The sequence below is a fragment of the Odontesthes bonariensis genome, chromosome 16, assembly GCF_027942865.1.
Source record: "Odontesthes bonariensis isolate fOdoBon6 chromosome 16, fOdoBon6.hap1, whole genome shotgun sequence".
Classification (NCBI taxonomy): Eukaryota; Metazoa; Chordata; class Actinopteri; order Atheriniformes; family Atherinopsidae; genus Odontesthes; species Odontesthes bonariensis.
In genome coordinates, this window is record NC_134521.1 from 15,952,277 (window position 1) to 16,065,213 (window position 112,937).

General features: G+C 41.6%; 4 protein-coding genes across 5 annotated transcripts; all 4 read right to left on the minus strand.

The window, feature by feature from the left end:
* Positions 1-2,358: 2,358 nt before the first annotated feature.
* srrm3 (serine/arginine repetitive matrix 3) lies at positions 2,359-76,070 on the minus strand. Its single transcript, XM_075486412.1, has 14 exons — positions 75,907-76,070; positions 38,530-38,828; positions 29,253-29,354; positions 21,437-21,523; positions 20,862-20,942; positions 20,522-20,590; positions 17,929-17,964; positions 17,666-17,716; positions 17,012-17,119; positions 16,525-16,687; positions 8,316-8,611; positions 7,935-8,186; positions 7,712-7,837; positions 2,359-5,350 (listed from the first exon to the last, which is right to left on the minus strand). Exons 2-14 carry the CDS (start codon positions 38,814-38,816, stop codon positions 5,068-5,070), a joined length of 1,941 nt encoding a protein of 646 aa, XP_075342527.1. The 5' UTR covers positions 38,817-38,828; positions 75,907-76,070; the 3' UTR covers positions 2,359-5,067.
* A 365-nt stretch (positions 76,071-76,435) lies between these two features.
* On the minus strand, positions 76,436-97,704 carry mlxipl (MLX interacting protein like). 2 transcript variants are annotated; one of them, XM_075486414.1, is made up of 17 exons: positions 97,309-97,704; positions 96,214-96,320; positions 95,379-95,461; positions 95,200-95,289; positions 94,133-94,174; positions 89,483-89,657; positions 87,557-87,637; positions 82,311-82,462; positions 81,598-82,168; positions 81,422-81,498; positions 80,146-80,404; positions 79,504-79,619; positions 79,238-79,360; positions 78,892-79,019; positions 78,668-78,791; positions 77,234-77,363; positions 76,436-77,105 (listed from the first exon to the last, which is right to left on the minus strand). In XM_075486414.1, exons 1-17 carry the CDS (start codon positions 97,653-97,655, stop codon positions 76,957-76,959), a joined length of 2,754 nt encoding a protein of 917 aa, XP_075342529.1. In that variant the 5' UTR covers positions 97,656-97,704; the 3' UTR covers positions 76,436-76,956. The 2 variants fall into 2 exon arrangements, with proteins under 2 accessions (XP_075342529.1, XP_075342528.1); XM_075486413.1 differs by having other exon boundaries at positions 80,146-80,407.
* Positions 97,705-99,033: 1,329 nt separating this feature from the next.
* c1qbp (complement component 1, q subcomponent binding protein) lies at positions 99,034-102,286 on the minus strand. The gene is made up of 6 exons (XM_075487202.1): positions 101,898-102,286; positions 100,483-100,633; positions 100,310-100,403; positions 100,073-100,168; positions 99,845-99,970; positions 99,034-99,763 (listed from the first exon to the last, which is right to left on the minus strand). Exons 1-6 carry the CDS (start codon positions 102,148-102,150, stop codon positions 99,614-99,616), a joined length of 870 nt encoding a protein of 289 aa, XP_075343317.1. The 5' UTR covers positions 102,151-102,286; the 3' UTR covers positions 99,034-99,613.
* A 784-nt stretch (positions 102,287-103,070) lies between these two features.
* Positions 103,071-109,597, minus strand: dhx33 (DEAH (Asp-Glu-Ala-His) box polypeptide 33). Its single transcript, XM_075486415.1, has 12 exons — positions 109,253-109,597; positions 108,850-109,010; positions 108,520-108,747; positions 108,246-108,416; positions 107,816-108,001; positions 107,573-107,684; positions 106,606-106,765; positions 106,400-106,488; positions 105,578-105,705; positions 105,231-105,434; positions 105,053-105,139; positions 103,071-104,606 (listed from the first exon to the last, which is right to left on the minus strand). The coding sequence occupies exons 1-12, from the start codon at positions 109,461-109,463 to the stop codon at positions 104,298-104,300; spliced, it is 2,046 nt and encodes a 681-aa protein (XP_075342530.1). The 5' UTR covers positions 109,464-109,597; the 3' UTR covers positions 103,071-104,297.
* Between the last annotated feature and the right edge of the window lie 3,340 nt (positions 109,598-112,937).

A 112,937-nucleotide genomic window follows, 5' to 3' on the forward strand; every position in this document is an offset into this window, starting at 1 on the left:
GTGCATGCTGCTGACTTTTACAGTTTATTCTGAACACTTGTAAAAAAAATCCGTCTTTGCATCATTATTTCTTAAATTGTGGAAGGAAATCCCTCAAAGTCCTGTCTCCAAAGTTTGCTGTAGTGACTTGTTAATCAAAAACACCCATTGGTCATAAGGTAGAGTACATCTGCGAGGGAAAAGTGACCCTGTTGTTGCAATGGTGACAATTGTAACAAGGAGTAATTTACAAAAATATTTGACATGGTTAAAAAGAAAATAACTGAAGACCATCACAATAAAACGTCTTAAAAGATTTGATAAGAATCACACACCAGGAAGTCTGGTCCTAATAGGTGTTGAAGGTGTGATGTCTGAGAAATGTGAAGCTGGAATAACCGAAACAACAGAAAAACATCAGAGGAAAACCTCCAATTTCCTCAGCTCTTTGTGTTAAAAAGATTCTCAATTGTCTTCCAAAAACAGAGCAGTTTTATACCCTTTTCTTTTAAATCTGTCGTTAAACGTGGTTCCTCCTTTGTTTTTGTCTTTCTAACGACCAGAGGCCGGTTCTCAGTGTCTGTGTGAATTCAGTCATTGTCCTGAAGGCTCCACGTGCTTTGCGGCGGGGGTTGGGATTCTTGGGATTTAAGATTTCTTCCCCGCGTTTATTCTTTTGAATACACATGAGCTGTAGAGTCTGTTTCAGCAGTAGATGTGCAGCTGGTGCGCCACACCTTGTACATCACCTTTTTTTTTGTAAAGTTAAAAGAAAACAAATTAAATCACTTTATTCTAAGACAAAGAGACACATGTCGTGAGAAACCCCGACAACAACTCAGTAATGTGGTGTTTTATGTCTTGATTCTGTTCTTTTTAAAGATTTGATCCATCCAAGTAATAATTGGTCAATTTTGGGGCTTCTGAAGGACTTTTCTATTCAATAAGCGCCACGTTTGTTCTGCAATGTGATAATCTCTTTTGTTTATGCACAACTAATCTAATTTCAGCTTTCAGCTCAAATCAGGCTTCATTTCCTGTTTCTCCTCTGGTAAATCTGTCCCTCTACATAACCACTAAATAACTCTGATTTCTTTCTTTAAAATCCAATCTCAACACTTCTGTTTACGATGCTTTAAAAAAAAAAAAAAAGTGGGTTTGTTGTGTTTCTACCTGAAACTTCATAAGTCGAAGTAAACCACAGGAAAACAATAAATAAGTATTTGGAAGAAAGCAAAATCTCTCCCAGGAGGGTAAATCTACTTCTGAGGAACTGGCCTGGCTTTTGCTCTCTATTCATTCCCCTTCCCCCCATCAGTGCCCCTTCCCCCCTCTATCACTTGGAATTTTCCATCACTTTTAAAGACCTTTAAAGAGGGTCAGATTCCAGGATTCTTATGAATACCACACTAAGAAAAAAAGCAAAAGCACCTACTTTGGGCAATACTAACAAGAATCTATGTGTTTTTAACAAATAGTCGATCAGTCACTGTGAAAGTATCTAAATTACAGAGATGGTCAAACATATCCAGATTTTCCACATTGCATGCCAAAAACAAAGTGGTCGAATGGGTCACAAAGGTTTTTCTAAAACATATTTTAATGACACAGTACAGGTCAGTGAAAATGTGCTCTACCAAGCGGTCGAGCAGGGCTTTAAAGGGTTAACAGACTTTAGAAAGATCACTCCCTCCTGAACATGTCTACAGAAAGTTCTAGCCCCTTTCTGGGTGGCTTCAGGGTCTTCTAGATGAATCCCACAGACCCCCAACAACACTTACCTCAGTACAGTTTGGATCTGCCTGATCTTGGTCCGGAAAACGATTCTCCTCTAAAGTGCATGGCAGTCTGGGTCATGCTCCCATGGTTTTCTCACAGAAAGTGTTGTCAGGGTCAGAGATAAGATAAGAAAAAAAAAAAAAAATGTAAACAGAAATTTGTGGAGGTGAAACAGAAGAGTATGAACACAGTCAGCAGATGGGGCAGATGAGCCCCTATTTCAGTGTTGCAGAGGAAGAGGAGGAAACTGATGAAAACTGGCAAATAAAAGACAGCGAATACTCTCATCAGTAAGAGGAAAATTGAGTTTTTACTCAATCTATTTTCTATATCTATTCAATACATGAAAGATTTGGGTCAGTTTCTGGTGAGATGAATGTAATCCCGCATGGTTGCCAGTAAAGGTGTGAGGTGTTGCTCTCTGATTTCTGTCTCCATGTTAGACCACGAGCTCCCCTCGGCCCTGCTTCTGGCACAGCCGGAGAACGCTCTGCTCCATTCAGGCCAGCTGCAAGAAAACATTCACAGTATGGACCCGACGCCTTCACATCATCACTGCACATGAAATCAGATCAACACAGGAGTTTGATTATTTCTCAATGTTTTTTTTTCAGTTTATTGTCAGGTATAATAACTCGTACAATACAAAGAATCATTTGAACAAAAGGGGCAATGCTATATTTGGAGTATCATAGTTGGGGTTAAGTCTGGTTACACTGGGAATGACAGTGAGTGGAATGAGACCGGACGGATGGAAAGGAAGACTTGGGGTGATTCCTGATTGCATCGCCAGTCTGTTTGCGTCTGAAGCTTCAGACAGCACCTGCTGCTGCCTTTGCTTCTCTGTCTAACGTGTTCTTTTGAAGCTGGTAACCAGGGGACCTCCGATAGAAATACAGCCAATTATACAAGGAGCTGAAGTGTACAGTGATTGGTAACAGAGGACAGAGCAGAACTTGGACTCGCAGTCCTGCTCCTCGCGGAGTCCTCGCTCTTCCGCGCAGGCAGCAGCAGAGTGGCTCGTGACACAATGGGGCCGTTCACATCTGGTGCTAACATGTGTCGCGGGACACTTTCTGGGAACAAATATTTATTGTACGCGACTCCAAGCAAGCAGCAAAGTTACCACCAGGTTTTTTTTCTCAATATCCGAGATTCCAGAAAAGCAATCACATTGTGCAATAAGCAGCGTTAATACTCACAGGACGTTTTTTTTAAATTGTATCTCCATTCCAGCAGAGGCAGCTGTGAGCTCAATCCCAAAACCTCCAATCGGTCCTGTCAGTCACGGGAGTAATTTCATTTAACCGAACTTTCCCTGAACAAGCGTGTTTAGAGCTGCCACGGTGTGTACGTTACAGAAGAGGAGCGCGCACTTCCCCACAGTGTGGAAAGTGTAGTGGATATGACATAGAAGCTCCTACAATCTCCAACAAAGGCTGTGAGTCTAAACCTAAGGACATGGTCAATATTTGAAATCACAGTATCAACAATGTTTACATGCTTATAATAAGACTCATAAGAGAGAACAGATGGGAGATTAGGCACAGCTGTCAGTGCAATGGAAACGATGAAGCAGGGAATACTTTGAAGAAAGGAACTGGATCAGCGGGACCCTTGTCGATTAAAAAAAGATCAATCGGTAAATTGATCTTTGGTTATTGGCGCTGATTGCGTGCTGACTGATTGCGCGTGCAGCCACTTATACGCACAACTTGTGTGTAGAAAACGGCTGATTGTCTGCTGGTGAGCTGTTGGAATTTCAGCAATTAAGAGCCTCAGAGTATGTTTTTAATCAGCAGAGATGAGCTGACGCTGAGCTCTGTACGAGCTCCTTCACACCTCTCATATCATGTCTATTATGCAACCGAACTCACTGAAATGTGTGTAAATTATTCTACAGTAAATATGACTCGGGTGAATCTGAAACGTGCTGAAAAATAAGGACGAAAAGCGAGTTCGGGTGACTGTTTTCGCAGGCTTGATCCAGGATGCAGGTTAGCACCACATGTGAACTGGCTCAAAGAACCATTAGACTCAGTTCCACTGGCTATAAGCAGGCAGTGACTTTACACACCGCCTGCTCATCTGATAACACAAGTAAGCCCTCCTCACGAGTTGAGTGTCAAACATGGACAATGTAATGTACAGTTATTCAAATGGAAAATACGTCTGTAGTGATTTCATCTTCAAAGCATGGAAGAAAATTTGCTTTACAGAGAACTTGATAAATAAATTAGACAATAAATAACCCAATAAATAAACAAATAAATACAGTCATTTCATAAATAGCTGAGGTCAATGCATGTGTGCATGGAGAGTGTTTGCAGAGGACTCCTGTGGAGAATCAGACTGCAGTCCAAGTGCAGACTCCAGTGGAGCACTCACTGATCTTTGCAGAGGAGGTGTGCACACGCTCACAAGCGCTTAGGACGATGAAGGAGGAAGAGAGTAAAAAGAACACAATACAGAGTCGCAGGCCCCACCCCACTCACACCGGAGGAGGCCCTTTATCTTTTCATATTCAAAAAGGTAACTCTCCTTCAAGCAGTGCGTCCATCCATATGCGTCATGCCGAACAAAACTCCTCAGGCTAAATTAAATATATAGTGCATAGTTTACAAAGCCGGAACTTAAGAGAGTTTATGTCTATACAGACAAATCTATAGAATAACGTTTTAATCATAGAAAAGTCCCTTTACTTTTTTGCCTCCTCCGACTTCTCCTTTGTTCTCACTTGTTTTGATCTGCGCTGCGATTGAATGGAAGTCTGGTGGGATGAGCACATAATGATGAAAAGAAAAAAAAACAGTCTGATTCTCTGAAATGTACATGAACTTGTTTTACTTTGATGTGGCTCTCTTCTTTTTGTCTTCTACTCATCTCCTCTTTTAAGATATATGTATTTATATATATTCATATAGTATATAGTTGTTAACAAATTGATTTTTGGTTGCCTGGTGGAAGATGAGACGGAAAGTGCTAACACGGGGAGAGATTTGTTCTTTGGGCTCAGCCAATTCCTTTTTCACCCTTGGAAACCTGCTTATTTGAACACTTTGCCTATCTGAAGACATGATCAGGGAAAACTAATTTCATTGAAATGTGCTATATCAAAATACGTTTTTCTTTTTGTTCTAGGCTCTGTCATAGAGACGTAATGGTCCAGGGTGGAGAAGTTTGGCCCCTGGAGTGTACTGCAGGATTTGTTACAGCGGCATGATGACTGAACTGCAGTGCAGGAACTCTCGCAGCACTTCTCATCTGTCTGTGTTTGTTTCTCTTCCTCTCCTCTGATGTCCGATGCCGTCAGAAGCCCGGGCTGTCGTAGCTGCTGCGGCTGTAGTAAGTGTGGTGGCTACGGGAGCGACTCCTGCTCCGGCTCCAGCTCCGGCTCCGGCTGTGGCTCCAGCTCCGGCTCCGGCTCCGGCTCCGGCTCCTGCTGTGGCTGCGGCTCTGGCTTCTGCTGTGGCTGTAGCTGCTGTAGCTGCTGTAGCTGCGACTGCGGCTGCGGCTGGACCGGGACGGGCTGCTGTCGTAGCTGGACGACGAAGGGCTGGGCCGGTAGTACGGGATCGGCCGCTTCCGGGCGCTGGAGAGAGGTTTAAAAAAAAAAAAAAAAGGGAAGCACAAGGACAGCAGTTTGACCAGTTACATCGGGTGAGGTGTTAAAAGTAAAAAAAAAAATGGTCAGGCTTTTATCTGATACATGATGCTTTAAGAAAGGATTTGCAAATCGGTGTTAGGTCAGGAAAGAATCTGAAAGAGAGTAGCTATGAGGGTTATAAAAATTAGCTCACACACTCTCACACACACACACACACAGCAGAAAAATGCATGTTGTTAGATGAAGCTTAAGCTGAGATTGCCTTGTTAATAGCCACCGTGGATGTGCTTCCTGTAAGGTAATTAGCTGTTAGCTCCCAAAAGAACCTCTCCAACACTCAAACAAATCAACAGTCAACAGTGCAGGACAGGACAGATAAACGCTATCAAGGTATCCCTGAAGCTTAAAGCTGTCTGCCACACCTCATCATTCCAGAGGGGTTGTGGAGAACTCCACCTTAGCCTTTGTCTTCTACATCTGCCATGGAAACCCACAGCGTATGTAGGAAGGAAGTATCAATTAAAGTAAACCTTGATAGCATTTTAATCTCTGCATCCTTGTGTTACAACGTAAGCCCGAGCCACAGTGGGGTGTAAAGTTGGTGTGAGTTTCAGAGGCGAGATGAAGAAGCAGAGAGAGGAAACAGGAGGAGAGACCAGGTTTACTCAGGGGAGCTCTGATGGTTTCCTGTTCAGCTTTGCTTCAGGAGTCAGACTAGCAGGGTCCTGCTGCATGGCAACTGTTACCAGGGTAACTAGCCTGCAGCCGCTGAGTTCAGCAGCATCCTGTTGTCTCGGCATGAGGACCTTTAGGACTGGAGTAAAAGACGACAAAGTACACACATTTCACTTGTGTCTTTTAACACCTGTGTGAGCGGGAGCAGAAGTGACGCAGAGACACGTTAGCAGGAGTCTCTTTCTGTGTGAGTAACTGAGTCTATTTCAAGTACAACAATGGTAAAACATGTTTCTAATAAGGATGAAATTGAACAAATAAATGAAAAGATACCTTTAAAAAGCGTAGAGGAATCAAGACATGAATGTGCTCTCAGAGCAGAGGAGCTAAAAGTGGTTAAAAGCAACCCCTAGATTCATACTTCATGGAATAATACATCAAATATTCAGTTTAAACAGACTTAATAAATCAATTATATCCTTTTCTGGTTTAATTATACTTAATTTATGTATACATTTTACACCCTGTTCCTCTGTGCTGTCTGCGGTAGATTTTTTTTCTCTCATCCTGTACAGAAGCACTTTCTTCACAGTGTTTTGGAAACTTAATGTTTTGATTAAATTACTTTAAATTGAAACGGATTAATGTGATAAAAATAGCTTCACAAGGATACGACCAAACTGAAAGGACTACTTCCACGTTCATGGGAACATACTAATGAACTTTTCAGAGACTAACGCAAAAAGATCTGATAACATCCACATATATGCCAGTTAAATATGATGTTAGGACCAGGAAAACGTTACCTTCGCTGACCATAATGACTAGAAACAGAGAAGAAAAAAACCATCACATGTTAACATACTGACAGCGATAGCCAAGGATCGTCAACACCAACAAGATTACACATTTCCAGCTGAGGTAGGAGGACAAATGAGAGTAGGATTTATCCTGTTATGTGACTGTCAGCAACACATTCCTCTGGGTACACAGCAGTGAGTCCAGACACTGTTGTTTTTTTCATTTCTTTTCATGGACTAAACATAAACATTAGTCCAGGAGTCTCATCCTACTAAATATATTTCTATAATTTAATAGTTACAGTTAGTTTAGATAGTGATCTCTTCAGTTATCTCTGCACACTCAGAGCAGGAAGTTTCAGCGGCTACAGCGAGCACAGAGGTTGTCTTAACCACGGCTGGTTGGGCCATTAATCTAAGATGAAGCGAAGTAAATGTGGAAGTAAATCATAATCCCGAAGACTGGCTGAATTGTGTTTTCCATTATTACTAAACATAAAGTAACTTCTTGCAGGATTAATTGTTACAAAGATAGAGATGCATAAAACTGGTACTGACTGCATAATATTTATACTGGCAGTTTTTCAACTTCCCTAAATTTTCCAGTTTTCAGTTACAACAGGAACATTTTCCCTCACTTTACTTTACATTTGCTTGCCATAGTTGCGTTTTGAGGCTGAAAAAGACTGACTGGTGTCCAAAATTGAGAGGAGGACTCCAAAACTGTGGCACATGTTTCAACTGTAATACCTCAAAGCATGTAACAGCACATGTAACACAAAATGTGAAAGCTGGAACTGAAAAGTAAAACCTCCTCGAAAGGACGCACTGGATGGAGGACAGTTGGGACATGAGATAAAATAAGGTTTACCTGGTGATCCTTCGCGCCTCCATGAAGCTGGGCGAATCTCTTCTTCTCTTTCGGATGGGCGAGTAGCTGCGGGAGCGGCGGCGAGCTCGGCTGTCTGTGTCCGAGCGGTTCGCGCTGTCCTTCTCTCTGTGTGACACACAAGTCGCCGTCTTAGCAGCAGCAACAACAACCCACATGACAGCAAAATCAAACTGGAGGGTGAAGGAGAACCACGAGGCCTCACCTGGAGTTGTTCTGTCTGTTGTGAGGGGACTTGACCTTGCTGGGGCCAACGTCTCTGGAGGCGGAGCGCGATGATGAGCGGCCGCTGCTCCAGGAGCTGCTGCGTTGCCGTAGGTTCGCTTTGCTCCGCGGCTCCTCGTTCTTCCTGCCTGACGCGTGCGACTGGTGTCCCGGAGATGCCGACGGGCTCCGGTGATGCGCCTGACCCCGACCGGAGCGGTGGCGACGCTTTGACGAGTGTCCGCCTTTTGTCCTGAGGCAATGGGCAGCATAATGTTGGTAATGTCATAAGAATTCCCTCACAAAGGCAAAACTGAAATGAAAAGTCCATAAGTGATAAGTCTGAAATATAAGCCCACAGTGAGACAAACACAAGGCTCACTTTCTCTGGTGACGAGAGCTCCTCCCTCTGTGGCTGTGGTTGTGCTGCGAGTGGGCCGAGTCGCTGCTGTGAGCAGGGGAGTGGGAGCTTTTCCTCTGACCTCTCTGGAGCCCTCTCCTCCCTGACGTCTGGGTTAGGGAGCCCCCCACAGCTGGAATCCTGACATCCACACTCCCATCATCGCCTGCCGCGCAGAACTGTCCCGTTTGGTTCCTGCCGGGGGCGCTGTGGAGCTTGTGCTCTCTCAGCAGAGTGGACTGGATGCCTGCAGAGCTAGCAGTCAGCAGACGGAGCTTCTGCAGAGAAATGATGACCAACAAAGGAAAAAAAAGAAAGAAAATAAAAAAGAAAAAGGACAAAAATAGCATCAGAGTGTTTTCACGTTGAAGACTGAGAGCTACGGTGTACTTGCCAAAAGAAGGTAAACATCTAAAAGAAAAAGATCTAGGTTTTCTCCATATGGCTTATAGATAGTCCTCTATGGTGCAGCGCATGCAATACTTGGCATGCAAAACCATAATGAGTTGAAGAAATCAAAATCGCAAAAACAAACAAAAGAACTAGGAAGAGAAGGAAGAGAGGGAAAAAGAAAACAAAACTGTGAACCAAAAAAAGGTTTTAGAGCAGAGGCAGAAAGTACAGAGCTACAGATTTGGAAAGTAGAAAAAGAGGACTTTTTTTTATGATTATTCTTTTTTTAGTAATGGCTAGAGAAATAAAAAAAAAAACAGAAAGAGAAGACAACTTGACGAAACATCACAGAAATGGAAGGAACAAAATAAAGATCACAATTATCAAATCAATTGAATCAGAAAACAAATAGTCTGCTACTCAATTTTCTCTTTGTGGATTTTTTTTTTTCCCTGAAGACATTTGCTGAGATGTGAACAGCGACCCATTTTCTTTGTTTTTTTTAACGGTTACTCTTGTTTAACTCCCTTCTGGTTAACATCCACTTACCAATAAAGTGGTATTCCCTCCTTTAGTAGGTAAGGTATGAAGAAAAGGGAAAAGTGGGGCAACATAAGTGCATCATTAGATTCACAAAATGCAAGAGAAAAAGACACAAAACCCTTCCCTGCCAGTGACTCATGAGACAATGCATGGAAATCAAGAGAAAAGAACTCAAAAAAGCAAAGAGGAAAACCACAATGTGCAGGGAGTCCCTCACACAGAGAGTAAATCCTCTGGACCCGGTCACCTTCCTGAGCATCACAAAGCAGGTGGGTGGTGAGAGTTCAAGGCATTTTCTTCACCTTTTCTCCCCATAAAGGATCTACCACGGACCCGGTGTTAAATTACCTGACGTATCTAACTGCCTGTTTTTTGTTTTGCTCAGTGGCTCCTTCATACGGGACATTTATTGATCTTGCAATAGCAAGATTATCCTTTATTTCCAGGGAGCTGTTGCTATGTAACATCAGTGGGCGTTAATGGAGACATTTTCCAGGTTTCAACCACATTTCTTGACAATCGGAAGAGTCAGTGAACATGTATCTAACTGATAAAACAATAATATGATGGTTTCATGGTAAAGCGTTATGAATTATAACAACTGTGTAGCTGGCAGTTTAAAAAACAACCGATGTTTTAAAGGATAAGGCAGGCATTGATATATATTTTGATAAATGTAGCAAATATTAATAAAAAAAAAAGACCAAAACCAGCAATGAAGCAATTCTACCACGACAGCACAACTAAGCCCATTCCTAGGTGCTCCATCTTGTCCAAACCTACAACAGAAACATCAGTGATGTAACACATTGCACCGTCACACATCCCAGATGAAGAATCCTATTGTTATCTTCTCTTTATGTCACATGTCATAAATATGGATGTGTATTGGCTGTGTGCTGAAAACAAGAGGCCTGCAGGACACTGTCATAGGAGCGATTGTGTGCATTAATGTATAATAACAAATTGTCCTTGATGGCCTAATGTTCATGTGAAAGTACTTAGTAGCAAAGCTTTTACTACTCCAAAGGAGGGATTTCCACTTTGAAAGTCTAAACAGTACCAGTTGTATTTTGTGTGAAAGCCCTATTTTACGACAACTATTTTATGTCCAAGTAACGTAATGCAACATCTGTGCAGTGAATGTATGATGATCTCACACAGAGAATGTTAGAAGAGGTCCACGGCCTCGGACATATTGAAGTCAATGATCTGACTCCCTTAACTGTGTCTGTATTCATGGATGAAGGAGAGTAGTTCAGTTAAGTGGGCCACGTTGAGCTGAAGCCGTAACTTGAGTGAACCGTTCATATAAATGTACTGAGTGAGTGTAAAAGACTGGGTAAGAAAACACTGACAAACACATTGTTAGCTTTGGTCTTTTTCAGAGATTTGTTAAGATAAGAACAACACCTTGTGATGCCAGCATTATCCTTCAAACTATGTACGGCAGAGATAATCTCTGAGGAAAAATAGAACCTAGATTAGTCATTCAGTTGGAGTTAAAGGGCAGAAACTCATGATACACAGTAACACACCAGCTCATTGCAAGCAGGTCATAAAAAGAGAGCAAATCTCCAAAAGGCATTTTCGTATGAAAGCAGATGTGGCTGGCTCTTCAGCATGCATTATCAAGGGCTGTGTTGACTGCTCCGTAATCTAAAGATACGACAAGAAGCACTGACTGATTCTTGCAGAAAGAGGAGCCGTTCTTCACTAGGACAACTAAGCGGTATAATAAGAAAACACACAACCACTGGTGCTCATGACAGTTGTTACAAACAGTCGAGGAAATCAACATGGTGAAAAATCATAAGACGAATGTACTAATTCACCAACAAACAGAGAGATGCTGGACAAACAGGAATGCATTCTACCAGAACAGAAAGAAAACAAAAACGGAAAGAAATGGACCTGGAAGATAAAGCGGGATACTGGACTTCAGAATGAAGTTAAGGAGGAAAGAGAAAAACCAGAGCTCTATGTAATCCAATCTTTCAAGAGTCAAATCATAGCTGATCAAGTCAAATTAATTTGGTTAGAGACCATTGGTAAACAACAGAAAGAGAAAGAGAGAGAAAGAGAAAGAGAGAAACATTGACGTCACTCAGGCTAGGGTGCTTGTCACATTCTCATCTGCATAAAGATCACGTGCGTAGGCAAAGCGTTACCTACCTTTCATTTCAATCAGTGACACGTATGCAATATCAACAAAAAAGGAAAGAAAGAAAAAAAGAAAAAAAGGAGAAAGGAATGTTCTCCGCAGCGAAATGGGAAAAAGACAATGACCCTTTTAGTATCAAAGCTACATTTTTAGTCCCGAGACTGAGGAGGAATGAACAAAACGAAAAGTCAAAAGAAAATAGAGGGGAGCAAAGAAAATAAAAGATCAAGATGAAGGTCAAAACCAAGATCAGAAACTAAGATCAGAAACAAAGGATGACTCTATAAACTACATGATTTGCTTTGTCTTTTTCGCTTGTACAAATGCAGCCATATTTGTATCAAAACAGGAGAGGGAAGATAGAGGGAAGCGGACAGAGTTAATTGTTATATTAGTGAAGGGAGGGAGGGTGGGGGGGAAGGCATGCAGAGCTGGCTGATGTGAAAGATATGTGGGAAGAAAAAGGATAATGAGAGTGAGACATGAGTCACACGGGACACAGATGAACAGGTAGCAGAGGAAGGGGGGGGTTTGGCAGAGAGTGTTGGAGGGGCAGTCACTGCTAAGATGGACAAACTAAAGAGTCAGCACATTTGAAAGGGACCCCAGTCACATTTAGGTGTGGGTCTTCTCCAGCAGCAACACTTTTCTACTCTGTGCTTTTTGGTTGTTGGCCCAGCTTTCTTCTAGGCAGAGTTTTTTTTTAATTTATTCATTCATCACTATAAACACAGCTACAGTAAGAGGGTGCCTCAAGGAGCTGCTGTTTTACCTGTTAGTGTGAGGCGGACTTTACTTTCAAAATGGCTTGGGTCCCTTTTTGAAAATAACAACCGTGTTAATAAATGTGTGAGATGTCCTAGTTATTTAAAAGTCCACGTACTCGTGTTTGAAGACATCCATTAATCATGAACAAGAAGACAATTGGCCCTTTTTTGGAGTCTTTCCTTCACCGTGTAGGAGGTAATAATGGATGCCTCCCACAGAGAAGCTTAGAGAAGCTGTAGCTCTTAATGAGAGGTGGATTAGTTAGTCCTTTAACCAAGTTTTATCTCTAGAAAAATAAAACGTGGTGTTATAAAGCACTTTTGACAAATCACCTGAGTATCTTTTACATCTGTTGTTTTTAGATTTATTCTGGTGTGCCAATCCTAAATGGACTCATTGCTGCCCCCCTGTGGCTGAAGAGCAGTAAACATCCAACAGACCAACCTCCACAGCTGCATAATGCGGGTCATGTGACCATACCTGAGCTAACAAAGCTAATCTTTTTTTAATGTTTACTGCCGTACAAACAATTACTGTGAATTTGATGAGTTTTTCTTTGAAAATGCCTTGTTTTTATCCTCTGGATTATCTGGTATTTTCCATTAGCATACAAAACATACATATATATGAATATATATGTATATGTATGCAAATTATACTGATGACATATGATTTTCAAAATCTGATTCTGTAACTTTGAGCTTTACAAGAATAATTCAAATGGAATATCTAAAGAAAAAATATTCATAATCATGATTAGATATGAGCACCTGTGAGGCCATTCTAGCTTTGAGCCTCGCATTGTATTATCTTTTTTTTTTTTTTTTTCTGTGTGTGTTTCTTCATGGCAAAAAGTGCCATGGTTGCACTTTCTGTTACAGGAACTATCAAAATGGTGGTTTTAAGCATTCTTAAGTATTGTTTATGTCTGTCAGGAGCCAAATTGTGTCAGTGGAACAGCATGGCAACTAAATAAGAAATACAAGTAATGGTTGAGTTACCTTAAGTCATTTGTTGAGCTGAAGATCAAGTCTAAAAGGAGGTAAACTATGTTTACTGAGGGTGCAAAAGGAAGGCCGTCAAAGGGCCCATAGCTCATTTGAACCGTCCTACCATGCCCAGTTGTCTTCAGACTACTGGACTCTAGTGATCTTTAAATTAGTTTGAGACTGAGGTTGATGATTTTCATACTTGCCTTTGGTTGCTTTGTTTTTGTGCTACATTACTATTAACCTTGTAAGGCCTGCCAGTGAGTACAGTTACACAAAGCAAATCCAACAATGTTTTCAGCTCTCTGTGTCAGTCAAATGATAGTCGTCTGAGACCTGTTACTACGATTTGTAAAATCCTCAGCCGTAGTGGATGTTTTCCCTCCCGAGGCCACAGGGAGCAGCAAGGAGCGATAGACGAAACCATTTTCAAACGCCACATTTAAGTTTTTCAGGAGAGAAGGCTTAGAGGAAAAGGATTTACTTGTTAGTTTGATTTTTAGCGCACAGCCGTTGCCCCAAGCTTTCCTGTGAGTTTTCTGAAGCGCTGCCTCCCACACGGTGGATAAGAAAGCTCCAAACAGGACAAGGGGACGACTACAGGAACACAAACTCAGATGATAGTGAAACCAGAGCTGCTACACAGAATATTTGCTACATCACACAGCTGCAGCAGTAAAAATCAAACTTCAGTTAGATCCAGGATCTGTCGCACAAGACCATCTTCCTGTGCATAGTTTAGTTTTAAGATTGGTACTTTTGAAATATTCCATCTTTTGCTGGCTATGCATACGAATGGCAGCATCACGTTACGCTACAGAGATGCTGCTTGAAAAATATGAGCCAATTTCATGCTCCTCTTCCCAACTCAGTAGCTCAAATGTAAATAATCAAACAGACTTCGCTTGCCATTTTCCACTGGCCTGAACACAGAGAAACAAACAGGTCAGGGACAGAGTAGATACCGCCACCTAGGGGCAACATGCACACTGACATGGTAAAATAAAAGCAGTAGAGAGGAGCATGTGATTAACCCCTGATGGTTTGGCAGGAGCTGTTGGATGCCTGAAGGAGAAGAGGATCTATCGCTGAGCAGAGCATGTGCTTGAGAAGAAAGACAACTGTATTGACAAGAAGAAACTATTACACATACCCAGTTAACCTACTTGGTCCAGTTCCAAAGCATTTGAGCGCTTTTTATATAAATGAGACAGAAAGATTTGGGCATTTAATCATGGGCAAATACCACGTAAACTGATAAGGGGAAAAAACAGTAATGAATGAGATAAGCAGAGAGAGAAAGAAAGAGAAATAGGAGTCAGATGAGACCTCAAAGACACATGCAAGCTGGATTAGAAATAGAAGAGATCAGATCTAAGGATTAAGCGTTTACAGGGGTTTCCTTAAAGTTTAGGAGCATATTTACCAGAGAAGGTTTAATCACAAGATCCCCTGTTGGTAATTTCTTTTTTTAAATTTTTTTTATTCCAACATGATCTGACAGCCTGCAGAAGCTCTGATGATCCATTTATAGCAAGGAGGAGCAAGTTGTTAAAATAAAAGCACAAATCTATTTAAAATTCATCACAGGCGTTGTCTTTTAGGTGATCAGAGCCTGGCAGAAATGGATATGTTCAAAACAAACATGGAGCAGTTTCAGACAAAGCGGGGTGTACTACAAAGCAAGATTAATGGCTACACAGGGGAGGTTAAACATAGCGAGGTATGTTTTTTAACCTGGCTACTTCCCCATGGTAACTACTGCCAGACTCATAACCTGCTCCGCAGCAGTTTAGGATTAAATGTTTAAAAAAGTATGCCATCTGTTCACTGATCCTTGTTGTGATGGCCAACACAGCAAATTCAGAATGAATCAACATTAAAATGTCATTATGTAGCATAACCGTGCAAAAATAACTAACGATTAAAAGTGTCATCTTAAATGCCGGTCAGTGAATTTAGACTCTGCCCAAATGTTGACATTTTAACAGCCAAATTTAATCACGGTAGAATGGCAGCTTTTCAGCTTTTAACCCATGAAACGGCTGTTAACCTGAACTAAAAATCAGCCTTTTTTGAGCAAAACTTGTGCTGATTCTGACCTCAGGGAACACGTCACGTGGAAACCTGTGGAGTTGTGCGTTATCCCGCCAAAAAAGCTCTCAAACAAACTACAGGCTGTGTGTCACGTTGCTATGGCAACCATGTATTCAGTTGGTCAACCGGAATGATCGATTAATCTATATTTTTTTCCCCACTTTGCAGTCTCTTCAATACTGCTGCTATTGGCTCTGACAAAGTTAGGCCATATAGCAAGAATATTCAATCTATAAAACGTATTTCCCTTCGAGGAAAGCTGCATTAACAAACAAAGGTCACAATCTCTGCTGGAGCAGCCTTTATACCGAAGAGGAGCTTTAGGTTTTGTTGGGCCAGCTGACAAACATCTCCTAAACTTTCTTTGTAGTACACCTCTCAGGTCGACAGCATCTAATATATAGTTTGTGGCACTTTATGCTTCAGGATCCCTTTGTGATTATGTGTTTTTTTAAATAAAGAACAGACTAGTAACATGTAAAACACTTAATTAGCTTGTGGTTATATAGGTGTAAGTAGACAGCAGCTCAGACCTCAGTCTTGACTACGTGATCAATATCAAGCAGATATACGTCACATTACAGAAGATAAAGATGCTGTTTTCTGTGAACTGAGACATACTGTTAATGTGTGGATAACAACAGAATAAACATTGCATCTAGTTTCTCTGTTTTTATATTTATCTTGCTTTTTTTTTGGAAACAGGTTAGCAGGTTGTGCCATTAAAGTACGACACAGGAAATGTTTAAAAAAGTCAAGCCTGTCTCTGTTTAGTTTATTTCCCTTTTGCATTAGCAGGCAGCTGCTTGGGAGACATCTTTTTATTCAGGTGCTGTATGGTAATGTTGTGTTCAGACTCAGAGGATGTGTGCTGAAGAAAAACACAAAAACAGTTTCTTCTCTTTGCTACCTCCCTCTGTTACTGGCAAAAACCGAGATAAACCAAAAAAAACCAACCAAAAAAAAACAACAACCCCAAAATGAAAGGAAATAAATAAGATGACAGAGGAGTTAAATAGAGCCAGAAACAAAGCAGCAGGAGCGGCAAGTTTTACACAGGGCAGGAGTGTCTTCTGCATGTAAAAAATAAGATTGTTTAGAGATTCAACCAAATCTTTCAGTGTCTAGAAGATGAGAATTCATGTAAACCATCACAAGAGAGAAAGTTAAAGGTTTGCAGATACCGCTGGAGTGGGTTGTGGGGAGGGTGGGGAGTAAAATAGAGGAGATTACATACATCATTCCCTTTATCGCCTTCGGCGTGGTTGAGTCTGCCGGCCTTGCCGTTGCGGCTCCGTTGGGTGTGGTCCCCGTTGTGCCACGTGGTGGGATGGTTGGGACCAGGGGACAGCGAGGTGGCGGAGGCCTTCTGCCCGTCTGTCTTGTGTTTGGAGTCCAGTCTGGAAGAGCACAGCCACACAGCACAACAGATGCTTTAACCAGGGGTGCAAACAACAATAAAGTTCCTTTTAAGATGTTAAGACATTCTGCGACCGCTTGAACTTTCACTTAGCTATATGTTCATAGTAAGAATGGTAAGTTCTGAGGGAGTTTTGGACATTACACAGTACAGAGTGAGATATCACAGCCATTCAAATGGGATTTAAGGAACGCAGTTTGTATCCGAATCTATCTTACCAATACAAAATGAAAGACAGTTACCAGGGCAGCCGCTTACAACGGAGCAATTTCAAGTGTAATCGTATGTCTGAGCGTGTGTGCACCTGGTGGGAGATTTGGAGGTGCTCCGAGTGGAGGACAGAGAGGCGCTGCGGGAGCTGCAGCAGCTGCCTTGGCGCTGGGAGCTCCTGCCAGGAGTCTCGCCGGGGGACCTGATGGATGACAGCAAACGGACAAACGCACCACACGTACACACACACACACGTGTACATAAACACACACAAACACAAAGCCATGTGTGCGCGTGCATACACATGGGGACACACACAGCACAGCAAGCTCAGTAGTCAATCTAGTGATATGAGAGACTGTTCATGCATCGGCAAACACTTTCAATATTGTTCTAATCAACGCGGGCTGTGGCGTACGGCTCGAAAATTGTGCTGAACTCACACAAAATGCTAAGAAGACGCGCTTTCCATTGGCTTCCATTAAATGTAAGTCTGAGCCCTGGATAATAGTTGCACAATACCAATATAAATTCATGAGACTCAAAGTGACTCCCATTGTTCCTATTGTTGAAGAGACTATGGTTCACTGTCTGTTTTAATGAGGACAGAGGACAAATCTGCAATACTGTACAAGCACATTGAAAATGTTTCCTTAAAATGTAATAATGAACCTACCTACAGGGCTCTCTATCAACTCTATAATAACACATTAATAGGTGTGAAGAAGTGATTCTGTTGGTGTCTCACCTCTTTTTTTGTTTGTTCTTGTCTTTGTGTTTGTTTTTCGGGCTGCCCGATCTGAAACAAAAGTCAGATGTGGGATAATGAAGCCGCGTGCATTCAAAGCAGGGAACTCAGCGTACCACTCACCGACATTATTGTTTGAACCAACGGTAATCAATAGGCAGAGATGACAACGACACACAATACATAGGATAACTAATCTGAGACCGATTGCACGGATGCCAAATGTGGTCACATTTTTTTTCATTCTTTAATGTCATACACACCTGTATCTTCTCTTTTTCCTGGAACCAGATGCAGACCTGCAAAAACAAAATCATTAATCTTGTAATAATACTCACCTGAATGATTCAGACAGTTTATGCCACAGCAATTGATTCAGGAAGCAGGTTTACCGAATAATCCGGTTTCCCTTGTACTTAAAAATCTTTTAATTTATGTAATGCCCTAGATTTGAGGTGGTTATAGGAACTATTAAACCCGCTTATGGTGGCATTTTAGAAAAATGGGATAGGTTGACGGAGGATTATTAGGACGACATACAGTTAAGTCCCTGGAAATGCCTCTCAGCCTCTCATACAGGTGAGTTTTATTTAGCTGGATTCTCTCACACAGATCATAAATGTCAAGTTAGATGAAGTTACTGTTGTTGCGTATATTTTTGATATTAAAAGCCTTCACAAAGCAGTTTAAGTATAGAGCTGCCAGTCAGTCCTAATTAAATTTAATCATGTGCTTCTTTGAATGATGGGCATCATCTAAATCACATCTATCCATATAAACACAGATGCCCACGGGGAGTCCTCACAGCAGGTTGTGACAGCTGTTGGACGTCGCAGTTTATTTCTTGAAGTGTTTGCTTGCAGATGATGTTGCTCTCAGTGACACAACAGGAGTAGGGGGCTCCGTATTAAGGCCGACACATTCCCTTCATATCCTCTCTGTTACTATGGTGATTAGGGAGGTTGGTCTGCTTAAGAGACTTATTTTCCTGAATATCCCCCCTGCTGTTTTACACACCTGCAGCATGCAGAATGTAGTGGGAGGGAGCACCAGCCCAATGTGTGTTGATCTGCTGAGATGGGAGTAATAAAGCTGTCACAGTAACATTTGTGGCTGATATGGGACTCAGTGCTGCAGCCCATGTTTCCTCACTAGAGGAAATCGGACGGGGACTGCTGTATATGAGTTGTTTACTCCAAAGAGGGAATTCTCCTTCCCTTCACAATGAAACTATGTGGACAGTGCTGCGCTGAGGCGATCATCTTGAGCTGAGCTGCAAAGTCCAAGCGGCAGAAATCTAACAAGAAAGCACTCTGTGCTTCCCTCCTCATATGCATTTTTAAAAGAAGCATCAAAGTAGGATATCTGTGGGGTGGAACCCTGCATGTTGCCCCGCCCCTGCTTTTTCCATATATTATTCATATATCAACAGTACCTGCAATGCAGAGCATCTTTGGAGTGAGGCTGGGGGGCGTGTTGGAGGGGGACTGGGATGTGTATGGATGGATGAGAGGTGGGAAACAGGAGTGGGGCAGCGCAGAGATGCTCTGCAATTTAGTAAGAGGCTCATTTTTCTTGTGTTGTGCGTCCCCATATAGGCTGGGTTATTAGAGCAGCACATTTAGTCCCGCTTCCCCCCCCCCCCCCCCCCCCGAGTCAGGCGCAGAATGAGGGGAAGTGGAGGAGGAGGCCTCTCTAGACGTGCTTATTGTTGTTATGATGTCCCAAGGCATTGCAAGTTTTTCTTGATGAACTCTTTTTCTCTTTTTGTCTCCTCTTCCCCTCTTTTTTTCATCTCCTTAATGTCTTTACACCCCCCCTTCATTTCAATCCTTTCCTCATTTTATTCTCATCCCCTTTTCTTCCCATTTTATCATTTTCCTTTCACGAGTCACTTATCCCATCATCCCGTTCCTTCCTTTCATCACCCATTCATTCTTTTCTTCCTTTTCCCTCTCACCATCCTCTCTTCCTTTTGCTAATTTCTTTTCTTCTCTGTTTTTGTCTATTTTTCCTCGTCTCTCCTATTTTATCCTCTGGTATTTCAACATTTTCATTCATTTCTTTTTCTTGTTTTTCTTTCCTTTATTCCCTTTTCTTTTTTTTTTACCTCCTTTTCCTTTTGTCATCCTGTCTGCACATCTTTAAACATCTTCCATCCTTTCCCCCTGTCAGTTTATCCTTTTCTAATCTTCCTATTTTTCTTCTTTGTCCTCATCTTAATGCCCTACTATATCTCTTTCTGTTTTCCGTCTTCGTGCTGCTTTTCCTTTCCTTCTAAATCTTTTTCTCTGCTTTTATCTTTAGATTTTGTCTTTAATTTTCAACTATTTCTCCTAGTGTTTAAAATACACTTCCTTTTAATGTCTTACTTTCTAACTAATCTTTCCTCTCATTTCCTTTATATTTCTTCCTGCCTTTCTTTCTTTCATTGTCCCTGACTTTTCTCTCTCCTCTCCATTTCCCCACCATTTCCTCATTGAATCAATCATCTCCTAAAATGTTCTGCCTTTTGTTGCATTCCTTCCAGAAAAGAATAATTTGGTTCTTCTTCTTCCTGTTTTCCCTCCTTTCCTCCTATCTTTCTCTCCTGCATCTCTTGCTGCCTTTCCTCCTCTTGGCCCTGACCTTCTTTATTCTCTTCTTCTTCTTGCTTTTGTCCTTCACGCTTTTTATTCTTCTTCAGCTTTGTTATTCCTTTTTCTAATTTATTCATTCGAATTTATGTTTCTGATGAGTGAAACCGCATCTGTGAACATCACATTAACGTGGAGGTGAACACTTGAAATGCCAGATTAGATTTCTACTCGTGATGACACGTCGCTGTTGCCACACTCGCAGCATGTACACACTCACCTGTCTCGTTTGTGTTTCTTCCCACTCTTCTTCTTCTTCTCTCTGCGAGTGGGTGAGGAGCTGCCAAATCTGTTGATGGAGAGTAGAGGGAGGCATTCATGCAATGACTGCAAAGTGAATCTAATTTCACTGCTAACTTCTTCTCCCACCGAGTCTCTCTCCGTTTCCCTTTGCTGACCTTGTCAAAAGAAAACTGAGGCCGACATTATGGTTTGCTAAATTCTGTCTGAAGTCTCACGAAAATAATTAGAATTCCATTCCACAAAAATATAGTTCATTTTTTTTCTATCAGCAGGGCTGAAAAATAAAATAAAAGGAATAATCAGCAGGCGCCACTCACCGACTCCTTCGACGGCCAGATTTCTTCTTCTTTCTTTTCTTTGGACGAGGTGATGGAGAGCTGCTTGATTTCCTTTTCAGTCTGAATTGGCCGCAGAAAGAGAGAAGAGGAGGGACAGGGGGGCATTGTGAGAAAGATAGGAATAATGTGCAAGTGATGGTTATTATAATCATTTGCAGTTTTCAATTTCTGATTATAGTTATTTTGTGCTGTGCCGATAATAGGATAGTGTGTGTATGTTTTCTCATTTCCTCAGTCTATTCGGCTGTAACACAATATTCGTGCAATAGCGGGGAAACAGGAAATCCCTTCAGAGAAATTAAACCTGATCTTGTCGTACGAGCAGAATACAGTTTGAATGACCATCTGCGCGATGATGTTGAAAACGATAATGGCTACCTTTACATGCTCGCTATTACTGTGCATGAACTATTTTGGTATGTTTGAAGAGCATTTATATCCGAAGTGCAGTTCTGTCCTTAAATTTGAAACTTATCAGGGGAAACAGGGCAGAAAATGACTGAATTCATGACTGGAGAGGTGACAGCTGGTGGTTACAACACACTGCAACCGACCTGCCATGGTCGTAGTCGCCATCTTCGTAGCCATCTACTTCCGGGTCCTCTTCATAGTCGTCAGGGTGATAGTGCAGGTTGTTCACCCTGAAAACACGAGATCGTGAGATGAAGAGCGCCTCCAGAGTTCTCAATGAAAACGTAGCGACAGACAGCAGCACGCAGTAATGGTTCAGCGTTTTCAACGTGCTGCTGCTGTTGGCTTTGTGACCATGACAACCAGAGACACAATAGTAGCAGAAGCAACAGATGAGCTAATTTTACCAGCAACTCAATAACTCGCATCTTCATCTGCAGAGTCCAGACAGATCGATGAAGAGAAATGCAGCAACATCAGCTGCAAAGTCAGATCATCCCCTCTGGCATTATAAATTAGAATAGTTAACAAAGATGACTAAATTAATCATGTCATATTGCTCACCAATTAATCTATTTTAAGACACAATCTCCTCTATTTCACAATCAGTTAGTACCAGCAGCATGGAGTATGCAGGGTTCTGGGATGAAGAAGTGCCATCAGATTCAAAACAGAGATCGTCCATGTTGACATAAAGTAAAAAGTGTTCTGATGATCGATCTGCTTTACTGTAGACCACCATTAAAGCCCGATTCGCACGGGATAAATATTACCTATGGATCACTGGTAATTCGCAACTACCCCCGCACCTTTGTATTTTTTTGTGGCGCATTCGGACGGGACAAGCAAAAGTCTGTAATTTACTGAAATCACAGACATCATGAGCGGATATTCCGTAATTGTCGTAACTTCCTGTTTTGCCCCGTTGTACCTGGTTGTACACATAGGTTGAACACACACGTGTGCGTTCACACGGGACTTAAATTACCACAGGACGTCTGTGTTTTGCCGAAATACAGTAGGTAATTCGCGGCGGAATTATTACCCCACAAATCACGGACATGGCGCATTCGCACAGGACTAAGAACTCAGACATTCTCCGCAATTATTCCGAATTACGGGGGGTCCATAGGTAATACAAGTCCCGTGCGAATCGGGGCACTCTGATATCAAGGTTTGAGAGTTTAAAAGATCTGATTATTTATTCTTCAACAACAAAACTCTTAAAGCTGCAGTCTGCAACTCTTTTTCAAGCATAATGCCTGGAACTGTCCGGGGATTCTGAAAGTAGTACATTAAATACCCCAATACAAAAAAAATGAGTTCTCTAGGTCCCCTATATGTCCCGCTAGGTCCCTCCAAAGCCAGCAGGTTTGTTTACAAAATTGCAGACCGGACCGGTAAAAGGTAACCAATCAGGTTTATGAGCTGGGCTCTGCTGCCTGTCAATCACCGATTGTGCACGCGCGATACAAGGTAGGCTCGTCCCCACGCTTATTTATCTGGACTATTGAACTTCATTACGGGCTAGTCTACTTACTTACTGTGTCTTCCATGATCGCAAATGACAGGTGAGTTGATGAATGAGGAGTCGTGTAGGCGCATCTGGCGTGCACGTAGACGTGCACGAGTTCTCATGTGTTTTGAAGGGGCGGGACAGGAAGTTGAATAACTTTTTATTTTTTGGTTAAAAAATAAGCATTTCTTGCATTTTGCGACTACGGAGGTCACCGTTTTCAACTTCAAGCGTTCTGATAGATCATGTAAACTCTTAAAATGCCAAAAAGTAGGACTTTACGTATGACAACAACAAATCTTGCAGACTGCAGCTTTAAGTATTCAGTGATAACAAACACACCTTCTGTAAGTATTTCAAGGGACGAACTCTGCCACTGAAATACTGTCTCTAAATCCTCTCAAACCCATTTCTTTAAATTAAAAGATGAACTTATGGTCATACATCGTATGAAATAGTATAAGTATTTGCCCTTTATGATCTACTGGGGTATCTTAGATGCTAACCTTTGCCAAATAGCACCAGACAAAATGAAATCAGTAGTTAGTTTTTGGTTAAATTCGGTTCAGCGTATAGTACCATTAAACAACAAAAGTCATCTGAAGCCACTCTAAAGGTGAATTCAACAAGTTCAGTCCAATTCTAAATTTTCATAATCAGTTTAACTTCCATGGCTGGAATAAACTGTTCAGGGGTCCCTGAGCAAACCTTTTACTTTTACTGCTGTCATAAACTCCATCTGCCTCTTCCAGGTTCACATCATTTACAAACTGAGAAAATAACTGAGCAAACAATTATAGACACTTATACACTATCTGATTTGGTTTTAATAAATATATTAAATACACTTCAGATTTTTTAGGACTTAAGCCTTAAAGGGGGATTTTTCTCTGAATGAATGATCGGCTCTCGCTCATAGGATTCATATTTTCCAATTTGTTTTTCAGACTCTGGATTGTATAAACCGACAGATGGCTGCAGTCTCCTCCCTAATCCTCCCTGTACCGCTATACTGTTTTATGCCCCCCTCTGATTCATCAAACCTAGCCTTAACATCTCCATACATGCTTTAAAAAACCTATAAAGTACACACAACAGCGATTGTTTTCCCCCTCACACTGTCACACACCCTGTCACATCAAGTTGCATGTCATTTTGTTGACTGTATAGCATAGATATTTACCATGTGGCAGTATCTGCAGATATTATCTGGACAGCGATGAAAACACAAACCTAACCTCAATGACTTGTCATGCAGCCTCTGTTAGTAAGGGATAAAACAGGAAGGAATAAGGAAAAGGATCAACAATTTAATAAAGCAAAGGATGATGCAACTTGAGTGAGGAGATCAAACCCACATTAAGAGGAAGTTTCACATTAGATCAGAAAGGAGAGCACGGGGATGTAGAATAAAAGAGGTAGAGAGGGGTGCACATTTGAACTAAGGCTTTGCTTTGTGGTTTGTTAGGAAAACACAAGACAACAGAGCCCTTAATTGGTTGAGCACCGATGAGCACAGCAGGGATGCCAAAGAGCAGCAGAAAAACCTCCCTTCACCATGACAGACCTTTTCCAAACACATACATGCAACGCACACACACACACACACACACACACACACACACACACACACATAAAAAAGTTTTTTTTACACAGATTTAAGTGGACTTTGAGCAAAAAAAACAACAGTCTCAGACTGCAGAGAGAGGTAACCAGCTGTAACAGTTTATGTGCTTGAATTGGAATAAATACAGACTGAAGTACCCCTCAGATAAAGTAAAGATTGCAAGCTGATGATGCCACCTTTATCACTGCAAAAATTCAGGTAGCTGCAACAAATGTGGAAGTCTTACTTAGCGTTTGCATGTATCTGACACAAATAAAGCCTCAATTATCTGGATTCATGGTTGCATTTTTAATACCTGTTATATTTGGCTCCCGGTCAGATACAGAATAGACTTTAAAGTTTTGCTACTCGTCTACAAATCAGGTAATGGTTTAGGTCCAGAATACATGAATGACATGCTAGCAGTATAAATCCAGTAGAGCTCTGAGATCTACTGACTCAGGTCAGATAGTGGAGCCCAGAGTTCAAACTAGACACGGTGAAGCAGCTTTTAGCTGTTATGCTGCACACAACTGGAACAAACTACCAGCAGAACTGAAATCAGCCACAACTGTAAGCACTTTTAAATCCAGGTTAAAAACATTTCTCTTTCGGTGTGCTTATGGTTGAGTTCCTTTAAATAATTTTAAAGCATAATGCTATAAATCCTCTTAATTGTTTTATATATATATATATATATATATTTATATATATTTTTTCCCCTCTTCTTTGATTGCTTTTAACTGTGTTTTAATTTTTATTCTATTTTTTTATTCTCTTTAAATTGCTTGTTTTTAATGCTGCTTTATGATGTTCTTTTAAATGCCTTGTCTTTATGTAAAGCACATTGAGTTGCTTGTGGTATGAAATGCGCTATATAAATAAAGATGCCTTGCCTTGCCTCACATTTAATATCTCAGTTTGGCTTTTGATAAACCAAAATACTGATTTTACCAACATCTTTGTGTCTATTTGCCTTAGGCCAGTGTTCCTGTAGGATGCACTCTGCCAAAAGAATAAAAGCAATTAACAGCAATTTAAACTATCTCATGGCCCACGTGCTCAGTCACTGATGATAAATCAACTAATTCCCCGCCCTGTCTCTAATCTCTTAATTGATGCCAATATGCAGGAGACATCTGTCTAGCCAGACAGTGCCCCCGTTAGGCAGATGAGTGAGTGTTGCCATGTTTATAGCTGGACTGGTGAGGCTCCCTCGTTCAGCCACTGTCCCTGGGACCTGGCAGTGATGGACTACAACCAAGTCCATCCTCAGGGCTGCAGGACAAAGTGGTGCAACTCATTCATATCCTTTCCGAAGGCCCGAATGTATTTCTGTTGCTGCAGAAAATTATAGTGTGTTATTTTTGGGGAGTGGTAGATGGAGGATAGATTCATCAATTCCCATCCTGTGTGTGTGTGTGTGTGTGTGTGTGTGTGTGTGTGTGTGTGTGTGGAGGGGGGGTGGGGTCACGTAGCTGCTTTAAAGTTATCGTATTAAAATGAAGCACTGACTGTTAAAGCTGAACCGATCAGTTATGTGACTGCAGGGCAAAATACGATGCTGTGGTTGCACAGTGATTAGATTTTCACACAAGTGTTAAAAGAAATAGATATTTTCACTCCCTAATGACAAACGTCTGTCTCAGGCATTTCATCAGATATTTGCCAGCTATGTGAAGCCCAGGATCAGCTTCTTCATTGATCCTGCATGAATCACACAGACTCCATGTGTAAGCCAGAGGGACTCCGAGAAGCTTTATGCACTGCATTCCTTCTCTCACACTTCCCTTACATTCTCCAGAAAATCAATATGGACACAAGTAAACAGAGTTATGAACTAGCACTGGATGAAAACTTCAGTATCAGGGTGGATGAAATCCCTGTTCACCATTAAAAACGTCAGGGCACAGACCCTTCATATCACAGGAAAGGATTGCTTGTGACAGCAGTGTGACAAAACCGTGGGGGGTTTTCAATTCTATAAACGACTGAACACTTTCATCCGGAGCACAGTTAAGTTTCAGAGCATGAACTGAGCTTTCACCTCAGTTTATCAAATACACAGTTGATGCAGCAGTATCATATATATGTATATATATATATATATATATATATATATATATATATATATATATATATATATATATATCTATATCTATATATATATATACACACACACATATTGTTTTTTCTTAAGTCCAATATCTGATCTAAAAAAAAAAAAGTCCCCCTTCAAGCCCTTGAAGCGGCTCATGATTTTCTCTATTTTAGGAAAACCAGAACAACAACATGGTATCTTTCTCTCTTTGGGAGGTCTAAGAAAGTGGGTTACAGGATACTTAACCTTTAAAGTCATTTAGCAGTCAGAAAGTACTTCAATTACGACAAGTTAAACTGAACTGGGTGGATAGATAAAGGCTTTCCTGAACATTTTAAAATCCATTTATCAAACAAATACAAAATGAATAATAGTTTGTATTAGCTTGATTCATACATGTTGCCTTGATTTATCATATTTATTCTTTTTTGAAAATGATGTCGTCCATCTCCCATGAATTTCCAACAGTTTATTTCTGGACATAGCGGTAAGCATTGTGAGGATCATATACTTTGATTTCTACAGAGTTTTCAATAGAATTTCACCTGTGCTGTTATGTGAGAAGCTCCAGAAAATTGAGGTGGTTTATTGACTAAAAAGACCACAGTTTGCGAAACTGAAGGGTTGTGTGTCTGAGAAGGTGGTCTGCAGCACAGGAGCACCACCGGGGACTGTAGTCTTTGTTTCTCTTTACCCTATAAACAGATTTCCAGAACAACTCCGATTCCTGTTATATCCAGAAATACTGGATGTATCAATGATGGACAAGAGGCTGAGTGCAGGGAATAGGGTTAATCCCTTTGTGGCATGCATCTTAAATGTGAAAAAAAACCAAAGGAGATTATTGTGGTTTTTCGGAGGACCAGGTATAAGCCAAACATGGGTTTTCACCTTGACAACAGACTGGACTAAAACTACAACATTGAGGCTGTCTTCAAGAAGATACAGCAAAAACTTTATCTTATGAGAATGTTTAGGTCCCTCAATCTTTGAAGGAGGATGTTGCATGCCTTCTACCAGTCGGTCGTCATTCCTGCCCGCACCAACAACTCTACACAATTACTTTTTTACAATTACCAGTAACTAAGAACTGTTACTGATATTTTTGTTGGGAAAACACTCAAATTAATTAAAACAAAGTATTTAGTTATACCAAGTAAACACAAAGGGGACATAAAATTGTGTGCATTACATTTCATCTTATGTCAAACTAGTGTTTAAACAAAGTTTCATGGCTATTTACCCAAATAATTATTGACATATGATGGACATCCCTAGTGTTATGCTAACAGCTTAGATAAAGAGGCCAAAAAGAGGTTTAGCCATAGCTAAACACAAAGTGTTGGGACACAGTGCCTCACCAACAGGGGGAGGGTCACCTTCTGTATTAACCCTTCAAAGCAGAGGGGTGTGATCGGACCATTCATTGGCAGTAAATGTAGTTTGATGAAGGCTTGCTTGCTGTAAGTATTTCACTTCAAGATAGCTGGACACAATGAGTGTGTTTGGGGCCTGTGTGAGTACAGAGGATGAAGAGGAGTGGGATGATAACAAGGCTTTTATGGAGAGCGAGTGTTGCAGAGTTGACAAAAGCGACCTGAAACAGAAGTTTGCTTTCTTTCGGCATTAAATGTTAATAGATTCATCCTACTGTACATAGCTGTCCAGGGTAACAACCTTCCTCCTCATTTAATCGTGTTGAAGTTAAATGTCAGACACCAGATGAGGCGCAGGGGAGATAGAATCATTAACCATATCGGAGAGACAGCGAGCATCAACTCCATTACCAGTCACAAGTTCACAGACAGTAGGTCAGGTCACCACCACGCCACCTGCCTCCATCAGTCACACATTCAGTGTGATGGACTGACTCACATGCACCATGCTTTTTAAAGGCTGTAACCGTGGCCTCTACGAGCGCGTTTGTCCATCTTGCTGTGATCTAGATGAAGACTGCACGGAATTTATTATTTTTTTTCCCATTTTGACTGCCTTACTTCCATCTTTCGTGCTTCAGATGAGGCACTCTCCCTCCCACCTCGTGCTCAAAGCTTGAGGGGAAAAACAAATTAACAATTATCATGCCAATCTTTGCCTCATTTGCTTCCAACAGCGTTTAGAAAAGACTTTTAAATGCTGCTAATTGTTTTGAAAGCAGCTGGCTTTAACTGTTCTCTGTGTATCCATGAAAAGCCCTCACAGTCAAAAGCCAAAGATTTTAATTCAAATATGTTGAACTTGTGCAATTAGTCACATTACAGGAACTGACCGCATGAGGACATCATTAGAGGAACAGATCATTTCTCATACCCCTCTTTAAAGTCAATTTCTGCTTGCATTTGATACTTACTGCTGTCTTGATTTTTGATTAATTCATTATGAAACATCTGTATTCATTTTGTAATTGATTTATCGTCAAGGATATAAAACCTTTTGAATTGCGCAATAAAGTCGATGGAAATATTTTTTACAAGAGTGAAGCAAGGAAGTGAATAACGATGCGAGCGAGCTGCAGCAATGTTCAGCCTCCTCCTTATTTTACCCAACTAATTCAATGTCCAACAGTTTAAACACACATACATGACAGGCCACTAAAGAAGCACTTTATTACGTCCAGTCTTTAAAAGCGAGGTAGAAAGAGGTTTTATGATGCAGATGTGCAGGCTAGTTTAAATCAGAACACACAGTGCATACAGATAAAGAATAACAGAATTGACCTGTTGTGAAGTAACTTACACTGGTTGTGTATGAGAGCCCTCTCTGGTGATAACGCCCTCCTTGTCCATCAGCATTTGTCTGAATGTGCTCACTTTCTGTCGGATCTCCTCCTCCGTGTACCTGAGGATACGAAGACACGGCGGTTAAGAAAAGAAGACACGCACGTTCATCGGTGATCTGCAGCAAACCAACGAGGACAACTTGAAGCTTTAAATAACGGTGAATGAATGCTGCAGGAGTTCAGCCACAGCTGTCATCCTGTCAGAGTCTGAAGAACTGAAGAACTGGCAAATACTGTCTTTTGACCAAAAATTACACTCAGCCAAATAATGCACAATCTGGTGACTCACTGTCACCCTCCGCCCTAGGCGGGCCTGCACAACACGGCATGTTTTATTCTGCGTATCCCGCTGAGCTTTCTACAAGCTGACACAGACATCATACTGCAATCCACTGCAGAGACACACACAAAAGAAATCAGCGTATGCAGATTTCGTATTCTATCATATAATTTTGCATGACAGCCTTTTTTTTTTTTTTTTTTAATAACAGGTGTAATAACAGGAGGAGAAGCAAACTGATCTGTTAAGCTATATTTTCGCTGTGGTCTTAACGGTGCAAAACACAACAAATAATTCACAGCTGGCAGATATTGCTCATGCATACAGCCTTGGGCAACATCCTCACGGTTTGTGAATAACGCAAGTAGAAGCTGTCATGGGCTGCCACAGCAAGAGCGGTGACAGCTCTGCAACAGACACAGTAATAATTCAACCAGGCTGTCCAAACAAGTCTTGCTATATCCTAGAGATTCTTATAGGACAGCTGTGCGAGACCATGTACTCGATGCACTGTATGCCGATGTCCCTGTGAATTCAGACCATCGTCAAACCCTCTCAACACTCGGCTCAGTCTGAGGGAATGAGCTGCACTGAGTTACAGAGGAGAAACACGACAGAGAGAGCTGGAGGGAGATGGAGGAGGTCAAAGTTAGACTGACTGGAAGCCACTTCCATGAACTGTGATGTCTGCTTCATATACAAACTACAGAAATGTGGGATGTTCCCATGAAGATTCAGGAATCACTTTACAACCAGAATGTCAGATATCCTGCATTACCAGTGAAGGAGTGGAACAAAGAATGAAGCCTTTTAAGTCATCATTCAAATCTGATTTGTGATATTTTCTTTTTAAAGTAGCTTCACATGTGGGTTTCTGATGTGCTATCCATGTTCTTATATTTATCCACACCCAGGATTAATGCACTTCTTAAGGGATCCAGTAAGTAACGGAGAGCTGTAAATGTGGAAATCTCCCCCGACAACTGATTGGATCTCATTAACTAAATCAACAGCTCTATTACTGTTTCTGCAATATCCCAAATTACATTCAGAGACCGTCAATAATATTTCAGATTCAGATTTATCTGACACAAATGAGCTCTGCCTCAGGTCTCATTAAAAGTTAAGTGTTTACATCCCACAGTTGCATAATAAATGCAATTTGATAGAAAAGTAAAAGAAAATAAATAGCGATGTGAAATTATGGATTCATGCTGTGGGAGAGGTCAGCATGTGAATTTCATGTTTGCCTTAAAACATGCATATCAAAATCATTCTGTACCAGTTCAAAAATGTGAAAAAGAATAGCACAAAAAGCCTGAAACAGGAAACCTTACAGCCTTCAGTACCTCTATAGGTTTATCTTATATAAAGCAACAGTAAATCCATCCAGCAGTTCAATGAGCCTCCAAGGCCACCGTTCTCCTCCCTTATTACCATGGATGGGCCTAACATTGGTATCAGCCAATATTCAACTTGTTCACTGCAATCGCCCCATCTACAAATATGAAAACATAAACTGATGGCTGATGTTTATCTGGTGTTTCCTGGTTATGTCGTAATGACTTTTCTCTGAAACTGACAAACTCCATCAACATTTAATTTTGTTGGGGACAAAAAAAAATCTAATCGGGCCATCCTTTGTAATGGTTTAACAGCTGAAAATATCATTTGGAAAAAATATGTTTTTTTTCACTCTCACCCTAACACCCTCTACGATCGTATTGGTTTTGTGTGAGAAGGACCCACTGCTCCGGTCTAGATTTCCAAAAACAGATCGTGCCAAGCTTCACTATCAGTTCTCTGCTCATGGCAACAGATTCTCCTTCCTGCTCTTTAACTGCAGCTCATAAGACGAAATGTAAATCAACCCGCGGCTCATATCAGCATGGAAATAGCATTAGTCTGAGGGGAGTTTGCTTTTCTCAGATTAAATATAGCAGTCGATACCACATATTCTGAGCTGGACGCTATTTGCACACTGATGGTGCGGGGAATGAGATTAAGAAAAGCGTGATGAGAGCGGAAAGAGCTGGAAGATGGTCCGACAGAGAGGAAGCCGATCGGTTTGACGGCGTCATCAGGTCCTGCTGTACGACAATCTCTCAGCCCAGCAGCTGTCAGCTCAGCACAATGGAGGGCCTGAACACTTTGTATTCATGGCTTTCCATTCAGTGCAAGAGCCATCACTATAGATTAGCTCCATGTCATCTCTACAGCAGCAGCTGTTTTCTGTGGACTGAAGAGGGTAACACAATACTATGAAAACAGAATGGTTCTGGCCAAACAAATGCATTCCTGTAAGCTTTTCTCTTTCTTTTTGTGCTGCATATGGTCAGAGTGTTAGCTTTAGCAGCTACCTATTTTAACATATCTGACAGAAATCATCCAGAATCACATAATCCCCTCTCCACATCTCTTTCCTTATCCTTCTGCTGAATTGCTCGATTCTGAAGCACAGCCCGGCTTCGCTGCATGAGGCACAACAAAGTTAGGTTGTGTTTGATCTGTCTAGCTTACAAACCAAAGTCAGAGAGCGTGTGCCCAGCGGAGATGCTGTTTTAACAAAGAGCCTGCAGTACAGAAAGAATGGGCTGGGAGATCCTCTGCAGCACCTGATGGCCTGCAGCATCCTGGTGAATGGTGGCGCTTTACAGAAAGATTAAAACTTCCTTCCTGCGTGACTGACAAACTTCTGTGGTGCATTCAAAGAGATGTTAGTCAAAAAATCCACAAGGTTAAGTTCTGATTCTATCTGTGTTAAACAGCCTCACATTGGATTGTGATGTACACACTGAAAGGACACATTTCTCCACTGCAGGTCTCATTAGTACTTCCCACAGTTAGAAAGGTAGCAGCCTTTCCCCCTAAAGGCTCTAGCATGGTTGCTGCATCTGCTCGCGCGAGCGGTGTTGATGACGTCACGAGTTCGTGCCCGCCATAGGACCCTATATAGTGGCGCAAGTCGTTGCGCGAGTAGTTGCAATTTTCTCCGTCACAGAGGTGTCGCTGCTACGTGAAGGTTACCGCTACTCTACAACCACGAAAGTGGAGAAGAAAACAATGCCGCTGTCAAGAGCAAGAATACTGTAATTAATGATACTGCTGCAGTTTTCAGATCATTTTAATTTTTTAATTCAGTCAATAGAGGTAAAGGTCTGAAGCCCCCGGCATCAACAGAGTTTCTGCCCTCTTCTTTGCCTTCACGTATCTGTCCCGTAGCTTCTTCCACACATTCTTACAGAACTCTCCCTCTTTCCCCAAAGTTCTGCCAATCTCTGTGCACCAGTTTGGGGAGTTTACGTGGTCCCTGTGCTGTTTCACTGCAGTTTCGTACAGCTGTCTGTACAAACGCACCTCCTCACTGAGCCTGGTCTCACAACAGTCCATCCGGTTCGTTGTGCTCGGCGCCGTCAAGTTACAAAAATCGACTGGTGCACGACAACGCGCTGCGCCGTCTTTTCAAGGGAAGCGCCAGGCCTGAAACATCATTTTGACGTCACGGTGCGACACCGCCGTGACAGACGCGGCAACCATGCTACCGCCTTAAGTCACCATCTGTTCCGCCCTGATACAGTGTGGAAGAAGGACTGATTAAATCGGTCCCTCCCAACAAGACTGGGTATCACTGAACTGTGAAATGTGAAACTGACCGTGCCGCTGTGTATTCTCATAATTGTGTGTATATGTCTATGAGCAACTGTTTACAGACCACAGTTATTTAATTGGGGCCAAATGAAGGCCGATTAGCTCAGGCCCAATGCCTACAGCACGCTGAGTACCACGGAGAGACAGAGGACATCGATCTGAGCAATGTCCTCCATACCACTGTAGCTATGAAAAAGCACCATGATTAAAGAACTTGATTAAAGTAATTAGACAACTTTGAGTGGGTACAGATTTCCCCCATTAACTCATCATCAAGGAAAATTAATAGCTGTGGCCCCAAGACCATCCTTATGGTAATAGACATTGATTTGAGGAGAAGTGCAAATGTCTGGGGCTTATTCCAATGTGCTTGTGCTCCGTCTAACTGCCAGTGATGTCTCCACATCTGATCTCTGAAGAGGTTTTCTCTACAACTTGTCCGCAGGCAGATCTTTGCAGGAATCAATCCTGATAGAAAGAACAGAGAAAGCAAAGTGAAAGCGCTGCTGTTAGCAAACCTGAACATCCACACATTACGTTTTCATGGGCAGATTTAAAGAGGCCGACAGAGGCCTTCAGTGAAATACATTAGTTTAATCCTCAAGTGAAAAGGCTTTTCAATGGATGTTCTCCAATCATAGATTTTCTGGTTAAGTTACTAGATAAATTGGACAGAGAGGGTAGCAAAGAAAGAGTATACCTTGCTCTCACTTGGCCCTCTTCACCTTGCCAACAGTTTAAGCTCATCAAAGGCTGGAGCAGCACAATCTACCATTTCTGAGTGCTTGTCTTCTTTCAGACTTCCTATAACAAGTGCACTTGAAACAGTTTGGTCCAGCGCTAACCTTCTTTGTTGTATCTGGTGCCCTGTGGTGATGATGTCTCCCTGAGGACCTTCACCAGACATGTTCAGTTTTCAAGGACGTTGGCTTTGGTGTGCTGGGAAATTTCCATCTGAACAGAAATAGCTATTTCTCTCTGCCCTCTAAAAACTCTGAGAGCAGCTCCCTTAATAAGATTGGGGCTTAGCACAATACATTTCTTGCAATCCAAAAGTGTTGCTGCAGATGTTACTAAAGCAATATCAGTTAAGTATTTTCCTGCCCGTCTGAACTGCTTTCATACTTATGTGTCATAATGTACATGTTCTTTGATGTAAAAAGTTTGTAATGTGTTTTTTATACGCTTGAGGTGGTTTCGACCTTCAAACTTTACTATAAATTTTGAATTCCTCTTATTCAAAAGCCACTTACCGCTCATTGGAAACAGTTTTGTGCTTTCATTCAAAGGCAATGCTCATGCTCTTTCATAGATAAACAATATGATCTTCTCATCTGTCTCTCTATAGATATGCATGTGTGATTGCATGCACTGCAGGCATAAATGTGGAGTTTACGTGTTTGAAAGGTCTGCAGTTTAGTCTGACTGAAGCCCCATGACGAGAGAGCTCATTAAAGAGCTATAAAAAGGCTCGGGCACCACAGGAGTTTGAACCATGCACAATCATTAGGCCTCAATCAGGTTTGAGAAAAAAAGAAACAAACCCTCGAATTGTCTGGACCCTCGTATGATCAACAGCCACTGAACTGAAAATCCGTCAGTGAGCCATGTTACGATACCCAAAGCTGCTTTAAAGTAGTTCCACTTTGTAGTGAAAAAAAGACTGTTGTTGAGTCCTATTTGTGCCATCTTATCCAGAAAGCTGCTCACAGAGATCATACATAATGCTCTTCCAGACAGATGTCATGTACGAATGGCCTGATACATGTAACCTCCAGCCCGTTTTATATACTCATAATGGCAATATTCCCTGCAGCAGCAGAGCACTCAGTGCACAAATGAATGGGGCATGCTGCCAGGCTTTGGATGGCTAAATGAACAGACTACTTTAATTGCTGAGCCAGTTTAATTGGCTCCCATGGTGAGGCCATCACTCAAGACAGACCATTTATCCTGGTCTTTTCACAGGAGAGCAGTATGGCTGAAGTGGGAGGGAGGGGTTTAAAGGGAAGAGGGGTATGTCTGCAATTTCAATAGAGCAGCAAAGGTGGCAGGCATCCACCTTCACCTCACCCTAAATCAGGACCAAGAGGAGAAAAGTGGAAACCCAAACCCAACCCTTAAACCCAACAACAAATAAAAACATTCTGCCGCCACCAACTCAGTTGGGTTGAATGCCTTTGCTCCATCGCTTAACCCCCCACACACACTCTCTTATTTAAAGAGACACATTAGAACTTGGAGAGGCTGGGGAGGCTGAGCCAAATGGGACGAAATTAAATTCTCTTTTTGTTATAGCCCAACAAGATGAGTCTGTTCAAAACTCTGCTCAGCTTAGCAGTTGGACTCCTTCAAATACGACTTTCTGCCAGCCGAGCTTGTGCTGTCTGACGAGTGAGTGGAGCTGATCAGCGAGGGTCTCTGGTCTTCTTGTGTTCTGTCATAATTAGCCAAGCTGCTGCCTGCCACTGCACTGTTCCACCAGACATCACGGCTGTTGTACATCGCTCTCAACCCAGGAGCGACTGCTCCCGGCCTGGAAAGGCTTGGGTCTTGACAGATGGGGAAAAGGGCACCCACAACCCCCACTCTTTTTCTTCCCTTGCTTTCAGCCACATTAATCTGCAGTAGCTCAACCACTACCAGGCAGTGTTAATGAGACCACGCCGCCTGACAAGAGCGGTCATGGTCAGGGAAGGAGGGATGGGTGGAAAATCAGTGGACGAAAATGCAAATCTAATCCAGCACCGGCTGCTGTCTAATACCTTCTGCCACCTTTCATATGTAGACCCCCCCAAAAAAACTCCCTAATTAGCTTGACTTTAATTCATTTAATTCCTCATCCCTTTACATATTAAGGATTACCCAGCTTTATAGTTATAAATTTGATGTGGGTAAAATGTTACGAAGTATCAGTGGGAAACAGAGTCTTTCCCACACTAACACGGGATCACAGAGCTCGCCATTAATCATGGTCTCTGCCAGCCTGGAGATCGCCAACAAGCTGTGGTTATTCAAGCAGCAGTGTGTGTGTGTGTGTGTGTGTGTGTGTGTATGTTAATGAGAGTAAATCCACCAGGGAGAAACCCTGAGATTGTAGATAAGCGTGACTGCAGTCTCTACAGTTCCCATGTCTTCTTCTAACTTTGTGCTGGATGCTAATTGGAGAGTCTGAGTTGGGTTGACCTGTGCACTGACTGTCTCCCGGGCAACATCACTAACAATCGTCACTTGAAGATAAGGACAGAAATGCAGGGGCCGAGTGTTGGCAGTACTTAGAATTTGGTGCAAGGAATGACCAATATTAGCTTTTCCCTTTTGCATAAAACATGCAATTTTACTACCAATTCACAAGCTTGAATTCAGATAATAAAATTTTTTTTAATTGTGAATCATTCCCGCATATTTTGAATTTTTTTACCCTTTTATATACGCTCAAAAGTCCCACGATACTTCACTTCCTTTTATTAACTCCGCAGAGCAACCTCCCACATGGGACCGTATTTTAGATCAACACAATGTGTAATGACAGCTCACACCCGCAAACCTTTTCATACCACACTGCTAAAAATGTCCAAATTATCAAAACATGTCTGCTATGCACCACTTACTTCCAAAAACACCGTACCTTTTGCTTCCTTGTTTTCACTGCAGCTGCTTGTTTTTCTCTTCCCTCCCACAGTTGAGATAAAAATGACTTTTAGTAGGAAACAGATTCTGAATTCAATGATTTTGAACTCAGCAGCTGTGCAGTGCACACCCAGCAGTTTTCCAACTGTTCACCCTATTCTAAATATTTCAATTGTGGCGCATACATGAGATGAAGATTGGAAACGCCATTCATATTCCCATTAGCACGTTACAGAGCACAACTTGATTGATGAATCACGACCACGTTAAATCCCCAGGCCCAACTGCGATATCAACGCCCATTCAGAGCCGTCATTTTGTTCACATCTTCCGAAACTCTGAGCATTACTCTTGTTTTCTCTCGGCTCAAAAGTGTGTTTTCTTTCTACCCGCAACTGTTCAATTCTGCACCGACTCTGCTGCTGGAGACGTTGTTGTCATCCATCATGTCATGAAGCCTCGGAGTCTCGCCGCAACAGTGTATTCTACTTTGTTCCGATAATTTGTTCACCAAATCGTTTGTAATCACTGTAAACCAATAAATTTGAGCAAATTATATCATGTGCAAGACTTGTTTGCCTCGTAATGGGAGAATCTTCTTTGAACAGTATGACAAAAGTGATAAATGCAAATAAAAGAGGCAAGTTGACAAACCATCAAACATGGTTTAAGCTATTTTTTATTTTTGCCTTTCTTAAGATAGATTTTTACAATGTTTTAAAGGCATTTAGTTTTCATGTGGAGCTCCATCTTTGTTTTTGATAGACATCAATGACCCCCACAAACAGGTGTTTAAGACTTTTTTCCCCTCCATTTTTATACCTCATCTGTATTTTTCACACTTCTAATTGTGTAACTATACTGACTCTTTCTGTTGGGCCTCAAAACACCAGTTACCTAAATTTATTGCTGTACCTAAACACTTCCTGTGTGGATAAATACATTTGATAAAATGTCGATTTCCCCTTTAATCTCTCTTTAGTCTTTACCAGCCCCAGAGGGAGATATCTGCTTCTTTAACTGCTTTGTGCTATTTCACAACGTTTTTACCAGCCAGCCACAAACTGTGTTCAGTGGTTGAACGTTTTTCCTCTGAAAAGGGCTGCCATCTCATATTAAGTGTGTCTTTTTGAAAAAAATGTTCCTCGATTTGATTTTTGCTTTTTAATTATAGGCTTTATGAATTTGAATATTGCTCAGTGAAAAAAAACAAGTGGTGTCAGAGCAGGTTCTTGCATCATTGTAATGTGGTTTTGTCTGTTCATCCATAATCTATAATGGGGCCCTCTAAAATAATTTTTTTGCTGTGTAGTAATAATCTGTGCCGTACCCTAAATCGTTCTACATTTTTAATCCTCTCTGTTGTTACAGGCATTTCAAAGCTTACAGTTACACCGTGAGCTCATCTCTGCTGACCTCACAAGCTCCTGGTGAACATCTGAGGCTTATGGGAAATTGTGTGCACATAAAACAAACATTACAAAAGCTATTCAAGCTATCTAAGCACACAAGGTGAGCCATTTGACATACTGCTCGAAAGCTGCATCTTTAGAAGGTAGTTTCTGTTGGAGTAACTGGAATATGTTTACTTTTTTTCTTTCAAGCTGAGGGGTGCTGCAGATTTAGGAGATTATTCTCTGTGGGTCTCATAGGCCTGTTGTAACTCATCTACTCACCCCTGCTCTTCCATCATCTCTTGGAGCTCCATACATTTGAGCTCTACCCTCCTCTTCCTCTCATGGTCCAGAATCTCCCTGTGTGGCTTCTTCACCAGGACAGGTTCTGCTTTAGGCTCCTCCTCCGTTGCACCTGGTTGTTCCTCCTCGCTTTTAGCTTGTAGCACCGCAGTCAGCGCTGGCCCCCCCGATCCAGCAGCTGTTCCCGGTTCTGCTCTGGGGACCACGGGCTGGGCCTCCCCGTTCGCACCATCTTTGGGAGATGGCACCCTCGTCGCATCGTACATGATCCCTTAAATCTGTGGAGACACAAATGATGGAGACACAAAAGGTGAGCAGGGAGCGCAGACGTTTGGAAGCCTAGCTTCATATTAATGATTTTCTAAAAATACCCATTTAAGAAAAGTTTGCCATTGATTAATTACCGTACTGTGGCGGCGTCTCTACACATGGCTCACATTAAGGAAAATCAAACGCATAAAAGCAAAATCTTCTGAATAGACCCACATTTGACTACCATAAAGCTGCCAACTGCTTCAGCATCCTTTCACATATGCTTCACATACTCACATTTGGCATAAATAACAACAAATCCTCACCAATTGAAAGCTAGAAATGGTCCCAGACTGGAAGAGGCGTGGACTGTGTCATGATGCTAATGTCTCTGAACAAGCGGCAGCGTTTCTGCTTGAACTGCACAGCCCTCACACACATCAACATAGTGCAGACACAGATATACACAGTCAGCTTCTGCTCCATGGGCTCATTAAATAGCAGGTTAGGAGACAGAGAGTGGTTCCTCTTTAAACCGCTCAAATGGAGTGAAGTATAGAGAAGGTATAAACTGCAAAAGTCACACATTCTACATATAAAAGGTGAGAGGGTAAAGAAGGATAGAAGTGTGTGTGTGTGTGTGTGTGTGTGTGTGTGTGGGTGTGGGGGGGGCGGGGGGCTGAATGATAAAAAAGATGACAAACTTGGCAGAAACCCATGAAGAGCCTGTGGCAATGAAACAAGTGACATAAGGAATGTATAGATTCACCTCTACCACAGACTACATGCATCCTTTGTTTTTGACGTCTTTCACCTTTCCATTTCTGGCTCGTTAACTGGTGAAGTAATGAGACTGTCATTCTGTTGAATAAAAAAGCATCTGGTACAAGTGCTGTGTGGATCGTCCCCTGATCAAGATGAATTGTTCTTTTATGTTCAGGGCAGAATGTGTTGCATGAGAGGAGGGTTACGCTTCCCCACCAGCCTCAGATGTCCAGCACTGTCTCCCCTCCCTCTAAAACTAATGGCTTCAATTTTCGCAAAGGGGCCTGAAAAGACCAGCCGATGCCCTTCATCACTGTCACGCACAACGAAGTTGAGTCAGGACGCTGCTGCAGCTGCATGTGCAGAGCTCTGGAACAACATCTCATCCCCACTTCTTGTTTCTGTTCATCAATCGCGTGCTTGTGCTGTGTGGTAGACAGTTTTGTGCTTCTGTGCTGCTTCTGCTAATCTTTGACTGGTTAATCGGGATGCGCTTGTGTTTTGAAGCGCCGCGCGCTGGTAAACGAGCCGTGCATGTGTGCGGAGCGGCGCTCCCATCGCCTGACAGAACAGGTGGCAGGACAGCAGGAGGCATCATCTATGAATCTATTATGCAGTAAATCAGCACTTGATATTCAGTGACAGCAACCTCTCATCTGCACACGCTCGTCTGCAGGAGACTGCAGTGAGAAGAGCTCTCATCAATCAAAAGGGACTTTAAAATGACATTCAGATAGACTTAAAAACACGAAGGCTCTTTGATCATGTGCAAAAAGACAAAAAAAAAACTGACGTACAAATCATCCACAGATATATTTAGAGGTGATAATAAACAACTTTCCTTACATGGAGAACATTTTTGCTTTTATATGAAAAACAGTGCCAGTTTATGTTGTGAGCCTTTTAAAGGACACACTAGTCGAGTGATGCAACAATACTTTACCTGGTGTAGAAATTAAAGGTTACTCCTCCTGCTTCCTGTCCTTCATCCTGTCCTTTGATCTCATTTATACATGAGGCGGTCAAGAAAAGCTTAAAGCTGGCGTTTTCCTTCTATGTATCATAGATAATCACTGTCTGGCAGAATCACTCCCCACAAATATGCCCCCAACCAACCGTTAAAGGTGATAGAGAATGGTTGAATGGGGCATTAATCCTTGTTCTGTGATGTGATATGTAGCCCAAAAAAAATTGGTTGGGTCTGTAATGGCTCAGAACCTCCCTAAAAGGCTCTCTGAAACAGCTGTTACTATGCTGGGTTTAGAATGCGTCTTTTTCCGTCGTTTCAGAGCTTATCTGGCAACCTCATTATGAAATGCAGGTTGCCGTTGCTTGATTGGCTGCCCTTGCTCTCACTGAAAACAGAGCTATAGAGTAATACACCGACTGAAAAGAAAGCTCATCAGAATCAGAATACGTTTTATTGCCAGTGTTCACTAACTAGGAATTTGCTGCGGCGTAATGTTCAAACATGTAACATAGGATAAAAAATAAAGAATAAAAATATATGAATATAAAATGTACAAGGTGTGTACAACAATACACAGTATCCAATATACAGAGCAACAACAGTGCAGCTTCATTAGTGCAATTTTAATGATGGTAAAGTGACTGGGGCAGGTTATGAGGTGATTATGAAGTGTTCATAAGTCCAACTGCAAGGAGGAAAAACTGTTTTTGTGACGGGAGGTTCTGGTCCGAATGGACCGAAGCCTCCTGCCCAAGGGGAGTGGTGCAAATAGAGAAGGGTCAGCTGTGATCCGACCTGCTCGCCCCATAGTCCTGGAGACGTGCAGCTGATCACCGGAGCGAGACACTCGCTGCAGTCTGTGTATGTCCCTGTCGGAACTGACCATGAGCTGCTCGGAACGGAGCTTTGTGAAACTGTAGTCCGTGAAATGCGCGGCGCAAAGGAAAAGTCGGCGGTTGGGGATGCTGTTAAAAATAAATAAAAGCCATTGATGGCGAACATTGCTTTCCGGGGGAAGAATATGTAACGATCGTAGTCCGCTTTCACAGCCTTGGAAGGCACACCTGTTCCTGCTTCTCGCCGAAGGGGCGTGTCTGAAACGGAGTGGCTGTGGACTTGGGTGCGGGGGGCGATTGCTGAAAAAGTGACGTCACTTTTTCACAAAAATGGGCTTGTAACTCTTATGGGGGATACTCAAAAAAGGGGAGAACTTGAAACAGAGGTTCTGACACTTGCTGGCACTTCGTGTGTACTCTCCACAGAGGGGAGACTCAGGACTCACACCAAAAACGGGAAAAAGACGATTTTGATTCTCTATCCCCTTTAAAGGCAGGTTCAGCTGACAAAAGCTGATAGTAAATAAACAAATCATCTGAAAATTGGAGGGAAATTCTCCACAACATATGTATATAGCAACTTCATTGCACAGTCACTTATTTCGTTTGCAAGGAACTGGATGGGCACAAAATCAATTTTCTTTCCAGTTAAAACAACTAAATCCTTTAATTGTTTTATGAAAAAAAATTGAGCAGAAAGGGAGGCTTGTCAGAGAGCTGATAAAGCAGCAGAGAACACAATTAATCGTGCGCAAGTCCTCTACAGGGACCGAAGGTTATCGCAAGCTGCTCTATTAATGCTGGCACCAGCCTTTTCTGCTATTACAGCGAGGGCGTATAAGAATGTGACATCAAGACAATCACTGACTGTAATTAGCCATTATGCAATGTGAAGTTGTACAGCCACATGCATAAAGTGTCATAATAAGTTATTTTTCAAATTGTAAAGTGATAATATTCTCTTGAACATTCGATATCTTGTTTTGGGGCTGTGACACTGATTGTCGTTATAATAAAGGAGCCATTAGCTCATGACTTCTCCCCACCGAATGAAAGGAGATGGCTGCATTGTTCTCAGCCTTTGCTCATGGTTCTTTGTGCACTGCAGCCTGTCTTCTGCCGACATCCCACCTCAAGCAAGAGAAACAAAGCGAGGAAACATGGGGAAAAAAAACAGGAAAGTACCAACACTTGAGCAAGAGTGTAATTATGGTGAGACGTTTTTCATGAGGGATGTTCATCTAAACGTGTCATTAGCCCGCCTTTAAGCTCCAACAGCTGTTGCAGCGACTCTCTGTGACACACATGCCAGGGCTCTAAGACTAACTTTTTGAAAAAGTTTTCAACCGCAACACATTCAACACCGCCTGCCTGTCGCATAATTGGTCGCACTCTAGAGCCCTGCATGCAGATGCGTTTGATTGATGAACTTGAATGCAGAGGAATCATTAGGCCGGGATGTCCAGGCTATGTTTTAGTTTTATTAACTGTCTGCACCTGCCCACAGAGAGCGAGAACACCAGGCAGGTCAATGTTGGCACCTGGTGGTATCTCGGCTGTGATGTAGCTACGTCAGCTTGTTGCAACAGCAGATGAGTATTAGTGGGTATGATCATCTACACGATCAGGTTGGTGAAGGAGAAGGTTCTTCTTCCATCTGAAAATGTCGTTCTGAAGTGACTGAGTCTCAGTCTGGTGCCTGCTCTTCAATCTCAGCCCAACACTGTGGAGGTACCGCCTGTGTTCAGCACCAACTCAGTGGGTTACTTCTTGAGGCGAGACTTTGCACGAGAATTGTGTCTGGATGAAAAACACGTGCCAGGCTTCCACAGCAGTTACTGCCATAAAAGGTTGTAACAGTACTCTTTAAATCATGTCATCTCCTTGTGTTGAATTCTCTGCAATATTTTCATTCCAGCAGTGGATTAGAAAATAAAATTTAATTAGCATTTTTTTTCCAGGCTTTGTGGAAATCTGGGTCACTTTCAAACAGTTTCCGACCTGGTAAGTCTTTCTGAAAAATGACATTTCCATCCGATTATACCGACTGTGCTTTCTCTTTATTGCTGATTGGCCTCTGGCTGGTCTTCATTTGATTGCAGTGAAAACGCAGTAAAGTATGTACAAACTGATAACTTCATGCAACTAGTTCTAGTTTCACTCTACGGAATCTTCTTCATACATTTTGTGGTAATCACGATCAGATGCATTGATGTATGAACAGTTTAGCAATGCTGTAGAGTTAACTTTTCATTGTTTGTGTTCTCTGTCTGCACTTTTGAATGGACTCGATCAAAGCTGGTGGAAAATGTGCAGCTCTGCTGTACACTCCGTATCAGACTAAATGAACAGCGTGCAGCATTTGTAGGGTAAATAAGTGTGTGCACAGCAGGGCTCTTTCAGCACCGAACATAAGTCCATCTGCACCATACCTGCAGTCTTGATGGACCTGTTTAAAAACTGTACGTACAATATGTATAGTGAGAAGAAAATCATATCGAGCAATATATCCTTTGAAGTTTAAATCTGGAGTTGACTAAGCGGACAACAATGATTTTTGAATGCCACCCTCTAACACTAAAAAAGATAAGGAAGGTAAAATGTGTGTCAGCACACTGCAACAATCCAGCATCACTGCAGGAATAATTCTACATCCTTCTTCCTGTTTTAAAGGATAAGACCGGTTTTTTGACATTGGGCCCTTGATTTCACATTATAACATGATGTTCTACTCACCCCTGCTTGTTGTTGGTCATTTGGAGCTGTTTCGAAGATATTCGCGAGGCGTCTGGCTGCTCTCTTGAGATATTCGGCCATGAAACGGTTTCCTATGGGCAAGCTTATACAGGCACAAACTATGCTGTTTATAATTTATTAATTACTCTACACTAGCACTGATAACGTGGAGGTGCGTCGCTTACTTAAAAAAATCCGGGTTACTAATTTTGAATTTTAGCCGAATGAATAAATAGGCAGCAGGTCTGTGGGCTGTCTGTGGCAGTAGCACGACGAGGACGTCAGTAACACCCACTTTACGACAAAAAAAATCAAAATTACAGTAACCCGGATTTTTTTAAGTAAGCGACGCACCTCCACGTTATCAGTGCTAGTGTAGAGTAATTAATAAATTATAAACAGCATAGTTTGTGCCTGTATAACATTGCCCATAGGAAACCGTTTCATGGCCGAATATCTCAAGAGAGCAGCCAGACGCCTCGCGAATATCTTCGGAACAGCTCCAAATGACCAACAACAAGCAGGGGTGAGTAGAACATCATGTTATAATGTGAAATCAAGGGCCCAATGTCAAAAAACCGGTCTTATCCTTTAATATCTAAATCTACTGACAGCTGAGGTCAAGTGGAAAACTGTTTTAAAACAAAGGCATGCTTCAGTGTCGGCTGTGCCTCAGAAAACCTGCTGCCTGTTTAAGTGGATTCCATATCAGCGGCTACACCCAGAAGTAAAAAAAAAAAGCTAAGAAAAGGGACTTGTCTCCTTGCATCCACTTTTCTCCCTAAAAGCCCTCTCACTGCTCCCCTCCAACTCGTTTCCCCTCTCTTATAGGTCACTATGTGTTGTGCACAGTGATTGGATCCCATTCAGTGGTGGATGCACCTCAGCCATGATTACAGGGTGCCAGTAACAGGGGCCTGACCTTGATAGAGACTGGCAGGGAGTAGCTGCCAAACATCCTGAGTGGCTGTCTGCTTCTGGATATTTAAACTAAAGCTGCCCCTCTACATCTGCCTCATCGCTCCAACTTTCCGTCACACCTTTCCTCTCTCCAAAACAACCTTCCCCTGAGCTGGAAACGGCTGTTTTGTTTTTAGCACTTTGGCACCCTGAGGATGTGTTCAGCTCCTGCAAGGTCATCCGTCTTTATTCCAGGCACGTTGGATTGCTGTTGGGTGCTGGGAAACAAGTGATCTCCACTTTTATTTTTTGTATTTATCCCCTTTATTCTAGTTGTAATGGGATATGAGGCGCATACAAAATGAGAAATTTTACATTTGAATGTGGCTCGTTCCTCATTCACTGATGCGTATGAACGCTCATTAGTGACAATTCTCTGTTCTGATTTAGCTTTTTAAGGGCTAGACATAGCACATTCTATCATTAAACAGACTTTATTAAGGAGACAAGATTGAATAGGAACAAATCACGTCTGTAAAAAGCTTTAGAAGCTGAAAGCAGAGCGGCAAATTGCTGCAGGAGTCTGCAAAATTCCTGAGATAGCATTTAGAATGGCAAACATTTTCTCCCTTTCAGACACAAAAGCTGGGCAAAAACTCACGTCGCACTCCAAGAGAGCATTTCAGGCATCGTTTGGAGCTGAAATAACATCAAAATGTCTCACATCAACATGCTCAAAATTATTTGCACAAGGAAGCTACATCGTCATTTTAAGCAAAATCACAGCTGAAATTAATTTGCCTTTGGTGGAAAAGTCCCCTTGGCAGACATAAACCACTCCAGCCCATTTCATAACGAGTAAGATACGTTTCGCTTCAGAGGAAGACAGAGATGCCGTCTCCACAGTGATATCTCATCCTGGAGATGTGCTTCAGCCGTGAGTTGACAATTCGGGGGAATGCAAGCTAGGACTCGGAGCTGAGTTTGCAATAGTCTGGTCTGCTGGCACATAAATTCAATTGTGTTGCCATGTGTAATGTCTTCTGGGAGAGAGGATTAGCATAGAACTGCTCCTGATGTGATTAAGGAGGCCACTAGCTGGGGAGAAATGGTCTCAGGTTTGTGTGTCTGAGTCAGCCCGTACCTGTCAAAACACAACACACTGCAACACAATTTCTTCACTGCACAGAGCGGAGGCCAAACAAACAAGAAAATGGTTACGCAGGTGTACTGATTCCAAATCATCTTTAATTATCTCTATAATCGCTGCATGACAGAAGCAAGATCCTAGAAGATGGCGCTAAGTTAATTAGCTTATAAATTAAGGTTCATCCTTTCAATATCATCTGGATTTGGCTTTTAATCACCATGAGCAACACTGAGGATTTTAAATACAAAAGTGTGTGTGTGTGTGGGGGGGGGGGCTGTATGTACACCGAGCTGTATGTGAGAGCTAAATCCACTCTTCATAAACACATATGATTCAAAGATCACTTCAAAATTTTGCTAATAAGCTTGTGTTGGCTTTTCTTGATGGTGTTTAGCCGACCAATTCAAATGAACAAACTCACTGTGAAACTGGCCGTGTTGTCTGGCTCCAGCCCAGGAAGTTACTATGAGAATTGACATCAGGGAACAAGCTCAGCCATCGTTAATCCACTGTGAGCGCGTGAGTCATAAATCTACTGTACTCAAGTTTGTTTACAGGAAAACATTTTAAACCCCCACAACACATGTCGGAATTTTGCTGTCCTTTGCAATTCTTCATGTTGTGTGCAGCGTGATGAAGGCTGATGAAGAGGTGGACCTGACAACAGACGGTAAAAGGCTAAATGGAGAGTATTTTTTCATGTATAGGAGAGCAAAGATATGGCACTGAGGTCTTTTCTATGTGGAAAATAATATTTCTGCCCTTCTTTTGACCGATATCTGAAACAGCGTTTTTTATCTACAGGGCCCCACACCATTGATCTGATTGAAGTGCCCACGAGATGTATCTTGACACAGATAGACGTGCATTTCTTTTTCTTCTTAGAGCTTGCCCTTTTCCAAAGAACTTTCAATGAAGACTTCCCAGATGGCTACTGCGTAACAAACCATCTGGCGTGTCCAGTTAGCTCGAGGCGACTGTAGCCCCGACCAGTGTAAACTACATCTCTGAAATGAACTGTTGGCGGCGGAGCTGCATTAATGGTAATCTATGTTCGTGCTGGTGCACTGATTGTCTTTTTTAGTCAAACTGCTGGAGGGGTGTTACATCTGTACAGTCCTCATGTATTCACACTTTAAGCTATCAGCAAGTTGTCTCAAATATTTGTTATGGAAATGGATTATGTAGGAAAATGCCTAAAAATGTAAACACCGAAAAGATAAAAATGCTAAACTTCTAAATCTAATTGCATGATGCTCAAAACAACAGCAAACGGGACCCACCTGAAGAGACCCTGCAGATGTGCAGTGTTGGTCTAACCTGATACAAAACCTGCAAAACGTTGATGTGAAGCGAGAATCTCGGCAGTTGAACTTCCCTTTCTTTCTTAAAGTTTCTCTGTGGATTTGATGCATCACGGGCATGAGAGAAGCGTCTGCCTATCTGAATGTGTTTGCTGTATAATTTATCCCGTCGTAGAGACATAAAAACATGAGCACGCCTCATTAAAAGTGCAGTCTAACTTTTCTCCTCAGATTCTCACGTGGGGCTGAGGATGGAACTGAAGCAAATGATTAAAAAAAAAAAAAAGGCAATGTTTTCCCGTTCCATGTCATTTCAGGTCAGCCCGTGTTCAGTATTTTTGATGGATTCAGCCTTTATAGTTTGTCCTTCCTTACTCAGCAGATGTAACTTAAGCTGCATTTCAGATGTTCAGCCGGTTTGACCCCTACAATACGCTTCAATGCTCTTCTAGCCAGCAAAGCAGTTTTTATACACACTGTATACTGCTACAGTGTGCATCTCTGAGTGAAATTAAAATCTGGCTGCAACAAAATACATATTTCATTTGGAGAAGGAGACAATAAATTATCCTTTGTCACTCTAAAGTATGATCCAAACCCTTTGGGAAAAGGGATGCTTGCAAAATTGAAGTAAAACGACAATGAACTGTATGACTCATCTGACTGAGAGAGCAGGAGAGGGTAGACAATGGACTCGAATAAAAAAAATATCACTGAAGGTTAAAGATGAAAGTAATTTCCGAGCATGCTCCACACACTTTCCATCCAGTTTGGAATTCATAATTTCTCCACATAAATTAGCTCATCATCACACATGCAAGAAGGTTGATTTCTGCTGCTGCATTCAGCTCATCTCGCTGCATCATTATTTGAATTTTCATGAATATTCATCCTCCACAACTATTTCCCGATGGCTTAATTTTGCAGACGTCATCAGCTGCAATTATCCATCAATTAATATTTCCAAGAAACATTTTGGCTCACAACTTTTGGCTCAAACTTCCATCGAAGTTTTTCAAAGGGTCGACGATGCCCGAGGGCTTCTAACTTTCATGACACAGTTAGCTTCAAAGAAGAATCTTATTTGAAGTTAGCAGAACCAGCACACCCTGAGTATTGGGTGGCTTAAACGTGGCACAAGTCCATCTTCAAAGGGTTCACAGAGGAATTACCAGTGTGAGACGTGAGGTTAAAAGCCCAGAGAGGAAGTTACCGAACTTCGAAGGCTCGCCTCGCTGTCAAATCATAACACACAGACACATATCTTTAGGTAAAACGGGACCAATCTCTGATGTCCATTTTTGTTAAACTTCCATGAATCCTCTTGGAAATCCAAGCGAAAAACACGTTCCCTATAAATCCAGAATATCCTGTGGAATCGAATACTGCTATTCCTGAAATTACTTACAACCTTGATTTTAAACCTTTTGGGAGAGTGTGGTGAAGCCGGTGCTGAAGGGAAACAGTTTAACTGCATGGGAGACAGAGTTCGCTCTACATCCGGTGTAGAAACAAAGTATTACATATGCTCAAGCATGTAGGGAAACATGAGTTCTGCTCTTTGGCAAAATCTAGATAGAGAATATCTGATCATTCATCTGTGAGTTAATCCGCAAGTGAAGATGGGGTAATGCAGCAAGCCAACGACCCCGAGTCCCGTTCGAAGCGCTGATATATTAAAAGACAAAAAGCAAACTGTGAAATAAAATTCCCGGGACTGTGACAATGACAAATTCAACAAAATGACACAAGAGGTGACGCGGCCGTGAAGGAGCACAGCCCGCCAAAGTTTCTGACTTTGAAAAGCCGTTGAGGTCTTGAGGAACGTAAAGAGAAACAAGTGCATTTTCATCACAACTGCCCCTTCCTACTTAGATCTCAGGCTGTTATAGTGCTGGGCGGTATACCGGTTCACACCGAATACCGGTTTATAATTTCATTATGATATGAATTTTTAATATACCGCCATACCGGTGTATTTGATTACACAACGGGGGAACGCTGCATCGCGCGACATTGTTTGAGACGGGACCCTTTTCAGTGTTGCGCTTCTAAACACGCATGTTTACTGTCTATTTTTAACGCTTTTCAAAAAATACTCATATTCGTTAAGCTGCATTTCCTTTCCCTGCTCTCCCTCCGTCTCTGTCAGTCATGCGTCTCTCTCGCATAGCCTACACACACACACACACACACACAGCCCCTCCCCTCCGTGCACACCGTGTGTGTCTCCATCAGCGAGATCATGCCTGGAAGCTTGCTAGCTTCAGCGTCGCGTTAGATTAGCTCAACCGAAAGAAGACGGCTGGCGAAATTCACAAAAGGTCGGTATCACGTGCAACTTTATAAAATCACACATTAAAAAGTCCTATAAAAATATTTTATATTTTGAATACAATGTTGTCCCGACCCGACCCATAGCAAACAAGCGATTACGCCTTCTTTATAAAGTTAACTAGTCGCAAGTTTGTAAAAAAAAAAAAAAAAAAAGTAGTTGGGTTGTCGAGGTCAAAACACTAGCAGCTGTGAATCAAATAAATTAGGTTTTTTAAACTCTTACACTGAATGTTTGCTGCTTCAGTCCAGATGAGTATTGAAAAATATTTTCCGCGATTGAAAAAGAGACGTGCGTGTTGAGGATGAGGACCAGCCTGAACCGGAGGTATCAGTCTGAAACAGAGCTGAACAGTCCGACCAGTGTAATTAATGTTATTAATTTGTTTACAATGAAGATGTGAATATTAATACAATAAAGTTCTGTGTGACCAATTATTAACAAAGGAATTATTTTGAAGAATTTTTATTTTAATTTTTAATTCTGTTCTCAATCTGTAGAAAATGCTGTGAACACCTAATTATGCATGAAAAAAAAAATACTGTGATATGTATTTTTGGTCATACCGCCCAGCACTAGGCTGTTAGTTAAAACCACCGAGAAGAATCCTCACAGCATCCCACCGCACTCCAAGTATTTCATCATGTTTGAAGTCTGCGTGCTTTGAAGACATCTGAAGACGCGGTATTGATATGGATGAAACCTTTCTCTTATCCCCCTGCCTGCTGTGCGTGGGGGATTGAGCCAGTCAAAGTGAGAGCGGGTTGAATAGAGTCGATGCCTGCAGCAATCTGAAGCCAATCTCCAGCTGGCTGCAGCACTGAAATGAGGCTGTTCTCTTTTCCACCTGCCTGGACTGCTGCTATTTAATTGACACCGCTCAGAATGATCAGCCTCCTGATAAAAAGTGATGACTGTCAGTTACCAGCAGATGTTCATTCCCTGACTGTCATCATTGATCGCTAGACATACAGCTGAGACCTCTCCAACAAAAGCACCTTCACTTCTGCATAGTACAGCACCCACTGTCACCCCTCATAGCAGCACTTTCTACCAATTATGGCAAAAAGACAGCAAAATCTCTTAAATTTTCTGACATTATTTCCTTTCACACAGACAAAAAAACACGAGATATTGTTCCCATTTCAGACGGAAGTTTAGTTCTAAATTCAGGCTTGCAGCCTACACCTTACAAGGGCTAAATTTTGTTTGTTTTACATTAAACATTCCAGCCTCGCATTATTAAGCCGATCTGGTGCACAACATTTTTATTTATCAGAGCAGAAAAGCCACTTTTGTTTGAATAAATCTATCGTCCCTTTTACTATCTGAGTGTTATCAACGTTGCTGATATTGTATAAAAAAACAGAACAACTGAGCAACTGCGTTGTTTTGAGTGTCAGCTGCCTTCATTGGTTCTGCTTTTCTGTAGCAAGAGCATTTTTCATGGGGAATTATAACAGCTAGGGATGTGAAAGGACACTCAAAGATGATTGAGTGACATTCAGAACAGTTTCTTTCACCGTTGCAAAGCGTATGCAGACCTCGCCCACAGATCCTGTCTTCTCAGTGACGAACACGAGCGACCATTACAGAAAATGCGCTGACATTTTAAAATGTTCAAAGCAGACAGCGAGTCCACTGATAATTTCTGTAAAACAGCAAGAGGGCTGATGTTTCCATAATTCTGAATATTAACGTTTAGTTTCAGGGAATTACAGTAACAATGAGTTTGATTTCACAAATCAAATGAAACGATGAGAGTTGGTGCTCAACCGTGGTCTTTTTTGATTAAATTAACAAAATAAATAGTTATTAAAATACAGAAAATTCTCTTGTAAGTATAAGCAACCTTTAAAATAGTGGAAGTCTAATCTTGTTCTTCCTGTTATTTTGCAACAACAAACTATCAAAACTTATATGTCAGAACATAATAAGCAGTGCTGTGAGCTGAACTTAATATCACTACGCTAACGGTGAGAATATCCAAGCATCGCTGTACCGCGGGTCTTATGCTCACCATCTTAGTTTAGGGCATAATGTTGCTGATGATTACTATAGCCAAAAGCTAACTGTGATGGGCAGATCAGTAGCTTTGCAGGTTACTTGATCTTGAACTAAAGCAAGTCAAAATTTTGACCTGAAGGCGAAAGAAAAAGGCAGCAAATTGCCAAAAAGACAGAGGACACTCTGAGGGGAACGCATATATGTGCACCAAATGTCAAGTCAAGGAGTTTTTTTTTTTTATAAATCTAGTCAGTCAGACTAAGGAGGAACACTGTGCTAATGATGATAAACACATCATAATCATGGCTGAATGAGGCCTTTTAGATCGTTAAGCTCTTAAAGGTCTGAAGAGGTAAAACCTGATAAAAACGTCAGATAATCACTATAGGTGTCTTTCTCCAGTCAATAATAAAAAAAAAAAACTGTTTGTTCATTGATATTTCAGGTAGACTTCTTTTTCTATAAAAAAAAAATCCTTCTTGGCTTAAAATGACATGTAGCTGTGGATGTAACTCTTAACTTTTCCCTCATTTAGCATTCAGAGATTAGAGAATATGCGAATGAGCCCCATCACCCCTCTCTTTACGACTTTCTTTAAAGCACGGGAGGAAAGCCCAGTAAATCAAAAGGTGATTAAAAAACAAAGCAATGGCCAATTTTGGCCAGGTTTACTCTTGTGGGGAGTGTAGAAATAATTTTTTGGGAAGCTTTCAGACACATTTATGCAACACGTAGAGCAAAGCGAAGTAGAAAAATTGGTAATCGTGGAAGTAGAATGAGAATATGAGCCCATGGGCTAATAAGAGAGAGTGCCAGCTGTCAACGTCATCACATCGCAAACATGAGTGTGTGGAAACGTCATCGGAGCCGCGACAGGAGCTTCGGAGAATCAGTTAGTATAAACAGATGCACCAATCAAAGCCAAAATAGTCAAAAGCAGCAGAATGTTGGTGAGTAAAGCAGACAAAGCAATGCAGGGAATCACCTCAGAAACTTGTGTTCAAGGTTCTTTTTATTGATCAAAAGTAAACCCTGAATCAATATAGTGGTCGATATCAACCTTTCTTTTACACTCTGTACACCACATATCTAATGCACCTGTTTTATTCCTCTGACAGGGTTTACAACGGATAACAAGGAGTACCACACATTGAACAGTGCTCCACAGCTGCAATGGTTTTCAAAACAGTGGGAGGAAGGAAAAAGGAAAAAAAATGGTAGTGAATATCAGGTCAGACAGGGGCAACCACACACCATTTATCAACACAGAGTCTGAGGAGGTGTTGAGAAAGTGCTTTACTGGGCACCACATCCAGCAGCGTTTTAAGAGAGACACACGACCAGGCAAGCAGGGGTCTGAAAGAACTGAACAGATTCAGTGAATCGAAGTGATTTGACAAAGCAGTGATGAAAGAATTAAACCCGATTGGACCAATATGTCTCCATCATTTACCAAGAAATAATAATACTCTTAATTATTGTTGGCATGTCCTGCTCATAATCTACTATTGCTTTGCATTCCATTTTTTTAAGTGTTATGGTAATGGACAATGAATGTTACAGCGTATACAAAGCACAACAAATAAAAATCATGAGTTTCTTCATTTAGTTGGCTTTAAGGATAGGCTTTGAAACAAAAGAAACGTACCTATATCAGTCAGAATTTCAGGCAAAAACACACCAGAGTGACTTGAAGATAATATATCATCAAATATACTACTTTACAAGAGGCATTAGCTGTCGGCAGCTATGAGCCTGCACATAAATGCAGCTAAAGCTGTCTCAGCTGATAGCTAAAGCTATCAGACACAGTGTTAGTGGGACCGCTAGCTATAGCTGAATAGCAGTGAGACAAGCAGAAAGACAGAAAGACTCTCAGCGTGTTGAGGTGAAGCAGCGACTTTGAATGCCAACAGGCAGCTGTAAGAGGATGGTAAGAGGAGATACATACTTGTATCTAAAAAGCTGAAGAGGCATTTCCTCTTAATTAGAGGAAAGTTGTGAGTTCAGCAGAAAAGCTTGGAACAGTAGCAGGCTAAAGTACAACAATGGGAAAGACTGCAGCAAAATGATCTCATTAGAGTGGAACTTACAGATTCTTTTATTTCTAAGGTATAAGAAAAAAAATCCTCTGATCTTTACCAGGTCATACGATTAAGTAAGTGAAACCTCAGATTATCAACAACATATTACACCATGTCGTTATCTATTCAACAAAGACGGAGACAAAAAAGGGTTCTGTAGGAAATCAGATTGGTAAGTAGCAGCCTGGTGCGGCTCCTATATAAAACCTAAGGTGTTCTAGTCTGGAGCATTCAGGTGTGTGTGTTAACACAATGCCAACCATCAAGCACGGCGGTGTAGGGCTGATGATTTGGACTTTTTTTGAGTGGATCGTGAACTCCTCTGTATATCAAGGTATTTTAGGTTGAAATGCGAAACCATCCAGCAATAGCTGGATCCTGCAACAACGATCCCGAACACGGCAGCAAATCTGCAACAGAATGTCTGAAAGAGAAAAGAATCAAGGTGTTGCAATGGTCCAGCAACGTTGAAAGAAAAGTTCCTCCTCCGCAACGATGTGACAGACCGATAACATACAGAGAACAACTAACAACTAACTGGTTCTACAAGCTGTTGAAACGTGGGCTGTAGTTGAGTTTTTCACACTCATTTTTGATGAGAAAATAACTACACAGTGTAATATGTCATATGTTGTTGTTTGACCAGGATGCATTTTACTCATTTTAAGACCTGGCAAAGACCAATGATTTTTTTTTTAACTCATTCCTGACAGGCAAAATGGAATTAAATGGAAAAAAAACCACAAATTTAAGTGGTTTTGCTTTGCTTTTTTTTTTTTAAAGTGTTCTTTAAGCTTCCTTTACATTCAAAGAATAACCGTAGACAGTTTTCAAGTGTATTTTATACAGTTTTATGTGCCTGTTGAATGTTATTCTGTTCAATAATCCATTAAAATCAATCACAAAAATGAATGCTGACAAAAAGTTTCCATCAAGTCCATCAAGTTTCCAAATACCTAGAAATGGAGGGAAACTGATGGTACGAAAATGATTACAGACGACTCAATTAAGCAACGTGCTTTACAAATAATGACCATGGCTGTGTGCATAACTTTATTCAGCATGAGGTGTAAATGCACATATTCTCAGAAAAATCAATGGTAATTACATATCCTCACTATTCTCCATTACCATTCATCCTCCTCACCACCACCTACCATGAAGTGACTATTTCATCTCTCAACATGCAGACGCATCCTTTTCTGTGACAGCCCAGGTGAGTTACGTTGGCAGGCTCTCTCCTCAGCATGTCTCCAAGGCAACCGCAACATTCCATCTCAGACTAATTTGGACAGTAGCACTTCTATAAATCGAGCACGCAGCGGAGGCTTCATTCCACCAAATGTCAGTCCATAACGCTCTGTTCTGCTTTGTTTGCCTTTTGAAATCACGAGGGGAGAGTTTGAATGTTGCTTTGATTTGATTTGGGCTGTTTGATGATGATGGTAAACCTGCTTGTGCAGAAGCTGTGGACGTTTTCTCTTTGTTTGTTGAAGATTAAAAAAAAAAGGAGTTTGTGTTGGCCCCACATGCAGCGAGACCTGTCCATTGAAATCCTCCGGAGCTGACTCGCTCCAGCTGGTAGCATGTCGGTTTACATTTCACGCCTGAATGCTCGTGGATGTAATCATCTATAAGAAGGAACATGAGTATAATTTGCATGCAAGCTCCAATTAGAGATGACTGCTGGTGATATCTTAAATCGAGACAGCTTCCATGACAATAATGGAGCAGACAAGGTGTGAGAGGGAACAAGTGTCACTGTGGAAGGCTTTTCAAACTGTATCAGCTGTCACATACTGCCCTTCTCCTCATCAAGATAAGACACACAAACTGTCTGATCCTGTAGCCCAGATACATGCAGTTCAGTTGTAGGAGAGGGACCAGACTCTGCACCGTGCCATCTCTCCTCCCAATATGAGTGTGCATAGGACAGTACCATTATGATGTGGAAAGGGAGGATGGAGGGCGTCCACTGCTGCTGCACCAGAAATCAGACGGATCAAAAACACGGCTGAACCATGGGAGAACGACGAGGGAAGGCTTTGGCCTTTTTCAATCATATTTGTGGTTTGTAATTCTCCACACACATTCAGCGAAACTCCGTTGCTTGTCAGGATAAGGAAGCAAGCTCTTCAAAGCAAGGAGACACCCGCTGATTCAAAGATAACAGCTCTCACTAAATCAAGGTCAAACCTGCAAGGAGCTCTGTTTCAACAGGATCTATCAGTAATGGACCGGCTATTGCAGACTGGAGACTAACAGCAACGGAAGGTAGTCACAGATAAGGATAAAATGAATCTGACTCAGATATTGACTGAAAACAGAAATTGTAGAGGACAGAGAAAGAAAAGACAAGAGGAGAATGACAAACAGGAAGGGTGAAGTGGAAGAGAAACTGACGTATTGATGGAGGACTGAGGCAAAAGAGGGTTCACCCCTATCACTGAACAGTAAGCTGAAGCCTGTCCTGATTTTGTTAACAATAAAAACAATAACAGAGAAAATCAGCGACCACCAGAGCGTTACAGATATGTCAGTGACAGTGATGGTGACTATCAGCTTCTCACGCCGTCCATTGTCCTGCAGTCACATGGGCGGCTGGACAGGGATTGGTTAAAAACAAATTTTCAAAACCTTCCTCAGACCGCCATGGGGAGGTTGCTCACCTTACCACCTGTTCGCTCATGGGCAGCAGTGCATAAAAAGCCCAGGTCATGACAAAAAAACGGAGATAGCATTCAACAAACCATGAAGCCAGATTGGACTTCACACCTCTCTCAGCCCTCTCAAATTTCCCATCTCCTTAGGCCATCTGTCAGGGAGTGCTATGTGCCAGTGGGCTACAGAGCGTCAACAAACGCATCCCTGCAATAACAAAGGCAACACTGAATTGCTCCTGGTGAAGATACGTGCCTATATGAATACGGTCTTTCCTTTGATATCTCATGGGTGCTGTATTTTTAGGTAGAAGGGTCCAAAGCAGCGCTAGCGGGCTAATCAGTGTTGAAATGTGTTTACATGCTTGTGGAAGCAGCTGTTATTGGGTAAAATCTTAAAAAAGCTGAGGCTTCTAATCAACAAGCATCTGTAAGCCCCAGCCTCGCTACAAACAAGAGTTTGTATAAATTCATACAAAGAGGAGGAAGGGAAGCAGTTGCAGGTCATTTCTGTGCATGAGGTGAACTGATCAGTCAGGAAAACGTCCAATAAGAAGCCATCCAATAATAACCCTGAAAAAGACCATCCTTATCATGGATGTAATGTCCATTTTAATCAGTCAGTCTGGGCCAAATGAAGAAATTTCCTCACTTCTTCATCTCAGTGCAAATCCAGAAAGAAAAGCATGTATGCAGCGAATCGTGTGGCTGCTGTTAATATTGTTAATCCTCACTGTGACTACAGAGTATGATTAAATATTTCACAGTCACAGTGACTTGTAGTCATGGCTTTGTCTGGAAGACATCTTTGTCAAAACCTTGTTTGACATACTGAATAACAACAGCAAACACTGTGCTTGTAGTACTTTTTACTCTACGCCAAGAATACCAAATTTCTTATTTTTGTTAAAGCATAATGAGATTGTTATATTAAAAAGAATCTTGCTTAGTATATTTTGAGAGGATTTTGATAGTCATAAACACACACACGAATTAAGTATCGGTGATATGGAGCATAGCCCACCGAGGAGTACTCGGCTTACTTTTGGAGAGGCTATCTATCTCCTCTGCCTGGGAGGTGAGTTGCTGTTTGCTCCTCTTTGCCATCCTTGTCTGCAAGCCTATACCTAGAGATGGGCTGTAGATGCAGGCCAGGTCTCTGAGGAGCTATAGGGAGGATGGTGGAGCCAGAATATCGCTTGGGAGGGAAGAGTGTGTGTTGGGCTGGGGGCTCCATAAAAGCAGCCATAAAGGTCAGGTGAGCTGGCTACTGCGCCTCAATGGGCGACCACTTGGCGCCACAAAGGTTAGACAGAGCTCTCGGCTGCACCTGAGGTGATTTGAGAGTACAGGAAATGTCACCAGCACCAGCAGAGCTACAGACAAAGTCAATACTGACACAGCAGCTGCTCCACAGAATGCTAGAGTCTTTGTCAGAAGGCCATTTCGGTAAAATGTTATCAGTTAGAGAAGCAAGTTGATGATCCCCCTATGCATAGCCACCTGTTTGGCTCTAATAATGCAAAACTAAGCTCTATGATTAACAAATGTAGCTCTCTAGGCATTTTCAAAAGGCCAAAACAAAGCTTTTCCCCCTGTCTCACTCTATTCCTCTGCCCCCAATTATAGTCAAAGTGAAACAGAAGCGCAGTCCTCAAGCATTAGCAGACAAAATGGCTAACCACTTACAGAATCATACCCTTAGTGTCGCTTCCCTTCTGTGGTTCCCCATATGGGCAACAGCCATGATGGGCTTATTAATCCCCTGGGAGGCAGGAGACAGAGGATGAGTGTGTCCAGGCTTTCTGTGACATTCTATGCACCACTCACCCCCACTCCCTCCACCATTGCCATCTGTTTCCTGCCCAGCACTCTGACTTAACTCCCCGCCAAGCCTGGGCCTCTCCTTCCTCTCCTCTTCTCCTTCTTGTAATGTACAAGTTTGTACTACGGTAAATGAGAATTAAAAAGCCCAATTTATAGCTTGTTTAAACATTTTTTGAGAAAACGTGGCTACAAAGAAATTGAAAGTTAGAGCAACAGTATCCACGCTCTGTTCTAACCAGACAGCCATCATCACACCAGCTTTGGAGCATCTCCTCTTGGCGTAAGTGTGTGTATCTGAGGAAGGAGAGAATTAAATATGATGGACAGAAAATAAGGAAAGTGTACACTGTCTCAGCTGTTGTTAAAACCAAAATAATTCTTCTACACAGCAGAAGAGTCTGTTTCCAATCCAGCATCACTGTGAGTGTACTCCTGACATTTTGGGCTCCCTTGCTAGAATACTAAAATCCTGCAGATCATCTCAGCTCAGGAAATTCCCTCAGTACTCCTCTGCAGTAAACATGTCCCTCGTGTTTTTGGTCAACTGTGTTTTGTATTTTAAACCGAGAGAGAATGAAATGTAGTCGCTGTGGTTGCGTGGCAGTGAGAGCCAAAACAAGCCCAGCATCACTTTCCCTAAATTCAGTCTACCTGCAGCATGCATTCAGTGTCAAATTCTAACACACTTACCCAGAAAATAACTAGATCACAGATTTACTTCTTTCCACGCTCGCTGCAATCTTGTCCATCTCAGATATCCCACTTTATGTTTGGTAATCACATTTGCCGCCACTGAATTAACGGCTTACATCATCACAGACTCTGCTGTTTCAGTGACTGTATAGTTGAAAAAGCCTGAATACCTTTGGTGATTCACAGCACATTGAACGGCTCTGTACATACATCACTGAGCTACTGACAAGATGAATACAAAACACTGCGCAGTTTTCTGTGTGTCTCTTCGGGCTGTATGACCTTACATGCTTTCCCATTCTAAAGGTGAGCTTTAAAAGAGCCAGTAGCATTCATGGTCCACAACTTTCAGACGCATGCCTCTGGTGAGGTGGATGCTCCTATTTCTCCCTAATGGAAAAGGCATTGGCCATGAAATTTCCCCTGACAGCTGAGTCCTTAAAAACCTGAGCAAAATATCTGCTCTATACTGTAGGGTTAATCAATGTTATTGGAGGACAGAGGATGAGAATACAGATGAGAGTCTGATGTGAAGAAGAGGAAGGATACGAGACAAGAAAATTAAAGACCTTCCTGAACAGAGCTTGAAAAACCTCTTAATGCCCCCCCACCCCTGTTTCTACAAATCTGAGACACAACTCAAGAACGACAGGTGGGTATTTTCTTTTTGCTGAATTTGACGAAAGAGAAATTGCAAGGCTGCAGATTGGTGTGGTGTTGGAATGTAAGTGGGCCAAGAATGGCACCAACGGGCCACTTACCCCGACTCGTATCACAGCTCTGGTGCAGGGGAGGGACTTAAAAGCAACACATCTGCAATCCACCACATTTTCTACTTGTGTGAATGAGCCTAGGTGTCATGTCAGTGAGATTTGGCTGTGGTCTCTATTCCTTCTAAAGAAGATCCAAAAAAATAAATGAAAAAAAATGTTTTAACCTAAGAATATAATGTTTTATTTAGTTCAGAAAGACTTTCATTGTCTATCGCCACATTTATTCCTTATATTTCTTTCATTCCCACATAATATATTCAAAAAAAGGGTCAGGGTTATCTGAATCAGTCAGGCGCAGCTAAAGCACCAGCCGGACTGTGTCAAATGGCAGAGCTGATCCAGTTTACTGGGGAATAAAAGTCCCCTGATTTACAGAGCCCTCCATAATGTTTGGGACCGGGTCACATCTTTCTTTGAGTTCATCCTCTGCTCCTCAGTGTAAAATTCTAAATCAAACAATTCAGACATGATTAAAGTGCTCATTTCCGACTTGAATTTAAAGTAATTTTCATACACTTCAGTTCTACTGAAATTACAACACTTTTTATACACAGTCCCTCTCATTTCAGGCCACCGTAATGTTTGGTTCCAGGTGTACGAGGGTGTTCCAGGTGTTCGTGATAACTCAGGTGTGTTTCAGTGCTACATTAGTGCAAGGATACAATACTTTGGCTTGCTTTTACAATTTAGAGTCTCTAGTTGCCATTGAGCAACATGAATCGGCTTAGGAAGACCTCCACTGCTGACGACAGATGAATCCTCACTATGGGAAAGAAAAATCCTCAAAGGACTGTCCAACAGATCACAAAGTCTTCAGGAGGCAGGTGTACTATCCATGAGAAAACTTCATGAACAGAAATAGAGGCTACACTACAAGATGCTAACCAGCAGTAAGCCACAAAAACAGGATGGACAGATTACAGTTTGCTGAAAAGTCCTTAAAGGAGCCTGCAGAGAAAAGGAAAAGGTGTTCTGAACAGATGAGACCAAGATGAACCTGCATCAACAAAGTATGGAGACCAAAGGGAACTGCCTTAGAAGGAAAGCATAGCAGGTCCTCTGTTAAACATGGTGATGGGGGTGTTGTGGCATGGGCATGTACGGCTGCTGCAGGTACTGGCACACTTATCTTCATCGATGATGGAACTGCTGACTGCTGGCAGCTGCACAATTAATTCTGAGCTGGATAGAAACATCTGATCCGCTCAAGTTCCAGCAAATACCTCCAAACGCCTTGGATGGCGCTTCATCCTGCAACAAGACAATAATCCCAAACATCCTGCTAAGGCAGCAGCAGAGTTCGTCTAAGCTAAAATATGGAAAACTCTCAAATGGCCAAGTCAGTCACCTAATTCAAATTCAACTGAGCATGCCTTCTATATGCTGAAGAAGAAACTTAAAGGGAAACAAGCAGGAGCTGCAGTAGAGGTTTGGCAGAGCAGCACCAGAGAAGTTACCCAGCACCTGGTGATGTCATCCATCGCCAAGTTCAATCAGTCATTGCGTGTAAGAGGTATGCAACAAAGTACTTAACATGACTGCTTTAATGTACCTGCCACTACTTTCATTGGAGCCTGTCCCAGCGGTCGTTGGGCGACAGGTGGGGTACACCCTGTATAGGTCGCCAGTCCATCACAGGGCCACACAGAGACAAACGAGACAGCCATGTATACTCACACTCACTCCTCTGGTCAATTTCAGAGTCACCAATTAACCTAACATGGATGTTTTTTGGGCGGTGGGAGGAAGCCGGAGTACCGGCAGAGAACCAAGGCATACACAGGGAGAACATGCAAGCATCCACACAGAAAGGATTCGAAGCAGGAACCCTCTGGCTGTGAGGCGACAGTACTAACCACCACTTATTTATTTGGCACCGACTAAAATTGTATTTTATATTCACTTCAGCTTTAGTCTGTCTGACCATCTTGCATGTTAAAAAATATGCTCCCTATACGCTAAAAAGTTGTGATCAAGCCTCCATATGCGATGAACTGGAAGAGAAATATGTTTTTTGTTTGTTTGGTCTGTTTTAATCAACTCCTAAAAAAGTGAAAAGTGACGCATCATGTGGGTTAATGACATTCATTTATTTCTGCTGGAACTAATGACGCTGCATTTTATTCATACTTTGACAGATCTTCAGCTAAAATGTATCTATGCTTCACTTGTTCTTCAGTTTGATAAATCTGGACACAAAACCAATTAAAGAAATGATTAGTTTTGAAAAAATGTCTCTCTAACACAAACATTTAAATTTCTTTTTGATTCTCCTCTCGACTCCTTTGACTCTTGAGTTTTCGCTGATGAGGCCAGCCTCACGTTCTCCCTGCTACGAAACATTAATGAACAACTAAAAGCACTGCAAGGAATCCAAAGACTGAAAAGTCTAAACCGCTGATGTAAGAAGGCAATACAGCCTGTAACCTCCTATTCCTGAGAAAGTCAGTCTTTATTATAACACTTGTTCATTTATTGAGCCAACAGAAATCCTTTTATAGCTACTGGGAGCCCTCAAACAGAAAAGTGTGTCCGTTTTATCAGATTTCTTGATATAAGAGAGCCCCTGTGGGAAAGAGCGACTAACTCAAACGCAACAGCAACGATAGAATGCCCTGCTTTATCCCCATCTTCTTTGCTGCAGCTCCTGCCATATCATGGCTCCCTTCACCTCATAAGGGCGACGCACCAGCCTCAGTGCCTCCGCATCCTCTCGCCTCATACCTTTGCGCCAGCCTTCAACAAACAAACTCATTTATCCTACCAGCAAAGCTCCACAGAGAGAAATAAAACCAAGATATTCACGTTGCAAGAAGCTGTCAACCAGGGTGCATAAATCTCTGGCTCTCTGCCATGTAAATTGCTGCAGCCGGGTGCTGGTGTGTGGCCTCGCAGAGCTCCGAGTATGTGTGTTTCTGTCTTTCTTTCTTGAGCTCCACTCTCTTTGTGTTATTGTTTTCAGAAGGCTAGCTCATTAAGACTCTTTTCATTTGCCTCCTTGTACCCTCTTGAGCCTAATGTATGTAGATTGTGCCTTTTTCTTTAATCTGTACAATGCAATGATTTGTACAACGCAATAGAACTTAAACTCATAACTCATAAAGGGATGATCCAGAAATCGCTAAAAAGGAGTCGCTATTGTACACAATTCTCCTCTTATCAATATCCTTTTAATCAAAGAATGTATTGTTCGAATGGTGATCAGAAAACGACAATAAAACCAGATATCGACCAGGATGGCAGCAAGGAGCTGGAACACAGTGGAAGAGGCTAAACTATACCAATATGCATCAATAAATACTTTGAGCAGGTGGGAATATTAAATGCCGGAGAATATTAAATTCTCTTCCAATTTTGTTCCAATCTTCTCTTATGATTTCAATGTGGCTTTTCAGTTGTGCGTATGATGTATAAAATGTTTTTATTTCTCTCACTTATTCTAAAGCTGACAGAGCTCCTCTGCGAGCACTGAGCCGAAACAACACAATTACCTCCTATATTCATGAGCAGCCGGGAAACAAAGAGCAACAACGGGATAATGATCCACCAACAGAGGCTCCACTCTGAGCAGCACCTGCCCACGTTGAACACAGGTTTGTACAACATGAAACAAGCAGTTTGCTGCTGTAGTCAAAAACATGTCCTACCGTAGGACAGCAAACACATATTTAAATACTGAGGAAAAAGTTGGAAAGCAGCCAATTTATCTTCTCAGGAGAAAATTGACCAAACTTTGCAGAAAAATCCCAACTGTTAGAGAGCTACAATAATAATTTAAAAAAAAAAGGCTGAAGAAAAATCGATATCTGTTTTTAATTTGAATAATTTTGCTAGGCCTTCAGCAGCTTTTAAGCCAGGAGAGATAATCCAAAGAATTAAAAAAGAATCGTGACAAGATTCTGATATTTTCTAAAATTATATAATCTACTTCATAAGCTGGCATATATTGTTTTTCTGTTTTATCTTAAACATGAAGTAGCAATGCACTGAACATATGTTTGCATACAAAAGTAATACAGTGTAGAGCAAAAAGTAATAAACTGCACAATGTACTTCAGACAATATCGCATAAAATTGTACATTACGTGTAGCCTATCTGGCGCTTGGTAAACAAGTCAGAATCTCAGCAAATGGATGCGTCAATTTTCCATTTAGCAGCCCCGATGAAGGGGCCTCTTGTCTGCCTAGGCTTTCATACTGTGAACTGCAAACAATTACTCTGAGAAATTGCTTGTGGTTGCTCGATCAAAGTGGTGAAAAAGGTTTGAAGACATTAATGGAGGTGACAGTACGAGATGTTAAGAGGATGCCCTCTGTTGCCAGCAGTAATATGTTGCTTCAAAACGCCTAATGCACCACTCGGCAGGGAAAAGAAACGCTCATACGTGCTTTACTTTGTTCAGAAATAAAAGAGTGTATGTTACCTCGCTCTGATCCGATCTAAGCTCAGAAACGGGTTTTGGATCTTCCACTCAGAGGGTGTGTTGAGCAGCAGATAAAGGGCTCAATGGGGGCTGCCATGTCGCTGCTCTCCCTCCTTGCATGTCAGCCCAATATCAGGTTTGAATTCACAGTCTGGGACTTTGTCTGGCAGACACTGCCTCATGGACCACCTAAATAATTCACAATCCACTGTCCAAGGCCATTATTTGTAAACCTTCTCTCTCAGAAGAAGGTATCACAACATACAAGCAGTTGAGGGGTGCAGGCGGCCCTGCCGTTTGAGGGGTGCAGCCATGTTGAGCTTTTAGCTTCGACTTTCACCAACTCTAAAAGTGCACAGGAGGAACAAGGGATGTTTGCTGTTCTATTTGCTCAACAAAAAGATTCAGACAGGATCTTGAGGCATTTCCTTACAACATTATGCTATCCACCAATACAATTCTCCTGCTCTGTAGACATCAAATATTGTTATTTGTAGAGAACAAGGCAGCTGCTGATCAGAGGAGAAAAGCTTCGGTATGGAGGCACGTGGCCTTTCCTAATAAAGTCTGAGAGCTAAGGTATCTGAAAAGCCAAAACTTTTGCATGGCCTTGTTTTCTCTTCCTTGTGGAATACAAAAACCTCCAATCATCCATTTTCCATACCTGATCAATCCAATTCAGGGTCACAGAGGCAATACAAATCAAAAACAAAAAAACTAATCCTGCCTGAAATGTTTGCAAAAGAGTTCCTCTCCTCATTATTTGCAACAGCCTTTAAAGATGGGGTACCCAAACGTTTGCATGCCACTGCACCTCAGCACCACCCTGTGTTTCCTGTAGGTTTGTCTTTGCTCCTCCAGTCTTTTCGTGTGTTTTTAAATATTCTTTTTTAAGACAAACAAGTACCGCTGTTACGAATTTAGCATAAATTGAAATTGATTTAAAATCCAGTTCATATCACATGCTCACTTGGCTGCCATGACGACTGTTACTAACTCTCACATATGTGCAGATGTATTTGTTTGTTCCAACATCCTTATTATTCCTAAACCAGTCTTTGTATTCAAATAAATAGGGTCCTGGTGGTGTTAAGAGGCCATTAATCCATGTTACACAGCAATCAATGAATATATTAAAACTCAGCGAGTACTCGGGGCTTTTCTGTTAAATGGGTTATTTATTATTTACAAGAGCCACTTGCTCATGGTCTGACTATGGATGATCACTCGGTCTCACACACACCACGCATGAGGAAAAGATACGAAATACAAACAATCTGTAATAACCACAAAGAGACTGAATGGCTGGCTCACCCCTCCCCCACAACAGCTGTATGGCAGGAAAGATTGAGCCGACGAGCTGCTGTCAACACATAATTCTGACCGCAACATACAAAAAGCAGCGTAACTCAAAACCACGCACAGGTATAGGCTTTACACCCAGGTCAATCTGCTACATGCACACACCAGTGTGCGCCAGCTCTGAGCTGAGGATAAAGGGAACAAGCTGTTAATTCAGCTCTGGCCTGCTGTAAATAGCAGAAAGCTGCGTGACGACTGCAGCAGGGAGAGCTGATATAAATTCCCAGTATGCTCTGCAAAGAAAAGATGGAGAAGGTCAAACCGACATTCATCTTTTCAGCAGAGTTTTTGCTCGCAGCATCACCTTTTCCTGCTTTTATTCCTCTGAGTCCTTGGCCTTTTTTCCAGTCTCTCTGGGATAAATAAAAAGATGCTGCCACGCAGCGCAGCGCAGCTCAGCTCAGCTCAGCTCAGTTCAGCTCAGCACCGATGACATTTTGTCATCTCCAGCTGTTTGTCACTCGTTACAAACACCCAAAATTCAGTTTCTCCGAAGCACTGAAGCAATGTGTTCGTTCAAAGGCTCATGCGAGATCCCAATAAATGCAACTAAGACTGAACGCGATTCAAATAAACCACATACAGCTCAAACTGGGGCTAGTGAAGGATTATCTGGGGTATAGGGTATATCAGTCTCCCCTTGCAAATAGCCTATTCAATGTGTGAGAGGGAGAGGTGAGCTTTTCACCAAACAAGTCATTTATTGAGCCTCTGTCTCATTTCCTCAAGTCATAGCCGCTCCCTGAGTCATCATCTTATCTTAGCCCGATCCTCTTCACAACATCACCCACTCAGGATTATGACAGCTGAAAAAGGACTGCTGAGAGGATCGAGTCTCCCACCCACTCTTATTCTATCTACAACGTCTACCACTGCAGTTGGATTAAGTGAGCCCCCGGAGGAATTCTGAGAAACAAAAACAGTCACCTGCAGTTCCTGCATGGCCGCGTGCAATAAAGCATCATCATCAATGATGCGTTTATTGCGCGTCTATAAATCACTTGTGGTGGTTTGGGTTGGCGTTACTGATTGAAGTGGTCTGTCTTTTATGGGCTTTTAGATAGAGCAAATTGTGTCACTAAAACATATTTGAGCCATCCATTTCTACACTGTCTACATGTTAGAGGTTGAACAGTTGAAATGTCTTTGTATTTAACAATACTGCAAAAATTGTGAGTACTGATCTCCTGAGCCCAAACAATATATACTGTCCTGCTATAGGCTAAAAACTCTTTTTTTCTTTGTATGCAGGCCAAATTAAGTTAATGCACAAATATTCATTTATTGGTCCTCAGGTGGACATGGGGTTTCAGACTCTGTGCTGTCAGCTTTAACCACGAAGGAAGTTTTAGTTTTTTCACCTTAATGGTCATTGTTAGAAATGATTTTATTATTCTAATCCCAAACCTTAATGTAGGTTTTAGTATAATCTTATTTGAAAAAACAATACAAATTACAAGTTAATATTTATTTCTTTAAAAATCTAATTAAATCTACTGTAAAATCCTGATACCAATTAAGTAATGTTCTAGTACTTATTGCAGTTGGGTAAAAATCAAGATCAAGATATCAAGAACATTAAAAAATATATATTTGACAAAAATATATTTAGCTAAAAAATAATAGACTCTGTGCATTGAGCTACTTGATTGTACTAGAATAATGCTAATGAGTTGATTAACGGAATGAACAACACTGCCCATCCTGTACACTACATAAAGGTTAAACAAAGTACTGTTCAGGCAGAGGCTCCTTCAGCTTTGATGCAACAAAGAACAGCACAGCAGGTCATTTCAGCCCACAGCAATTACCCTGTAATAATTTATAATGAAGAATGACTCATGTCTACTTTTTGTTTATTTTTGGTCTACTTATGCTGCCTGGACTTTGTGCTTTAAAATGTTACTTTGGATCTGAACTTTACACATTAACTAAGTGTCCCACTTCAACCAGCTCCTTTCGTATATTGCCAGAAGATAAAAGGGTGAAAAACACTCTAAATAGATCTTTTAGGTGGTCATCTTATACAGCAGCTGGTTAAAAAATGTTGACGCTGCTGACCCAGATCAGTCCCCACGTGAATGTCCTGCACATGCTATTCAGCTATGTTGATTTCAAATAGTTGGAAGCGGAAAGTATGTGAATATGCAGGGTTTCCCACACAAACTCAATACTTGGGTGGGCTTCCCAAGCATATAGACAGCCACTAAACTATATAAGACCAACCACACGCAATTTACTTTTTTACAATTCAGAGTAGTGGAATCAACTGCTGTGAAGCTTCGTGCAGCGCTTTGATTCAGCCCCCCACGACTCCCTGCTTAATGCACATACACCTGAATTAAACGCTGTCACTGCAACGCTCGCTACTGTCACCCAACAAGGATCAGCGACTTTTAGACCTCTTTTTAGAACCTTTCACCACCTTATTATAAAACTGCACCCAGAAAAAAATGTAGCAACCTTTTTAAACAAATCTTAATTACTTTTTGTGATAGACTATCTGTTCCTCGCGGCGCTCCTCTCTGCTTCAACCACACACAGAGAGACCTCGTTTTGCTGCATTACTGGTAAAAATACGGACTTTAATGTGTAATGTAATGTAGTATAGGTGATACTACATCTGCTTTGCTCTCAGCTCCTGCGAGCGGCCATTTTTTTCAACGTAGATGTACAGACGCGCAGTCCCCCATGGTGGAAAGTTGACTCGAACAAGCAAGAGCCAGGAGAGGCCGACAACAACCAACTTCACAACAAAAAAAACGAAGCACCAAACCCACATAAAAAGCAAAGAAGCACAGAAGGAAATCACTGATAACAGCTGCACCGAACTCTCTTCATGATCTTAACACTTAGTTTAACTCCACCACAAAGCAGTTGTTTGTACACTTTGACTTTAAGTCTTTTCCACAACAGAGCAAAACTGAAGGACCAACAACAGTGCTAACACAACTAAGTGCCCCACAGCTCAGATTGCTCCACATATTTATGTGACTGTCTCCAAATGGCAAAAGCCCGCCACAATGTGTAGAAGAGGGAATGAGCAGAGGGACTATAAACAGCAACGGCTGTGCAGTTATGCATGAGTAACTCCTCCAGTCGTACGCTATCAGTCTGTTCCGTGAAAATAACTGGTCTGCATCCGGGAGTATGTAATAGAGTTATTTATTTTGTATGTTTTTTGTTATTTTTTTAAAAAGCATATTAAACACGTCACCGGGTTTATATTCAATTGTATTCTTACTCAGTGATAATAAATATTTTTTGTTAGATATACCTTTTTATTTTGACCAATTTTTTTATTTTCTATGTATTTTCTCTTTTATTTGATATCATGCATTGTCTATAGGGCAAATCTAAACTGCCAGACAAGTCATGTGATACAGTCATACAAAATACTTTGCTGATTGTCTTTATAACGCATATTAAGTTCTGTTGGGTCATTTTAAGGCATGTCGTTGCTGAAATGTTGTTTCCAAAAGCCAAAGTTGCTCTTTCAGTGTTGCTTAGTGATAGCTAACTTCCAGCTCAACGGTAACACTCTGGACTGTCTTGTGGATGCCGGAGCCGCTCTTTCTTTCACCGTATCTGCTTTGAGTCCTTACTCCCAGAGCAGCAAACCAAGGGTAGGGAGGACTGTTCATGTCCACTGTGAAATGAAACGCAGCTTCTGGGTTGCTCCTGCCTTGGTGGCTACTACATAATTTAGAAACTGAGTTATCACTTTAAGTCCTCACGTGACAGCAGCTCCAGCAGCTTCCTATAGTTCACTTATGCAGGTACTCCATGTACTGACACTGAAAATATCATTTTGATTGATCCATTATCACAACTGTCCAGCAAAATTCTCAAATATAGAGAAAATAAATCAGTTGAATAAATGTTGGGATGTCTGGATAGATGGATGGATGAATTGTCTTGTTTCTGTATCTGGTTCGTGTTTAGGAGGACGAGTATGTGTGTGGGTGTTAATTCTTTGGAGTCAGCACAGCAGATGGTTTTGTGTGGCGGGTGTGCTGGACCCAGCAGCTGCTGTCACTGCACCTCTCTCCATTCTTCTCACTATCACACCCATCTCAATACACACTCACATAAACACACAAACGGCTCTTGAAAAGTACACCTGGATCACCTGATGAAACTGGACTCTGATCCGCTCGATTATTCAACAGCTGATCAGGAGCACCCACTGATGTCCTGTAAGTTCGACCACCACCCGTCTTTCACTCTGTCAGTTCCACAGTGATTTCTGCACCCACGTCACTGGCACATCAACACTTTGTTGCACGACGCCGATCGTGGCAAAATGCCCACTGACCAACACCGACTGCGGGAATGAAACTTAACCATTTTAAAGAACCAATCTTTGTTGCACCCTCCACATCTTTCTCTTCACCTCCCCTCCAAGTAGAAACTTCAAAGCCTCTCTGCAGAGAAAGAGGATCCCTGGGGCTATTCTACAACAAACACGGGCGCACATACAAAGCCCAGAGATGGCTAACAAGCAGTCAGACCATGCCGTTTGAGTATTCACTGCGTGAAGCTTCAAAAGGGCCCGACTCGAAATGAGCCCGGCCCTTTTTCTTGACTGTTTTGACTTCAATGACGCCGTTTCATCTGACTGTTGTATCACACACACACTGACAGACACACCAGTGCCACACATGGTTGCTACAACTGATCGAAATCACTCCTGTGCAACAGTACGCACTGACTAATATTCAGTTATGTAATAATACATCAGAGGAAACTAATGAATAAAACATTCTCTTATTTAATATGTTTCAATCAGCAAAGAATAAAGTGCATTAGAAAGATACCTTCCCCCATCTTGACTAACATGAGCTCGGTTAAATTATTCAGATTATAGCTTGATCTAAATTTTATCTAATGTTTTTCTGCTTCTTGATGAGGGAGAATCTGGGGCTCAGCTTCCTTTGATCAGGAGACGAAGCGGGCATTCTCTTGATCTTCCCAAGTTGTTTAAATGCTTCTCAAAGATGAGAAACCAAAATAAAACCTGAAGTTACATTCCAGAGGCGCAGCTTTTAAATCCAAACCACCTCTAAATGTCAAGGGGGGATCTCAAGGAGGACGTGAGAGGGAATGATGTCAACCAATGACTCGCGATGTTTACAGAAGGCCAAATTTGAATGCATAAACACCAAAGGTATGATGTCTTACAAGGAGTTGTATCTAGATGTAAACAGGCTCTGTGTATTTGGCAGTATACACTCTAATCATGAGTCTTGTTTGGGATAGATTCTCCTACACTGCTTCTAAACTGCTGATCAAATTAAGGTGGGATTCTTTTTTTTGTAATTAAAATTTTATTGATATTTCTTTTTTAAGAAAGCATATTGTACACACAAGAATAACATAACAAAAAGGAACCATGGGAGTTCTATAAAACTAAATATTTTCATTCTGAGGAGGAAAAGCAAAAGCAATCTTTAACCAAAATCTTTACAGAAAATCTGGTCTCTTATGTACCACAAAGTACAGCCAAATCATCCAGTCATCATTAAACTTATCTTGTTGGTTTTTCATTGCATAGGTAATCCTTTCCATTTTAAACACTTCATACACCACATCTAGCCATTCATCCAGACTAGGTGGGTCTCTCTGAAGCCATTTTCTTGTTATGGCCTTCTTAGCCGCCACCAGCAAAACCGTCAGCAGGTATTTCACCACTTTACCACAGTCCAGTTCCTCAAGATCACATAAGTACATGGTTTTAAAGTCCAGGTTGATTTCCATGCGTAGCGCCTCCTGCAGGTCACCATGGACACCTTGCCAGAAGGGAGCCATGGAGGGACAGTCCCAAAAATGTGGTAATGATCTGCACGATCACAACCACAGCATCTCCAACAGTTTGTTTGTGTGGAGAAACTAGCTTTCTGGGCCGGTGTGCAAAAGTGTGCCGGTGTGTAGGTGGCTTGGAAATTTGTGTTTTTGTAGAGGACTTTCCAGCTCCTGGGGAAAGACGTCGCATCAATGGTGGCACATGTCTCTCCAAAATTCCAATATACGCCAATTCATAGACAACGATGTCAGTTTATCCCAAAAAAGTAGCGGAAACATGGACTCATCTGACTACAGAAGACGTCTCCACTGTCTTTCTGTTCATCAGAGATGAGTTTGTGTTCCGAGCTGGGGATTCCTCCTCGTGCAACACAATTTCAGGTAACATTTCTGCTTGCAGCGGTGGACTGTGTTCACTGAGAAAACTGATCACAGTAAGAGGTGAGCCACGACCCATCCCAGTTTGGAACATAGTGCTGAAAATCATTTCCTTTGTTCTTGTTCATGTTAAAACAACGGTTCAAAATGAATGAAAAAATTACAGCTTTAAGTCTTTGTTGCATGATGAAAAAGAAAGATCAACTTCTCCAGAGTTTTGCCTTTGTAGTCATCTTTAACTTTTTAAAATTCAAAAGTAACCTTCCTAACATTTGTCTAAAATACCCTCCAGAAACAGTGCGTGCAATAGGCTGCATAATAATCCTGACCCAAACGGTGGTGATAGGAGAACAGTTTTACTATAGTTAATCTTGGCATCTTCACCATCTTCCTGGGCATTCAGAGTGTGATTTGGATTTCAGAATGAGTCATACTCTATGGTTACACAAGCCTGCTCCCATAGCTGATGTGGATGTGCGAGCTACCTCACAGGGAAGCAGAACGGAGTGAAAATAACTCTGTCTCCCACAGAGAGTTGTATTGGAATCACACTAAACACAAGAAACTACACATGACACATACGCTTTACTGAAACACTGTGAAAAATCAGATAAAAGACAGAGATCAGGAAGTGCGTATCGTTGTTTGCATAGCTGCCCTCTTGGAGGAAAGATTAAAAATGGATGTGCTTTAACACGAGAAGAGCGGCGGGCTGCTTTTTCTGCCTGAGCGCTGCGACGCAGGTCGAGTTGTAGGTTGGGGGGTTTGCTTATGAGGAGGATTGAGCTCAGGTACCCCTAATGGAAGACAGGAAGGGGCTGCGGCCTGCCTACAGGTGTGCTTCTGCAGGTTCCTGAGATGACAAACAATACAACACAAGCAGAGATGCCTGAAATCCTTCAGAATAATCATTCACAACTCACTAAATAGCAGTGATTGTTTTCAACCTGTGATGTTTGCTTTGGTCTCATTGTTATTAATGAACAGATCTACATTTAATTTCTGTAAGTCATACTAACCACTATGAGATGCGAGTTTGTAATGTGCTTCCTTCTTTATACAAAAAATTGTTTCAAAGTTAATCCCATGCTTATCTGGAATTCAGCAGTTGTAGGTTACTCCTCCACTGCAGCTGAGCAATGAAGCACAGAAAGAAAACTAATTTTGAGAAATATTCAAAGACTGATACCACTGAAGTATCTGGAATTTGTTTTTACACTGAATGGAAACTGGGTTTTGTACCTCTGGGGGAAAGGTATAAAAGTGCGGATGTGAGAAACTAATGAAAGATCTGACAATGCAGATTTGTTTCTGTTGTTAAAAAAAAAACCTCCTCTAACCAGTTTAATGTCTAATATTATGCAGTATAGTGCAAATTTCAGAGCTGTGTGGAGTAGTTTCATTAGGTTTGTGCATCCTTGTAATTACACTAAAGAGAAAAACCAGCGGGAATTCAATTTGTCGCCACTAATATATATATATATATATATTTTTGCTTTGGTCACCCAACTGTTCAATATAATTTACAGCTAGTCATTAATGTGTCATTCATGAACACAATATGACCAATTAATGAGGAAAGCAGAGTGGTGTGAGTGGTGGGGGAAAAAAACAGAAATCTCACTTGTCTACGTAGAGATTCTGTTATTGAATTTATCACTTTTAAATCTTTTGGGAGTATTGAAATGTCATGAGACAAACTGCTTAAAAAAGGCTTTTAATCCACCATGTGCACGTGATGCAGCAGGTATATTGGACTAGCTACAAATAATCCAGATTTGAGACATAAACAAACTGACCAGACAAGACCTGCCAGCTGAAGTGCTGTTTCAATGACAATCAGAAAGTAATGTTTCAGGCAGATATTCCTGTTTCTTTTTAAATAAATGCTAAACGGCACAGCTTTCTCTGAATATGCACAGACACGCCTGCTGCGCTCTAAAACCGCAGCATCTCTTTAAAAATAAACACATTATCAGACAACATCGTGAGACGATGTGTGGTGTTTCTGCTTTTACACTTGGCAACCACCCTTAGATCCTTGCTCTGCTGCCGGCTCAGCTGCCCCCCTCCTCTCTCTCTGCTCCCTCCCATCCTCAGGGCTTCGCCCTTCAGGAGAGCTGAAGAAAGAGGAATTAGGGCAGGAGGAGGAGCACTGTGTTTGTGTGTCTGCCGGCGGGACGAGAGAGGAGAAGGGCACAGGGAGGTGTCCGCCGGCGGTGGCTGCATGTGGCGAGGAGGAACAGAGAGGAGAACCGCTGGGATGTTGGTGGTGTGATTTGGGAGGAGGGTTATCACGGCTCATCTTGGAACAACGTGCATGTAGAGCAGGCAAAACGGAAGACGCTTTGAGGAAAAGGAGCGTCTGGGAGATAGACAGCCGAGGAAGATAGAGCGAGCGTGACTGGCATTTCTCTCGTACCTCTATCAGCAACCACATCCTAATGCAAGCTAATCCCTCTATCAGCCTCTTACCTCACCTCAGCCCATCTCGCCAATGGCAGGGCTGTGACAAAATGGAAGGCTGCTTTCAAATATGCACTCGATACTTTGGTTTGGCTGGGCCAGCACAGTAGTGCTGAGTATCAGGTCAGCGCTGCCACTCACACAGCTCCTGCTGACTTTCCCTTTTCAGCCGAGCAGCAAACTGGGCAAAGATTACTGAACTATGGGATGTTCATAAAGATTAGGCTAAACAATAATATGCCACATCGCAACGTAATGTGCAGCAGCACGATGCACTGTGAATTAGGGCGGCAGCGAATGATTATTCTCGCAGTTATTAATTTGTTTATAAGCTGTCAGAAGGCACAGGAAAGTGTCCGGAGTATTTTTAAGAATCCGTTGCCTCAGATAGCTTTTTTTTGTGCCACAGACAAAAAAAATCTGAAAACACTGAGATGACGATGACACAAATCAGAAAAACCGGCAAGTCCTCACCTTTATGGAACAAGTCTTGAACAAAAACATCTGACAATTTATGATAATAGTGACTGATTTATACATGGTCAGTCAACTAAAGGATTTACTGACGAATCACTTCCCAGTGTAATAATCCGTGGATAAGGGAAACGGGCACAGCAACAGTGCATCTGTCTCTTTGCCATCGCTGCAGGGATTTCCGATGCATTATGCCACATTACCACTATAATATCCAAATACAATTCCAGCTCCTGCTGGCAGAGCTGTCTTGTTATTTGTTACTTTATACAGTGGAACTTAACATCCCTTTTTGAAGAGGTGCAGGAACCATCACAACCAATATGTTACATTTACTGTTAATCTAAAAGATCTATGGTCATGGTCATAGTTTTTTTTCTTCTTCTATTAATATAACAATATCCTTTAATCAACACTTCCCCCATGCAGTTATCTGCATGACCAAAATAATGGGCTTGAATGGTATTCGTTAAATGATTGTTAATCTAGTCTAATTTTGGGAGAATGATTGTAAACACATGGAGTTTCCTGCTATTTAATACAGCCCATTCACTTTACTGACAAAACCAATACAGAACCAGATTCCTCTCACACATGATTCACCATCACTGGCAAAGTGTCCGATATAAAAGAGCGTGCACCTTGTTTTACATATGAAAACAACACCATCCACTTATTTGGAAAAAGGTATCAGCAAAGCAGTCAGGACTGCTGGTTAGTTCCACAAATGCATAGAAAGTGGTTCAAATAAACAATACTACCCTTAATTCGCATAAAAAATAGCCACGGAGATATTAAGTGTCCCGCGGCGAAGACAGAGGCACATTAAAAACACAAAAACAAGGCAGCTGGCCACAGTGAAGCAAGAGACGGGAACCGACCAATAATAAAAGCTCAGCATCTGCAAAGCGAGGAGAAATAGCCGGGCTAAACCACGGTCTAGTACCCGCCTTGTGTCACCAAAGCGCCCCTCTTTGTCTCTACAAAACAAACCATAGGATGAATATATCTGGCTCAAACTGAACGTAAACACCGCCTTAATTCGGACATGCAGTATTTATGAACAAGGAAGGGGAGGGGAGCGTGTTTTTCCTAAGGGATGCCCGTTATCATGATCCAACTTGATCCTATTTGAGCTTCTTCGAAAACTCTTACCTTTCCTCCGCTCTTATGCCTCGTTGAGGTCGGCGTTTCTGGTAGATATCGGTGTTTCTTTTTCAGTAATTTCTGTATTCGGGACTTGGGTCGGCGCTGGTTCTGACGGCGAGCCGTCTTCAGTCCCTCTTCTGCGTTAGCTAGCCCGCTGCCTCCGCTCGGCTTGTGGTGCTGAAGTGGACAGCGCACCGAGGAGCTCTGTGAACAAAAACCCCCACACTGCGGTTCTTCTGCCCGCCTGCAGCACAGCGCCCCCTTTCAGAGCGGAGGAGAACGTGCAGCACAAGGTGACATTGAGCTGGGAGAAAGACGCCCACAAAAGGGGGATTTTCCCTTTGTTTCTGGTTGAAGAAATGTGTCCTCAGCCATGTACGCCAAAACAAAATGTTGACATCTAAAAGTGCGGAAAGTACTAGTAGAAACTGGACTGCTAAAAGACTGAAATTCCCAATCAAAACAGTTCTGTTTTTCACACATAAATAGCAGGTTAGAACAAAAGTATTATTATTTATTATTTTTGCTTGGGTTGATAGTCTGTGGAGTGTGGACTCTTTTTTTTGTTGTTTCAAACACTCACTTAACACATTGCACCATCACATAAGATGCTGACCAAATATGTATATATATATATGTATATATATATATATATATATATATATATATATATATATATATTAATATACAAATATATTTTTTACAATTAAGGACAATAGGCAAAAGATAACCTGATAGAAGTGGGGAATAACTGCTTTTACCAATCTTTTAGACTGCACAATATAAAAAAAAATCCAATAAATCATCCAAAGTAATAGTAATAATTGAAAAATCTTCATTTGAGTTTATAAATTAGCATATATTACACATAATATGTGTTACACACTGGTTTGATTTTCAGCATTGATCACATTTTTGGGTTTAATGGAATCCTTCTTGTTGTATGGTGAGTTTTATTGGAAATGCAGTTTAGTTATTCAACATTGATGTCCTTTAAGCTGAGCGTTGAGTCTCTAACTTTCTGTTTTTTCTTCAAAGGTCCAACAAGTGTGTGCACTACTGCCGAGTGGCGGTCTGTAAGGAGTGGGCCATGGAGGCAGCGGGGTCACCCTGGGTGACAGCGAGTGTGGCCTGCTCCGGCAGCAGGCCTGGGTCTGTCAGGATGGCTGTGGTGGTACTTAAGAGACGGAGTGAACTCAGAACCACTGAGGGAACACACAAGACAATAAAGAAGAAAGAAAACATTGGTTACAGCCAATGTGACAAGATAATGGGAAACCTAGGAACAGGTGGCAGTAGGCTGAGATCTGTGCTGAAGTTGCAATTGACTCACTGGGTCTTAGTGCAGGCAGGGCACAGTGCTGGTCCAGCCAGGACAGAGTGGATCGACACAGGTCCTCCACACTGGCGGTGGATACCATTCCATTATAGGACTCAAACAAAGGCTCAATGATGATACTGAACTGACACTGAGTTAAGAAAGGATGCGTTTAAAAGTGGCACACAACATTTTCCCATATGTGGAGACAGAGCCGACCATGTGCATATGTAACACGCCTTACATATGCAGGTTGGTTCCTACAGCAGACAGTTACTCAAACAGGATTAAAATGGGGATTCATGCACATTTAGAGCACAAGTGAATACTCATAGCAGCACTGGTATTTTTCAATATTTCTGAACAACAATTTATCTCTATGGTACAGTGAAAGACTTTATGGACTCACACAATACTTGTTAATAGGATTCATTCCTTTTAACAAATCTTTTCGTTAGATTTCTTAACAATGTTTTCTGATGGCTATTTCAGTCAATAAAAAAAGCTGAAAAGCACTTTTTATTGGACCATCTACTAATTCAGAATAACTGCACTGAAATAAAAACACAAGCTCCTGAGGGAAAATAAATCAATAGTCATAGAGAGCAAGCAACCTAAAAGGGATTTTGTGTAGAATATAAAGATAACAGAAGAGCGACGTACTCTTAATTTTGCACACAGTATAAAGGAGGCAACTGTAAAGGATTAAATGCAACCTCATGTCCAAAAAAGTAGGGTGTGATGAACCCGTCTCTCTTTTTCTTTTAAAGGAGGAGAAATTAGTTATGTGATGATCCTTCAGGTGACTGTTTGATAGCATTAGCCATGCTGTCCCGATTTTTAGGTGCTCCACACCTCGATTTCAAAACAAGCATTTAGCAATTTCCGTGTGTTTTGATGTCTTGTTGTCTTTGTTGTATGGTCAGCTATAAGAATATAAGGTTTAAATGAATTAAGAAAATCATTGCATTCTGGTTTTATTAACATTTTACACAGGGACACAACATTTTTAAAAGTGGGGTTGTCATCATCAATGAAAACGCTTATGGTATAAAATCCCTTAATACTTTTTCTACATCAAAGAGGCTTTTTTTCACATCACTCCTCGTTTACTGACATACTTTTATGAGCTAAAACACAGAATTTACCTTCAAATCTGCGCAAATAAACTAGGTCTGGAAATGTAGCGTGTGTGGTATGAACTTTACAACCGCAGTACATTTCTTTGTGTCCACCCTAACCAGCATAAAGTTGGGAGTATGTCGTTAATTCATATTCAAAGAAAAAGCTCAGAAACAAAGCATGATTCAATTTTCCGCCATAGCCTGAAGATACCAGGTAAACGTGATAACTTCACACAGGAATGGAGGGTAGTATTTGTTCAAACACTTGTAAGGGAAAGTGTATTGTTTCATTGACCTTTTGGCAGATTCACATTCATAAGGATACGATCCAGAACTTCCAGTTTTGCAGAGTCTGGGCCCGGACGTATTCTCTAAACTTCTGCCTCATGTAATCAAAGCGCTGCCGTGTGATGGGAACGCCAGTGGCTGGTAGCTGCTGCTGGCAAGTACTGCATGAAGAGACATACATTTTCATCATTTTTATCATTTTGGCACAACCAGTGAAAGCAAAACTCATTTGCAGAAGTTGAGCTTAGCCAAAGGTCTGACTTGATGGTAGAGTTCAGGTGTTGGATCTCCTCTCTGAGTCGCTGAGCCTCCTCGTGGAGCTGAGCTCGCTCTTGCTGCATCTTACTGATGTACTCAGCAGTCTTCTGCAGTGTGGTGGCTTTGCTGATCTAAACCGGCACACAAAGAGAACACAACCCTAATTATCAACAATTTCTTAACATTAAAATGCTTACATTCCCTATGACACGTTTCTTCAGTTGCATTTATAACGGATATAGTGTAGTTTACCAGTTGAGCTCAGCGGCGGCTCCAGCTCTTTGATGCTCACCGCCTCCACCTTCCAGCACATGTATCTGTAATGCCGCTGCACATCTTTGAACAGTACCTTTATGCTTGGCTGAGAGCTGAGTGTTGTCACAAGGTTATGTAAAGTGTCAAATCCCAGTTTGATGTTAAAACGCCTCTTTTGCTCGGCCGAGATGTGAGTTATCCTCCTGGACTCTGTTTGCTGCAGACAGCACAGCCCAGAAGCATGTATATAGATCACAATTCACACCAACGCTCACACAGCAGATGAGTCAATTACATTTTTTCACTCAAGCTCAATAAGGACTGGTTATACTTATATCTAAAAGAAACAGACTTGCCTACCTTACTTGATTCTGTCTTTCCATGTCCTGAGAAGCCTGGCTGTGTGGACTCGGGGTTGGAGGCTTTCTCTACAGGGTTTGGTGGAGATGTTTGGCCTGGATGTGTTGTAAAATTAACTAAAAAGAAACAAACATACAAATGATCAAACTTACATATGGTATTTACTTATGTAAATTATGGATAAACTTGACGAGTAATTATGACGCACTGCAAAAATCATGAAATGAATATCTTTGTTGATGTATTCTGATCCAGATTTGGCTTGTTTAATTACATTTCACTACACTTTGACATCTTCAGTGCTACAGAAACAAACTTATGAATGATCTTCTGGATTTATTCTAGGATTAGAAAACATTACATGCTCTGAATTACTTGCTCTAAATGCATACCCTGTTATTATTTCACTCATGGAACTGCACATAAAACATCTGTATTACACGCGCATTTTCCTCAAAACAGTCAGAATGAGCTGCAGGCAATTTTCTGTTTACTTTAACTAATTGCATCAGCTGCTACCAAATCTTGTAAAAATTATAATTAAAATGCCTGCTGAATGTCTACATATGCTATGCTGGAGTTGACAATGTGTGATTTACGAGTGCTTGTGAGATGTATTTGACTGGAGCAGTGAGAGCGTACTGTTCAAGCTGTTCCTGTCTGTGCCATAGAGCTGGACAGGTGATAGTTTTTCAGTTTTGGGAATGAGTAGAGTTGTGCCGGTGTGTGGGGGGCCGTGGGTGAGTAGGGAGGACACAGTTGAGTCTCTGGAGGTGCTGGGGTGGGCTGCGCTGTGACCCCGAGTGGCACTCTGGCTCACCAGTGGTGTCAACACTGCAGGCCAACCGACTCTGTGCTGCAGCTGTGAGGAAACTCCACCAAGATGAGCAGTGCTGCTTGTCTGCTGAACATATAATACATTTAATGTCCAGTTATAAATACCATCTGACGCAAAAGTTGATGTTGGGCAAGGAAATCAAAACAACAAGGCAAGTGTATTTGATGAAGAGCCGATATATTATTTTCTTTTTCTTCCAACTTCTATTAAGAATCAACAGAAATCCCCAAAAAGAAAGGAAAAGGTATTAGTCCTCTAATGACAGACATGTTAGTGTTTGGATCACAGCCAACAAACAGCAAGGATAAGTTAGTGGAAACAAATGTAAGCACAAGACAAATGCTGGTTAATGCTAATTAATTAACTAATGTTAATTAATTGCTGTGGCAAATGTGACAGAACAGCATAACTAACTCAGTGAGCTGATTTGTACAAAAAACAAAGTATAGAAAATCCAAGATAACTTTAGCTTTAGTTAAGCTTTAAATCTTCTGAAAGGAAACAGAACTGTTGCCGTTCCCCATCTGTTTGTAGTCTGAGGTAAACTAAGCTCAGCTAAACGAAGCTAAGCTAAACCAGTAGTCTTGTAAACTGGATTAGCCTTATGTTTAAATCTATTCAGTTAACACAAATATACATCAGTTGTCTTAACTATTAAAAAAGCCTATTGTTAGGGCGAATGACATCCTGGACACCCATCTGACAATTAGCGAAGACTCAATGAAGTGACTGTGTCCAAATAAGAAATGCTGCAATTCATTGTAAAACAGCAACATTTCCATTTTACATTTTGGTTTCTGTATAATGACAATGCAAAATAACAACTGTTACAGATGTTAGCAAGCAAACGCTCCACTGAGAAGTCAGTCCAACTACTTTGATGTTTATGCTAAGCTATCCTACCTAGCTGATGTTGTATTTAAATTTGTAGTGCAGACTTATATCAGTTTTCTCATATCTTCACGTCTTTTGCACATCTTTTATGAAAATTTAAAATAAAATGTCACCAACTTCCTCTAAACTTTAGTGATGTATTGTTGAGATACAGTAAAAAGTCAGATACCAACCAGAGAGGCTTACCAGAGAACTCTGAGATGTTGACCTCTGACCTTTGGCTGTCACTAGAGTATTATCATTAAATCCAAGCATTGGCTTTCCTGAAACCATAAGAAACAAAAGTAACTCAGTTTTTTTTTTGTTTTTTTTTCACGATCTAACTAGCGCAGGAGATGAATCATATGTCTGAAATGACTCACGTTCATGTGCACTGGAGGAGAGCAGTTTAGCCAGGCAGCTAGTGGGCATGGGGGCCGTGGATGGAGGACCAGATGGCATTGCAGAGGGGCCAACTGTCTTCGTTCCTCCTGTCTTTTGCTTGTGCTTCCCTTTGACCCCCGAAATGACCACCATCTCCGGGACTGAGAAACAGTGGGCGGCTGTGGCAGAGGGAAGGGCTGTATGCACTGGGTTGGGTGTGGAGGCTGGGTAACTGAGAGACTCGCAGTGAGACTGGGAGTATGTGTCCCCTGCAAGAGGGTAGCTAAGAGGCTGGTGCGCAGCGCCCTGAGCACTCATGGTGGAGGCAGTATGAGTGATGACAGAGGAGGTCACACTGGTTGTTGTGAAGTAACCAAACTTGTGGCATGGCAGTTCATGCAAAAAAGGAATACTTGCAGGTGTCGGCTGATCTGTTGCTATAGAAACAGCTGCATCATGGTATGGCTGATGGCCATATGGTATGGATCCTGACACAATGCTGGACGTGTGGTATTCTCCGCAATCCTGGCTTGGCCTGGCCTGGTCTGAGTGAGTACTAGATGTGGAGGGCTGGGGCAAAAGCATATCATTATCAGAAGCCTGATTCAATTTATTTCATTGATTCAACAATAATAACATAAGCTTCTGATGAAAGGTTTCTGTAGTAATTTCCCTAACATAAAGTAAGAGGGGATATTCTCAGCAGCGCTACCTGAGTCAGCTGGGTGTCGATAAGTAGTTGAGGAGCTGTTACCACAGCGGAGGGACCTGGAGCAAATGCTGTGCTGGATGAGCTCTCGAAATAACCACAGTCAAGAAAACCAGCCTGCTCGCTGGGCTGGCCCCGATAGTTCAGAAAAATATCTGTGTCAAAGCACAAGCAAAGCCTTAATCTGGCAGTCAGTTAAAAAGAACGAAATATAACGGGAAAAAATATTCTCTAGATCAGAAAAAAGTACTGAAGGCAATGCCAATTCTGATATGTATGAGCTTTAAAAATTGAAAGATAAATAGTATGTTTTATTCAAAACTTATCTTGAAAGAGATCATTTTTTAATGTATTGTTTTATACTAAGATGCATACAAAGTGGGACAGTGCTCTCTAGTGGAAAAACTACTTAAGTGACATTGTTTCATAATGGATTGGCAAACTGTTCTGGGTGTATCCCACCTCTCACCCGGTCTCAGCTGGGATAGACTTCACTTTTGGTCCACCGTTCTTTACAAAAACGCTTCAGATGATTGAGGTTTTTAGCATTAATTTATACACTGCTCTCTTAAGGTCTTACAATAGCAATTCATTCAGGCTGAGGTCTGGACTTTGACTGGAGCCTTGCAACACCATGACTGTTAATTTGCTGGTTTGGCTGGGATCATTCTCCTGTTGTATGACCCAGTTTCAGCCCAAATTTAGCTTTCGGAAAGATGGCCTCACATTTGACTTTGGTATACAGGAGAGTTCATATTCTACTCAATAACTGCAAGGTTTCCAGGTCCTGTGACTGCAAAGCAAGCCCAAACCATCAGCCCTCCACCACTGTGCTTAACAGTTGGTATGAGGTATTTGAGCTGATACGTTTGGTTTTCTCCAAATGTGCTCGCTCCATCTCCACTTTGGTCTCATCTAACCAAAGCACGTTCCACCAGGTCTTGTTGTTTAATTCAATGTAGCTTTTTAAAACTAAGCTGTGCTATCATGTTCTTTTTAGAGAGAAAATGCTTTATCCTGCAACACTTCCAAAGAAGACATACTTATTAAATCTTTTTTAATTGTACTGTCATGAGCTATAACACATTATTTATTTATCTATTTATTTTTTTGCAATTTCTTTGAGCATTTCACAGTCTGACCTAGGAGGAGAACTTGCTGTGAACTTAAATAGCGCTTTTTTTTCTTCTAGTTGACCACAAAAGCACTTTTACACTGCAAGCCATATTCACCCATGCACACACTGATATAGCATGTCTTAGTCTATATAATGCTCCAGGCTACACGGTGCTCTATCACACACATTCGTACACCGATGAACGCATTGGTAGGCATAGTGGGGTTCAGTGTCTTGCCCAAGAACACATCTTGAGCATTCAGGTGCATGTTAACTTCTGCATTTTGGCTTAGCTTTTGTGAAATAAATCATGAGACAGTGTAATAGGTCATGCTGTTGTTAATACAAGGTTGTATTTATCTAATTTCAAGAGCTGGTAAGCACTGCGTGGTTTTATATCATGTCCTGACATGTTTCACCTGAGAATAAAAAGCGGGTTATCTTTCTCTTAAAATGGTCCCCTTTCGAGTCGAATGAGACCACCAACTAACGTGGCTGCATCCATCATTTTGACACATGTCAAACAGAGAGCGAGCAGTAATTTTTCACTCCACCAAATGTGTATCAGCTGATACACAAGAGCAGACTCATGTTTTTTTGTAAGTTTGATGCAGGTTCTAGATAAATGTGAACAGCCATAACCCTGCTGAGTGTCCGTGTCAGTCCACAGTCTTGTGGGTTTTTATGCCACTGTTTCAAACAATGGACTCTGGTGCTATAAATATTTGGGGAGTTAATAAATAACTGCAAGAAAAAAGAAAAAAAGAGTACCGGTACCTGAATATTAAAGGGGAACTGCGGTATTTTCAACATTAAGCCTCTTTTATGAGTCGTCTGCAATGTTTTATGGCCCTGTCACACTGTTGCGTATGAGAGAAGCGTATGAGTTGCGTATGAAAATTAATAATATAATTTTCATACGCACGAAAAGTCCTTGAAAATAAAGAATTGTGCGTATACTTACCGTATTGAACCTATGAGTAGCGTATGAGTAGCTTATGGTCAGCGTATTGACAGCGTATGGCCAGCGTATGTCAGCGTATGAACAACGTATGAACAACATATAACCAGCGTACTCTGCGTATGACTAGCGTATGAGTAGCATATGAACTGCACATGCCCAGCGTACGTTTCAACGCGCCTATATCAGCAGCCTTTCCACATTGCTCCATTATTGCAGTAGACGACGCGCTATCAACATCTCTCGAGACATTCATCTCGATCATGCCTCCCAAGAAGCAATCGTCGTTTGCCCGGGCCCTGGGCCGAGGCCGAGGTCGAGGAAAAGGCAAAAAAAACACAAGAATCATTCTCACCCAAACCTGCTGAAATGCCTGATGCACCTGCGGCTGATGAGTTACATGCTTCTGAGCGATCAAGATCCCCAACTCCTCCTCCTGACCGCTCCCGTGAATCGTCGGTTGCCTCAGATATGTCAGACGGGCGGAGGCTATAAATACGCTAGCTGTACGGTACACCTTCATGCCAACATATGGCAACTTATGTCCGGCGTTCTCGACCTATCAGTAACGTACCTATATCGTACCTCTAGCGTATTCAGCGTATGCCTAGCGTATGCTTAGCGTATTAACCATACGCACAAAAGTTTTGAGCATGTTCAAAAATTTATTTCTGCCTCAGCGTATGTCAATGTATGTCAACGTATGCCAGCGTGCTTGAAACGTATACAACCTATGCCTAACGTTCCCCTAGCGTATGTCAGCGTATACCAGCGTATGAGTGATAATTTTCATACGCTGGCATACGCTAGTGCCATACGCAACAGTGTGACAGGGCCATTAGAACCCCCCTCACCGCTTTTTTGATGTTTACTGCTGTCTCCGGTATTTGCCTAATTTTGATTTTTGTCAACCTGCTTCAGAATGGCAAGTCATGCGCATGTCCGAAAAGGTCCGTAAAAGCACAGTAAACGTCCGTTTTCAAAATCATCAACTCACCGGAGTGGTTACTGGTGTGCACTGGTAATCCATATCAAATTTCGTTGCGAAAAGTTGCTTCTGTCGTGTTTTATTTGACATTTTGTACTGAATGTTCGTTGATATTACTCCGCCACCGCTAAGAAAATAGTGCGAGCATGAACGAGCTGCCAAATAAAACACGACAGAAGCAACTTTTCGCAACGAAATTTGATATGGATTACCAGTGCACACCAGTAACCACTGCGGTGAGTTGATGATTTTGAAAACGGACGTTTATGGTGCTTTTACGGACCTTTTTGGACATGCACATGACTTGCCGTTCTGAAGCAGGTTGAGGAGAATCAAAATTAGGCAAATACCGGAGACAGCAGTAAACATCAAAAAACCGTTGAGGGGGGTTCTAAAACATTGCAGACGACTCAGAAAAGAGGCTTAATGTTGAAAAATTCCCCTTGAAGTTTAAGTTATCAATTCAAGTTTCTAATGTTCATTTTTGCCATCACAAACGATGTGAATCTGTGTAGCAGGTTAGAAGTGAGGCTGCTCCTAGAGATTTCTGAGACAAAAGCAACTAGAGAAAGCATGAACACACAGCCAAAACATCAACCGAGCCCTCTAAAGGTGGTGTTTATTTAGGGTACGTGCTTCGTTGGTAACTGACTACAGCAAGCTGCCATCAGTGATTAAAATCAGTTTCTGCACATCTGACGTTATCGACTTTAAAACAAAGCCTGCACAAACAAATATCATGTCGTGCTTTAATATCATGCTTTTGCTCTGAGATGCAAACGTCTGACAGTAACACGAACAGTAGGTCAAATGCAGCATGACAACTGAGTTGAAAATACATACCAAATATCATCTTTTTCATCTCAGTAAGAAAATATATTGTATTTGCATTTAAGAGTAGCACAAAGAAACACTCTGACAGACACTTATTAACTCCATAGACCTTGTGACCAAAAGAGACGGATGATCTACAAAGAGAGTTCTCTCAGTGCTGTGAGAACAAACACTGCCAAACACACACACACACACATGTATTACAACAACAGTTATGCTAACTTGTACCCATAGGACAATAGGACTGGTGAACCAAAAGTATCAGAAAGACTGCAACAGCACAGCCATTGACAACCTTGAGCAAGGAACGAGACCCCACCCTGCTTCCACCTTTAAGCATGAAGCTCCTCTTCTCTCTTCATGTGGGCAAGTTGTTTGCCATCAAGGAGAAAGTATTAACTTATAAAAATGACTTAGGAGTAAGTGATTAGGAAATAAATTATCGTGCTCTATTTTTTTTCCTGATGTGGCATTTAAACTCCTTCCTAAGATATTTATTTGGGCTTGAATTTGCAATTTTTTTGTAATTTGAGGCAGCAGACAGAAATAGCAAACAGTAACATATAAACATCAGACGTATCCTACAGAGCAGGCTGTTTATAACACATTTATGCAGAGTTTTAATTTGGAAATGACTCCATAACGTAGCAAAATAGACGTTACAATAATAGCGGTGAAATCACGCGTGGGCTTCAATTATCAGAAAAACATGAGAGACTATTCAGCCCCACAGATCTAATAAGAAACTGATCATTCAACACTGAGAGCTATCTTTTCACAGTACACTTAAGTTGGTCAACATAAAATGTCAAAACTCATTTTGATCAGTTTTTTAATAGCCTACAGAAAACTGTGCCCGGATCTCATCACAAACCAACAATTTTCAAACTCTTGTCAAGTAATCTTCTAATTCTTTCTACTTCAGGCCACCTGTACTACTTTTTACATCATTTTCATGATCTCAAAAGCCTCACTTTATTCTATAGAAAATGGCGAAGCCAGGAACAGTAAACAAACACATCCTCTTCCATTTCCCATTTCTCCTGTTTCCAGCTCAACTCTTCCAGTAGTAACACTTCTAGACACATTAACATCTTTTTAGACTAACATGTTTGAATAAATGCCCTGTGAAGTCTATGTTGAGAGAATAAATCTTAAATGATTAAAACACTTCATTAGATCTTGTTTGACTTCTTGCAGCATTCCAAACGCAGATGAGTAAAAGCATCTAAATAATCTATGTTGGACAAACACAAGCAGTTAGACGGATATCTGATGATGTGCTTGACACGTGAAGATCCCATCAGCCGATAAACAGACACACAAATGGACGAATGGGTAAAACGTACCTGGTATATCCATGAAATCATCTAGGTTGGGCTGCAGTGGAGTTAGACCCGGCTGAATAATGTCAGCATTGCTGGTGTATGCTGAGGACAAAGAGGACATAGAAATTCAATCTTTTATTAAAAGGGGATTTCCTTATTTATAGGGTGGGTACCATTGGCTGAGACTCATAAGCCCAAAAGTATCTTTATTAGGACTGTCAAACGATTACATTTCTTTATTGTAGTTAATCACAACTAATTTGCAAAAAAACTGCAAATCATTACTTTATAATCTGTCATTATAACTGCACCTAAATGAAAGATAAATGCAAATATGCTCCATACAAAGGTACTCTGACCAGCCAAGCCTTCCCCTTTATAGAGGCTACGTCATGGATAACCTGACTGCAAATGTTATTGGAACACAGTCTGTCTGTCTGTCTGTCTAATGAATACGTCTTGACTAAGAGCGACTAATTTAAAATAACATTGTTATTCAAGATTAATGCACTGTTCAGTGTCTCAGAAGTGGAAATAAACACCCCGTTGGTCCAAATAGTAACATCAAGTGATTGGTAATAAACCAGGCTACAGTAAGCCTGCAACAGTTAGCAGACACAGACAATGTTTCTTTTTATTTTTTTAACAGCATTAAAGTTGAACACAACAACGATGCCTCTACTTTGGCAGCCCTAATATTCTATAAATCTGTCAAGTTTCTGTCAACATTATGCAACAGCAGGCAGCTGTTAGCTTATCTTAGCGCAAACAAAACTGGAAAACTGGGAGAAAAAGATGGCCTGAGGACAAAAGAATCTGCCTGACAGCACCTCTAGGACAATAATTAAGGCATGTTTATTAGGTCTTTATTAAGCTACAAAGACTCAAGGAGGCTACGGCACCCAGATGTTTTGTTAAACCTTAGCATAGCTGGTGAATTTCAGATAGATTCAAGTTAGCTTTTAGCCTCCTTTGAAACCCTGTTGAACCCTTGGTAGAAAATAATACGTTTGTATGCAACTTTGTGATCCATAGTAAAACACTACCTTTCAGAGGCTTTGAAATATTTATTATTGCATATTTTCAAGTTTTTTCATTTTACTATTTCAAAGTATATTACAACCCTAATTCCAAAAAAGTTATGAAAATCTATATTATGTAAATAAAAACCCGAATGCAATGATTTTCAAACCTCATAAAGCAATATCTTATTCACAATACAACATAGAAAATCTTCAAAGTGAGACATTTTGACCTAATACCTAATACTGTTTGAAAGATTATTGGAAGTTATGGTTACTATTCCTTGGTAAATCAATCACAATTTGAATAAACTAAACAGCAAAAATAATTGTGAGATAAACTGGAAAATTTATCTTTAGATAATTAGTTTAAAAAATAATTATTAGCTTCAGCCCTATCTACAATTTGCAGACGCGGTTTCTGCAGATTTCTGAACCTTTCTGCCTATCTTTTCTTCTGAGAGACTCTGCCTCTCTAAGGTGCTCTTTTATAATGTAACCAATCATGTTAATGCCCTGTTGCAAATTAACCTAAATACAGTAGTTATAACATGTTCCCCCAGCCTTTTACTGCCCCTGTCGCAACGTTTTAGATACGTGTTGCTGCCATCAAATTTAAGATGAGCTGATATTGTTCAAGAAATGTTAACATGTTTCACTTTCAGCATCTAATATATGTTCTTTGTTATTATTTTAAAGTCTGTTATCTCACTTCATGGAAGAGAATACACTGAGCTAATGATAGCGCTTTTGACAATCACTGGATTAAAAGAGGAAAGGGGACCCTTGGATTACTTTTCAGTTGTAAGAATCATTTTGTATAGCTTTTCAGTTACTGTTTTTTTTAAACTGATTTCATTATGCATTTGAGACAAAGGCCACAGCTGAATATCACCCTGAAGGCTTGAGAAAGTGGACTACTCACTGTTGTGTCGGTCACTGGTCCAGGGACAAGGTTTCTGTGTCATGGTGAACAGGGTGTCGGAGATGTCGGACAGAAGGCAGTCCAGGTCAAACATGTGGGCCTCCACTGGGGCAGGCTCGGGCATCTGGTAGATCTGATTGGACCGTTTTTCCAGCTTGGCTTGGCTGATCTGACCCTGGAACACATCAGCCAGTAATAAAAAACAAACAGACAAAAAAAAAAAAGCCTTTCGAACCCTCCCACAGAATGAAATTTCTAAGATCTATAATGGCATATCAAGTCAGTGCCATAAGAGGGCTCCTTACAAAAATAGAGCTGAAAATGTTAGAAAGTGTTGGATTGATGGTGTTTAATTCACTCTGTTTGTACATGTAACGTATGCTATTCGATAGAACCTATTGAACACATCCACATCACATTTGTTGCATCGATAAAATAAGTCTAAGTTGTTAGTTTTCTTCTAATCTTGTGCATCAGGCTAAACTTAGAAATACAAGTCTAGACACTGAAAGGCAGATATTAAGGAAAATTGCTCAATATCACCTTACACAAAGTCAAAACCACATTCATGTCTTTCTGTATCACAGCCAGATAGAAACACTTTATAACATTTCCCCCCAAAACTAAGCATTTTCTCTTGTAAACCAACTGAACAACTCACCGAGTCTTTTCCCCTGTGCAAGTTGCTTTGTTTCCACCTGATATTCGTCGTCCTTTCTACCCTCCACTCTAGATCGGGAGCCGCTCTTTATAGGGAAGCCCGGATTGAGCCGGAAACTCTTTTGATTACGTCTGAGCAGACGACATCCCCTCTTAGAAGACTGCTGTGTTTGCATGCGTGTGTGTGTGTGTGTGTGTGTCTGTGTGCTGCATTATAAAAAAAACGGTTTAAACATATTGTTCAAAAATACAAGCCCATTACAGGTTTTCATTATGTGGCTTCATTTTGATGTCTCACAATTTCAATAAAAGTGGCAGCCTTTTGTCCCTGACCTAATTCTGGGAGTCTCACGCACACGTGCATGCAAACAGGAAAACCTGAGGCCCTAGTCCATGTAAACTGGGTGTAAACTCACTCATGAGGTGGGGAAAAACACACCTAGAAACCATTCAAATTTCTCACTTCCGATTGTGAGTGTTTCCATTTTTGGAAGGGTTTCCTGCAGCTGGGTGGCACATCACAATAAATCTAGGTTAATGTCAAATACTGAGGGTAGTTAGAAAGAGAACATAAATATGAACCACATTGTCTGAGCAATAAACACAGTTTCATGCTAAGTTAAAGCTTTGACCCTTAATCATAAACGTCAGCATCATGTTAGAAATTCAGTAAAACTCAGAGGATCATCCGACAGATTTGTGTTCTGGGACGATTCAAGTCCGTACGAAGTTTCATGGCAGCCCTCCCAGTGAATCTTATATTTCAGACTCAATCAAAATGTTTGCATCACTGCAGCCACGCTGTTTGCTTGGCCAAAAATCAATACAAATATTCCATCATTGACATATTACAGACTGGGTTTTGCTGTCTACTATTTAATGATTTGACTCTGTCACATGAACTGCACTTTGCTCTCAGACTGACTTGAGTTCTCACAAGAGGACTGTCTTGTGTGTAACTTCAATCCATAATCCAGCTCTGTTCTACTACAGCCCTGTTTGGAAAATATGTGATACCTCTGAATTTGATACCAGCAATATGTTTCAAGGAAACCTGTTTGGACAGGTTCATGTTTGCTTTTGTGTTGCATCATCTGCTCTTTTAACAACACTCTGTCAGCTCACTTCAAGCTCAAACTTTTAAAAAAGCTAAATATTTTCTCATTCTTGTTTTATACGGGATTTCAGCCGCTCGGTGGTTCAGGTCCTCCTTTGTCATATTTTATCATATTGTATCATGATGCCTGAAGGTTTTCAGTGGGTGACAGGTCTGGACTGCAGGCAGCCCAGTTAAGCACATGGATAATTATAATAGAATGTGGTTTGACACTGTGTTGCTAAAAATGAGCGCAATACTCCCTGAAACTCCCTGAATACTTGTCTGGATGGCAGCACCTGTTAATCCAAAACCTGAGTATATAGCTCAGAATTAATTGTGGCTTTACAGATGTGCTAGTTACTCAGGTTGTATGCACTAATGCAGCTTTGTACCATCATGTACGCTGAAATTAAATTATAATTTGAAATAAATTTCAGTTAGTCTCAGTCCAACTTTAGCAAGCTTTGGCCCAAAGAAGGTAACCCTAACCCTCTTTTTAAAGCCTGCTGATGGTTTACAAATCCCAGAATGGTTTAGGCCCAAAATACATCTGTGATATGTTCAGAGATTATAAACCCAGCAGAGCTCTTAGATCCAAGGACTCAGGTCAGCTGGTCCAGTCCAGAGTCCAGACTAAACAGGGAGAAGCAGCATTTAGCTGTTATGCTGCAAACAAGTGGAACAAACTGCCAGTGGAGATTAAACTTTCACCAAATGTAGACATTTTTAAATCCAGGTTAAAAACATTTCTTTTCTCATGTGTCTATGCATGAAATCTGCACGCTATCTTTTAACTTATCTAGACTGTTACTTGTTTTTAAATTCATTTAACTGATTTTATTTGTTTCTCTTTATATTCTTTTATGTATTTTAATGCTTCTTCCACTCCCTGCTGCAATGCTTTTATTTTATTTAAAGCACTTTAAATTGTTTGAACATGAAATGTGCTATACAAATAAATTTGATTTGATTTGATAATGCACGATAGAGGTCTGACTTTCATTGGCCACAGCAGTTGTGTTAGCGTTCTTGAGCTAATGCACTGATTTCCACTACAGAACTCTCTGTTTTTAATGCACTGCTGCCCCGATGCTCAGATGATCACCCCCATTCATTATTCATTTTCAGCCCTCTTTGAATCGTTTAATGATATCATGTGATGCAGATCATGAAATCCTCAGATTATCTGCAGTTTTATGTTGAGAAGCGTCATTCTAAAGTTGTTGAACGATGTACCCGTATGGTGTTTTACACAGGGCTGGATCCCAGACAGGTTTCTAACCCATTGCTAATTGCCTTAATAGCTGTGAGACGTTCAAAATCAACACATTACACATAATTAATAGGACAGCTACATCAGCTTAACTTCGGTATCAACTGATATTCAGCTTTGTTGACTGTGTTCAGCCTGTTGGCACAAAGGATAACCTAAACTGACTGCAGCGGCCGATGTTTATCTGATGCTGCATTGACTTTACCCAGAAACTGGCAGGATTAGCCTGGAGCCGCATGTTCAGCAAAAATCCAATAGGTGGCAGCTTAATGACAATGCCAACAATTTATTTTTCACAAGAACGCTTTGTTTGACCAATGAGCAGATAATAGTTTACCAGGGTAAAACTATTTGAAACAGTTTTGTTTTTCCACAAAGGATTTTTCTCATGTAAAAGGTTCTAATAGGTTGGTTGATGCATCTGTATGAAATCATTCACAGATAGTGTGATGAAGGGCTGGAATACCAACTGCTCTGTTATTAATTGTTTTTTAATAATGCATATTCTATTGTTTCCCTAATATTGAAGGAAGAAAAAAAAACAATCAGCTTCAGCTATTGGTTGTTTCTAACATCAGCACCGGCCCACATTTTAACAATTGGTGCATCCCCTAATAATTACCATTCTTTGTTGCCCTGTCTGTTTAAAATTTGTTTGCTTGTACGCAAAAGAAATTGAAAATTTCTCAGTTCAACGTGAGATATGGTGTTTTTGTACCACATTAAATTAAATATAGTGTCTAAATGATTCTGCACTTACATTTTAAAGGACAAAAGATGAAAACGGTTAACTTGATGGAAACAGCCTTTTGGTTTGACCGGAGTGTTTTTCCAGCAACTGGATGTAACTTTCTATGTGGAAGGGGAGATAACACTATGGGAACGTGGAGCATAAAAACCATGTTTAGTGATCTTTGACCTACCAGCTGCTGATATGTGCCCTTTTAAGTGCCGCACAAAAGCAAGCACCAGCAGGCAGTGGAATACTTAATTTTGACCTCAGTTAAATGTAAACTTCCACTGCCAGTAAAGCTAATGTCGTTGCAGCGTTACACTGTCAGGTGCATACTGTCAATAACAAGATCCTTCCATCTCTGAATCTTTTGTTTCTGACTCCCATGGCGTCACTGTCGAACTGGTTGCCCCTCTTCTGGTAAACACTTACAAAGTGCTGCTGGAAGTAGGTCAGATTTGATTAAATTACATTAAATTTCGCAGCTATTTCACTTGAATCAAGAGAAAAAACAGAAGTGTTGGAGGTATTGTCACTTCTGGCAATCAATGTGTGTCAACTGCCTACAAATGTCATGCTGTGACGCACGACTCCAGTTGTTTTGTTGTTCTTTTTTTTCATCTCCTTCTCTTTTCCTGTCACGTTAACCAAAAAAAGGCTCAATCCACATACTGAAAAAAGCCCCTCAGAGGTCATACTGTTCATACGTTGACTCAAATCGATGCCGATGTAAATATTGTTAGAGAATGTGGGCTGGGTCACACGGCCAACTTCAGCCTTCGAAAATCAATATTAATATTAGTCCACCTTCATGTATTTCACAACCTACAGAAACACACACTGCAAGAAGATTAGAGGAGGTCCCAGAGAGGTCTTTTCACATACCTCGTGTAGCATCGACAGAATGTCATCCTTCTTTTTCTGAAGCTGCAAAAGGAAATAGGAGAAATAATGACATTTGATTTAGAATGAAAGAGACTTCACTTCAGAATCAGATCTGGTTCACTGGCTCAGTTATAATGGGTCAAATGAACATTACCAAAAATAAAATGTTTTTGTTTACTACTGTGAATCTTTTTTTTTAGGAAATTACTGCCGAAAGTTTGTAGGTCGTTCTGCTTTTAGTCGCTCAAAAAGTGACATTCGGACTGAGATTAGGTTGTTTTTTTTCCCACCAGTTTACCTTCGAAATCTTCCGAGTTGTTTTGCAGTATAACTGGCATCAATGTTCCTTTTGTGCTGTGAAGCATTTTCTACTCAGCTTTTTTGCGCAGGCTGAACCTGATCACTCTGTATATTTACACTTCAGAATTCATCCAGGAGCTTCTTTTTCCTGGTCATGTTATTGATAGACATTATTGACTTAATGCCACTGGAAGTCATGCATGCCCATGCAGTGACACTGTTCTCACATGTTTGTATAAGATGTTTTATATTTGGGATCACGAGCCAGTTTTTCTTGTCATTCAGGTTCAGGTTGATCTTAGCTTCTTCTGTCCAAAGACTGATGTTCCACAACTGCTCCGGCCCCTTAAGTGAGCCTCTTCCGATGCTCTCACCATCTCTCTGATGAATTAGCTTTGTTTTTACGGCCTGTTTCACTTGCATTGAGAAATCCTTCGCCCACCTATGACATGATCACAGCAACAGCCTCCAAGTGTAAATGCTGTATTGGGAATCAACTCTATATGTTTTAACTGCTTAAATGACGAAGCTTTAATGAACAAATCGGTTACATCTGTACATGAAACGGCTTTTGAGTCAACTACATTAAAGCCCCCCCCCCAAAAAAAAGTGGCACAATTTAAAGAACTCTATTTCAAATATCCTTCTTCCTACCTGTGCTTTAGGCCCATGTCCATTAGATACTTGTGAATCCAATATCATTTGTTAAAAGGCTGAAAAACATAAACTACGGCTAAAAAAGAACTGTGTAAAAGATGAGTTCTCACCCTCTTCTTATAGTAAATCCTCCACTTGTGGTACTCCTTGATCACCACTTCAATCCTTCTCTTCCAGTAGCTGCCCTCTAATATGATCGCCTGTTGACGCAGCACCAGGAAAAATAAGTGGAATCTTTCAGAAGAGAAGAAATAATTTAGCAACCTCAACACTTCATTAGACCGCTCACCTCAGGCTTTCGGTGAGCCTCTGCCTCTGAGCCTTCCAGTGGGGTGACAAACCCGCACACTGGGTTCTTCCTTTTCTCCACATCTGAGCGCAGAAGACACAGAAGACACAGAGCGACAGAATCAGCAGATTTATACCTGCATACGACTGTGTTCATAGTTGCGTATTAATGTGGGCAATCCCCATTACAGAAAAAGCTGGGACGCTGTGTTAAATGTAGACACAAACCGAATGCAATGACTGGGAAATGTCATAAACGAACATGTGGCTTACAATAGAAGAAAGAAAACATCACAAATGTTGAAGTGAGACTCTTGACTATTTCGTGAAAAACTTGAGCTCATCTTCAGTCTGATGGCTTATAGTGACTGCTCAGTTCAAAAACATGCAACTCTGTGTGGGGGTGAGTTAGTGACTATGGAACTAGGAACTCGCCCATCTGGAAAGACTCTTTTTTTAGCTTCCCTTTATTTAGCCAAGAATGTCCCACTGAGGTATGAGATCCCTTCTTCCAGGATGTACTGGACTGAAATATGCTAAACTAAACTAAACTAAAGCACACGCTGCTTCGTAGTAGAAGAGTTCGGGTGCCGGACTGACCTGCCTGCGATTCAGACCTTTCATCAACTGAAAACATTTGGAGCTTCATGAAACCAAAATACAACAAACAAGAACCAGGACTGCTGAGAGAGAATCCTAAATCAGACACAGAACATTTATCCCCCAAAGGTCCAACAACTGGTGTCCTCAGTTCCCAGATGTCAATATTTGGTTTATGAGTTTATTGGTTTTTTTTAGCAGCAGCAGCAAGTGGAGGTTGAGAGAGGTGGACTCACACTGAATGAACCAAGCTCTCCAGATTGCATTGTTCAGACGGATCTTATCCCTCCAAAGCAGCCGCAGACCCTTGAAAGACTTCCATTTGGGGGAGACGAGCTTACCACTGTAGAGAAAAGGAAGAAAAAGCTGAACATGTGTAAGGCCAAAATGTGCAAAGAGGAGTATGAGGGACAGCTTTATATGGTCTTCAGAAAAACAGCAGGAGAAAAAAAAGTAGCCTGACTGCCTGCTGGAAAAACTGTCCTGATTTTGACTAATTGTACCCCATCAGCTTTCTCCTCAGTACACTAGGAGGCTGTTTGCACTTTTATCTAACATCCCCTCACCTGCCGAGTGCTGACACGAGGGCTCCTAATGTGAGGCGCACTGGAAGTTGCTAGGAAGCCAAGTGAATCATCTTTAGCATGCTTTTAATGGAGTAACATGGCTGCATGTCACTTACTGTCAAAGAGCTGAGACCATAAATAAAAGAAATGAACAAAGAAAAGGACCAGTTCCCTTCATATTAATAGCAAATGCTGTGCAGGAGGGAAAGACACATTATATTTCATGTAAAGAAATTAGATGATTGAAATAAACTGTTTCTGTACATCTGTATGAGGAAAAGCCTGTGGCATCGTTTCAGGAGTGTCTCTCCTTTCCCTCGGTTATGCTGCAATCTTTCCATTCCTGCTAACTAGAATCAAAGTCCAGATTTTAGTGAGGATTTCAAAGCTGTTGCACAAGTCTCTGACAACACACACACAACAACAAGCCTAAGTTATCAGTCTCAAAGGGGAGATCTGTTAGGAAACACACTTTTACAGAGACTTCCCTGACCCCAGTGTTTGAGCCTCTTAAAAACATCTGCACAGAAACTAAAAATAGAGGGGGGGCACAACAAATGCAGCCTGCAAGTTGATTTAGTCAACATTTCTGCCTCTACCACTCTTCTTACCACAAAATCCATCAAGCATATCAGGCTGGTGAATGAATGTCAGTTCCAGTGAGCAGAGAAGGGGGTAAAGTTGAAAAGAAAGAGTGTGGTGACGCTCTTTTTCGAGTGGAAAATCGATATAAAAACTTGAACTGACTTGACAGCTGGAACCCACCTGTAGGCCAGAGACATGCACTCGAACAGGCGGGTCAGAGTGGGGTCGATGCTGAGGCTCCCGGAGCTGAACGGGCCGTACCGGTACGTCTGGCACCACGTCCTGTTCACCGTGTCGAAGTCGTACAGCAGCGAGCCGCCGCTCTTCCTCCGGCGGGCCGCCGAGTCGCTGTGGGGCGACGACACCATGAAATGTCCGCTGTGGATGACCTGGGCGCAAGCAAAGGAGCTGCTCAAAGATCCGGTGCCCACCAGCCGAGCAGGACCCCCATCCGGCTCATTGTCCGACTCTGAGGAGTCCTGCAGCGGGTTCTTTGGGGCCGAACAACCTCCCCCTTTGCTCGCCATTGAGCGCTCTCTTTCGGCAGTGGCTTCTGAACTTTCTCCTCAGCTGACTACCCCCCACCCCCCTCCTCCTGTTTGCTAATATTACTTCAAGGTAGAGCTACTTTCCACTTGCAGTGAGGAGCCTCATCTGTCAGCACCACAACACACACCTAAGGACTACAATGTGAGCGCACTGTTGTGTAAGGATACACTATCAGTGTCAACCTCCTGTGGTGGTAAAACCCTCAAGTGAAACCCCTGAGGAGGGTAATTATTAATAGACCCAAGCTCTATAATACTACTTTTATCATTACACCAATATTACCAAACCATGAAATATATTCTCTACTCAGACTGTGTCATGCAGTTGTGTGCAAGTTTGGCCTCTAAATCACACATTTAGTTGAATTTTGCAGTGAAAAGAATCACATGTACAATCTTTCTCCACCTTGCAGGTTTCACTTCATGTCAAGCGAGAAGTGGAAGTCAGAAGAAGTGGTGTGAAGCCACCACGCGACTGTAGAGATGCTGCAGGAGAACAATGCTGACAGAGGAGGAGAGAACCAATAATGTACAAACAGGGTCAGAGAGGCTTTAACACTGGAAAGCTTCTTAATATTTGAATCTCCTAACCCTGATCTGAACAAAGAAAGATGAGTTGCTGTCACTCGCTGTACAACTTATTCCTTGAAGCCATAAAACGTCAACTTAAAAACCCACAGCTTTTATATACATGTTCTCATTCATTCTTATGGTTTTAGTAATTTCATCTGTTCTTTTATAGGTGTTGATTCTTTGTTTTTTGAAAAAATAAATGCTCAATTTGCTGCTTCAGTTTTCATCCCGTTTTAAACACTGTACCATTTTATCCTATTCCTCTCCATGATACATAACCCTCCATTTAAATTACACAAATGCAACATTACATTAATCTTACTGTTTCTACTTTTTTAAAACTTTGTCAGTGTGCTTCAGTCTCTAAATTCTTTTGTAAAGCACTCTGAATTCCATTTGATTCGTCTGAAAGTTGCTGAACAACCGACTGATTTTTGTTCTCCCCAGTGTTGAATGAGTGTGCAGTGACATCTAGAGGCAAAACTGCTGATTAAATTCCAACTGAATACCTCCCACCGCACTCTCCCTGTACAAGGATGTATGAAGATAAAAAAAAAAAAAACACCTCAGTTTTTGTTCACGCATTTGGGGACAACGCAGTAACAAACCTGCCGAGTCTTTGGATAAAAATGGTGTCGTTCTCAGGTAATAAATAAAGAAGAACTCTGATATTCACATTATTCTATACTCCACTTAATCTTTGCCATGTTACACACTGGAACTCTGCTTGCACTATAGCCACACTGTCTGGATTTTTTTTTGTGTAAAATAGAACAGATTCATATACCGGTGTCAAAGTGTTTTATTGGACAGACTTCCCACCTTCTCAACACGCTGACAAACACCACCGACATTCACCGTCAAACCTGTATCAGCCAACATGAACACTCTGCGACCCATAGCCAGCCAGAGGTAAGACTCGAAGCTTTTGCAGCTGTAAAACTGAAGGCTGTCACGAATAAACTACTGAAAACTGATCTTTCTTTATTAGAGTTGAGTTGTTGGAGCGGTCACAAAAAGCTGATCGCACCGTATGAAACATCCACAGCTGAGCCAAAGACTGGAAAAATGGGACTGAAAATAGTTTCTGCACATTGTCACTGTGGCTTTCGTACATTTAAACTATTTTAGATAAGTTACAGAAAAATAAACCACATTTAGATGAAAGAGGAAACCATCTATTGCCAAGTATTAACGTGGCAAGTGCTGCCGACTGTCACAGACACTAACGCAAGTCATCATCGGTCTTTAGGGCGCCAAACGTACGTCAATAGTTGAGTGCTTTAGTCTTACTGTATCATTATATCTCCACCTTTGTCAGGATGTGCACTGAAGAAAAGGAACAATTACATTCATGTCTATCATTAGTTACATTTGACAAAGCCTTGGAGATCTTCCAGAAACTTGATGTACTCTTGATGCTCGATGGCGGTGCTCAGCTCCATAAGTTCGTCAGCAAAGGTGTTGTCGACCCCGCGGTCAGCCAGGAAGTCCATCAGGTGGTCATACAGCGCCTGAGAAGAAAAGCGGGAGTTCTGGGCAGGCAGATTCTCAGCCTTATATGTGCTACATTATGGTTTTCTTCCATTTCTTACCCAGTCCAGAGAGTCTGTGTTGAGTGTGTAGCTGGTCTCCTTCCAGTCTGAGTCGCCCTCCGGCTGGAAGCTGACCTCCCGAATGGCAAAGATGTCGCTCTCCTCCTCACCCTCGCCGTGACTCACCTACAACATGCAAATTCAGCTCGTCTATTCATCCGAAAGGCGAGTCAAAGAAAAGCTGCGGGCCATTTATGTCGGGTTGTTTCTGGTTGAATTTGTTCTTACCTCATCTTCGGGAAAATGGCAGTCAAACACAAGCAAATGTTTCGCAGCCTGTTTGGTCACTTCGACCACGAAGTTGGGCGTTGACAGCAATTCTGGCTGCGGAGGGAAAGAGAATCACCAATTTAATATTCTAAGTTCAACGCAATCGGCCATTATCCCATGATTTTTCAGGCCAATGCACGGCTCATATCTTTACATTAACAATTCGATCACAGAGGTGGGGAAGACGAGACTCACCTCCTCCTCTGCTGACTTCTGCTGCTGCCCTTGCTCCGCCTCCTCCTCAAAGTTAGGAGGGATGCTGTTGTTGACGTTAAATGAAACAGTAACTCTGAAAAAAGAAGACGAGGGGTGAGTGTGTTCAGTGCCCAACCTAGTCTACAAAAACTGCCCGATTGCAGCAGCCTTACTTTTCTCCAGAAACCTGTCTTGTGAGTTTAGCCTCTGTGCCGTTCATCTCCAGCTCCCATCCTCCCGACATCTTCGGAAGGGTTTTGTTTTTCTGGATCTTTCTTTCCTCTTTGATTTCATCAGACAGAAAGTCGCCAAAGGCTTTGTCACCTGTTTAAGAGAAAGTCATAATCTGTCTTAAGCCGCTGATAAGGAAGCTACGCTTATCCAACAATATCCAACAGCATCTAAAGGATGCTCATTCAGATTTACTTGTTTCGGAGACAAATAATTAAAACACTGATGTAACACAAAACAATTGTAAGTAATAGCTGACCTTTCCAGTCTTTGAAAAGCACATCTTTAAAAACCTTTAAAAATATATATTAGAAAGTCTTGAAGTACTTGCACCGTAGATGATACGAGCTGTTAAAATTGTTTTGAGACATACTGACACACTTATCTTTCTAATATTTACCAATTTATACAGAATAAAGCAAGGCAAGGCAAGTTTATCTGTACAGCACAATTCAACAACAAGGTGATTCAAAGTGCTTTACAGATACATTAAAACAGTAGAAATAAAAAGAATGATCAACAAAAAAGAAAGAAATAAGAACAATACATAAAAATCAGATAAAATCAGTAGTTAAAATGTGATTAAGTTTTGAAACTCAAGCTTCAGATTTGGAGCTTTGTTCAAACGCAGCTGAAAATAGGTGTGTCTTCAACCTGGACTTAAATACACTGAGTGTTTCAGCTGATCTGAGGCTTTCTGGGAGTTTGTTCCAGACATGTGGAGCATAGAAGCTAAATGCAGCTTCTCCATGTCTGGTTCTGACTCTGGGAACTGATAAAGGACCGGATCCAGATGACCTGAGGGGTCAGGAGGTCACTGATGTATTTTGGTCCTAGACCATTCAGAGCTTTCCTAGACCATTCAAAGCAGCTGAATGAACATTCTCCAAGTGTGGTGATCCAATAATTTTTCAGGGGTGGGGGGGGTTGTACTTGGGTAAAATAAAGCAATATTGGTGTATACTTATACTGTTAAACTGGACATATTGGATAATACAGATGCCCTACTCATCATTTATTTTGAGTCTGAGTCATGACCTTTTGGGCTTAAACTTCATATTATGTGAGAGCACATAAGACTAAATATAAATGAGCTGCTGTGAGTTTTACTATCAATTTTTTGGCAAGTAAATAATTCGTCTTTCAATTTTACCGGTGACAGCTTTTGGTCATGTCCTTCAAGGTGAATACCATCTTTTGAAAGCATGAGGATGCTGCATGAGGACTTCAAGCGAGGCACGCAAAAGAGCCAAATTTAATTTGCGTTTACCCGTCACGTGTCTTTATAAAAGTCTTCTTACGCTGCTGACATGGTCGTCAGTAATGGTCAGATAATCATGAAAAAATGTAATGTTACCTTCCGTGTGCAGCCCTCCGCACCCACAAGACACGGACGGACTCAAAACTTTTGAGCTGAACAGTTTGGGCCTGTATCCTGACGAAGCTCCGTTATTCGTCAACATCCACAGAGACCGGGTGAAGGGCCGGGTTGTTGCCGTGCTGGGAGAGCGTAGCGTCGGACATCTGAGCGGCAGGGCTCGCGCTGTGGTCGTTGCAGCTGTAGGGAGGCGAACAGCGGCTCCCACCGCGCGGACAACTGACTTCAACATGACTGTGTAGATATACGAAGCTGCTCAACGACAAAATGGTTTAGTTTAACGCCACCAGAAAAACTGCGAGCCCAACCGGCGCTGCTGCTTCAAGAAGACACAGTCAACACGTGTGGAAGGACACATTGACCTAGCGTAACTATGACCTTTGCACCGGAAGTAGTACATTAAAAGCGAAAGAAATTAAACTTAAAATATAATCACTCAATTTAGAATCAATATTAGATATAAGAAATATTTACACTATGGCAATACAGTGTAAAGTCTAGCCACATTTTTATTAAATAATCTCTTTAAAAGTACAACTTATGGTAGAAACAATAGCTCCCCCTGTGGCCACAATAAACATGCATTGTAGCGCCTGTAATTATGTCCTCAGTAACGACTTTATAATCGTCTTTTTTGCCCGAAAACAGACTCTGAAGTCATACGATAGAAAATAAAGCAAAAGCCCCCTCCAATATGGGACAAAGAGACATTAAAATCTAAATTAAATATGCATCATCACAACAACGCCAGTCTGTCAGAGTCTAACACACAGGGACACAGGTTTGCTGCACAATAAATCATCTACATAAAATAAACTGTAATATTTTGGCTAAAGTGGTCGTGGTCATTCTGGAGGACAGTGTTACATCAAAGTTTCAGCGTCATGAGGTGAAACAGTTGCATCATTTAGAAATGCAACCCTGCTGCCAGAAGATGGAGCTGTTTAATATGTTAAAACAGCTTCAGAACTGTCCGGAAACCACCATGCTTTTGCCATTATTTAATGAATACATTTCTCTTTGTAAATAAAAGAAACTCATCAGGGGGCAAGACATAAAGTGGCAAGTGACAAAAGGTTATAAAATGTCTAAAATTTATACTAGAAGAATATCACTGTGTCAGAATTGAACAGAAATTCTAAAACAGGTGGAAAAGATTTTTTATTAGAAATTTTAAGAACTGCAGTCATTAACATATATATATGTTCTTGATAAACTCTTCAAATGCATGCACTTAATCTTATAAATTATAAGCAGGCATGTAAAGTACATTTATGTTTTTCCTTAAATGGCTTTACTTACAAACCTTAAGAAGGAGCTCTAAAAGATACAGTAAACAAAAGTACAGCATAGTTTGACGATTCTCCGCTGGAACCTCGGATGCATTTGGTGTTTGCAAAGATAAAAACATTTTACGTAATCTATTCAGGCTACGGTATATATTGTACAATCCTGAGTCCAGTGTAAAAAAAAAAAAAAAAAAAAAAGTAGAGGACCGTCCATCCTGTTCTTCAAGATGATGTGATTTACAATCAAAGCATATTGAGGACCTGAGTGATCAGATCATTGACCGTCATCTCCATGCACTGCAAACACTGGCTGTCGGCGTACATGTCTGTGTGGGGGCTGAGTAAGGATAAAACATTTCAGACCATGGCCTGGAGAGAGAAGGCATGCAGATTCTCCTGACATGCATGTTACTCTGGACCAAATGGGGATGCAATCAATGAGGAAAAACTGCATGCACAAACTAACATGGCAGCGACTGAATGTAGATCATTTATCATTGTGAAACGTGAAAAAATATTTTAAGTTAATTGTTCATGTTTTCGTGTTAATAGATTATAATAAAACTCCAATCTTTGCATATAGAATACCCTTTAAGACCAATCTTTATGAACCCAAAACTCCTTGGTGAGAACGTTTCAGACGACATAGCTTTTCTTAGCTATTTGAAGGCAAAGAGGGTCCTTTCTATGAAAGGAGCAGTAGAAATCAGCCTGCCACAGCGTTCTGAACGCTGTTACGTAGTTGGTTTGACAATTCAGTTCATGAAATATATGTGGAGCTGCACTTTGACTCTCCTGAGTCAAAATTGTGCTCTCGAGAAGTTAAAATGCATGCAAAATAACTGCTGCACGACATCCGAAAAAGAGTCCCTTCTCACTGTTAAACATATAGATAGAGGTGAAATGCTGTCGGGCAAAAGCGGTGCAGCTTTTAACGTCTGGATTACAGTCTGGAGGAAGTCAAAGTTACGAAGCTTTGACATGCAGTGCTACATGCCAGATCCATGTCAGCTTGGAGGTAGAGGAGTCCCGGGAGGTTAAAGGACAGAAAAGGTTTGGCTATGACTTGCAAAAAGAGGCAGGCGTCCTGTTAGCTCTTTGAGAGGTGCAGCTTGCGGCTAAAGTACTCTGGTGCTGCGTCCAGCAGCCAGTCAGCATCCACCAAACACAGGTCCCTCATGTAGCAGCGGGAGGTGTGCAGCAGCTCATTGAAGATCACGTATGCTGGCTTGGCCTGAAAAAGGACAGAAGAGGGGTGGATGGCCACGGGCTGGTGGGTGTCCAGAGCCAAGTAGCTGCCATCAGGCTGCAACTCCGCAGCGTTGACGAACATCCCGTGGGCGAGGCAGCGGCGAACGTTTCCTGTGTCTGCTCCACACGACTCGAGTTTCAGATTCAGCTGAGAAAACAAATATATTGTTTGTTATTTAAAAATAAAAAGAACGCCAGAGGACCTCATAGTTTTGTCTACTCTAATCTTGGGTTAAACCAGTGATTCCCAAACTTTCTCTGCTGGGCCCCCCTTTGGTACATAAGAGAATTTTTGCTATTTTACCAGCAATGCTGGGGTAGAGCTGTGGGTATATGACAACAACTCTCAGCACATGCATCGGAGCAAAAAGACACTTGGAATTTGATATGAGCTCCCTCATTCAACTACATACAAAACGGGCAAATCAGATTTAAAACTTGGAAGTGATAGTCTGATTTCAGTGTCCACACAGACTTTAAAATTCAGATATGTCACATAAATGTGGAAAAAAATGGATTTGAGTCATTTCAGCCTGGTAATGTGAATATAGTTGATAAATCCCACTGTAGTCACAGAGAACAGTGGATGTGTACCTTAAGGCAGATTTCTCTGAGCTGCGCCTGGACATCTTTCACCAGGCCCATGTTCCTGCTGTTGACAAAGTTTTCCCGACACCACTCCTTGAACAGCAGACATTTGACACGTTATAAAGTTAGTAAAAGTATTTCTGCATTCTATTGAGTCGCGCTCAATTTCTTCCATCGACCCTACCTTGTTACCGCTGACTTTCTTGAAAGCTCTGTAAATGTTGAGCAGTGTCATATGGTCTCCTTCGCTAGTTGTGAACTTCCTGCGTGCAGTGAGCACCTCTTCCCGCCTGGCCGGAGGGTTGTAAAGCACCGTGTCCACCGACAGCAGCGACACAATGCTCAGGACCTCCTCAGAGCAGGAGAAGTCCGGGGACAACAGGATGGTCTGTTAGCAAGAGCACACACAAGGGAAGTGTTAAACTAAATTTCTTTCTGTGTTGTTTTTTTTTTTCGCCCCTCTTGTGGTACTGTGGGCTACTGATGTCCAAATCTACAAAAAAGTCGGAGGATTAAATAAGGACATTGTACCTTGGCATATCTGGGCTCCAGAGGGAAGCTGGCCATCTTCTTCCCCAGAGTGGTGAGGAGAACCTGCCCGTCTTTCCTCTCCACAGCTCCCAGCAGCTCCAAATGATCCACAGCGGACCGGACGGCCTCTGGGATCAACAAGCCACAAGAATATCACTACACCTCCAGGATGTACCAGAAACACACTCATGATTAGGAATAGGCCGGTTACCGGTTTCAAGGTATTCCACGGCATTAAAAAGTCAAGGTTTCAAAACCACTAAAATTTTCTGTCATACCGTCCCTGCGATATGAGCCCCCCGAACCCCCCCGTCTGTTTTTTGGTTGCCGCGTAGTCGTGCACCAGTCAAAATTTGTATATTGGCACGCGCGGAAAACGACAAACAGGATGGACCAATTCGAATCCAGACTCAGCAAAGAAGTGCGGCACAGGCACCTGTATGACACTGCAGATCCAACATATTGACCACGTCAACTCCCAGAACTCGTTGATGGAGATTGGCAGAACTTTGGGGAATTTGCTGTTGTTTCATTCACTGGAAGTGGCTTTGAGTATTATGAAAAGCGCTAAATAAAACCGATCTATTATTATTGCATCCTGAAAGTAATAAGATAATTCCCAAGTGTGTCCACCGAAGCCCACTATTTCATAACTAATGGAAAAGTTTTTTTATTTTTCTTGTTTTTAAATACAGACATTCAAAATACACATTTTAGAGCTGTAATCATAATACTGTGAAACTGTGATATTTTTGCCTACGGTTATAATACCGTCAGAATCTCATACCGGCCCATGCCTACTCATGATCAATGGCATCTTACCTGGAGAAGGCTTGGACATAAAATCAAAATTCATCACATCCGGAATCCCCAGTGCCATGAGCTGCAGCATTACACTGGCCAAGTTACACCTACAAGATGCACACACGGAAAGAAGCTATTCAATTGCTCTGACAGCGAGCTGCAGACCAGCACACACTAAACTCAGCTTTATCATCTGTGTGTAGCCCAGAGACTTTGCATCCTACCTCTGGATCTCAGGCACAGTCATTGGGATGAGGCTGTCAAATTCCTGCTCCGTGTAGAGACGGTAGCAGGAGCCGGAGTCTTCTCTGCCAGCCCGGCCCGCTCGCTGCCACGCCTGCGCCTTAGAAACCCGCTGCACCGCGAGCACCTCCAAACCGCTGTCTGAGAATCACAAGACATGAGCACAAATGGATGAAATGGCAGAGATAAAAATCACTGTGCATTATTAATAAATAAGGTAAATATAAATGGGTTATAAACAGTCATAACAGTACAAAGAGTTGGTTCCTAAAGTAAAATACAAATAAGAGGACGTACATGTGTGTTTACATGAACCGAACACTGACGTTACTCTGCTTGAAGTTTCTATCTCTCAGAGGTGAAAACAAGAGCACCAGAAGTGCCATTATCAGAAAACAAACTATTTCAAATGATGATGGATAAGGAAGAGATATCCAGAAATTCCTTTTTCCAACAGTTGGAAATGTAATCAAGATGTTTCAAAGTCATAAGACTGTTCAGATGTAACCAGGAAGCATTGCTGGGCAGAAACTCGATGAGAAGTTTGCGGAGGCTGGTGTACACTGTGTAACCAATCAACCACTAAAACGCAGTGGAGGTTTGATCCTGGTGTGGGCTGCTTCGCCGCCTCTGGAGGCTTTTAGTCTACCTCAACAAAGGGAAGATGAAAATAAGAGATGTGCGGGGAACTTTAGAGCTATAGCACTCTATGAGAAAATGATCCTTCTTCTCACTTTATTTATTATCTCTGCCAATGTTTTACGCAGAAAATTTCTAAATCACTGGTTTCAAGCCTTATTAATACATCCTGATGTTTAGACCCAAAGTGTGTGAATGGGTTCACAATAAGGGGCTAAGACCCTTCCAAAGAGTCACAAGATAAATAAAAGGATAAATAAGAAGCAAATAAAAAGGAGAAATGTGAGTGTAAAGGACGAATCATCTCACCTGGACTGAAACGTTTGGCCTTCACCATCCCCGTGTCTATGACGTATTTGATCCCAGAGATTGTAACTGATGTCTCGGCGATATTGGTGGAGAGGATGACCTTCCTACAGCCCTGAACAAAAGTGGATGGAGATGGAGATATGAAACAATATCAAATGTACCTATATTTTAAGAACAACAGTTCGCATTAATGTAATTTTTTCTACACTGATGATTTCATGTGGGTTCTACTGTTGAATTTACCTTTGGAGCTGGCTGAAAGACCCTGAGCTGCTGTGCTGGGGGAAGGGATGCATACAAGGGGATAACTACCATGGGCCCGCAGCCGTCAGGCAGATGCTTGGCGATGTCTCGGCACGTTCTTGCCAGAGCCTCGATCTCCTCCTGGCCCGTCATAAACACTAAGATATCATGGGATTGTGGCGCTTCCTGCGCACAAGCAACAATGACAGCGTGTCAAAAGGATTCATCACACTTTGTGTGCGTGCACCAAATCTGTTTACTCAAATGTTCTTTACGATGCTGAAGCAAAGAGGGTCAAGTGTTTGCTTGGCTTTAATCTAGACTACTTAAATAAGTGAATCAATATGAGAAGTCTTTTTTTGTCAGGAATCTTATTTCAACACATTTCTAGTAATAACGAAGTTTCTCTCCCAAAGATGCTGACGACTACCTGATGGATCTGGAAGATAGAAACAAGAGCAGCCTGCAGATAGTCTGACTGGGTCTGCTTGGTGTAGTAGATCTGAATGGGGTGCTGCCTCCCCTCCAGGTACAACACAGGCGACTTGTTGAAGTACTCAGAGAACAGATCCACATCCATGGTGGCAGACATCACTATCACCTGGGACAAAAAAGACGAAAGAGAGAAGCTGCCTCTCAGAAGTCTGAACAGACCATTTCACAACATCTTATGGACACCAGGGGCACTGACGCCATCCTCCTACCTTCAGTGGAACCTTGTTCAGCTCCCTGCGCCTGCGCTGAGCGGTCTTAACCACGCCGAACAGCACATCAGTGTGCACAGTGCGCTCATGAGCTTCATCCAGGACCACCACAGTGTAACGCAGCATTAAGGGGTCTCCGATGGCCTCGCGTAGGAGCATGCCATCAGTCATGAACTTCAGCTTCGTCTCAGAAGAGGTGACATCCTCAAAACGCACCGTGTAGCCAACCTAAAAGGAAGACATGATCCACTGTGGGTAAATAACATTCAAAATGTGCACATGGAGGAAAGAGAGAGAAACATCACGTAGACATGTGGCTACTGTCAATACCAGCTTTCCGAGTTGAGTCCTCTTCTCCTCTGCCACCCTTCCGGCCAGAGAGATTGCAGCAACTCGACGTGGTTGAGTGATGGCAATCATGCCCTGTCGCCCGATGCCGGCCTCGTACAGATACTGAGGGATCTGGGTGGTCTTCCCAGAGCCAGTCTCACCTGGCACACAGGAAAGAAGGAAAGGATTCAATTAAAACGGACAATACAAAAGTATTGAACAGAACAAGATGTTCAGTTATGTGTAAAACAGCTCATTGAGGGAGGAACAGCTCCCATAATCTAATTATAAACGAAATCTGACCCAAAGTTACAGCCTAATCTATAGTTAAAAGTGGGCTCCCCTGTAAATGAGCGGCTATTGTTGCAGCAGTAATGGCTAACTGCAGCTTCGGGTGGTTTACCTATTACAATAGCATTGTTAAGCTGTCTCAGTTGGTTCAGCAGCTGAGGTTTCGCCTGGTAGATGGGAAGCTGTTTCCTCAGGACGTCTATCGGAGTGGTCACATTTCCCTTTCTAGGCAGCAGCATGCCAGGTTTATTCCTCTCGAGGCGGAAAAACACGGACCCCGGCTTGAATTTTTTAGCCGGAGGAGGGTCGGGGTCGTGGGGCATGGTCTGGAGGAAGTGACGGTGACAGCAAAACCCCTCCGCAGCCTTTCCTTCGATTCTTTTATGTCCAAAGAAAATTTGAAAAAGTTTTTTATCTGTGCTCGCCGACAGACTGGCGTCACTGCGGATGTTTTGCTACCTCTGCAAAAACGTCACCACGTGGTCGAACTCGGCGCACGCGTCTGACGTCACAGGCTAGCTGTGACTAGTTAGAGCTGTTAGATACAGGGTCTTATTTTACAGAGAATCTGAAACTGGAGGAAGATCATGAGCCTCCCTTACAGATTCCTCATTACAAATAAAATAAGGGAACTGTCCTACAAAATCTCCCATAAATATTATCCTGTTAACCATCATCTTCATAAGGGGAAGAAACAATTGTCTACCTGTTCTGGTAATGCCCTTATTTCTAGCAAATTCCGGGAAAATCGTACTCAGTATCTGCCACATGAAACATTGTTCCTCAGAAGACGCTAATCAAAAAATAATTGGCCTTAACTTTCCCCACCCATATAATGAATTATCACAACAGAGTCATTGGCATTCGCCTGCATGCCTCAAGGTGTTTGCTGCCTGGATTCCAGATGTTAAAGTCAAACACATCAAGCAGCAACACGTTCCTTGTTGAGTAACAAGTTATCAGGAAATACACAGGAAATTATGCCACAAATCCTTATGAAGTAGGTACTCAGGTCCAACAGAAATAGAAGCTTGTTTTTCTTCTTCTTTTGCTCTCCAGTCGGTATGATAACCTGCCACTTTTTTGTCCACATAGCAGAACAGATGCCACACTTCTTATTTTTCACCTTTAATTCTTTACAGATTAGAAATCCTCTTTGAGGCAGAATCTGTGACAGTCATAGAAAACCTGCCATAAAGAGAGTAAATTAAGCTCATCTTCAGCTTCCTTGTGTCATTAATACCATCCCATACACTGTCAGTATTAACTGAGTTATCACCCGAGGCTCAAATTAACAATGAGAGCCATGCATTTGGATTTTCCAAGCGTACCTTGCAAGCGTTTGTGTTTAAGGTTTTTGGGAAAATGCCTCCTGGACATTTCTGTCATAAATGCCACTGTCATAGCTACAAACCCATTAATGATCTTTAGAAAGTGAATCTTTTGCCAGTGTTGGTAATCTATTAGGTTTTCATCTATTACCATCATCAGGTTTAAATTAGCATTTTTCAACAAAATCTCTCAACTGCTATTACATGATTTGCCACGGAATTTGTTAAGAGAAATTCATGGAAGATAAACATAACTAATCAAGTAAAACCACCATCAGGTGAAAAATGATTTTATATCTTTGAATTAATGACCAATAAAATTCCTGTTCCCCCTAAATGTAATTTGCATTAGTTGAATGTAAACTAATCTCCTTGAATTTATGCTGCCATAGAACTAAATTGCATCAAATCTGCACATTTTGAAGGAAACATAATGCGGACCAGACTTTACAAGTCACAAATACATTGATACCTAACATATCTTTAACATAACTGTAAATAATAAACCATCTCTGGAAAATTTAGCGTAATGATAATAATAAAGTGAGCAGGGATAGGTATTTGAGCCAGCTCTTAACGGTCCCTGGTATTACATTGAAAACCACTTGATTTCCTTTACAGTAGTTGACATTGTCCATCTTTTTTGTACAGTCTATGCCCCCATCATGTAGAGAGAGTAATTTCACACAATAATTAGATTCTCTGTTGTTTGTCCACGCTATAGTTGACTTTCCTTTTTTCATGCTATCCTTCTTAACGCCAAGTTTGTTTTTTTATCTGCCACAAGTTAAACCTCACGTGGTCACTACCATGATTTGTCCACCACGAACTCACCTATCATAGTCACTTAGTTGTTCCCTTTCTAAAACTTTGGCAAACCAATCTGTGCTGGTAAATATAAAAAACCTTGGAGCCGATACACCAGTGCGCGAATATTGCAAAAGACACCAGATTCAGTTCACAGAGAACTACAGAGACCAGGCTTTGATAGGCCTAATCAGTATTGTAGGAACTCCTTTGGTAAGGTCTTGAATGTACACCAAACAGGTTTTGAGAATCTTCAGTGATGAGAGGCGCTCTGTTGTGTCACTTCACATCATCACCACCTGGGTGAACAAAAGAGCACTTGAACACACAGCAAAGACAGTTTCCAACTGCTGGCCAGGATGCACAAGTAATGCAAGAACACACAGCTCTCGAGGACAGAAGGGTTTGGCCGTACATGTATTATACAAACAGGTAAACTGCACAAACACGTAGATTTTTGAAGATATTTAACAGGGGAAAAAAGAACTTTGAAAAACACACAGCAGAGTGTGCTTTGTGTTTTTCAGTAATATTAAGCTTAAATCATAATCATTCTCAGCGTGTATACTCCTCAACATGCCCAGAACCAGGCTGAAGACAAAAGGTGACCAAGCTTTTGCAGACATATGTATGTTCAACGTAGAACTCTGGAGGAACCAACCCTGACTGCCCGCAGGGTGGCACTTTACAGCTAATTTGCACGCAAAGACAGAAACTAATGAAATGAGAAGCAAGCTCGAGATATAAGAAGAAGTTAGCCAGGGCCCAGATGCTGGGATTTGACGTGGGTGAGCTAGCAACTGCTGTTGGGCGATGTGGGTGGGGCAAAATTAGCATGCTCATGGATCCCTATTCAGTGAATGAGGGAACAGGTTTAGAGCCAGATTCTTTTCATGGCAAAAAACTATTACTTCAACTATTCACAGACCTACATATTTTCCTCAGCCTCTGGTGTGAGAGTTGAATATTTCAAAAGTCTGCCACCAACACTTACCACATCCTTGCAAAACTGCAGCACACTTCGTCTCTGCCATGTGATTTGAGTCCATATCCTTCCACTATTTGACGTCTGCCCTCAAATAATGAAAGTTCACGGCATGTACACATATTTATTTATTAATTTAATCATTTAATGATGGCATTATATATAAAAAACTCAAATTTAAAAAAAGATCACATGCTAGGAAATATCGAGCACGGGAACGTTACACATAAAAAATATCAAATGATTTCAGAAGAAGTCTCACTCTTCTTTCTCAGTAATTTATCTGACAGTGTCAGAAAAAAGAAGCCCGTTGTGCAAATCGCAATTAGATTGCTTCTATTGGATTATATAGTTTATTTAGGTCATATACAGCCCCCTTTGAAATCCATGCAAAATCCTCACAGTCCTGGCAAAACCCACGAGATTCTGCATAGCCATTTAGTGTGAATTTCCAACATTTATTCATATGTGTTTTGGGTGGGAAAAAAAGGCTTAACCCTTATTTCGATTTGGACTTCAAACGTCATTCCAAAATATTTCTAATTTTCTGATCTCTGGAGATTAGCTCAAATGAGAGAAACAGTTTTCTCTTGGGAAACTTTTTTTTTTATATATTATTCCAATTTAGTCCAGCTGTTTCAGTTTTAGTGTAATTACCAAATTGCCACTTCACT

What these genes read in the sequence shown, in the direction of transcription:
- srrm3 (XM_075486412.1), bottom strand. Translation starts at nt 38,816, where the DNA reads ATGTACGATGCGACGAGGGTGCCATCTCCCAAAGATGGTGCGAACGGG. An exon ending in TCTGGCCGTCGAAGGAGTCG is followed by an intron (nt 20,591 to 20,861) that starts GTGAGTGGCGCC and finishes CTCCATCAACAG; the next exon opens with ATTTGGCAGCTCCTCACCCA. An exon ending in AGGAAAAAGAGAAGATACAG is followed by an intron (nt 17,717 to 17,928) that starts GTGTGTATGACA and finishes CTTTTGTTTCAG; the next exon opens with ATCGGGCAGCCCGAAAAACA.
- mlxipl (XM_075486413.1), bottom strand. Translation starts at nt 97,655, where the DNA reads ATGGCGAGCAAAGGGGGAGGTTGTTCGGCCCCAAAGAACCCGCTGCAG. An exon ending in GCTCTCAGCCAAGCATAAAG is followed by an intron (nt 79,020 to 79,237) that starts GTACTGTTCAAA and finishes GTGCCGGTTTAG; the next exon opens with ATCAGCAAAGCCACCACACT. An exon ending in CCTGCCTGCACTAAGACCCA is followed by an intron (nt 77,106 to 77,233) that starts GTGAGTCAATTG and finishes GTGTTCCCTCAG; the next exon opens with TGGTTCTGAGTTCACTCCGT.
- c1qbp (XM_075487202.1), bottom strand. Translation starts at nt 102,150, where the DNA reads ATGTTGAAGTCAGTTGTCCGCGCGGTGGGAGCCGCTGTTCGCCTCCCT. An exon ending in CGGAGGGCTGCACACGGAAG is followed by an intron (nt 100,634 to 101,897) that starts GTAACATTACAT and finishes TCTCTTAAACAG; the next exon opens with GTGACAAAGCCTTTGGCGAC. An exon ending in AGAAGTCAGCAGAGGAGGAG is followed by an intron (nt 100,169 to 100,309) that starts GTGAGTCTCGTC and finishes TTCCCTCCGCAG; the next exon opens with CCAGAATTGCTGTCAACGCC.
- dhx33 (XM_075486415.1), bottom strand. Translation starts at nt 109,463, where the DNA reads ATGCCCCACGACCCCGACCCTCCTCCGGCTAAAAAATTCAAGCCGGGG. An exon ending in TGAACAAGGTTCCACTGAAG is followed by an intron (nt 108,417 to 108,519) that starts GTAGGAGGATGG and finishes TTTTTGTCCCAG; the next exon opens with GTGATAGTGATGTCTGCCAC. An exon ending in ACTGTGCCTGAGATCCAGAG is followed by an intron (nt 106,489 to 106,605) that starts GTAGGATGCAAA and finishes TGCATCTTGTAG; the next exon opens with GTGTAACTTGGCCAGTGTAA.